The sequence below is a fragment of the Fundulus heteroclitus genome, chromosome 5 (genome assembly GCF_011125445.2).
Source record: "Fundulus heteroclitus isolate FHET01 chromosome 5, MU-UCD_Fhet_4.1, whole genome shotgun sequence".
Taxonomy (NCBI): domain Eukaryota; kingdom Metazoa; phylum Chordata; class Actinopteri; order Cyprinodontiformes; family Fundulidae; genus Fundulus; species Fundulus heteroclitus.
Genome location: NC_046365.1, coordinates 26,359,003 through 26,493,744, shown reverse-complemented (window position 1 = coordinate 26,493,744; position 134,742 = coordinate 26,359,003). Strand labels below are relative to the sequence as shown.

General features: G+C 40.8%; 7 protein-coding genes across 13 annotated transcripts in view; 2 read left to right on the top strand and 5 right to left on the bottom strand.

Annotated features, from left to right (window-relative positions):
* adcy9 (adenylate cyclase 9) overlaps positions 1–5,938 on the bottom strand; it is a 49,674-nt gene extending 43,736 nt beyond the window's left edge. The window contains exons 1-2 of one of the 3 annotated variants that reach the window (XM_021318713.2): positions 4,003–5,938; positions 1,903–3,908 (exon numbers count right to left, since the gene is read on the bottom strand). In XM_021318713.2, the coding sequence (XP_021174388.2) occupies positions 1,903–3,742 (1,840 nt within the window). In that variant the 5' untranslated portion in view covers positions 3,743–3,908; positions 4,003–5,938. Of the gene's footprint in view, positions 1–1,902 lie in introns of all 3 variants that reach the window. The other 2 variants (XM_021318714.2, XM_012866943.3) reach the window with 2 other exon arrangements.
* A 9,058-nt stretch (positions 5,939–14,996) lies between these two features.
* On the bottom strand, positions 14,997–19,216 carry LOC105929214 (transcription factor Adf-1). The gene is made up of 3 exons (XM_012866900.3): positions 19,059–19,216; positions 17,147–17,303; positions 14,997–15,640 (listed from the first exon to the last, which is right to left on the bottom strand). Exons 1-3 carry the CDS (start codon positions 19,189–19,191, stop codon positions 15,172–15,174), a joined length of 759 nt encoding a protein of 252 aa, XP_012722354.2. The 5' UTR covers positions 19,192–19,216; the 3' UTR covers positions 14,997–15,171.
* Positions 19,217–23,037: 3,821 nt separating this feature from the next.
* LOC105929296 (sarcalumenin) lies at positions 23,038–46,610 on the bottom strand. Of its 2 annotated transcripts, none has more exons than XM_036137311.1 (8): positions 46,509–46,610; positions 32,817–33,707; positions 31,181–31,273; positions 30,521–30,616; positions 27,947–28,063; positions 27,631–27,864; positions 26,151–26,500; positions 23,038–24,650 (listed from the first exon to the last, which is right to left on the bottom strand). In XM_036137311.1, exons 1-8 carry the CDS (start codon positions 46,564–46,566, stop codon positions 24,147–24,149), a joined length of 2,343 nt encoding a protein of 780 aa, XP_035993204.1. In that variant the 5' UTR covers positions 46,567–46,610; the 3' UTR covers positions 23,038–24,146. The 2 variants fall into 2 exon arrangements, with proteins under 2 accessions (XP_035993204.1, XP_012722468.2); XM_012867014.3 differs by having other exon boundaries at positions 32,826–33,707.
* A 5,548-nt stretch (positions 46,611–52,158) lies between these two features.
* Positions 52,159–64,326, bottom strand: LOC105929265 (transcription factor AP-4). 2 transcript variants are annotated; one of them, XM_012866972.3, is made up of 7 exons: positions 63,980–64,326; positions 60,367–60,532; positions 60,141–60,239; positions 57,234–57,416; positions 56,371–56,526; positions 56,082–56,246; positions 52,159–54,677 (listed from the first exon to the last, which is right to left on the bottom strand). In XM_012866972.3, exons 1-7 carry the CDS (start codon positions 64,066–64,068, stop codon positions 54,522–54,524), a joined length of 1,014 nt encoding a protein of 337 aa, XP_012722426.2. In that variant the 5' UTR covers positions 64,069–64,326; the 3' UTR covers positions 52,159–54,521. The 2 variants fall into 2 exon arrangements, with proteins under 2 accessions (XP_012722426.2, XP_012722427.2); XM_012866973.3 differs by having other exon boundaries at positions 57,246–57,416.
* Positions 64,327–68,127: 3,801 nt separating this feature from the next.
* Positions 68,128–79,014, bottom strand: mvb12a (multivesicular body subunit 12A). Its single transcript, XM_012866974.3, has 10 exons — positions 78,880–79,014; positions 74,853–74,942; positions 73,391–73,474; positions 73,173–73,272; positions 72,911–73,040; positions 71,977–72,117; positions 71,776–71,885; positions 69,814–69,872; positions 69,083–69,148; positions 68,128–68,990 (listed from the first exon to the last, which is right to left on the bottom strand). The coding sequence occupies exons 2-10, from the start codon at positions 74,940–74,942 to the stop codon at positions 68,925–68,927; spliced, it is 846 nt and encodes a 281-aa protein (XP_012722428.2). The 5' UTR covers positions 78,880–79,014; the 3' UTR covers positions 68,128–68,924.
* A 2,892-nt stretch (positions 79,015–81,906) lies between these two features.
* LOC105929277 (basement membrane-specific heparan sulfate proteoglycan core protein) lies at positions 81,907–87,493 on the top strand. 2 transcript variants are annotated; one of them, XM_036137310.1, is made up of 9 exons: positions 81,907–82,007; positions 82,641–82,787; positions 82,860–82,994; positions 84,672–84,844; positions 84,934–85,120; positions 85,229–85,408; positions 86,782–87,048; positions 87,143–87,186; positions 87,378–87,493. In XM_036137310.1, the coding sequence occupies exons 1-8, from the start codon at positions 81,959–81,961 to the stop codon at positions 87,145–87,147; spliced, it is 1,143 nt and encodes a 380-aa protein (XP_035993203.1). In that variant the 5' UTR covers positions 81,907–81,958; the 3' UTR covers positions 87,148–87,186; positions 87,378–87,493. The 2 variants fall into 2 exon arrangements, with proteins under 2 accessions (XP_035993203.1, XP_012722439.2); XM_012866985.3 differs by having other exon boundaries at positions 87,143–87,493.
* A 19,003-nt stretch (positions 87,494–106,496) lies between these two features.
* On the top strand, positions 106,497–133,094 carry LOC105929272 (adhesion G protein-coupled receptor E1). 2 transcript variants are annotated; one of them, XM_012866979.3, is made up of 18 exons: positions 106,497–106,833; positions 117,869–117,946; positions 118,152–118,307; positions 118,385–118,522; positions 119,805–119,942; positions 122,422–122,565; positions 122,998–123,041; positions 123,290–123,385; positions 124,777–124,930; positions 125,047–125,166; positions 125,242–125,435; positions 125,663–125,830; positions 127,667–127,861; positions 128,372–128,589; positions 128,769–128,927; positions 130,868–131,036; positions 131,195–131,296; positions 132,648–133,094. In XM_012866979.3, the coding sequence occupies exons 1-18, from the start codon at positions 106,803–106,805 to the stop codon at positions 132,687–132,689; spliced, it is 2,346 nt and encodes a 781-aa protein (XP_012722433.2). In that variant the 5' UTR covers positions 106,497–106,802; the 3' UTR covers positions 132,690–133,094. The 2 variants fall into 2 exon arrangements, with proteins under 2 accessions (XP_012722433.2, XP_012722434.2); XM_012866980.3 differs by lacking the exon at positions 119,805–119,942.
* Positions 133,095–134,742: the final 1,648 nt, after the last annotated feature.

Below are 134,742 nucleotides of genomic sequence, written 5' to 3'. Positions count from 1 at the left end.
AGCATCCAAGTTGAGACATTCAGTCTGAACGCAGCATAACAGAGCACTTTGCTCTCAGACTGCAGGTCTGCTGGTGGTTCCTAGAGTCTCTAAAAGTAGAATGGGAGGCAGATCCTTTAGCTATCAGGCTCATCTCCAGTGGGACAAACTCCCAGTTTGATCCGTGAGACAGACACCCCGTCTACTTTTAAGACTAGGCTTAAAACTTTCCTCACGTGTTCACACTGTATTTGTATATAAATCGGATGTTGTTTGAAAAGTGCCTTGAGACGACATTTGATGTAACTTCCAGCTACATAAATGGGCAGAATTGATTGTATTAATTTTGCAGAAACTTTCATTCCTGTATTTGCAGTTTTACTTTAGTCTTTAAACAATTATTTCATAATGTATCTATGTATTGCAATTTGGTACACAATATAAAAAATGTGTTGCAATTTTGTCTTATACAATGCTCTTGCGATTGTTATTTAGAATAAAAAGTTAAAATGTAAAACTAAGTTAACATAGAAGCATCTTTTGCTTTTTCTGTAGGACTGCAATGAAATCATCTGCAGTTCGCTCAAGTGTGCGACAGATTTCAAACCTCTATAAACGCTAGAAAAAGTTTGGTTTTTTCCCCTTTCCGTCAGCTGTCTGCTGTCTCTCCGGGCCCTGCAGGCTTCTACTAATGTTGGTGGACACAACACGATGAGCCCCCGTTTAATCCGCTGAAGCCCAGTGAAGTGGCCCATCTAAGAACAGAAAATCCAGTCAGTCCTCACCTTATCGACAGCAAGATCTCAGCTCACACCGCCCAACTGCAGCATCAGAACACAAACACAGCCAGGGTAAGAGCGAAAAAGAGAGCTGAAGCAAATCCACAGGAGGGCCTTGGCCTTGTTTGTCTACATCTAAACAAGCTTATCAAGCATACCAGCTTTCTGTCAGTCACATATCTAAGCCCTCTCTCCCAAATGTAATTTTATCTTGTGATCCTTGAGCCGCCGGTATCCGTTTTTGTTGTCATTATGCAAGTCGCACACATTTGTGTGAAGCGAGGATTTCAAAATCCATTTCTTGTATACGTGGAGATTAAAGGTCCTAATCTCAGTGGCACAAGCATCCATGATTCAAAATACATCTGCAGAGTTGTGGACCCAGAATGTCACATCACACAGATCCACACAAAACCAGATTGGTGCAATTGAGATTTAAAAGAAGAGCATCACTTATGTTCCCTAAAATACAGCAGCTGAAGGCACCTAATATAAATCTGACTTATGTTCAGATGCTAGGAAATCTGGAATGACATCCAGCCGACTAAAAATAGAACTGAATTTTAGATGCTCTAATCTCTGAGTTATTTTCCGAACTCTGCTTAATTTCAATTGGATCAGAGGGTCAGATAACATCCTTTAGCTCTGTCTAGTCATGCATTGACCCAAGTGAGATCTGATCAATGCAAACACTCAGTGTACCGTTACACTGCAAAAAGGGAAGTAAAAATCTTCTTGAAATTAGGGCATTTTTCCTTGATTTGAGCAGCTAAATAAGACTACTTGCCAATGGAATGAGCATTTTTTACCCCTAAAATAAGCTAATTAGACATCCTGGACTTGAAATAAGATGATACATATGAATTATTATAAGTGCAAAAATCGTATTCCATTTGCAATTTGTCTTACTTACCTGCTCAAATCAAGGAAAAATACACACATTTCAACACAATTGTACTAACTTTAAGTTCCCTTTTTGCGTTGTAGTCTATATACCCTCATTTATTTGGATGGTGACGATTTGACAAACCAGTGATTTTTATGTCATCGCAACCCCAAACAAGGTCTGATGCGGTTGGCTTAGGATCTTAAGTGAGTTTATCCCGCTACCTGGTAGAAAATCAAAAGGTAAACAACCACTTACCTTTTAGTTTCTCAATGGCGCTCTGCCCTGCTCTCTCGGCCACTTGCCCATCCTCGCGCTGGTAGCGGTCGTCCAGGAACTGGGCGGTGGCTTCGGACAGATGAACCTTCCCCGCCACGCCCAGCTGCTCCATCAGGTTTGCCAGATTGACGTCGTTTGACCACACGTCGAACTTGAACCTTTTCATCCCCAGGATCCCGCACAGCACGGTGCCGGTGTGGACGCCGACGCGCATGTTGACGGTCTCGCACGTCTCCTGGCAGAACTGCTCGATGGCCTGGATCATGCCTAGTCCCATCTCCACACAGCAGTAAGCGTGATCTGGCCTGGGCTCAGGGCACCCCGCGACACAGTAGTAGCAGTCTCCCAGGGTGCTGATCTTCTCACAGCAAGTCAGTTCGCAGAGTCTGTCAAAACGTCCGAACAGGTCGTTAAGGAGACCCACCAGGGCCGGCGCCTTCTTGTTGGCGGACATTTTCGTGAAGCCCACTATATCGGCGAAGAGGATGCTGACCGGCTCCATGCGTTTCATGTTGAAAGGTCTGAATATGATCTGTCCTCGTGGTATCGAGGTCTTTTTGCGTCTGTGATGGCTATGAGGGTTGTTCTTGGAACTTATTACGCTTTGGCTTTGCAGAGCGCCTCCGCTCCCTCCGCCGCCCACCACCACGGCCGAGGCGGAGCAGGCGCCGGAGGAATATCTCTTGCCGGAATTCTCGCCGCCGCCCTCGTCGTCGCCCTGCTTCATCAGCTCATCCGCAACTCGTCTCGGCATGACCGAGTGGATCATCCGCTCCTTCAAGGCCTTCTCCACCTCCAGGTCTTTGCCGTGCATTATGGCTTGGCCCACTTTAAGAAACGTGCTGCGGGAACGCACCTCGGACATGATGAAGAGGTGGATGCCGATGACGTGCGCGCATAAGTGGAGCAGACCCTTGGCCGGGCCAAGCCAGAGGAGCGTGTTCTGCAAACCCGACACCTGTCCAGTAGCGTCATAACTCCTCTGAAGCAAAGGCAGCCACCCTAAAGCCTCAAATAAGATGGAATACAGGAGACCTAGCATCACCGAGGCATACAGACGGACATGGAGGACACTGTATACTAACAACAGGACCTCCATGCAGAGGGAAAAGGTGCCAACGGGGGAGATGCACGACTCTTTGTTCAGAGAACTGTGAGAGGCATTGGCTTGATCCGCCCAGTCGTAGGTGGCAGTTTGTATCTGCGGAGCTAAAGTGATGGCGAAAGTGAGGGCTATTAGCAGCAAGGAGGTCTGGTTGTACAGCCACATGTACGCCTTGGTGAAGGTGAATGAAAACAGCAGCACCAGCAAGGTCAGGAAGGAGGCCGTGGGGGCTAGGAAGGTCACGGGGTGGCAGTGGGCACCGTTCACCCAGAAGTACACCCCCCAGAGCAGAGAGGCCACTGCCAGGTAGAAGAGGACATACCGGAACCGCCTCTGCTTCTGAGGAAAGCACCTTTCCTGACAAGCGTCCTCCAGCACAGGCGAGTCGAACTTGGGGTCCCAGCACTGGGCAGCGGAGCGTTCAAACAGTGGGGGGGCTTTCTTCTGCACCTTGGGAGCGGAGGCCACCACCGGCCTGGAGTCTGCTGAGCTGCAGCTGGAGGAGATGCTGTACTTGTGGACGGCAGGGTTCACTTTGGCACCCCCACCTCCTCCTCCTTCACTCCTTGCAACCCGAAGTGGCTCATGGTGCTGTTGCATCCGCGTGGAGTTGTTGGCGATCCGCACCGTGATGGCGCCATCGCCCCTGCCCGAGTCGCAGCTCACCTCCGTGCTGTGCATGAGAAGCTGCCTGTGATGTTGCAGAGTGGCCATGTTGACTCGTGCTGACGAGCAGAGGCGATGGAGATGGGAGTCTGGTGGGGAGGGAGGGATGGAGGGGAGGGAAGGGAGGGTGGGGGGTGCCACTGGGGTGTTAAATCAATCAGTAATTCCTTCTGGTGCCGCTCAGACAAGCCAGGGACGAGGAGGAGGACAGACACTGCGAGGGAGGCAGCACAAAAAAAAAAAAAAGGTGTTTGCTGGTATAAGAACCCTGGAGGGGACAGACGTCTCGGCTACGCGCATTCACTCACATTAAGACGCGCCGTTGCAGCTTCTACGGCACACCATTATCTGAGCCGCGGCTTTGCGTCAGCACTCGCCCTGCACGCATCCCTCTCCACGGCGGCTGTCCAGCTTTCTCTCTCCTGCTGCGGTGCAAACATTGTCATCGTCGCGTTTTCTGTCTGTCGGGACTGAACATCCTTCTCGAAAAAAAAAAAAAAAAAAAAAAAAAAAAGGGACCGATTATTGTGGTGCAACAGATTTCCTTTCGTCTTCGACGTGCGCGACCGGCCACCGATGACACTAAACGTGTGCAATTATGAAGTTTCTCCCGTCGTTCCTTAATTGGATTGTTTGATTGAGGAATTAAAAAGAAAAACAAAAAGGTGTCGTCAGTTTGTTACAAAAGTTGCAATATTCTTATTGCAACATCCTGCACGGTGGCTTCATTTTAACTCCCATTCCCTTATAAAATATAATGTTTATCAGCAGCAACCGGCGCTAGAATAAAAAAAACATATATAGCTATATCTATCTATATATATATAGGCATGTCTTAAGGCAAAAATAATAGCTTATCAAAAAATAACGGCAGCCTTAAAGAGATGAAAAGTCTTAAAGCAGTTAATTAAAAAGTGTGCGAGCTGTAATTACCTCCCACTGCATCCACTCTAATGCACGGCTCAGTGCGCGAAGGTTTTCCATTTGCCATTCCCAAAGATCATCCTGCCATCTTTATTGCAGCAGGCCCCACATTTGCAACAAAATGCGAGTTTTTTTTCTTCTTCTTCTTACTATTATTATTTGGAGACGCGAAACACAGCAAAGGCCCCCTGACAGCCAGGCCTATTCCCACGGATGCAGCCCCGTCCTTTCCTGAACTCCCCGCTCCGGATCTCCACTGTTTATTCCCTCCCCTCCCTCTCTCTCTCTCTCTCTCTCTCTCTCTCTCTCTCACTTTCTCTCTCCCTCTCTCTCTTTCTCCCTTTGCTTTCCCAAAGAGAGGGGCTCAGGGTCTGGCCCCCACTTCCCCTCTCAAACACGCATGATCCGCACTATATATATATAAAAAAGACTGTCCATGCACTGCCCCAGTTTTTTTTTTTTTTTACTCTGTCTTTTCCCTCTGCTGGGAGTGTCTGCAACTTGTTGCGCGCAGTTGGGAAAACATATATGCAGCTACGGGGAACAGCCTGGGTCGGAACAGGCTGGGCTATAAATAGTGATGATCAAAACTCTTGCAAATAACACCACCCGCAGCATGTAAAATGGGAATGCTTTCCTTGAACTTATTCCCAGCAGCATGAGGATTGCTTAGGCTAAACTATTTTGGTAAAGGCCCCCCCATCTCAACGCCTCCCGAACTTTCTTTTTTTTTTTTTCACTCTCCCCCTTCCAGGCCGTATTTCCTGCGTTTGGAGCGGAGACCCAGTTAGGAGTCTCTCTGCTTATTTGGAGATGAGGCTGGATTTCCTCCTCTCGCATTCCCTTGGAGCAAAGAAAAGAGAAAATCCGCAAGGCAGCACTGGATCCTGGTGATCCTCGGTTGGATTATCCAAAGGGAAGGAGAAAAAAAAACGCACACACACACGCACAAACACACTCCTTATCTCCTGATCGCAACCAATTCCTCAGGTCTGGGTAGCACTAGTTTTCGCTGGCATGCATGTGTCCAACAAACACAAGGCTGCGCGCTCCGGCTGCTGGTGCGTCCTCTTCCGTCCGTTCCGTGGCTGGTTGCCACCCTTTTCCCCCCCCACCACCTCTCTCCCTCGTCTTAGCTCTCGGACGGAGTTGGGTTCTGGATCAGAAGACGAACAGCTGGTTCTCCGTCTTATCCGGGCGACAGGAGCCTCCCCACTCTGGGAGCTGCCACCATCTTCGCTGTGAGTGGGTCGGAAATCCTTCCCCAGCTGTTGGTGGCGGTGCTGGTTGGCGAGACCAGGCAAGGCAGTATGCGTCAAGCTGACTGTGTTGGTCAAGAATAGTGCTTCCGGTTTTAGCGACGAGAAGACAAAAAACAAACAAAAAAACAAAAAACAAAAAAAAAAACACACCCCATAATGTGTAAAACAGAAACAGAGAGAGGGAGTATTTTTAATCGATGTTATTCTACAGGTGCCTCCTGACGCAATTCAGTGCGATTGAAACTGACTTTATTAATCTAACATAAAAAGTTGAAACTCGTTAAATAGCTGTAGAACTGGCCTACGGTTATGGTTTACACCCAAATGGAAAAAAAACAACAAAAAAAAAACAAAAAAAAAAACAACCTCAATCCAGTTGCCCAGAAAACTCCAGTATCACACAAGGCCAATAAAGAAGTATCTCTAATCGTGAAGCCTTAGTTTAAAGTTACATGTTGGATATTCAGCTAAAAAGTTATGCTGGTCCATTTTTCACTTAAAGTTTGAGAAAGCATCATCTATAAATACAGCATATACCAGATTAAATACTAATAATCAAATAAATTGTTGAAAATGAGCAGCAAAGAGCAAATGTACTACATATGAAAAAACTGTACTGCTATTAAAACTAGCATATTAAAGAAATTAGAAGTGTGCAACTGAGTAGGGTGGTTTTAAGAAATGTGGAGCCCTCTTTCTTTCTTTCTTTCTTTCTTTCTTTCTTTCTTTCTTTCTTTCTTTCTTTCTTTCTTTCTTTCTTTCTTTCTTTCTTTCTTTCTTTCTTTCTTTCTTTCTTTCTTTCTTTTGCCAGTCATTACGTTTACCAACAAACAACTTTGCTATACTTGCTGAAATATACATGGAAAGCACTGTGTCATAATCATATATTTACCCAGAGATATGAGACTGCGACTGAGAGAGCTTGTTCACAGAGTGTCGTATTGTATGGAAAGTTGATTGGAAGGAAAAAGTGTAGTAGAGCAAAGTAGTAGGAAAACGCCAAACGGTTGTCAGCTGTTCAGCAGGCAGTTGTTCGTTGGCAACAAGCAGCTGGCTAATTTCAGAGTGCTGTATCAAAGCATATTAATGGAAAGTTCAGCGGAAGGATAAAGTGTGGCAGAAAAGTTTACAAAAACGAATGGGGTAACTGCAGCTCTGGGAAGTGAGGCCCATTGTAGATTTGTGAGAGGATATTCACACGGTGTGGGATGCTGGTGAAGTCAGACATTGGAGAGCCACCTACAGGCATGTCCATATTGTTCTCTAATGTTCTTTAACAAACCACTAAAGCCTTCACAGAATACAACTGGATTCGTCTTTATTGATTGGGCTCATTCTTAAAAGATTTGGTTGCCACTAGATTTAGTTTAGGGGTATCAGGGTAAAGGGGCTGAGTACATATGAGACATCCATCAGGAATATATATATATATAAAAAGGTCAAACTATGTGTGCCAATGGAGTTATGAAACGAGTGCTTTCACAGTTAGTTAGGATTTTGGGAAAGAAGCCAACAAGCAGACAGTGGTTGTTATTGCCTACCAGCAGACAGTTTTGTATAAAATGTTTTATTGTTATAAATGTTAATATTAAATCTACTGCTTTAATGTAGGTGATCTGGTTCTAAAATTCCTCCAGTCTAACCTCAAGTGTACGACAGTGTGCAAGGTTTCTGTATCCCTTAAACAAAGAGGGTACTGTTTGTATAAAAAAAAGAAAGAAAGAAAGAAAGAAAGAAAGAAAGAAAGAAAGAAAGCAAAATCCAACAAAATAAACGAAATTGCGTTGCTTGCAGCTTGGGCTTTTACGCCAATGTTAAAACTGTGATGCTTTTAATTTGAAGACAGAATCTCACTTCCGGTATCCAACTGTTTACCTCCATTTTACTTGATAGGCTGTGGTTTTTACTACTCGCATGTAAATACTGTTTGGGGCATTTTTTATCGTTCGTGATTACCTTTTACTTTCAGCTTGTATCACCAGCATCACATCAAACGTCAAATTTCAATTAAAGAACTGCATTTTGAGCCATATTGGTTATTTAAGTAATTTCAAATTAACTTTTACCCCATTTTAGCAACTTCATGAAAACCCTGTGATTTACTCTAAACAGGTAAAACGAGTCAATGGTCACATTCAATAAAATAGAACATGGGTTCAAATTTGTCAGATTAAACGTACCTTTTGAAAATAACAACCTTAAGCAAGTATTAAGCATACCTTTCAATAAGCCCGCAATTCTGTATCAAAAAATATTTTTTTAATCGGTTTGATGTAATATTCTAATTTTAAATGTGTTTTATCATATGTAAGCAAGAATATCATTGTTATTAACAGAAATACTGGGTTTAAAAAAATCCGTCTATGAGTAATTAGTCTGGTATCTGCTGAAATAATATATAATCACAGGTCAGCACCAAGAAAACACAGCAGGCTCTCAGAGTTTGATGAAACAAAACGTTGACCAACAAACGTTTTTTTGGTTTTGTGCCTTGCAGAAAACTGATTAAAAAGTTCAATATAAAATAAAGGTTCGCTTATGAATGGGGAATTAGAAATAAATTCCTCATCCTTTAAGTTTTAAATAATAATAAAACTCTTACAATTGTGCTATACCAGCAATGGATGGCTATGATTTTCTGCAGTAGTCAGTTTGAAATGCACTTCCAATAAATCCTCTTTTTAGTGTATGTCATTTATATATATATATATATATATATATATATATATATATATATATATATATATATATATATATATATATATATATATATATATATATCCCAAAATGGAAGAGTCTTGCTTGTTTCAGGCTCTTAATGATTCATTTCAGCTGTTCCTCCAGGGTGAAGCTATATTATACAACATGGAGGTTATTTTTAAAAAACAGGAATTTGATGTAAACGTTAAATCTAATGTGGATTCATTGCTGATTTACACCAGCTCAAAATTACACATAGAACGCCCAATGTGTGTATACAGCTCTCATGATATTTGGGGCAAGGTCCACCTCGACCATTTTTTAGCCGTCAGCAAGGTTCTGGCAGAATTATAGCTGGATACTTGACCACTGGTCTGGTCATTTCTTTTGGCTTGATTTTCTGCCACAGAATGTAACCTTTATATACATTTTTATTATGTCTGAGTTTGGGAACCTTCTAGGTTCATTTTAATCCACCAGAAGCCAGTTTTAGTGTGAGCTCAGGACCCCAGCAGTGTCCAGATTGGAATAATTGATTTGCGGTGATGTTGAATAATCGGGAGGTAGTCCTCTGTTGGCATTGTTCCCTCCACTTTTTGCAGCGCCCCAAAACGACCGGCAACAAATTTTGACCCACAGAATTTTGCCGCTACCACCATGCTTGACAGTAATTGGTTCATCGCTCTTTGGTTTGAAAGCGAATTCACTTTGAACCCTGCAAGCTGTCTCCTGGACATTGTGCTCTCAGAGCTCAGTCGTCGTCTCCTTTGACTCTGAAACTCGTCTTCTTCTCCTCATCAGAACCCCTCTCAGTCCTCACTGACGTTAAACTTTACGCACTGAGGACAGTAACCCTGAGGTTCTAACGTCTACACATCCATAGCTGACTTGAGCCCCGGTTGCTTCTGAGCAACCTAACAAATCATTCTTTCATCTGAGCGCTAAAAGCTTGGGTCAGAGGGTTCAAAATGATCTTCCCCGAAGACCCAATCCCAGCCCTACTGAGCGCATGCTTAAATGCTACTTCGGAGGCAGGGAATAAACTAGTTTAACTGAGCTACATATTAGAGAGGTCAAATGTCAGACAAAAAAAGGATGCCAGAAGCTTGTTAGCATGGCAGAGGGAGCCGGATGTCGTTTTGAGTACATAATTATGGGTTTGGTAGAGCCGTCTGAGGTGCTCCCATGATTGTTTTCATGTTGTTGCTGAAGGCCTTCGTGTGAATCCATGTAGCCACACAGAGCTCTCCTGATTTTGCAGCAGACATTATACTACTACTACTACAGGACTGTCTCAGAAAATTAGAATATTGTGATAAAGTTCTTTATTTTCTGTAATGCAATTAAAAAACATGAAATGTCATACATTCTGGATTCATTACAAATCAACTGAAATATCGCAAGCCTTTTATTGTTTTAATATCGCTGATTATGGCTTACAGCTTAAGAAGCCCAAATATCCTTTCTCAAAATATTAGAATATTTCCTCAGACCAAGTAAAAAAAATGTATTGCATTACAGAAAATAAAGAACTTTATCACAATATTCTAATTTTCTGAGACAGTCCTGTACTACTTTATTTATGAAGCACTTTAAAACAACAGCAGTGTTGTACAGACAATAATCAATTAACATTTTAAACGGAAAAAACAAAGATTACAATAGAAATATAAACGGAATAAGAGCAAAAGTCTCAACATGTGTTAAAAGCCAAGGAATAAAAGTGTTTCTTAGGCTTTATAATACTATTTAAACACTAGAAAATGCCTTTTCCCCCCACAAATATTCCTTTATTACTCCGACCACACTTAGTGTTTTCATTGATTACTTACTTGTGTATCGGATTTCTCACGTTTTTTCTGAGTATAATACTGTAATTACATTTTAAACAGAATGCAACACAATGTTAAGAACACATCAGGAAGGTTTAAAGCGCTGAAGGCATTTTTCTTTTGTCCACATTTCTCTAAAGATGCAGTAGCATTTAAATATTAACCCCCGGGGATGTCTAATCTCTGCGTGTTGTTTATGAGAGTGTGCTCGGCGTGTGGGCGGTGTGCTCCGACAGCTTACATGGAGAGGACTGTTAGAGGGCCTGATAAAGCCTGTCTGATAAAGTCTGCTCTAAAACTGAGCTGGGCACCTCTGAGGGAAGAGCTTCAGCACAACAAACACAGATCACAGGAGCTCAAAAAAGGTGTTTTAAGGTGTAACTTTTATTTATGGACACACAGGTGAGTGGGCGTCAAGCTGAAAGTGACGTCAAGGGTTAGACAGCCTGACTAATTAACCAGTTTATAGCTTTCACCCCACAAGGAGCAGAAACAGCAACGGTTTCAATGCATTGATTAAAAGTTAATAATACATGTCAATACATTACACTTTAAAAAGGAAACATGAATAAGACAACGTCATGAATAACATTGACTGTAGTAATCGGCATATTTTAAGAATATTAGGAAAAATTGGATAATTTTCTGCTTTGACCAAAATCATTTTTCTCCAAAAATGTTTTTAGCTTATCGAGACATTCTTACCCCCAGCTTGCAATTTCCTCCAAGCTGATGCCTTTTTTTTTTTTTACCACATCAGTTTTAGTATAGAATAAAGCCAAATAAAAAAAAAAAAAAATCAAGAATGCCAACCCAGTTACTTATTATCCAAGTCATGTAGCATTATTTTTTTAACTCTTTGGCAGACATGTTGGACATTACTCTCTTTAATCCATTTCTAAACATCGAAAACCTGACCCAAGAGGCTGCATCAACCCTGCAGGTTTGAAATGGCCCAGAACTGGATGAGTCCATATTAGCATCCTACTATAAGTTTTAAGAGTACAATTAACATCATCAAAACTGACGGTTCAGTCTAATAGCTGACCAAAAGTTTGTAGATTAAAAAAATCTTTCTGCTTCTCTGAGTAGAACTCAGCCATATCTTTGCTTATTTTTATGTCTGTCATTGAACAAAACTCATACAGGAGGAATATTTTTCAGCATGAATCTAGAAATATACAATGTGACTTGTACTCAGTCATAGTTTTTAACCGAATGGACCCAACATTACATAATGATTTAATGTAACACAGAGATAGTGTATCTATTTGTAGTTGATATTGTACTTTGATCATTTAGAAAGCATTTTACTTTTACATCCTCTGATTGTACATATCAGTCTTAAAACTGTGTTTGTAAGCTTTTTTTTTCTTCTTTTTTTTAGTTTAAACCCATAGACACTTCTCTGCAGAGCAAATAAAACCCCTCCTCACACACAGCAATGATCCAGAAATTATAGCCTGGCTCAGTGAACACTTTCACCTCACAGAGGAATGAATATATGTACAATATCCAGTCTATACAGGATTGTGTTCAGTGGCATAAACAGCTAGATCATCCCCAGAAGTGGATTTATTTTAAGATTTTACTTTGTGGCAGCATTTAAATAGCAAGTAAAGCTATTTAAATGCCCCCCCCCCCCAAAAAAAAAAAAATCTAATTTCTTCCCTTTTTCCACGTTTTCAACTCAACTGAGTGGAGGCATCGGGCAGAAGCGCCATCTGGTGGGTCTTCGTAGTTCCTGCAGAAGATAATAAAGCAAGAACTATGAGGAAACGGCCTTATTATTATGTCATTAGTTGGGGATGATTTGTTCCCACTCAGCCGTGACACTTTTACAGCCCTGTGAAAACGATTCTTAGTTCTTTATTAACAATTTTCACAAATTAATGTCTAACCATATTTTTTTTAGTTACCTATATAAAAAAGAAGGGTATGGAGCCATAAAATGGATTCAAACACTTTAAAAAACAACCCCCCCCCCCCCCCCCCAGTATTAGTCTTTAAAAAAAGATATCTAAACAGGGGGCAAAATAAGCATTTAGTCAGCCACTGATTGTGCAAGTTCTCCTACTTAGATATATGAGAGGGGTCTGCAATTTTCATTATAGGTACACTTCAACTATGAGAGACAAAATAAGACAAAAAACAAAACAGAAATCACATTGTAGGATTATTAAAGAGTTTATTTGTGTATTATGGTGCAAAATAAGTCTGTGGTCACTCACAAACAAGCAAGATGTCTGGCGCTCACAGACCTGTAACTTCTTCTTAAAGAAGCTCTTCTGCCCTCCACTCGCCACCTGTGTGAACTAGTTATCTGTATAAAGACACCTGTCCACAGCCTCAAACAGTCAGACTCCAAACTCAACCGAGGACAAGACCAAAGAGCTGACAACGACAGACACCAGGAAGAAAATTGTAGACCTGCACCAAGCTGGGAAGGGTGAATCTACAATAGGCAGCAGGTTGGTGTGAAGAAATCAACCGTGGGAGCTACTGTGAGAAAATGGAAGACAAACAACATTATTGATAATCTCTGGGGCTCCACACATGATCCCATCCCGCGGGGTCAAAATGATCAGAGAACGGTGAGCAGAAATCCCAGAACTACACAGAGGGATCTGGTGAATGAGAGCTGGGACCAAAGCCTACCATCTAGGGCTGGACGATATAGAAAAAAAAAAAAAATAGATAAAAATATATATATAAAAAAAGATAAAATAGAAATCATATTGATCAATACCGATAATTATCAACAAAATCAAAATATATATTCTAAGTGCAGTCTTGGCCATTTTATGCTGTTACGTAGCGACCTACTTTTTAAATACAGAACACACAAACACAGAATTAAAACTCAACCCTTTAGTCAACCAACTTTTTACCAAAACTGCAAGTTTAAAAAAAACAAAACAAAAAAGAACGCATGCTCTCTGAACTCGTTGAAGGGGGCGGAGCTTCCTGGGTCTGCGTTGTGATTGGTTGGGAGGATTTAATGACTGAAATATTAAAACTTTTATTCTATTAAACTTTTTATTGACGGTATACGTCTATCGATCGATGTATATCGTTATTGAATTATCGTCCAGCCTTACTTCCATCAGTAACACACGACAACGAGAGGGACTCAAAATCCTGCGGAGACAGGCGCGTTCCCCTGCTTAGGCCAGAACATGTCCAGGCCCGTCTGAAGTTTGGGGCATATGGATGATCCAGAAGAGGTTTAGGAGAGTATCATGTAGTCAGATGGCACCAAAATAAAACTTTTGACACAAACTTAACTTGTCGTGGTTGGAGGAAGAAGAATGCCGAGTTGCATCTCAAGAACACCACACCTGCTGTGAAGGATGGGGGTGGAAACATCACGCTGTGGGGCCGTTTTTCTGCAAAGGAGGCAGGAACGACTGATCCGTGTTACAGGAAAAATAATCGGCGCCATGTATCGTGAGATTTTAACCCAAAACCTCCTTCCTGATCCAAAGCCCGCCGGAACGGAGATGCGCAAATTACGCATGAACTCTAACAGGTGACGCGCTTTCACTACAGCAATCAATTAAAGAAAGCAGGTGGTCGGTTTCGACAGAAGCACGCTACTCCAGAAACCGCTGCAAAGTTCTCCTAGAATTCAAATTACAGCAGTCACAACAGAGCAGCGACGAGCAAAAACTCAAACACTGGCCAATTTAACAGTGTCACAAAAACTAGAAGTCGATGAGCCGCCATTTTGTCGCTACCTGGCTCAGGGATCATGACAAAAAAGAGGAAAAGGAACAAAAAAAAAAAAGGTATTTAATAAGAATTCATAAAAATATATATATATATATATATATATTGTAAAGTCAAATTATATTAACAATATCAACCAAACTATATGAAACCAACATAGTAAAACCAAACTCCGGAGGAATAATCATGGCAAACGAGCTGCTTTTCCTCTCTTCTGCACTCCAACCAGCGGATCCATTCCTGCAACAGCCCAGACAGAGAGCCAGTCACCTGACAGGGCGTCCCTACCTGACCCTGCCTAAAGTAGGACGCCACCATCACGAAATTGCACCGTATGTCAGAGGGTGTTTGAGAAAGACGGGGCACCATCTGTAAAAATGTTGAAACTGAAGCAGATCTGGACACAGCAACATGAAAACGACCCAGATAAAACCAGTAAATCTATCAAGGGCTGGCTGAAAGTCAAGAAACGGAAGACCGTGAACTCTGCAATAGCGCGGGGTAACGTGAACCGGCAGCAGAAGGCGAGGAGTCGAATAAACCTTCCTCAGACCAACAGCGACTGACGGGTGGCTACAGGAAGTGCTTCGACGCTTTTTGCCGTTAAGCGGTAAAGCCGTCCCAAACCCTGACACTCCCACCTCCATGCTTCACAGTTGGTATCAGGCTCTTTTCCTAGACTGCTGTTTGGTTTATACCAAACCTGCTCTCCCTCCTGGACACTTAGTTTTAGTCTGATCTGTCCAAAAAAAACAAAACAAAAAAAAGAAACAGATCCATAAGTCCTGGATCATCTCCTACAATCACAAACTGTTTTTTTTTTTATCTCTGGAAAACGCTGGTTTAGCACACCTCCCCTGGAAGTTCCCCTTGCGCTGCCTCTTCCTCGCTGTACTTTCATCTCAACGGTTGGCAGAGTCAGCTGTAGGTCCCACGATGACATTTTAGGGTGTTTGGAGACCTCTTCTTGCGTCTCGCGGTCTGCTTTCAGGGCAAACTCGCTCACAAGACCGTGTCTGGCCATGTCTCAGCTGCTGTGAAAGTCCTCCACTTTTATAACGGGGGACGTTGGGGAACTTAAATGGGCCGGGTAGTTGTGTCCCCACGTCGACGCCGGGCCGTCTGTCTGTTGTGCGTCCGGCTCGTCCATGAGCTCTTCTAAAATTTGCAAGATGGCCCTCTTGGCGCGGCGCTTTTTGTGGCAACTTAATTTTGACAGCATGGGCACCGTGCTGAGCGCAAAGTAGTAGGACTCGTCGTCTGTGTTTGTCGAGGTTAAGTTTTCCAGGATGGACAGTATGCGCTCCTCCACCGGCGTGACCGCGCCTTTCCGTTTTTTGGCTGTTTTTTTTGCAGGGGGCGCCGCGGGGCTGGGCGACATCACTTCGGCCTCCGTCGAGGTCGACGGCGTCGACGTGCCGCTGGGTCGCTCCTCCGCGTCGGTTCCCTCGCGGTCTAAATCTTCTGTAGGTTTGGGACAAAGGCTGCCGTTTGAGCTGCAACAAAAGAGGCGGTTCTTTAAAACAGGACAACTGTGAGTATGGGTTCACTATAGGTTATAGGTTAGGGATGGGAATCGAAAACCGGTTCCTGTTCAGAACCTTTTCCGTGTGTTCCAGTTCCATGGCACCGTTTGGCAGCTCGCTTAACGATTCTCTTATCGATTCCAAGCAGCACCAGAGCCGGGCAGCACCACTTACGTCACGTTTTTTACGCAAGTTAAGCACTCGGCATTCAGTAAGCAAAAAAATAAATTAAAAAATGGCGCCCCATCGGGTAAAGCAATCGAAAGTCCGGTCAACAAGGAAAAATCAGTGGATCATTGGCTTTACCTATAACTAATACGTTCGTGGTGATTTAATGAATTAAGCGTTAATCAATAAGAAAATAAAAGCATAAATTGTCGTCTGGATCACTGGGTATGGGGGCGGCCATTATTGCCCGACATCACATCCTGTGATGTAATGTCGCGGTAAGGCACTGCGCTCTACAACAACAATTATTTCGAATTTCCAGAGGACTTCACCATTAAAATGCATGAGAGCTATCGTTGAAGCAACAATGCCCACGTGCATGGCAGTTGGATGTTCCAATACATCGGGTAAAAGTGAAATAAAAACATTTTTTTCACCTTTCCGATTCATGATCCACCACAGGCTCTTTTGTTGGATTGCCAACTTGCCATTGAACTTCTGGCCAGAGAGAAAAAAACGTCGTCTGTAGCCAACATTTCGAAGAAGAATGTCTTCAAGATGACACAAGAGCGAGACTTTTCGGTAGGTTTTTCTTTTTTATAATGTAGAATTTGCCGGAACATTTGTGTACCGACCAGAGCGGCAGAGTGATATGACACACTCTGAAAGGGTGCTCACTGTTGCAAAGCCCAGTTATTTTATGCGACTTTGGTTTTATTTCTTCTAAAGTCGCTTGTAAATTTCATGAGTTGTGGGTTGCAGTTTTTTTGGGCTTGTTTCTGAAAGTGAAGTCGCTTGTTTGGGCTCTAAATTAAGTGACGCTGAAACTAATAAACTAATATCCCTCCGCCTCATAACGCACTGCAGCTCATCCTGACAGGTGCAGAGAGAAAACTCAGAAACAGCCGCTCTGCCCGTATTTTCTGCAGTTTACGGCTGCAATAACTGATGATAACGGCTGAAAGTAGATTAGGCGGTGCAGATCACCATTTTGAGCAGAGATTGGTTCAAAATATGAGTTTTATACTCATAACATTGCAGAACCGTACTTTAATGCTTATTTGTTGTCTTTTTATGTCTCTAAAATGTTACATTAGTATTACTTTAAATTTAAATGCTTAATACCATATCTATTTTTGTTTCAGAGGTTAAAATAATTTCCCCAAATTGGAATCGATAAGAGAATCGATAAGAGAATCGATAAGAGAATCGAATTGTTTCACAGAATCGATACGGGAATCGGAATCGTGAAAATCTTTTCAATTCCCAACCCTACTGCGTGCGGTGGAAATAAAACGGTTTGCTTACGGCCTTGGCTGCACGTACGGCAGCAAAAAGGACATGATGCCCTGGAACTTCCACTCCTTTTGGGCCACCTTGGCGGATCCACGTGGGGGTTGAACGCTCCTGTTTTTTTTGACAAACACGTCGCGGAGATTCCTCCATCGGCTCTTGCATTTTTCAGCTAGAAGAGAAGGGACACGCGTGAGTTAAATGATGCACCATTAACACTTTTGTTTTCCATCCTGGAAGTTAGCATTAAGACGGTCGGCTTTTTCAGTACAAGAAAATCTTTCTCCATTGGAACGTCAGCACCGAAGTCCACACTGGAGTAAAGATTCATGCTACGAGGGTTAGCTACGGCAGCTAGAAGAAGCACAAGGAGCAGAACCAAGCAGTAAAACGCAAAAAAGACAAGCTGAGGAGACTTGGGTTTCTTGCAGGCATAGGAGAACGCTGCTTTGCTCTGGTCCTTGTGCTCCTTAGCTGCGGTAGTTCCTCTCCTAGTATGAATGTCTACTCCAGTCAGTGTTCAGCCTGACACCGGTGCTCATGTTTGTCACAGTGCTACGCTTACGCCTGACTTTTGAGTTCATTGAATGGACACAGCGCTTTACTCAGTGTTGCCAGATCTGACTGATCAATTCCAGCCACAACACGTGCAATACAATTTCATAGTGATGCTTGATTAACCAGAAACAATTATTCATTGATGAAGTCAGGTTCAACACATTCAACACAGTTAAAGAATAAATTAACCGATAAAATCAGTGCGAGGACATGGCATTTTATTATTAAAACATGGAAGTGTTTAGTTTTCTGCCACACAATGGAAACTATTCTGATATGTTTTGTTATCAATTCCTCCTAAAAGCTCGCCAACAGGGCCGGATTATCCATAAGGGCCAGTGGGCCAGTGCCCTGGGGCACCAACCATGGGGGGGCACCACATGACACATGCTTTAAAAATATATTTTTCATAAATTGTTATATTATTTACTTGAAATTGTTGAAAGACCATGCATTATTCGTTTTGTGAACACTGAAGTCACAATAATAATAAATGATAAATAAATCAAGATTTTTTTGATTTCAACATTTTAAAATGAGATATTTGAATATTGCTCACTGCTCATATGCCTACATGTAGTTGTGTAAGTTAGTAAATAGTAAATTACATTACAGAAATCCCCTTGATTATGTCTGATGTTTTTGACCGGAGGACAGCACGGGTAAGGGGGGGGGGGGGGGCTTTGAGTTATAGTGCCCATGGGCACCACATTGTCTTAATACGGGCCTGCCCGCCAAATGTTATCAAAAGCTTCCCAGATTTTTTTCAGTTCGCCCCTTCAGCTCAATGTGTTCAAAAGAAGCCCAATTTGGTGGAAACCCGTCCGATCTGGCAACACTGACTACTCTTCTTCTTTGTTGTTTTTTTGATTTTGGGATTTTATTGAGATAATTTGTTTCTCAGCAATGCAGGAGTGCTACATATACTTCCATATTCATATAATCTTACACTTATTCTTTCTGTGTGTGTGTGTGAGTATATATATATATATATATATATACACATATACACACATACATGTTTTTGTTTACTGCTACTTTCCTGCCTTTATAATGTTTCTCCTTTGTCTGTCTAGGTTGCAAACATGCAGCTGAATGACAATCAGGTCTGTGGTCTGTTTACGTCTATGTCCATATCAAGGCCCCCTGCCCTGCATGTTTTCTACGTTTCCCTGCTTTTAAATCGCCAAATTCAGGCGATTAGTAGCAACTGTCTGCACAGCCACCAATTTAAACGAGCGCGGAGGCTCAGCAGGCTTGGATCTGAATCTGGCGTTTTAACGCAGGGAGACGTCGCGAACAAGCGCGGCCCTTGGTTGAAATCCATTGGTTTAATTCAGGCATTTCAAGCGCCGAATGCAACACTCACTGCTTGTTCCCAAAACATCCGCTATCTTCACCCATTCCCTTTCCTTCTGACTGTTGTCTTTATACAAAGGGTGCGCTGTGTCATATAAAACGGTTCGGTTCTCCACTTCGAAAATGAGCCGTTCGTCGTCCATCTTGGAGACCCCGAGGAGGCGTGTGTTTCCGGACGGAGCTGTTTTGGGATGGACCTGACCGGAAGTTGCGTACAGCTTTCCTTTTTTGTTAAATAACAAAATACAAAGCGACACAGAACAATAATAATAATAAAAAAGAAACAATAGAATAAAAGCTCTCGTGGAGAATTGCAAGCTATTCATTTATTTTATTTACAATAAAATAAATGAATAGATATAAAAGAGAGGAAGGAGCAAAGCAGCACATGAGACACTGAACAAAACGCTTTTAGCAAACTGTTGTGAGATAATTTTTGCAGTTTACCAGGGTTTGACTTTACTTAGGGATGAATATAATTTTACAATTCATTAATAATAGAGAGAGGGGGATTATTACCTCTGAATTTGCTATAGTAAATGGGATATTTAGCTAATAAAACCAAAAATATTTGTGGCATCAGAGAAAGCTAGATCTAAGTTATCCACCTAAAGAAAAATGGCATTTAATAGCAAAGGTAGAATTGTTAAATTTGAGATTAATCCAGTTCTTTTCTAAGAAAAGTTATTTTGAGATTAATCCAGTAGTCTTTTCTAAACATTGACTTCCTGCCTACTGTTCTAAAAAATTGATGCATGGGATAAGAAGTTGTGGATTTTGATAATTTTACTGGAATGTTACTGATCTCCAAATCCCACTTTACAAGTAATTCAGTTCCTCCCATCTTCTTAATAATGGGATTAGGATTATTAAACCATAACCCTGGAATTTTCCTCTACACATGCACATTTCTTCCATGGATGGTCAAATCACTTGTCAACCATCAAATAAGACTTTGTTTCATTTCTTCTGAACGAGTTGAGATGTTAGCACCTTCTCTTGTTACACTTTTGGAGAATAATATTTCTGAATATTTTACTTCATTTTCAACTCTGATTGATGAAATGCTTGTAAGTGTACATTTATGAATGAGTAAAATATCACACATTTCAGAGGATAGTGAAATTATATTGAGGGCTCTTTCAATCGTTAAATAATTTTTCAAAAATAATGCTGTATCATCAGCAAACTGGCAAAGCTTATTCCCTGTCAAGATATTAATTCTTTGCAATTTAGAACTGTTATAGGGTTTAAAATGATAATAACCGAGTATTAGGATGAATAATTTGGAGAGAAAAGGGCAGCCTTGACAAATGCCTTGCTGGCTCTTAAATCTAGAGCTAAATCCCAGATTTTGAGAAACTGTGCTGTAAATATCACTGTAAAGCATTTTAATTAACCCACAAAAATATTAGTCAAACCCCAAAAACTTTCAAGCAACCAACAAAAGGGCATGTTTAATCGAATTCCTTGTGAAAAAAAAAAAAAAGTCAAGGAACAAAATCAGGCTGTTGATGTCAATAAAGTTCCAGTAGCATTTCAGACACCAATCTAATATCATTGTGTATGTTGCTCCCTTTAACAAAGGCTGGTCGACTGTCATCAATTAAATCTTTAGGTCCTCTATTCAGTTGTTCAGCAAAAGTGTGAGCACATATTTTAAAATCAGTACAAAGTAGAGTGATGGGAGTCCAATTTTCCAAAAGGTTTTGGAATTAAAGTGATAATCCCTTGTTTCATTGTATTAGAGAGATTACCTGTCAACATACATTCTAAAAAAGCTTGAAAAAACATCGCTCTAATATCTTTCCAAAAGAACCTGCAAAATTCTGCTAGAAAAGAACAGTTGCTGTATAGATTAGGTGATAAAAGAGCCCATTCATCTAAACCTTGAGCAGAAATAATAGTGCTCTGTCTCACATCACCGCTCACTGGTCGGAGAAAATGGGCACGTTGTTTACAAGGCAGGAGAAAGGAAAATAGCTACGGACTGCTGTGCCAATTTCGGATTTAACTCTTCATGCTTCATTACACGACAGAAACACATACGAATGATGCAAGTTGAATCCAGGCCTACAGTATTCTGAAAAAGAAGTTAGACACCTATATGGGCAAAATAAATAATGTGCACGATTTTCAAGGTTAACAAAAGTATAGATTATATTTCATCGCATTACAGCTGATGTTGTTTAAAATTTTGCTGTTACACCATTCATTGGATCTCTTCTCTCCAGACATTTTTGTTACTTTCTGTTAGGGGGGCTGTGCTTACACGTCATGTCACGCAAAGGATCGTGGGATTTCATACAGCTCCTTGGCACCAGTAAGGGACATCAGAAGCTCCCTATGCTAAAGGAACTATGATAGGAAGCATACAGGCTCCTTTTCTTACCTCCTTCTTTACTGACTACACTAGTCATGCAGCACTTATCATGGCAAACGCTGATACAGTTGTGCTTTGACTCAAGAGTCCTTACCAATTAGACTTTTTCAGATGCTGTCCTGAATTCATAATTGAGGATTATTCAGGCATGCATAAATCTAGCAAAATACCACTTTGGCCATGATTTTGATGAAGGAATAGCATTATGACATGGTCAAAATCTCTAAAAAGTTGCTTTTGTATGATATAGGCCCTTTAAAGTCTGCATCAATTAGTTTATTACATTTCCCTATACATAATATAGAAAAAATAGAGAAATCTGTCTCAGAATAATTGGGTTTATTTAAGTTGTAATAAAAGTGATGTATTTCTCTGTTGAGCCGACTTTCATCTTCAGGAACAGATCAGTTAGATCTGATGTGTCTCAGCCTTTAAGACTTGTCAGCTGCAGCAGAAGATTGCTTCAAGCTGTTTTTTGTTCAAGCTGAAGTTTATCATGGGTAGGAAAGTAGCTTTGCTGTGTACGTTATGCTTATGATGTCGTGTGTATGTTGCTTTTTTTTGTGCTGAGGGTTTTCGTCTGCATTCTCCTACTGCCTACAAGAGACAGTGCAAGAAATGCACTTTTTCTCCTCTCCTCAACCATTCCAATGTATTTGTGTCTATATTCTGCTAAAAGGCAGCGCCTTGAAACGGGCAGCAAGGCCTCGGCGAAGCTGTCTACCTATTATTTGTCTTATGTTTGTTTGTCTTTCTCTTGACGGGTTGCAATGAAAGGTAATTTCCCCCACGGGGGATAATGAAGGAAATTCAATTCAGTTAAACAAGGCAAGCAGTCCGTGAAATTACATTCTCATCATGTGAATCTGATGTGATATTCCTGTTTGTATTCCTTGTGATTTGAATTAATGTGAGGTTGTCCTCATATTCTGCTCATCATTAACCAACCTGAAGCCATTTTTAATTAAATTAGTCCTAAAATAGATTTTGTCAGGCTGTCTGTGGACAAACTAACATGCAACAGTTTACCTCCAATCTCAACTAATGTATGAAATCATTTTAGTTAAATAGGTCCCACATTCTTTTGTGTAGATTGAAGACGTGGACATTAGGTTTCAGCCAAAGGGATTTAACAAATTAAGCAGTGCTGGTGCTGTATCCTGTTGTTTAGTGAAAAGAAGTCAACCAAAACAAGCAATAAACAGAACAAATGCCCATTAAGAACCCATCAGAGTGTGTTTTAAGGCAAAATGCACATGTGTTGCCTGGCAGTGTTCAGGTGAAACAATTCAAAGCACTAAAAAATAAAATTCCATTAATAGAAGCTAACAGGAATTCCTTGCATGTTTTATTCTTTCAGTTATCCTAAACCTCTCAAGAAATATAAAGAAAAGTCCAGTTCATATATCAGAATCAAAGAAAGAAGAAAGCTACTGCGCAAATTACGCCATTTTATTACACCAATTTATCACATCACTGACTTACAGCGTGACAATATAATAATGCCAGTTTTCTTTTCTTTTTAATCCCAGGAGGAGTGTGGTTGCTTCCTGCTGGTGGCAAATGAGGAACAACAAGAAAATGAAAAAATAATCCCTCTCAAACATAAACTTTAAAGATTTTTTTATTATCTAGACATTCATCAAAGTTTGCAATGACATAACCATCACAGAGAGGAATTTGAGGAACTTTTTAATCGACACAAGAAGTGAGGTTATTCACATATTGCCAAACACATGAAATTCTGCATCTTCAATATTGATATACAGCACCCTTCGCAGTTGGCACCCTTGGTAAAAGTATGTTAAAAAAGCCTGAGATAACAAACCATTAATTGCAGAATAATCATTCATTGAACATTTTAGAGAAAAAAAAAACAATCTTAAATTTGTATGAAAAACAGACATTAAGAAGGATAAATTTTAACTCACTGGTGCATCACCAATTGGATTTTTTTCTTACACTTCCTATAAAACAAATGTTTCCAAAGTTTTTTTTGTTTTGTTTGTTTGTTTATACTTTAAACTTTACTTTTCCATAACTCCCTGCTTCCCTGGGGGAGAAATATGGTGCACACCCCTTTCTCTAAACCGCTCTTCAAAATGGGGCAAATAAAGGATTACATCATTCAACTCAGGCAGATGTTCGTTCAGTCTTCACAGGTCAAAAGTTAGAAAATTGCCAAAGTATTCAGCCAAGTATTCAAACAAAACGAAACAAATCTTTAAAACTCACTCTTACAGAACTGCTGCACATCGGGGTCACCAAGTCCCGATAACAGCTCTTAGATCAGTGGAGTCCAGGGTCAGTCGTCGATGGCAGGATTCTTTCCCCCCAATTAAACAAATGTATTCAGATTCAAAATCAGGCTAAAAAAACTGGTATGATTATACAGTAGAGCAATACAAAAATTAATTTAGTGCTTTTTACACATCTTTATAAAGGGTTCCAATAAAGGTGTATTAGTTTTCTCAGCATTCAAACAAAACTAACAAAGTATCTGTAAGGCAAGTGTTTTCTTCTTCCATTTAAGTAGTAACACAAAATATTCTGAAGTCCATTCTGTATAGGTTTTTATTTAATTTTATTTTACACTTTTCTCCCGTCCAGTCTCCCTGCAGCTATTCCTGAAATCCCCATCAGTGGGGATTATTCCAGGAAGCTCTCTAGCTGCCATCTGGTTCCCGGCTGCCTCCTGTCCTCTTCCCTTCCACCTCACTGCTTCCTCCAGCGGTTTTTGGGTTTCTCCTCACACTCGGGACTCTTGCAGGCACCGGGGAGAGGCGGCGGAGATGCCGGGGCAGCCTTCGCCGGGGGGGCGGGCGCCTCTGAGCTTTTGGTGATGCCGCTGAGCAGAGCCGGAAGCTCGTGCGAGATCGCCTTCTCAATCTTCTCCAGCAGGCAGCCGCCGGTCCAGCTGCAGTGCTGGGACAGCTGCTTGAAGTTGGAGATGGGGTTGACCCCAAAGAAGTCCTGGTAAGCCTCCTTGTCGGGCAGGTCGAACTTGCTGACGTTGGTCTTGGCCAGGATGGACTTGAAGATGTAGTACTTGTCCGGCTCGTTCACGATGTCTTGGAAGACCTCGTGGGGGTCTCCGAACCAGCCCAGCTTCTCGTGGTAGGTGTGAAGGTAGCGGTCCACCAGCAGAGCGTGGATGCGTACGCGGATGGCATGCTGGCGAATGAAGGCGATTTTGTTCTCTATCTGATTCTCAATCACCTGCACGGACAAAGGCAAGGTTAAGAAAAACAGGTTAGAAAGCAACGGGGGGAAAAAAAAGGTAGGAATCATGGGAGAGCACAACTTCTGACAAGTGTTGCACCGATACCGATACCAGTATCGGAACGGGGCCCCGATCCAGCACTAAAATGGTGGTATCGGTATTGGCGAGTACCAACAAATAGGGCACCGATACCATTTTGATGTTTGTATGTCACTTGAACGCAGCCTTCTCTCTCCCGACTAGTATTATACATGTTATATAAGTTCATGAAAGTTGCACTATTTTGGCATTTGAGAGCTAAAACTCAGGGTTTAAAAGAGATTATTCAATTACTAATATAATTTTACTGTCTTACTGTTGCACTACTGTTATACATGTTATATAAGTTCATGAAAGTTGCACTATTTTGGCTTTTGAGAGCCAAAAGTTTATTTAACTATTGTCACCCATTCAAGGTAGGCAATAAAAAGTTCTACTACCCTAAGTAGTATGCAGTTCTTCATATATACACACACATCAATTTCAAACAAATGGTATCGGTATCGGTATCGGTATGGTATCGGCCAATACGGTACAGCCAGGTATCGTATTGGGGCCAAAAAATGGCATCGGTGCAACACTACTTGTAACGCTGAGGGGGGACTGAGAAGAAATCTTTATTCGTCATTGCAATTGTACTTTCCAATAAAATTCGTCTACTGCATTTAACACATCCCTTTTGAGTTGTGGGCAGCTTTTACAGTGCCAGGGGAGCAATCTGGGGCTAAGGGTCTTGCTCAGGGACCTTTAGCAGCAGTCTGTGGGGTTCGAACCGGGTTCTTGCAGCCGTCTCAGAGCGCTGGGGCACTGCTCTGACCCCAGACAAATGGACTATCCAGGGAATGACATTTGTAGATAACCACCAGTCCACTGCGCTTATATATATATATATATATATATATATATATACACATGTATACATACACATACATACACACATATACACATACATGTATACATACACATACATACACATACATATATACACATACACATATATACATATATATATATATATATATATATATATATATATATATATATATATATATATATATATGTGTGTGTGTGTGTATAGAAAAAAATAATTTACATTTTCAATGAATCCCACCCATACATCCACTTTCTATACCCTCATTCTCATGGGATTGTTTGTGTTATGGAGTAGGAGGCAGGGTAAGACACGTTTATTGCATAACTCCTTTCACACACAAGGTTAAAAGCCATAAAAGTTATTTAAAAATCTGCATCTTGAGTTGACAGGAAATCTTTAGTCTTATAAAGTTTTTGAGGAGATAGTAGATTTTATCTTGTGTTTAAAATGTAGGCCTGTGTCCATAACCACCTTAAGGTTTCTGTGGCTCTTGGTCTTGTTGAGTCTGGTTGGGAATTATGTTTATTCCCAACCCTTTACAGGAGAACCCTGAGGTTACTGAACATAAAGGAAGGAGTTTCACCTGGTTGAGATCCTCTATCAGGGAGATTTCCTCCTTCATGAAGAGCTCTCGGCTGGTGTCTGGGGCGTAATCCTGAGGCCAGAAGGAGCTGACGTACACGCGGGGGGGCTCCGTGACATTGACGAGCGGCGCCATGCTCCAGAACAGGGCCCCGTAGACCCTCATCAGGTCCTGCGTGGAGAGGCTGTCGGCCTTGTTGAGTATGAGGCGAATCTGGGACTCGCGGCCCTTCATCTGCCGGAAGAGCATCTCCAGCTCACCTCCCACATCCAGCTTGGTGGGGTCGAACACCAGGAAGATGAGGTCGGCTCTATCGATGAACCACTGGCACACGTCGTTGTACGGGTAACCTGCGAAGGCAAGGTAGGTTGGCTTCAGACGTCCTACTTCTAAAGATAGGTATAAAGTCTAAAAGGCAGATGTAATTTCAGAACAATAAGATTCCACAAAACTGTGTTTGGAAAAAAAAAAGGAGAACCTGAAATTCACTCCATACTGGTCTGGTAGGAGTTTGATGGTCTGTAGAATTTCCCCCCCTTCATCTCATCATACAGACACACAACTCATGATTCATCTCTCCATTGGAAACAATTTGCACTTGGACATTTTCACCTTAAAATAACTGGACAATCAAATCATGGACTTTTTAAATGTGTGTCAGTCAGACATTGTGCTGACCGGTGGAGAAATTTAGGATTTTCGTGCACACACATTCATATGGAAGATCTACTGCAGTACTAGTATATATATATATATATATATATATATATATATATATATATATATATATATATATATATATATATATATATATATATAGAGAGACAGACAGACAGAGACTAGAGAGAGAGAGACATAGAGAGTATAGGAGAGAGAGACAGAGAGACAGTAGACAGAGATACAGAATAGATACAGAGATAGACAGATATAGAGACACAGATAGATACACACACACAGCTGATATATATAGTATATATATATAGATTATATATATATATATATATAGATCTATATATATATATATTATAATATATATATATATATTTTTTTTTTTTTTTTTTTTTTTGGGTTCTATGTATGGTTTGTGTTTTTTGCTGTTTATTTTACCTTTTCCTTTCTATAAAATACACAGTATTGAAAGCAGTTATTCATTTGCATTGTTTTTTATTGATTACTGACAACAGCTCCAGTAGATGAATCTTGTGCTTTCCCTAAATTCTTGCTTTCTTCATTTATTTATTTGATAATGTTCGGTGGTAAAAGTTTGACTTTTTGGGCTCTGTTTGTTCTTTGATATCATGTCTATGAACCAATTGTTGGTCCACCCCTGTACAACCCCATTAACACACAGTGAAGTTTGTGCAAAGGTTCACGTGACAATTATGCTTTCACAAGGGACAGCGTAAACAACAGTTGATGCATTTTATTGTGACTACGGAAGAAACCGAAGCGTCAATTTGGACTTTTGTGTAATCGTCACCTCTCTCTTGCTGCTTGCGGTTTTCAATGATGCCTGGCGTGTCAACAAAGGTGACCCTCTCCAGGAGCTTGTGGGGCATCTCGATGCCCACCAGTCGCTCCAGGAAGCCCTGGCCAAACTTCTCCAGGGGAGAGAAGGACCTTGAACTGTCTGCCGCCATCACGATGCCCTCTATGGTCCGAAGCCGCTCCCCGTGCATGATGACCGTGTACTCAGACGTGGTGGGTTCAGCACCTGGTGCAGGGACCAAGAAAGAGGGATTTTTTCTCTGGTGCCGGCACCAAATCATAAGCTGTCGGGTTTTACTTGTGCTGACCTGTGTAAAGTTCCTGGGGCGTGCCGTGGAGACCCAGCAGGTAGTTGATCATGGAGGACTTGCCTACGCTCCAGGGTCCGAGAAACAGAACCATTGGCTTTGAGGTTATTTCACCATCTGTAAGCGTGGGAAAGAGGCAGAAAGGAAGATTCAGAAAATAAACAAACTATAATGAATTTACATCAGCCCTAAATAATACAGTTCAAGTTTAGTGGCTAACAGTTACTCTCCCAGAACTGACCTAAAGCTATATTAAAGTAGTTGGTGAAAATCTACAAAAGTACTTTTGGTTGGTATATACTATGCAGTGTATAGCCTGTATTTGGCAGGTTAGTTTACCAGACCCTGCCACAACTTTCCTGGAACTTTCCTGTAAATTTCTAATAACTTATATATGTTGTACTTTCATCAAAATCACTCAAAATCTTTAAAATTCTCAAGGAATTTTAATAAAACTTTGTAGATATGGAAATATGGAACTCATTAGGAACTTGCTGTAACTTTCCAATAATGTTCCCGGAACTTTACATGAACTTCCCAGTATCTTTCATAGAACTTACAAGGTACTTACTAATTATTCTTTAATTTACATAACTTTTGTTCTTTTCCTGCAACTCCTGAGTCACTGAAAATGTATCAGATACTTTCATGAAATTTAACAGGAACCACACAATCAGTAAAGCTCTCATATCAGTATGAAGATGGGAATTTGACTTGGTATCCATATCTACTTGTTGTTTTTGTCCTTTTTGGTCCAGCACCCAATGTCTTCATTTAATCCAGAAAAAAATACGTCCAACTGCCCCTCCTGAAATTTAGCCTGAATAAAGAAATCAGGCACGGTCATCTTATTTCAATCACTTTATCCACCTTTGATCCTTATTTGGGTGTTAGTAGACATCTAAATCAAGACATTTACAGAACATAAGTTAAAGTGAACTTTTTCAACTACTCGCACATCTAAAAATGTGAAGGTTTAGTTGTCAAAAAGGTCTTCAAGGTTAAAAATGTTCATGCAAAATTGAGTTTTTCTAAGTGCAGAAATGCTGATTTTAATAAAGGGGCAAATTTTGAAAAGTAGCCCCTCCCTGCTCAAACCAAATCTAACCTCACTTTTCTACCATTAGCTTTAATTATATTCTTAATGGTTCTTTCTGCACATACCTATGCTTAAAACACTGCATAAGAATTTCCCATGATGCCATTGTGTACTTTCATACGGCCGCCACAAGATGTCCCCGCGTACTGAGGCACAGTGTGAAGTCTTCCATGTGCAGTGTGGAAGTTACAGGACGCCTTGGCTGCACAATGTTCCCTTGAAATATCAACAGACTCACTATTGTTTGTGTCTGAGAGGCTGTTTTGAAAAAACAAAATACCTCATGGTTCCAAAATCCCTTTTAGTTCTGACTTTGTTTCATGGTTTCAGTTTATTATAAAATATGCCTCAGTGGGGATGTTTCCTATAACTTCTCTCATTGGTTACCTGCCTTTGCAAAAATATTATAAACCCCTTGAACATTTCACATTAGGTCACAGTGTATTCACAAACTGCAGTGTATTTTATGAAGATGAAAGGTCTTCACAAGATTATACATCAACAAATATAAAAAGCATACATGGTTTTCAAAATGTTTTACAACTACAAACCTGAAAAGTGCGGCGTGCAGCTCTCCATGAGTAGATGGTTATGGTGCTGCAGTTACTGCAGCAATGCTTTGCGGGGCATGTCTCTACCCACAGTGCACATGTAGAAACTGGAAACTTTGCTAATTTCTCATAGTCAAATAATGAAAACTCAGTCGGACAGGAGCCAAGCCTTGTCACAGATTCTTAGTTGGACTTAAGTCTGGACTTTAACTGGGCCGTTCAGAGAAAAAACAAACAAACACACTGTGATCTAAAGCACTGCATTGTAGTTGTGTTTGAGTCTTAATTTTTCCGGGTCCGTTACCGGACTATCATCCAAGATTACCCTGTTTTTTTTTTAGATCTATCCATCTTCCCTGCAACTATGACCAGTTGTCCTATCCCTGTTCAAGAAAATAATTCCTGCATCACATCACTGTCACCACCATATTTTAGCCTGGGCTCGGTGGGTTTAGGCGGATTATCAGTATTCATTTTCTGCCTCTCATGGCATTTTTGCCTGTAGGCATAAAAGTCCTATTTTGGTTTGGACCACCAGAGCACCTTCTTGCTGTGTCCCCTACATGCCTTGTATTAGACTGCAATCAGGGCTCCAACCAAGCTTTCTTCAATCATTGCCTTGTATTTAGCTCCCTCCATCTTTCCATCAACTCTGACCAGCTTCCCTGTCCTCGCTAAAGACAAGCATCCTCACAGCATGATGCTGCCAGTATCAAAAAAACATATATCCATTTGCTTTCACTTCAAAATTATGCTTTACGTTTGTATTTTCTGCCACATGAAATATTAATAATTCACTCTAATGTGTGGGTGCAACATTTTAAAAAGAGCTAAAGGGATATGAATACTATTGCAAGACCTTATACGACGAACGGATGTAATCCGTAGAAGCAGATTCATGTCAGTTTAGTTCAGAGTACCTACCTGTGACTTCATGCTGCCTGAGCTCGTTGTACCTAAAGACTTGTTCCATCGGCTTGATGGCCTTGTGGTAGATGTCCAACAGCCTCTTTATGGCGCCTATACGTGCAAAAGAACAGAGACAGAGGCAGAGCCATGACAGCCGATTGCAAAATCTCCTACCGCTGGACACGACGAACATGTCGGAGGTAATAAATTGCCTTCTCTGTCATAGCTCGTGGCTTTTCTAACAGGATGCACTCTGATTCGACAGACCACAGAGCTTTTCATGCCGAGGACCATATCAGATTTCCCCTGATTAATCACCCTCATATGTACGCATGCGGTCGTTCGGCACATGCACACTTTGGCGCGGACATCATGAAGCAATTATCAGAATGGCTGCAGAAGAACCCCCCCCCCCCCTCCACCCCCCCCCAAAAAAAAACTATCTCACTATTATTGTCTTGCAAGATCGTCTGGTTTTCTTTTGCATTGACAACATAGGTGTAAACATTGAGATCCTGTTTAGGCTGAAGTCACGACTTCCTTTGTGCGGCGGAGGGATTGGCAAAGCGTGTTTTAACTGTGTTTAATATGTGCAGATTTCATTTCTTATGTTTCTTATAAAGTTGTGTGCCTCGTACACGTTTCTTCTCGTCAGTCTCATGTTTTGCTCCTTACCAGAGAACTCCACTGACGGTTCAGAGGTCGCCAGTCGCAGCATCTCCTCAATGTGGGAGCGGTCTCTCAGGCCTGACCCGATGGCGTCGCCCTCTGTGAGAGCGAATGAACATGCAGTCAGTCAGCTGGGGAATAAAACAGCACCGGTCTACGTGCAAAGGTAGCCAGTAATGCTTAGCTAGGAGACAAGGAAAAACCTGCAGGATGTCATGAAAAGAAGAAGAGACACCAATGATCTGGGCTAAAATACTGGCTCTGTAGCTGCACCATGCTTTAAACTCTTAACCTAAACCATCTTTGTAACGCTGGCTGTATATTTAATGCTGTTGTATCGCTGGAAGGTGGCTCTCCAATCCAGGTTTTTGTAGCCTCTAACAGGGTTTCTTCCTGGATTATCTCATTAACTCTGTTCCCTGCTATACAAACCCTCCCCGCAGCACTATTCTGCCACCATTGTGGCACATAGTGGGGAGGACATGTCAGGGTGGCGTCCGGAGTTAGTTTTCCACCATAAAAAAAGTCTTGCATGTAGGCAAGAAAAAAATGGCTATATCTTATTGATGTTGATAATTATGTAAAAGTCAAAACATATATTTTATGTGCAGCCCTGGCTATTTTATACTGTTGCTTAATCATCTATTTTTAAATGAAGCACATTGAATTCAACCACAACCCTTTATTCAACCAACTTTTTGACCAAAATTGTAAGTCTTAAAAAAAGAAGAAGAAAAAAAACGTGTGCTCTCTGAACTCTTTGAAGCTTGGGAACGGAGCGTTCCTGGGTCTGCGTTTGTGATTGGTTGGGAGGATGTAAAGACTGTAATATTAACCTAAATGATAGGCTAGAATGCAAAAGGAAGGAAAAATGTTCTTCTAATGAACTTTTTATTGACCCCTTTTTTTCTATTGAACCATATGTCTATCGATTGATATATACTGTTATTGCATTATCGTCCAGCCTTCGTCAGAAGATCCTCTTACATAGTTTACAAAAAAAAAAAACAATGTTTAGTTCTCATCACTTCTTCATAAAGGCCAGAATTGAGCCTCTTGTCAACAGATCCTCCCACCTCAGCTGTGGATCTCTGCAGCTCTTCCAGAGTTACCTCTGGCCTCTTGGCTGTTTCTCTGATCAAGTGCTCTTCTTCCTCAGCAAGTCGATTTTGGTGGACGGCCATGTCCTGTTAGGTTTGCAGCTGTGTCATGGTCATTTTCAGATGGTGGGCTGAGCAGTGCTCTGTTAGATGTGCTATGTCCATCTCTTTCTCTTCTTTATTAGTCTCTTTGTTGTAGTTCTATAAGATGTTGCTAATGTCTCTTTTGCTAAAAAATAAATGTACACTCTGACGGACTCAGGGATAAGAGGAAAAAAAGCATCTTGTCATGAGCCGTCTCAGGTAAGTACCCTGTGAATTACATTTCAATAACGAGGTTTTATTTTAGGATCTGGTTGATTGCAACATGATGATGCCCTGTTTAAACAAACGGTAATAATTAAGTATATGTAACAGCTCCTGTCTGGACTACTTTAGCAGAGACAGAGGGCACAACTTCATCTTTGCTTCCTCTGTGAGTTAAAAGTTCCTTTTATCTGCTTCATCCTCGGAAATAAACATTAAACGTGCAATCAGACAACCTTTTATACCTTTAGGTTGAGACGGTGCAGGCTTCTCTGCAGGCGCCTCCTCCACTGTGGCCTCCTGGTCGGATCCCTGTTCAGAGACCGGAGTGTCCTCCGTAGTTTCCTTCACCACTTCATCTACAGTACCTTCCACAGGAGGCTCCTGGCTGTCCTGGTGGATGGCTTCTGGTTCTGGGTCAGGCTCAGGAATCAGCTCCGGCTCAGGAGTGACTTCCTGCTCTGCTTCTGCTTCCGGTTGTTCTGTCACATCTGGTTCCTCCTCTGGATCTGAGGAATCCTTTGGTGGCTCCTGTGGTACTGATTTGAGGTCTTCTGTCAGATCTAGGTGTCTTTCCTCTGGTTCAGGCGCTGATACATCCTCCTCTGCGCCTTCATCATCTGATTCCTCCACAATCTCTTTGTCAGCTGCGGATTCAGCGTCCTGATTCGCGTTTCCTTCAGATACCTGAGGCAATTCCTCTAGTTCTTCCAGCTCCTCTTCCACAGGTGTCTCCTCTTCTTCCTCAGCTTCCGCTCCTGTGACCTCCTCCTCCTCAAAAATATCCTCTGATACTTCCTGTTCCTTGCTTTGATCCTCAGATGTCACCTCTTCGTCCTCCTCTGGGCCCCTTTCTGCAGTTGCAACTTCCTCAGCCGAAGAGTCATCCTCGGTTGGAGGCACTTCCTCCACCCCCGGCTCAGACAAAGCCGCTAGCTCTTCTTCATCACTTGTCAGCGGTTTGCAGGGCTGGCACACGGCTCTCTCTGGAGCGGGGGTGTCATTAGATGAGGTCTGGCTGGCATCTGCCGTGTCACACCCACAGGAGAAGAGGTCTCCCTCTGGCTGCTGGAGCTGAAGATGCATCCGAGGTTCCTCATCGTGGATGGAAGACTCTGCCAGGAGATCTGCAAGTGTTAAAGAAGAAGAAGCGTGGTCTCAGAATCCTGCTCTATCCAGATATAGAACCAATAAATATTTTTCTACGTGAAGTTAACTTCTTGTTTTAGGTTTTGGAGTGCAGTCATGCTTCAACTACACGTCTAATCACCTTCCAGGCTTTGCCATACACGTCTGCATAGTATGCAGTTGGGGATGCATTAGTGGATGTATTGCATGTATTTTAGAAAGAATGGGTCTAAAGATTAAAGTAGTATGTCTTGTTTAAGTCTCCTTATGCCATTTTGTTTAATAGAAAACCCCAGCTGTAATCAGCTGTCATTTCATCAATAATTTCCCTCCACTCTGCACGCTAATACTCAGACTTGTTTCTTTAGAAAGCTTGGAAGTGTCTGAACTTGAAGACAAAACATCAAAATTCTTCTGGCCTCCACTTGCACCTCGGAAGCAATGAAGAACACATGAAGGCATAGATGATAGCTGGAGATAGGTTTGGCTTGGAATCTGGCAGACCCATCTGCATTTTGATGGTATTGATCTTCAGATGATGCAAGATCCTGGTATCGACAGATTTCGCCCTATGGGGGGATACCGTCCATCCCAGAAAAGGGGATGGACGGTAGGCGACCAAACAGCTGGAGACCGAACGTCATGAATCCACAAGCAGAACTACAAGAAATACTTTGACGTTGAATTGGAGGCAAAGCCACAATCCAAGTTGTAGCTCCTAAGTTAGATCACTGACAGTTGGGAAAGATGAACCACAGTGGATTTTCCCGCAGGTTCAAATGCAGAAATCTTGATTAGATTTTACTTCTTCTACGTAGTGAAGATCTATCATCTTCCTAATGCTACTCCAGGCCTGTGACCAACCCCAGTGCTCCTAATCCAAGGACTTTACCGTTTGTGGCTACCGATGGACTGCTTGTAATGAGGAACCATATTTTTGGTCTCGGTTATTAGGTAATCTTACAGCAACAAATGCAAGCCATAGTGTCTCTGTGACCTGTCTTCGTGTAAAAAAAAACGTTATCGATATCCAAACTAGCAGCGTGCGTCCCAGCCCATTCTACCCATTTATGTAACTACAATTCCCCATCTCATAGGTCTTTAGCAAAGCACCTTGTGTAACAGCATTACCAACATCTGGTTTAAGCTTTTCTTTGTCAGGTATACTCAAGGAAACAAAAACAGAAGATTTTTTTGTTGTTTCTCAAAATAAAATAATGTTGCCACAAAGCAATAACCGTCAGAACTGGATGTTGAGAAAGACCAAACAAAGACCGGAGGGAGACAGTTACTTTGAAGTGGTGGGATGACAAAGGCAATCTTTCCAAGATGCAGGAGAGAGAAACGTCAAGGAAACGTCAACAAGGCGCAATGCAGCATGCAAACGCGGAGGGAAACGGGAGAATTGGACAATAAACGACTAACAGGAGTATAAATACAGAAGAGGGGGATTACTGGGACAAGCTTCAGGTGAGTCTGATCACCGGATGCATGGCAGCCGGGAGGAGAAGGATAACAGAGGAGTTGAGAGGAAATGACTAATAGTCATACGTGTCTGCACTCATCACACGGTGGACATATATGTTTGTATGTGTATGTGCATCTGTACATCATTTCCACCTCTGACATAACACTGTAAATAGTATTTATTCCTGCATCCTGAGCAATCCGCTCATTGCACCATTACAATATCGTCCCAATCTGGCCGCTTGTTTATAGCATGTTCATAAGTGTCTCCTACACTGCAGACTGTGTTTGTATTACTGCACTATTGTGTTATTGTATTATTGTATAAATAAGCACACAAGTGAGCATTGTCAAATTCCTCCTATGTGTACACATACCTGGCAAATTAAGCTGATCTGAATAACTAGACAAACACGGAGTTCAGGGAAAATAATCTACCAGTAGGTATTGTAAAACACAATAAACAAGACCAAACACAAAGAAACAACACAAAACTGGAAAGCAGAATGACTAAATAAACTCTAAATCACAGGGATCATGTGAATAACATGTCAACAACGAGTTGGATCTCTAAGTCAAATAAAGTCTCAGCTTTTTCAGATACATTTGGGCTAATTGGAAAACAAGATCCAATGAGACTTGTTTGTCAGATTAAAGGTTCATTTTGAAAACAACAACCTTTAAGCCGGTATTAAACACGGTTTTTAATGAAGCCAATATCTCTGGTAAAATGTTTTTATTGGTCTGATGTAATGTTCTGATCTGCAAGGAAATTAAGTTTTACGTTCTCATTAGCTATGAGCAATGAATCATAAGGAACGGAAATAAAGGCTTAAAAAGATCAGTCTGTCTAACTAATCAAAATAATGTCTTTGTGGCGTCTCTGCATTCGGGGCCAGTGGAATAATACGCTGGAGCTCTATGTTCACTATAATCAGGGGGGTAGGATCGTTCTTTATAAAGTAATATTGTAAAAAAGAAAAAAGAAACACTGGTTCCTTTACCAATGCAATTCTGTTATAAACCTTTGTGTCTAAATATCTAAGTCTCCCAGAATACTGACAAGCTCAGTAGGCTAAATCCACTTGAAGTGCCTTGATATTGGGGCCATCCCACCAACGTTTGTTTAAATAATGAACATCTGAAGCGGCAGGGCGCATTTCCAACACGCTCTCAGTTGACAGCTGTGTGGCACAAATCCCGTGGCCCCAAGCTTGGATCGTTCAATCAAAATACTGGTAGTTGAGATGCACCTGTATGTTTCTGCATTTGCCAAAAACATTTTAGCCAAGGCAACTTCCAAACTAGGATGCCACAATGCAGCCAATATCGAAACAGACCACTAGTTAGGATCTGTGAGAAATGGAAGTGTTGAAATTGAGAGGACAAAGAGACGGAATAGAAGGGGTAGGGAAGTACAGGGTCAATGTAAGGGCAGGAGATGCTCTCAAGAGTTTCTTAAAGACAGCCAGGAGACGCCTCTAGTCTGGTAATGCTCAATAGGTCCTTCCGCCAGTGTGAAACAACACACCAAAAGAGTCTGGATTATCTTGAGCGTGCCGTAGACAAAGCGAGCCGACTATCCTCGACAGGAGTAAATGACTCGTGACATAGGCCTTTGCAAGATCATTCAAATAGAAGGAAACCTTTCCATTAAAGGGGGCATATCATGCTTTCAAATCCTTCCTTTTCACGTTAAATCATTCAGTTGTGGTCTATATAAAGTGGAACTGCAGTGCTATGTTCTGAATGCCTTGGTTTTGCCGCCCCACAGCCCCTCTTTTACCTGAGAGAAAGGAGGTACTTCCGCCCCCCTTCCAGGTTGAGAAGCATTCAACTCCACCCCATTTGGCCATTTTTGTAGTAAAATGGGGGACAGTGTAAGGAACAACCAAACATTTTGATTTAACCTCTTGTAGCTCCGGCATCCTTCAGCTTGGACTACGAAATCGCAGCTTGGACTACAAAATTGAAATAAAACTGTCGGATTTGTGAAGTTGGTAAGCTGGAAGTCCACGGCCTTGTTTAGCAGCTCTGTGACAGCTACTTTGATGTTATTGATAAAAAAAAAAGATATTAATAGAGAACAGACAAAACTGAACAAATTTAAAAAAATATGACCCAAACAGACAATAAAGATATCTACTGATAAATAAAAGATGTGAAAATGCGAGTCCGCATACCTGGAGAGACTAAACTCAAACTTTCCTCCGTCCTAGAGACTCCAAGTACACATCACAATGTATCTGAGGGCTGAAAAAGTGGATGTTGCACGATGATGTGTCCGCTTCGAGCTCTTTGTAGCCTAACATCAGTGATTTGAATTTGATGAGGGTGGCTCAGGTTAGTCAGCGGAGCTCAACAAATAGACGAGCGACATGTGCCCTTTTCATCTAATTGAAGACCGGACGGGTTGAGGTGTCCTGTACCATCTCTGCGCAGATGTCACGGCAAAAACCTTTAACCAGAGTCACATTTTTTTAAATTACCGAAGCCATTTCTTTTTCTATATTTGGAGCCGCCCTTAAACATGCTTTTACAAACGAGAAACAGCTGCTGGAATACAGCTACCGTGACTTATGTAACATCATATCTACAAGCAGGGGACTTCCTCGGCATTCCGACACATGGAGATGAGCTGGATATCCTTGACAACCACAATGTACAAAGAGCAAAGGTTTGTGACCCGCATTTAAATTTAACCGCCTGTGGTACAGAGTGTGATGTGAGACACTTTAATGAAGGTCTACAGTTCAGGTTACAAGAAGGACTCAGTGACGGAGAAGGGGGGTGGGGGTGGGGGGAAGCTTTTGGCAGCTGTCAAAGATGTCAGACGTGTCGTTATGTATTTTGTCACTAATTCTGTGAGTTCTTGCAGAAACTATTAAAATTGTTGGCAGCTAAATCAAGCCGACCTCTTTGGCGAGTCGACTTTCTCGTCTCACTTTTAATTTTAGCAGTGATGGACCCGGCTGACTCTCGAAACTTAATGAAGCGTTCACCACAGTTTATGACAACTCAACCATCATTGTTCACACCGGCTAATGTGATACCGGCTGATCTCTTGTAGTTAATCGATGCGGTGTACTGACAAATGATATTTCCTTGCAGAAGTAAGAGTCCCTGACATTTGGTGTCCTCGAAACTACCGTATATTCCAATATATAGAAAAACTGTCTTCTCTTAAGCACCCACGAGGCTCAAATCTTAAAAGGCCTTTAAAACCAGGTACTTCTGTCTGTTAGTTGCAAAATGTTATCATATCAGCATCGATGGAGGATGCAATGCCCACCCAGATGTCATAGAGGACAGGACACTATCAGGACATTATGTACCTTCCAGTCACCCACCGTGCTGCCCAGGTTGCTTTTCTTTCCCCTAAAATAAGACACACCCAACGTGTCCCCATGATGTTGTTGTCACCTCTTGTGGCTGTAAGGTTTTTGGCTTATCGCCTCCCAAAGGGGGGCTGTCGGTCCTGGTAGCAACTGGAAGCCTATTGCATACCTAAAGAAATACATACCTAAGAGAAAATACTCTGACCATGAATGTAATGTTATGAGGTGTCGTTACGGATGTCTTGGCGCACTTTGCCAAGGGTGGGGATGAATACATCAAATGTATTCAGAATAAGTCCAAAAGGAGAGTCAGGACGTCACATTGCATGTTGTTGATGCATCTTCATAATTCAGGTAGAATCTTTTTCTAAAAATGAGTAGATCCTCTGGATGGGTTCTTCTTTGTTCAAACGTTTTGTGTCTTTTCCGAGTGACGTCTTCAGTCTGAGGAAGTCTGAGCCAGGGAGAAGGAGGAACCACACACAAGACAGGCCCTAGAGCAATGTGGTCATCCCGACTGGGCTTTCCTCAAAGCAGACAAGAAATCAATACAGGACTCAATCCAGGGTGAAAAGGAGAACCCCAAACCCAGATCAGTAGTTTTCCCCTGTGTTATGGGAGTTTCAGAAAAATTGAGACGTTCATTTTCTAAACATGACACCCCAGTGGCTTTCCAAACCCCAAACACATTAGGGCGTAGCGAGGCTCACCCCAAAGATCTGGTCTCCTGTCACAATCAGAGTAATGTGGTGTACGCTGTTAAAGGTAAAGTGGACAATCTTCTTTAAGCTTTGACTTCCATGGGATCACCTTATCTGTTGGTTGGCCCACGTGCCAATCATTGTGACGCGCTCACCTGTCGCCAGTGTGCTTGCTTGTTCCTTGCTATTTTCCACTTGCTACGCATGCACGCTTCTACTGTTTATGTATCCAGTCAGTTTAAGCTTCAGCCGTTCGTTTTGCTCCACTGCTCGCACTGTATGCTTTGAAAATGGCTGAGAGTTGCAAGAAGCGAACTGTCTTACAAGTTTATGAGAGGAAATTGGTATTTGGGAGAATCTTGCATGTGATGGGGGAAGAGCAGGTATTCACTGCAAAAACAGAACTAAAAATAAGTAACGTTTTCTTGAAATAAGTGCATTTGTCCCTGAATTGAGCAGGTAAATAAGATTATCTGCCAATGGTAAGAGTGTTTTTACCCCTAAAATAAGATAATTAGATATAATGCACTTGAAATAAGTTGATGGAGATAAATTGTTCCTATTTTAAGTGCAAAAATCTTATTCCATTGGCAGATTATCTTATTTAGCTGCTCATATAAAGCACAAATACACTAATTTCAAGAAAAAAATACTTATTTTTGTCCTGTTTTTGCAGTGTTCAAAAAGTGACTGGGGCGTTTCTTAGCTACGCTTCTGGAAAAATTGTCCACAACACCTTTAAGTACCAGGAGGACTGTGAGCAGTTATATACTATCAGGGAATCAAAGCAGCCACAGGCCAAAAGAATGGCCCAGTGCAGGACAGCAACATCATCAGGCCAGGATTTGGCAGTTTACACCCATCTACAGGTCAGCGGTCACTCCTTCAGGGTAGTAGAACAGGTTCTTGTCCTGGTAAGGGAGGAATTTTGGCTTGACAGAGGAGTAAAGGATCCATTTTTGTGACGTGAAACCGGCCGTCGTTAAACAGGGACGGAGGCCTCCGGGTCCAGTTGTCCCCCTCTTGCGATGCTGACAGCCCCCTGGGAACACTAAGTGGCCATCAGAGTACTACCAATTTGTTGGTAGCCTGGTGGTCCTCTTTTGCATGTGACTAAACAGTTTTGATTGTCACTGTTAAACTTGTGGATCTACTATGCGCAGGTACTGGTTATAAGGCTGAGTTTACCTTGAAACTCCTCAGACTGAAGAGGTCTCTCAGATAAGTGAAAAGAAGAACCCGTCCAGAGGACCTACTCAGCTTTTTTTGATTGCATGTCATCGTTGTTTCAGTAAATTCCAGTCAACAAGAGAAAATAGTGAGTTTTTAGTTAGACCAGTCTGCCAAGAAAACATCGGCTGAGCATAGAAAAGACGATATTGCTTTCAGACGAAAAAACGTGAAAACGTTGGTTAAAAAACTGAAAAACCAAAAGACGTTTATTGAGATCCAGGTTTATTGAACGGGCGTTGGGGCCGATCATATGGGCTGAATTTGAACTTCGTTTGGCGAAATCCGGTTGAAACCTATAGACCAAAATATCCAGTTTTATACCCGTTTCTGGGCTAATGACACATGACTGTCTGACATTGAAGCCGCAGACGAGATGGAGTGTATCCTGTCAATTTAAAGTATACACTGCAAAAAGGGAACTAAAAGTAAGTAAAGTTTTCTTAAAATTAGTATATTTTCCCTTGATTTGAGCAGGTAAATAAGACTATTTGTCAATGGAATGAGTAATTTTACCCCTAAGATAAGATAATTAGATATCCGGCACTTGAAATAAGATGATGGAGATGAATTGTTCCTATTTTAAGCGCAAAACTCTTATTCCATTGGCAAATAGTCTTATTTAGCTGCTCAAATCAAGGGAAAATATACTAACTTCAAGAAAATTGTACTTACTTTTAGTTCCATTTTTGCAGTGTATTTAGACAACTCTCCAGTCCATCACAGGGCAAAACACAGAAAGACACAGGACAAAATACCAACGCACACACACTTAAGGACAACTTAGAGCTGGGGTTCAAACCAAACACCTTCTAGCTCTTAGGTACCAGCGCTACCAGCTGCATCACTCTGTATCCACACTTCTAATCAGTCAACAATAAAAAGCCCCTTGCACTCAAAGGAGGAAGAGTTTTCTCTTTTTTTTTTACTTTTTTTTTTTTTACTCAAGTTATGTCTGTTTGATATTTTCATTTGTATGATGATCAGAATCATTTAAGTGACAAAAGAGGAAAAGCAAAATGAATCTGGATTTGTTTTTACAGCACAATAAAGAGTGTTATTAGGGGATTCCCCCTGACAACCGATGAACTGAAGGGGGATGCAGCTCTCAGTTCTCTCGAAACACTGGACGTCCATTGACATTTTTTATGGCTTTTAATGATTTGTTAGCCCTCTTCCTTATTAAATACAGAAAATTTATCTGAAAATTTGGCTGTTTTAGTCAGAAACCCTTAACCAATTTTAGACAAAACTAAGTCAAGCTTGGTTAGCCCATTTGACCAACCCTTACAACTTTTAGACAACATTAAGACATCTGTGGAAATCTTTTCAACTTTCACTTTTGAATCCCAGTCATGATGTTCTGACACAATTCATTAAGCGTTTTTTTTCCCCGTTACTGTTTATTCAATAAATTGTCTGCTTGGGGGAACATGTTTCAGATCTTCGGAAAGTTTGAAATCTAAAAAACAACTGGTCGAAAGGACTTAAACAGATTTTTAATAAACTCTGTGTAAAGATATCAAGAGTTGCAAAGCAGTGCAGCGGAAATCCCTGCAGCCAGTCAATGCCAAGGTCTTATAAAACCCATCTTGAGCAGACCGTAGGTGTCTTTTAATTGAATGACTCAAGGGTTGCGGAGGCGGTCGGTGAGGAGCAATCTGATCCGTGTCTGAACGGTGTGCTTCAACCCTGATCTGCCTGAGCCGTGTGGGAGGTTTGGGTAGAGTCCAGACCGTTGCAAAGACATCGTCTGCATTCTAACATGAACGGCAGCGTGATCCTGAGCCGAGCCAAAGGACAAAAAGTTACAAGGTTTTGCATAACCGGCTCTGGGATTCTGTTCTCTTTAGTCACCGTTTGTCAGGATTTGTTGGATCTGCCTGCATTTCTAAGCACAGAATGATATATAACAGCGTTCTGCGCTGGGTCTGTGGGCTTTTCTCCACATTATATGTCTTGGTGGCGAGCTGGCGTCCGGCAGTGGGGAAAACTAAATTAGTCAGGGGGGGAAATATGAGAGGGAGTAAATCAGCAACACTATGCTGGTCCTGACCGGGTTCTGTGTGGGTTCAGTGAATGAAGACAATAGTTGTTTTCTCCCTGAGACTCCTTTCTTCTTACTGGGTGATTGATTTAAATGTGTTTTATCAAGCCCCATAATCAGTTATGATAGTAACATCTGTGAGCTGTTTCAGGTGGATTATGATAACTTGATTATAAATGACAAACGGGAGTGCTGAGCTCTGTTTTCAGGCTATTTCAGCCTCAACAGTCAGAAGGATAACATTGTACATTTGCAATGCCCTGCAGCAGTATTTACACTAATTCAAATGTTTTGTGTCATTTCCCTCCTTTGCTGAGATACCCCTAAAAAAATCCACAGGAAACATGCATCTTTAGAATAATTAGGGCTGGGCAACGATTAAAATATTTAATCGCGATTAATCGCCCTGATTAATCGCGATTAATCGCGATTAATCGCATTGTATTTACAAACTCCAAGAATGAATTCAAAAGTAGTGTAAAGAGCACTTTTATTTTAATGTTCTGCTGCCATATGAACAAAAGTGTTGTAACATTTGTAGCACTTATTTTATACTGGATATTTTCAACCCATCTATTGAATTTAGTGCACTAGTTGATCTTTTCTTCATAAGAGAACAAGCACTGCAGCCAAAATATGGCCTTTTTTGACCTGCTGTATATTAGCCAGTCCCTAAGCTTGATGTATCATGAAACTGTTGACCTTTTGGGTTTTGTGGTTTTTATTTTATTATTACAATTTAATAATAATAATAATAATAATAATAATAATAATAATAATAATAATAATAATAATGTTATGTTCAGTGTTTTTTCGCTAATCCACCTCTTATATATTTCAATCCTTATGTAATTTTGTCTGTGTTGTGTGCACCTGCCTGTTGCTTTAATCCTATTAATTTCCCCGTCGTGGGATAAAAAAAGGATTAGCTAATGTTATCTTAAATAACACTTTTTAATATATGTACTGGGGTCTTTCAAGGTCTTAATTACATGTTATGTGTGGGCTCCAGTAACATCCATCCATCCATCCATCCATCCATCCATCCACTGATCTACCTGGATGTTCCATGGAGGACTGAAACGCCTCAGTCAGAGACGTCAGTCTGTGGGTCTGTCGGGGCAATGAGAGAAGTTTCGTCTCCTCTCTCCGTTTCTGGGGCTCGACGTTTTCATGTTTTTTCACGTGCTTAGATAAATTTGTTGTGTTTCCACTGAAATGAACCGGCTTTTTACAAAACATACAGCTTGATTTCATTTACGGTATTAAAATAAAGCCGAACGGTGCTACTTCCTCTGTTCATGTTTTTTCGCTGCTGCGTTCTCTCTCAGCTGTTTGTGTATTAAGTTTGTGTGAGAGCTGAGTGCGCGGGCCAGGCTGAGCCTGCGTGCTGATTGGCTGGCGCCGCTGAGCCATGTACGAGAGGGGAGGGGGAGCGGGAGGGCTGCCGTGACAGCGCGCTGCAGTCAGCGTGCCTGCTGACTGACACTGACTGAAAGCTGACATGCGTTAATGCGCGATAAAATAAATATCGCCGTTAATAGTCTAATGAATTAACGCGAAATTAACGCGTTAACTTGCCCAGCCCTAAGAATAATATATAGTAATGATAGTAATAGAAGTCACCTGATGAGCAAAAGCATAGCATAATTGTCAAGAGGAAGGAAACTGAAAAGTGTGGCTTGCACATGTGTTCAGGCGCCTTTACTCGGATACAATCCATCCTCCTTAGTTTCTACACCCACTTAATCCTCGCGGGGTTTTCTGCCTATACCTAGCTATCATTGGGCAAGAGGCAGCCTCCACTTTAGACACCAGTGCTACACAGAGCAACACAGACACATTTATATAATAACCTTTTAACCCTTTTCAGCATTTTCTTAACGTGACGTCACTGTTACACTGCAAAAACGGAACTAAAAATAAGTCAAATGTTCTTGAAATGAGTGTATTTGTCCTTGATTTGAGCAGGTAAATAAGATTATCTGCCAATGGAACGAGTATTTCGACCCCTAAAACAAGATATTTAGATATTCTGCCCTCTAAATAAGACTATGGAGATGAGTTGTTCCTATTTTAAGGGCAAAAATCTCATTCCATTGGCAAATCATCTTATTTATCTGCTTAAATCAAGGACAAATACACTCATTTCAACATAATTTGACTTATTTTTAGTTCCGTTGTTTTGCAGTGTACTTCCCATTAAATGAAGTAACAGTTACGTCTTTAAATATCTGACAGAGCAATGGATATTTAGCTAAATCTGCGCAAAATATTCCATTCACAGATGTAAACTGCTGATAAATTGCTAAAGCGACCCACTCAACTTAAGTATCCAGCAAATTAGACAGCTCCATATTAAATAACAAGCTAACTAACAAATACCTGGTAACTACTTTGGTATTTGGAGCATCCAGACCTAAATCCAATCCTGAATCTGTGGTAAAACTTAAAAAAAAGTGACGTCTCCAGGTCCTCCTTATTCAGCTTGACCGAGCTTGACTCATTTTTCAAAAACAAATGGCTCACAGTTTCAGTCTCTAATAGGTAAAGGAACCAACCACATGTTTTCTGTTTATCGGTCATATAGCTTCAAGAACCTAGGAGTGAAATTAATGAAAACCTGCTGTGGGTGCAGACCAGTCGCCAGAAGGGCTCCCTGAGTCCCAGGCAAGCACCCTAACACCGAAGCCTGGGCCGAGCGCAGGGCCGTGGGGACAGAGCGGGACAGGTGCCTGGGTGCTGGATGCACTCAAATAGTCCCACAATGAGTCAGGGGGGCGAAAAGAAGGAGGGATAATTCCACTTCTATTTTCAGGAGGCGTGACGCTCTTCTCCCCCTCTCTGATTGTCATGAGGCCGGACTCCCAGCTCGGCTGACCCGTTGCCTGCAGGAGCTGCGACCACGAATGACTCAGAATATCCAATAAGAGCATCAAGACGACCTAAACGCCGCACATGGACACAATTGAACATAACAGCCACGGCGGAAAAAAAAAAGAGTCTGATTGCTTTTGAGTGCGTGGCAGATTAGCGCAGACAAGGCTCTATTGAGAAATGAGACTCAGCGCCAATTAGCTGTAGAAATGACGTCGGAGTGCGGCGCTTGATGTTTGCTTCGTTTTTACAAAGGCATCACCGACAAAATCTTTGCATTTGGGTACGGGATGTCTGCGCATTCTTCAGAGGGTGGAAGAGAAACTTATCAGTCCAACCCCGGTATCTGACGATGACTCTATCTGACAGATTCCTGAAACCCGACAGTAGTGGTTAGTGGGGGGGTCAAAATAAAACCGGTGCAAGGACAGACAAGGAGGTTCTCTGCTTCAGCCTTAAGGTGGAAGTCAATAAAGGCCCCAAAACAGCAGAAAATGGCACAAAACGAGCAAGATGGACCATTTCCGAACAACAAAATCAGCCCGAACGCTTCCATACCAGAAGAAGAAGCAACAACAAATGTACACTGCAAAAAGGGAACTAAAAGTAGGTAAAATCCTCTTGAAATTAGTGTATTTTTCTCTGATTTGAGCTGGTAAATCATTCTATCTGCCAATGGAATAAGATTTTTGTACTTAAAATAAAAACAATTCATCTCTATCATCTTATTTTAAGTCAGGATATCTTATTCTCTTATTTTAGGTGTGGAAATTCTCATTCCATTGGCAAATAGTCTTATTTAGCTGCTCAACTCAAGGAAAAATATACAGATTTTAAGAAGATTTTACTTACTTTTAGTTTCCTTTTTGCAGTGTATTTGAGAAGCAAAACGACAATTCTACCCTCAGCATCCAGAATGAACAATTATTTCAGCCAAATCTCTTCTTTATGAAGTCAGTCTTTTTGACTGACTTCATTGAGGCCACAAACTCTACCAGACTGTTAGGAAAACACGCAAAACGCATAAAGTGGACATTTCATTTGAATCAGCTTACACTACTCTTGCCAGTCCAAAAGCGTTACAGAAACCTTGCCCATGTATTTCTAAGTCCGGACGTTTCATTCAACCGGCCTTCGTACCTGCAGCCGACAGAGCCAGGAGCCACAGCAAGCAGCACGGAGTCACCAGGAGCTTCATTTTGGCTGCCAGAGGACCGCCGAGCGTCTCGCCCAGATATATATACCCTTAGAGCTGAAGGTCAGAGGGCATGCCACAGCAGAGGGGCGCGGCAGCTGCGCTCATTGAGCGTCAGAACAGCTGCCCCATCCAACCGGAGGGTGTTGATAGGAGCGGAGCAGGAAGAGGCTGGCTGGACACTTGTAGTTTAAACAGACCTGGAGGCAAGAATCCAAAAATGAACTTATTAAATGTGGTTTGTTTTTCTACTGGGGCATGAGTGTGCTGGGTTTTAACAGTTTTAATAGACAAAAACTATTTACTGGAAAAAACGTCTTCTGCATAGATACCGAATGTCCTCATTTTACAATACCATGAAATAATTTGGCCCCCTTTAGAGATTTCTTCTGTTTTTGCTCATTGGTCGCGGCTAAATGTTTCAGATCAAATTTTAACATCAGACAATAATGCTTATGAGTCAATTCAAAGCATGCAATCTTGAACAGAGGATTTAATTTATTAGGAGGAAGAAAAAAAAAACGCTAATCAAACCAACCTGATCCCATGTTTATTTGGATTTAACTTGAGACTTGGTCCTGAAGATGGAAAGCCGCTCCAGACCATAACGCCACCACCAGGTTTTACAGTTACTGTGACGTCTTCTCAACACCAGATGTAACGGGGTGCACACATTCCAAAACATTCAGCTTTTGTCTTTTCAGTCCAGAAAATATTTTCTCGTGAGACCATCAATGTTCTGTCTGCTCAGCAGGGGGTTACACCTTTGAACTCAACGCCATTTTTGTCCAACGCCATCTTACGTAATATTGAGTCATGACCTTAACTGATTCATGTGAGGTCTATGTTGGTTCTTGTCAGACCTCCTAAAGGACTCATCGATGCACTCTTGGAGTAATTTTAAGGTTAACCGCTGTTCCCTGTTTTCTCCATTTGGGATTATCGGTTCTCACTGCGGTTTGTTGGTCTATAACCCATATTAGACTTAAACGCATCAGTTATTTTGTTTCTCATCTGCAAATTTTAAACATCGTTAAGCCTCTTCGCTGTTGTCAGACAGGTTCTATTTAATCGTTTCTTGATTGGACGTCTTGATTAAGAAGGCTTAAAAGGAGGCCGTTAGGGCTTAGTTGTCCTTGGAGCCTTCTGAAGCAGCTGATGAGTACTGGGCGGCCAGAACGACTAAAAGGACAGAAGCTAAAACCGGGGTATGGAAGAAATTCAGTGAGACTATGAGAGAGACTTTCAGGTGGCCTCAGGGAAGTTCTGGAAAACAGTTCAGTGACTCAGAAATGGGAAAGAGGGACCATCCCCAGGTGTTTATGCTTTGGGAGGGGATATGCAGACTTCGGATGAGGACTTTGTTAGGGGGTGGAAGGAGCACTTTGAAGATCTCCTCGGTCTGGCTACCATGAAGTCAGAGCCTGAGCAATTGGGAGAACGTGATTCCATGAATGGAGCAGAGGTCTCTGGAGCAGGTAAAAAGCTCCCTGTCGGCAGGGCACCAGGTGTAAATGAGTTTCTTAACGCCCTGGGCTTTGTCAGGGTGTCCCAGTCAACATCCTTTTCAGTGTCTTGAGAAGGGACCGGAGAGTGTGTTACTATTATCGAGGAATCTCACTTCTTAGCCTCCCTGGTAAAGCTTACTCTGGGGTGTTGGAGAGGAGGCTCTGACTGATTATTGAACCTCAGATCCAGGAGGAGCAATGTGGCTGCGGGACCATGGGGTACCTGGGTGGTTTTTAAGGGCTGTACAGTCCTTGTTGCCCAAATCAAGATCTGTGTTTGCATTCTCTGCAAAAACATGAGCCTGTTCCAAGTGTGCATTGGACTCCGCTGGAGACAATGTTGTTTGTAGGGTTCGTGGACAGGAACTCGTGGCGTGGTCGTGGAGAAGAGCGTTTCTGGTTCCGAACCCTCAGGGTCAAATCTTTTCTTTTTGCTCCTGATGTGGTTCTGGTGGCATCTTAGGGCTGTGACCTCAAGTGTGCAGTGGAGCGGTTTGCAGCTCAGTGTGAAGCGGGCATGGCCTCCTCTAAGTCTGAGGCCACGGTTCTCAACTGGAAGCAGGATGGACAGCCCCCTCTGGGTCGGTGTTCGGTCTCTGCCTTGAGCAGAGGGGTTTAGGTATCTTGTGTCTCATTCACGACTGGTGATCGGATGGAACGAGAGATGGATTGGGGCTTTGTCCGCAGCAATGAGGATACTTCTCTGATCTGTTGTAGTGAAGAAAGAACTGAGCCAAAAAGCGATGCTCTTGGTTTCCAGGGCCATCTACGTTGCGACCCTCACCAATGGTCATGAAGTATGGATCATGTACGAAAGAACGAAATCCCGTGGCCAAAACTGCATTCTCTGAACGTTGGCCGGGCTCAGCCTCAGAGGCAGAGTGAGGAGCTGTTCCTTTTGGGGTTTTTCAGGGTACATTCCACTGTGGGGAGGGAAGACAACGAACTTGGTGAATCCTCCAGAAAGAGCTGGAGGATGTCGCTGGGGAGAGGGAAGTCTGTTTTTTTCTCCTGGCCCTGAAGCCCCCGCGATCTGATCTCAGATGAGTGGAAGACAATGTCGGATGGATTTAATGTACATGTGTAAAATTCTCCTTCCGATAGATTTGTGAGACCCCACTCCAAGTGTTTCAAAAAGTAGACTAAAAACTCAATCCTCCAAACACGTGGCAAAGTTTTAAATATAGCAGCAGCTTTAAAAACTAGAATAGTAAGAAAAAGTTCAAAATTTGTGTCATTTTATTCTTTCAGTACACATGTGAAATATCTTCAGCCTTTATTTTGATGATTATGGCTTACAGATACTGAAATACCAAGTTCAGCGTCTCATAAATTTGATTATATAAGGTCAATAAGAAAATAATGTTTTTAACAGAAGTGTCAGGCTTCTGAAAAATATACACACAACTATGAACACCCTCCCAAATCAATGTATCGTGAATGAAAAGGAGCAGAGAGAAGAGCAATCTTATATTTGCCCCATAACTTATCTTACAATAACTTTACATCAGTTCTGTTACTTAATCTTTTTTTTTATAGTATTTACATCCATCTTTTCTGTTATCCACATTTACTGTAATTACATTTTACAGTATTTGAAAATATTCTAAATGTATTCCAAAAAAGTTAAAAAACAAAACAACTGGACTTTTTTCCGATGTTTGAAGACGGTTCACCTCCCATCCAGAAAGCTTTCTCAATTCAAATGTCTGGAGTAACATGGAGTTCCAAGCTTTATAGTCTTGCCCTGTGGAGAGGTTGTTTGGTTTCTCCAATAGAAAGGTCAGAGCATTCCTCACTGCACTGAACTTGCGTTAACAACGAAAAAACATCGCCATCCAATATGTTGCTGGAGTCTCAGAAAAACTCAAGAGGATTTTCTCCAAACACAAATCTACGGTAAGAGAGAAAAAAACAACCTTAAACAGAGGAGGAGGCCTTAGGTTCCAACTCTCAAAAACTTACAACACAGCAATAGGCTTGATTCCTTCCAATTATCACCTCAATCCTCACGTCCATGCAGGTGATCAAAACATGCTGCCTTTTGAAGATGCCTTTTTTAAACTGTATTCAAAATTTCCAAGACAGAATTTTTTTTTACCATTTGTAAATGTAATCCATAATCATTAACACTTACATTAAATCATTGCTTATTTCACTATGTAATAAAATCATATGAATCTGTGCTGATTCTAAAGGGTTTTGTTAAATATCCAACCAGGATAAATTCAGATACATTTTATGCATGTCATCAAAACGCAAAATATGTCGCCACCTAGTGGCCAGCGTTATATGCTGAATGCTAAATAAAAGTCAATGAAACAGGGAGTGTAATAAAAAAGTACAAACTTTATTTTTTATTTTTCCAAAGGCCGGTTCACCCATTTTCTTTTATAAACAAAATATAACAGCTTGGCATTGCCCTGGACTGATGAAAAAACAAATGAAAAAAATCACACGAAATGTAAAAAAAAAAGAAGAAAAAAAAAGAAGCTTGTCACTATAAATGGAAAACAGGAGACAAATGAAGACTAAACAGCTGAACGACAGATGTTAAACTGCATCACAGAGAAGAGCTTAAAAAACATAAAAAGGCAGCAAAGGAAAAAAAAAACGCAAAAAATGATTTAGGCAGTACAGAACAAGTGCTTCATATATATATATAAAAAAAACTCCATCAAAAGGACAGCCTTGCTGCCAACATAATGTACAGAAGTTTCAAGGGGTGAAGCAATTCTCTGACAGATGACCACACCTGAAATTCAGGCTGTGGGTCGACTCAGATCAGCGCAACACTAAACCCTTTAACAAAGCTTCACAAACAATGCGTAATCCCCCCCCCCCCCCCAACGTTTGGCATGAAAACACTACTCTAACCAGCTGATGAGCGAATGAATAGAGACCAAACATCCTGCACCAGACAGTGTGACAGAATGAGGGAGAGACAAAAAGCGATAACAAAAACCTACTTAAGACGAGAAAGTAAAAAAAAAAGAAAAAGAAATAAGATGCGTTTGGTTGGCAACAGAACACACGACATCGAAAAGACGGAAAACGAATCCAAACCAAGGAATGTTTACAGCATCAAACCAGCGGATCAAATCGAGTGTGACAGGAGAGAGGCTCGCAGCCGGTTTCCAGTCTGAGTCCCAGCAGAAACGTGAGCAAAGTAACGTGAGGTGCACACGCTTGGGTGGGGGTGGGGTGGGGGAGGGGGGGGGGTTGGGGTGGGGGGTTAAAGAGAGAACGAGGAGCGACGGGGATCATGGGCGGCACATCCGACATTCTCTCCACAGCTATTCTGTGCAGCTTCCAGCGCCAAAAACTACGATTTTAGTGTTTCTGATGCTCAGAAACAGGAAGCTGAGGGTTCATCAGTTTCCCAACTGAGACCGTCACTTGTTAACCCCCCCAAAAACTATTTTTGCCCCCTATATTAAATGAAGTTTGTTATTTTTGCACACGAAGAAAAACAGCAACTCTTACTCCAACTCCTGCATTCTAATTACTTCAAGGTAAACATTTCTGAAAACCAAAGCAATGGCGGCGCGAGGCGCGGGCCGGCCACCTGCATCGAGGGACGTCGGGGCTTTAGAGGGTTTATGGTGTCAGAACACACAAAACAAGTTTAATCCCTGTGCTTTAAATCCCTTTAACAAGATGCCAGAGTCAGTAGCTGAGTTTGCCCCAGCTGTAGGGAGCGTAGCCGAGAGCAGCACCGTCCCTTCTTCAGTCTGTAGCTGCGCCCTGCCAGTAAGCTGGCTGAAAGAAACGAGAACACAGGCCCGTCCTCTGGCATCGCATACGTGAGACTTTAAACCACATAAGCAGGACTACAGCTATCCTTGGCAGCACTGAGGATAGATCCACACCGTGCCCCCTCCCCTCCCCCACCTATTGCTGCACCCTGCCAGCCAGCTCGCTTAGAACCAAAACGGTTATGGACTTTTGTAGATGGCCAGTCAAATTTTGCAGACATTATGATTGTAATAATCACCAACGTATTATTTTAGAAGCATTAAGAAGGATTATTTTTGGCATTTGAAATACAAGAAGTTTGATTGTTCTGAAAATTTTGGTCGTTTTCTTTTTTTTTTTTTCTCTTTGCGAATGTTGATTTTGTGGCGTTTTTAAGTCACGGTTAAAAACGCCATAAGTGCCGAACGTTAACTTGCTTTCCCTCAAATCTGTTGAGCACAGATCTTTGTCGCTCCTGAGGGGAAAAAAAAAAAAAGACTTAAACGCAGGTGCAAGATCTAAAGAAACGTTAGGTTCAAATATGGCAACGACGACTTCCATCATTCTGTCCCTACGGCTGAACGCCGTTTTCATGAGACGCCAGAGAAACAACCAGGAGGGAACATTTTTTTTTCACATCTGTCCGAGGCTTAGATTAAGGAAGCGCCCTCCCTCGTTCCCCACCTGTTGCTGCGCATCGCTAGCCAGCTGGTTGAAATAAGCCTGACTTGCCTCATGCTTACACTACAGACAAATCTCCATATTAGTCCAAACTCCCTGCCTTCAAACACTGGACACTTATAGATCACGACTATAATGAGATCATTTTAGTCGCCATCGTTTCAGAGATGAAAGCAAACTCGGATTTTTGCTCAGATACTGTGAAGCGGTGGAATCTCAAACCGGTCTGTGACGACGTTTGACTCGCACAGAATATCTCTGGCTGTAAATTCTGCTTTTCTCATTTCAGGGACACTAAAGCTGTCGTCTTTATGAACATATGCTTCCTCTGGCTGTATGGAGGACAGAGTCTACCGCAGCCAACACCAGCACCAGCTGCTGCTGCTGCGCACTGCCGGACAGCTGGCCTAAAGTGGGCTGCTACACGCTTCCCTCGCTTAAACGACACACAAAGCTGGCTGGATTCGTTTTGGCTCACAAAACAAAACCGCAAAGAGTCAAATGTCGCAGAAATCGCCACTGGGAGTAAGTGTTGCTGTTGTTTAAATCGAAGGAATTTGTGCAAAAACTGTGACACTGTTGCATTTCCGCTGGAGGCTATTAAACCACGAGAGTCTATCTCCTGGTTGGGCTCTTAATTGTTGAAATTCTCTGAAGTTGGGAGATATTTTAGCGAGCGGAGAAACACCAGAAATCTAACTCCTCTACGGCGGAGCTCAAAATGATATCAGACAAACTGAACGCGCAGGAAATTAAAGGCCGACCGACTGCGAGCGCTTCCGGCCTCAGCTCCAAGCACCTCGTTAAGTACTACATTCTTCCATTTCAACATATCAAGTTTCATACACGGTGCATAGAGAACTTCACCTCATGTATAAACCATGGCACAAAAAAAAAAAAAAAAAAAAAAAGTACAAAAAGATGGCGTTGCATAAATCCCAACATCTCTAGTGCATAGTCACCAAGACCAGACGATGGATTCAGGCCTTTTAGGGGGAAAATGCTGGAAACATGATTTATGCCCATCTGATTCAGAACTTCAATGGAAAACATTTGGAGAGTCAAAAGAAAGCGTCGGATTCAGTCAAACCGTCTTGGATTGATCATATATTTACAAAAATGCTGCACCTGAATAGTTTCAAAGAGCAAGCCAACATCAAGTTAAAAACGTAATGGTGCACCACCCCCTCCCCTTCCTTATGGAGGACAAAAAAAAGCTCTAACCAGTAAAAAAAAAAAAGTACACCAAGTTGTTAGTTTTAAATTATATCAAAAAATACTAACCCTTCAGCATTTGGTGACCCTGACACAAAAAAAAACAAACAAACATCCAAACTGAAAGACCAGAAAAGGAATCCAGCTTATTTCTAAGGGCTTATTTAGAGTTAAAAAAAAAAAAAACAGCTTTCTTTTTCAAGTAAATTTGTTTTGCATGTTCAAATTTTGAAATTGAGAATAGCTTAAGATTTTACAGACACCGGAAATAGAATAAAAACAAATATCAGCAACTCCTCGTTTTGCATCTGGATAAGGATCTCCTCGCTCAGCGCGCCGCTCCCTTCAACCTTCTGATAAACCTTTTGATTGTAGCTACACTGCCAGAGCGACAGAGAAGATGTGGTGTGATGACGGCAGCGCTGTACGGAGACCACACGTAAACGACTAATTTAAGGGCCAGAGAGCCGTTTTACCCTTTCTTTTTTTTTTTTACCCCCCTACAAGAAGACCGTTTGACTTTTCAAGGCGCTGCAGAGGTTAGAGATCCTACAGGTACCCCTCCCCCTCTGACCCGCCCCACCTCTTCTAATATTCGGAAAAAACAAAACAAAAACAAAATTACAGTACAAGACTTGACGCAGAGCTTAAACCACTGGATTTAGGAGTTTGGGTAATGCCAAAGACAGATTTACGACGAGTAGTCAAGCTCCTGGAGGGAATCTTACAGTGAGTGGGGTGTTGAAAAAATTTCGTGTGCGTGTGTCGGGGGGTGGGGGGTGTGGCACGAGTCCACGGTGGTGGTGGGGGGGCGGGTCAGTTCATCAAACAGTCTTCGCCCTCTGTGTCCGTGTCCGTGTCCGAGCAGGCGGTGTCCATGGCGACGTGGGCGGGGCTGACGATGACGGCTCTCCTCTGCTCGTCCTCGGCGCTCGCTCTTCTCTCCTGAGTGCGCTCGATGTGCTGGATGGCCTGGAGGCACGAGAGGAGAGAAGGCGACCGTCACCACGCAGCGGACAGTGATGATATATGAACAGAACCAGTTCACTGATCGGATTTAGCATCGATATCGACCTCTATAAGTTGTAATTCTTGCTTCGGAAATCGACACCTGGGTTATAAGCCGGTTTTAAGTTGAGAAACAGAAACAGGAGCAGGAGACCAAACAAAAAAAAGAAGAAAGCAAACTACTAGATGCAGCTTTTAAACTCAAGCAGCCTGTTTACACTGCAAAATCGGAACTAAAAATAAGTATGATTTTCCTAAAATGAGTGTATGTGTCCTTGATTTGAGCAGGTAAATAATGGAATAAGATCTTAGCACTTAAAATAGGAACACCTCATCTCCATCGTCTTATTTCAAGTGCAGGATGTCTAATTATCTTATTTAAGGGGTCAAAATACTCGTTCCATTGGCAGATAAGATTATTTACCTGCTCAAATCTAGGAGAAAAAAACACAAATTTTAAGAACATTTTACTTATTTTTATATCCGTTTTTGCAGAGTATGTGCTGAGCCCAAGTTGAAGACCTCACACTGCAAAAATGGATTTAAAAATAAGTCAAATGTTCTTAAAATTAGTGTATTTATCCTTTATTTGAGTAGGTAAAATGAATTATCTGCCAATGGAATGAGTATTTTTGACCCCTAAAATAAGATAATTAGACATCCTGCACTTAAAATAAGAAGATGGAGATGCATTGTTCCTTTTTTTAAGTGCAAAAATCTTATTTTATTAGCAAATAGCCTTATTTACCTGCTCAAATTAAAGGACAAATACACTCATTTTAAGAACATTTTACTTATTTCTAGTTCTGTACTGCAAAACCTGAACTAAAAATAAGTAAAATTTTCTTAAAATTAATGTTTCTGTCCTTGATTTGAGCAGGTAAATAAGATAATCTGCCAATGGAATAAGATTTTTGCACTTAAAATAGGAACAACTCATTGCCATCATCTTATTTCAAGTGCAGGATGTCTAATTATCTTATTTTAGGGGTCAAAATACTCATTCCATTGGCAGATAATCTTATTAACCTGCTCAAATTAAGGACAAAAACCCAAATTTTAAGAACATTTTACTTATTTCTAGTTCTGTTTTTGCAGTGCAGAGGTCAAAACCTGACCCCAAATCTGATTTTATATGATTTCCTGTCATGATCCTCTGACGGCGTTAAGCAGTTTGACTTTAGCTGCAGCATCTAGGAGAAAGGAGCCTAAATGACCACGTCCTCCATGACAGATATTACCAAGACAGCACCAAAGACGGGTCAGCGAGGGACGGAATAAAGTTTTAGGCTCCGGTTAAAAACAGAAACCCCTCGTCTCTGCTGTCTGCAGCCTGTCTGTAGGACACGGATCAAAGCAAGCTCAAACCTGCACGATGGTGTCCAGGTTCTGTCTGGAGGTGGACACGGTGCTGGTGTGGACAGACGGGCTCATGGTCACCACGGTGACGTGGTGGTGCTGGTTTAGTGTTGGAGCCGGGACGATGACCGTGGGGTGGTGGGTCGGCGCGGGTGGAGCGGGCTGAGCCAGCACCTGAAACGCAGAGGAGCCAAATAAAAACCAGAGGCCGGTTCTTCGCAGCTTTTAAGCAACACGACCCGTTCGATCCCCCCTGGTGGTCGCAGCAGGAACCGTCGGGGCAACGTGGGCGTCTCACCTGAGGGCTGTGTGTTTGCCTGTCGGTGGCGGCGGCTGCGTGGATCTGGTGTAGCCGCAGCAGCGTCTGGCTCTGGAGGAGGGCCTGCTCCTCCTCCACCTGCTGGGTGATCACCTTCAGGCGCTCTGGGTGCAGCTGGCCGTCCAGGGACCGGACCTGAGGGCGAGAATGAAGCCAGTCAGAGGAGAGCCTCAGAGGTGCTGAGCGTTTAGGAAAAGGCGGGCAGCAGTCACAGGAAATGCTCGATCGTTTCTCATTAAGGCTTTTTACATAAAAGCCGTTCCAGTTCTTCACTGGTTCTATATGAGAACCAGCTTCGATTGCCAGAAGCCGGGAACCAGCTAGGAGCTCTGTCAGTAAAAACATTTCTACGATGATTTGGTCCGTCTTCAGAAAAACGGGTTTCTCAGCGCTCCGGCAAACACATCCCCTGATATCAGTAATATTTTGGATTTAAAACAAGATCAATTTAAAAAGTTTTAATTATTTGTGAAGAAAAAGATCTCCACCTTTTTTTTAGGGACTTTACGGCGGTGAGATTGCGCCGAGTCGGCTATCTTTACAGCCACGCTGGCGCGGCCGTTAATGTTTACCTTCCATTCAGACTGCGTGTTTGCCTTTCTGCTGGTGTTCAGCACCTGCCGCCTCACCCCTGCGGTTCAGGCGCATCCAGGATGCGAGCCGGGCCGCTGCACTGATAAACGTGTCAGCGCCGCGGGCTGTGCCGCGGTTCGCTGTTTGCTTTTCTAAAGGACGGCTTAAGGGGCCCTATTGTCCCAACGGCGAGGACGGGCCCGTCATCCTGGACACATTTACAGCTCGTTAAGAGTGGGAGAGGAGAAGTTTATAATGATTAAACGCACAGCTGAGACCACCTGCTCCTCCAGCTGCATGCGGGCCGAGCGCTCCTTGTCCAGCTGCTGCCGCAGCTCGATCATCTCCCTCCTCAGCTCCTCCACCTTCTCCTCCTCCAGCGTGTCCGGAGACCCGATCCCCTCGTCCTTCTCCTCGGCTCGCCTCCTCTTGGGCGATGAGCCGCTGAACTCCTGTGACGGCGAGATTGGAAAATGTTTAATTAAAAAGACCGAACTGGCGCACGGCATGGAATCAGGAATAGAAGGTGTTAGAAGTGAGTTTGAAAGGAGCCGGTTTTAAATAAAGGGGTCTGAGAGCGATGGACAGGGTTCCTACAGCATAAGGCAAGTTGAATTGAAGACTTTTTAAGACTTTTTAATGCCACTTGAAATAAAAAGTTAAGACCAACTTCACGATAAACAAGATAAACCTGGATGCGACAACTTTACCCAAATGTTTATTTTAACATAAACCATTACCTTCTGGCTCAGTAGACATGTTAAAGATTTTGAAAAACATTCCATATAGGAAGAAAGCTAAAAAAACAAACAAATTACAGATATATTTTTAACAACTACTGAACTGAATTCACAAACTTTGTTTTGTTCCCTACTAAAATAAAACTATAAATCAGTATTAAAAACCACAACATAACCAGTGCCAACTCTTTTTTCACAGCTATCGGCCGCAACAGTTTTTATTGGTTCCGCTATCGGGACGGAACCAATAATGGTTACATTGAGCCATTCAGTAAATTTAAAAAATATATAATTGTATCAATTATTTGACTGTTTGGTAAGGATTACAAAAATAAAATCCTATTTATGACCTGGTAACAATTTTAAGACCTAAGAAAGACTGATTTAAGACATTTTAATGCCAATTAAGGCCTTAGTTTTATATTACAGAATTCAATGCCTTTTAAGACTTTTTAAGGATCCGCAGGAACCCTGGATGGAGCGTGATCACGCCTGTGTTATCTGGAGGAATAAAACAAAAAGACAACGCAGCTATTAGACCGTAGCAAACCCCATGACGCATCACCGCACGCTGCGCAGGATTCAATCAGAGCGCCTCCCAAACATTACGGCTCAGGCAGAAAAACAGGACAGGACGACGTCTCTGTCAGACGAGCTCTGGTCTAACCAGTCCGAGGCCTCCTGTGATTTTTTTTTTTTTACAACCGTGAGAAAGCCCAAAAGTGTCGGGCGGTCTGACCGGTGCCCGGCTGCGTCGCAGTCACAGCTGTGAATAAAGCGCGTAGAGGAAAAAGGAGGTTCTGCGCCTTCGACGCCACGCTTAATGGAAATGTGGGCTTTTATTTTGATTTCTGCATAAAGCAGTCAGAGAAACGGTGAAAGCGACAAAAACCAGATTAATAAAAGGCTGCAGCAGCACAACGCTTTGCATGTGTGGGACACAGGTAAACTAAACCCTAGTTTCAGAACCGCTAAGTTTTCCGTCACACCGCTCCTCCAGTTTAAAGCCGACACGAGCCGAGTTTCTTCCCCCAGGTGCTGCTGCACGCTGCTGGTCAGCTGGCTGAAAGGGGGGGCCAAATAAACTAACTTCCAAACGCAGCAGTCTGGAAATATCTCTCATGGCTGTGAAATGACCATAAATAAGTTTATGGCTAAAACACGCGGCCTCTCCTCTGCCCTGCCGGTGCTTAGAGTGAAAGTTAACACAGGTCTGTGGTTTACTGCGAGGGAATGGCTGCGTACAGCTCCACAGCTGGAAATAACGGTTGGTGTTTGTGCCACAGGAGGAGGAGCTGCCGTCCGACTCCACGGTGGAACGGCTCACTAAAATAATTACCTGGGTGCGACAACATTCTAGGTAGACGTAAAACATCAAGGGCTGTGCATAAAAATTTATACAAAGATTAATATCAATGTTTTTAAAAACGATTTAATACCTATATTCTGGCTTTCAATATCTATATACCTCCCAACCCCTAGGGGGCGTTATTACAGCGCGCCATTACTGTTCACAGCGAGGAAGAACAGGTCAGATGAATCTAAAATCAGACGTTTGGGCACATTTTTGGTTTCTGTGATACGTTAAATGCATTAAACCAAATGCACTTTATTTTCCTGTTAATATATCGATGTTCAATAAATTGAACATAAATATAATACTTGGCTGGTTTTGTTGATTGAATGACTGAGCATTAATTTGAAAGTAATAAATATTGATATTGGAGTCAAATCAAGCTGAGCTATATCGAGAATCTAATTGTATCGTCTCATCCTAGATGATACCCAGCCCTACTGACAATGCATAATTGGTACCTACGAACAATCAAGTTAGTAACCGTGTGTTTAACCGTTATATAGGGTTTTTAAAAGCTGGTAAAGTTGGTGAGATGGACAGAAATAGTAATGAAAATGCTCAAATCTCACATGTGACTTACAGTAGTTTTTTTTTAATTACACTCCATTTTTACTGGTTGATAAAACCAAAACTACCCTGAGCAATGATATTACTTATCATTCATAAAGCCCCATTTCTTTAAAGGAAACCCAGAGCAGATTCTAGGAAATGAACTGAAATCTTCTGCGGTCAAAGTGGTTCTGAACCGCGGGCATGAAATAACGTTGAGCAACTCAGAAAAACTGCAAACTCAGGAAATGTCGCAGTGGCAAGATGGGCAACACCCTGAGAACTGGGTTGTTTTTCTTTTTTAAATCGAGAAATGGAGCAACTGTTTCCATTACCATGCGAACAACCATTAGTTCTAATGCCAACCTCAATGAGCTATTCTATCTTCAGACCAAAACTGAATTTAACCCAAACAGGAAGTGGGGTCTGGCTTTAAAGCGCTCCTCCTCACAGTGAGGAGCGCACTGCAGTGGTCTGAGGTGCGACACAACACAGCTGGCTTCAGGTGGGACACGCCTCCATGCAGTTACCTGGATGAAGCGTTTGAGCTGGTTGTTCTGGGTCAGGAGCTGGGTTTTCTCCTGCTCCAGGGTGAATATGTAGTCCGCCGTCTGTTGGAGGATGGCCGCCTGGCAAGAGGAGGAACCGGAAGCTCGCGTTAGGCACGACAGTAGGAGGCTTTATAGAAAAGCTCTATGAAAACATCTCAGACAGGTTACGGTAAAGTCGAGAAAAACAAAACAAGCAAACAAGCACCTTGCTGAGTTTCTCGCCATCTGTGTGCGGCAGGAGTGTCTTGAGCGACTGGAAGCCGGCGTTGATGCTCTGCATGCGCCGCCGCTCGTTGCTGTTGGCGATTTCCCGGCGGATCCGCCTCTCCTGGTCCTGGGCCGTCTCCGGGCTGAGCGGGATGTTCGCCAAGCTGAAAGAAGTCCGAGGAAGATTGAAATTATTCTGCCGTAAAGTTACTCAGGCTTATTTTTCCATTCACATCTATAGACTTATATATATATATATATATATATATATATATATATATATATATATATATATATATATATATATATATATATAAAATGTTGAACAACACATTCAACAAAATAGCTTTTTAACATCCCTCCCATTGCAACCATACGTTCTGGTTCATTAATTTGGAGCATAAATGTTTGCATAGGGCTGGACAATATAGAAAAGGAAGCATATCGATAAAACAGAAATCATATTGATCGATGTCGATAATTATCAACAAATTCAAAACATATACTTTAAGTGCAGCTCTGGCCATTTTATGCTGTTGCTTAGTTCTTTATCTTATTAGATAAAGAACACAAACACTCAATTCAACCTCAACCCTTTATTCAACCAACTTATAAAACTGAAAGTTTTAAAAAAACAAAACAAAGACAAAATAACCGTGCTCTCTGAAATCTCTGAAGGGGACGGAGCTTCCTGGATCTGTTTGTGATTGAGTGGGAGGATGTTTGAACTTTTTATTGACCCCTTTTTTTTCTATCATCAATATACGTCTATAGATTTATATATACTGTTATTGAATTATCGGCCAGCCCTATGTTAGCATAAATGTTAAGTTGAAATAAAGAGTGGCATTCATTTCTTCTCGGCTCATCTTTATCCGACACCCCTAAATAAAATCTACCAACACGGCAAACCCCGCCTGCAGACACTGATTCCACGGTAAAACATGGCCTTGGCAGCATCATGCTGTGGGTGGGAGGGGACAGGCAAGCTGGTCAGAGTTGGTAAAGGATGATATTTAGATGCAATGATGGCGCTAAATGCAGGTTATTAGTGGCTGCTGCAGATCTTCACCTTCCAACAGGAAACGGACTCTAAAACTACAGCCAGAGCCACGGTGTAGTAGTTTAGCCCAGAGCTAACTGCTGGAATCAAAGCCTGAAACCTGCAGCAAAAAGGGGATTCTACAAAGGCTCTGGTCCGATGAGATAAATTAACTAAATTAACTCAGATTAACTAAATACATTGAAGTCTGTGGATGGATCATTCCTTCCTCCCACAGGGAGCGTTGGTGAAAACTAAGGCTGAAGCATCAAACCGCTGCAGCTCTCTGTTAGCGAGACGCCGTCGGAGGGGGAAACTGCAGACAGACGACGCTTCCCACCTTTGACCCGGAGCTTTGATGGCGGCCCGCTTCACATTCCTGAACTCTAGCTCCGCGCAGGTGGCGAGTTTGGCTGAACTCGCCGCCCTGCTCCGCCCCACGGTGTCAGACGGCGCGCTGGTAAAGCCCTCGCTCTTATTTACTATGAGAGGGGGGGGCGGGGACGCCTTCAACGGCATAAACGGTCAAAACAAACCTGAAGAACCGGATCTGCAGCGCTGAAGTCAGGAGGTCAGACAACGGCGTCACGTGGGACAAACCCAGTTCCTCTCCTTTAAATCCACGGCTTCTCTTTCATCGACACGTCATTAATCGCACACGGTTCACGGCAGGAAAACAAACCCTGCAATGATTTGGCTTTTTTTTTTTAAAGGATTAGCTTTACAAGTGGAAGGAGCAAGCGCGCTGCTTACTGCTTATTATTTAAACAATGACCCGAGGAATACAAGTGAATAAGCATTTATTTAAACTTGGATTTTGGGAAGTCAGAAAAGCAAACGGTTTACAAAGCTTTTAGTAAATCAGGCTCCACCTACATTTACCTTTAGGGTTATATTCTCACCTCACTATATACCCCCTGTGATAAAACTATTCAACAAACCAAACATTCAATTTTTCTCTCCCTTCTGTTGTTTTCTGTTGTTTCCTGCAATTTAAGGCTTTGTTGCACTTAAATTGCATTGTTTCTGCTGAAAAGAAAAAAAGAGAAGAAAACTGAACGCCTTTGCTTCAAAGCACGTTTCTAATGATTTATATTGACTAAAATCCGTTTAAAATCTGAGATTTAATCTACACACTAAAAAGGGCAGAAGATTGGCGTCTTGTTGGCAATACATACATTTAGTTCAAATTTGGCACCTTGGTGATCTGTGAACTTTCCACGCATGTCAAAGCATCTTTGAGGAACGTGCTGTGACAGATTTACACCACATCATCCATCTAATCACACGATTCCTGCAACATTTTACACATGTATGTATGTATATAATTAAATTTTTTATATTGTTTGCGTGGAATGTTGTATATAACACACACATTGTATATATATATATATATATATATATATATATATATATATATATATATATATATATATATATATATATATATTGTTTGTATATTTGGAGCGTGTAACGAAAATAATTATAATTATTTAATAATTATAATTATTATTAAAGTATTTCTTATTCTGATTTTGCAGCTACCATTAACAAAGCATGCTGGGAACGACTAAATAAAAAGATGCGCCTTCAGGTACGAGCCTGAGGTAAGCGATGAAAAACAAGCCAGCTGTAGCATGACGTCACAGTCAGAAGTAACGCGGTGCCTCCCGCCGCCGCTAGGGGGCGCGTCGCATCGCTCGAACGGTAGCGCTCGGCGGTGAAATGTGACACCGCGCGAGCAGAAGCAGCAGGCCCCCTTGGCACCGAGAACAATGCTGGACGCCATTAGCACCGAGCTAACGCTTTGTCTGCGACCCGTTGAGAGGCGGACACGCCGCTGTGTTCGCCGCAGCTCGCGTCAATGGGCCACGTTCAGAGCAAGCAGCGCGCGTGGACATACATTTAAACAGGCCAAACCGAAGTCCACGCGGCTGCCACACAAGTGCGCAGCGACATATGACTCGCTAGCCAAGCTAGGCTAATTTTAGCACATGACAACGACGTCCGCTGCAGGGAGCAGCTGTTCAAACACACGAGCACCACAGCCGAAAACCTACCGAACGAACCCAAACGCCACACACCTGCCCGGGAAGCTTTTTTTTTTAAAAAAAAGAAAGAAAAACGCCCATCGGTGTGGGGGAGACCGGGGTTTAATAAACTTGTGATTTAGACGTTATTTTGGTGCGGCAGCGGCGGTCATGTTAACCACCACGTGGTTGGCGTCCATCTGGACACGACTGTGTTCACTCCGCCTCGCTGCTTCGCGTATACCCTTCGCCCGTGGAAATAACTCGCCACCGCACATGTGAGACGCGGGGTCGGCGTGAAAACGTTGCCAGCGAGCCACGGGTGTGACAAAAAAAGCAGCCAATTTTTCACAAACAAGATTCCAGCTGCCAGTAGCTAACAGCTAGCATGCTACCCAAAGTCGCCCCCCCCCCTCCTCCTGCACCACGCACACACACATACATACACGCGCTACGGCCACATGAAAAAAATAATCACCCATGCACATGGTGTAGCTGCACCACAAATGATAATTCTCTCTCCCCCCTCGGGTACACACCTGCACAGCCCACCGATCACATCCTTCTCCGTCCGCTTGAAGTGTTGCAGGGATGTTATCTTCTCTGTCGGCATCCTGACATAGTCCATGCTTTCAAAGCCACCTTCGGTAGTTCGTATTCGCCGTTTTCTTCCCCGTCCCACTCCGTGTCCTCTGATCTTTTTTTTCTCCCCCCTCTCTCTTTCTCTCTCGTTAACGTCGCAGCACTTCTAAAGTGTCCCGAAATCCTAATACCACGCTCTAGAATTCAACCCGACAAGGAAAGAGAGGAAGAAAAACGTAAAAGTAATTTCGAGCTGTGTTTCTTTCCACAGCTGATGGGGTTCCCTCCAGCGCGTGTGTGTGTGTGTGTGTGTGTGTGTGGCTTCCAGCCCCCGCCTACTACGGCCGTGTGTGTGTGTGCAGCTGATCTGTGTGAGGCGGGAAACAGCTGGTTGGATTTAGAGCTGGTTTTCCGGAAAACCGAACAAGCAGGGCTCTGTTGTTAAAGCTCTGCAGCAGGGGGGGACTGCAGTTCTGCAAATTAGCCTCTACTGAACAAACAGTACCGATCAGAACAGCATGAGACCACATAATGGAAGCCGTCAGCGGGACAAAGACAGCGGGAAGAACAAAGGGGAATCAAAGGAAGATAGATTATCTATCTATCTATCTATCTATCTATCTATCTATCTATCTATCTATCTATCTATCTATCTATCTATCTATCTATCTATCTGCTGCATAATAAAGTAATTATATAATTGTAATTATTTATACATGTTGAGGTATCACTCTTAAATCTAATTTATTGTGATGATTACACCGCGTTATTACTATGTAATAATGTTAATGAACATAAACCCTACAACTAAATCTGTTAGTTGTACCTCAAACACTTAAAAACTAAGGGGGACAGAGCACCTCTACGGCTTTAGCTCTGGAATAACTTGCCTCTGAGAATTTGTTTTGCTGTCTTTGCGGACACCTTTTTTACTTTAGCGGGCTTTTATGCCCCTAATTTTATTGTGAACCTTTTTATTTGGTTCATACTGTTTTGAATTGAACTTTATTTCAGTTTAACGTTGCTTTGCGGTGGGAAAGAAGCTTTATAAATACACTTTACCTGTGTATACAGCCAACTGTTTACACAATTTCCTGATTTGATATTATTAGACGAAAGCAGCAGCACCTAATAACAAAAAATTATTGGATATCAAAAACTTATGCCCATTGTTAATTAAACTGCTGGTTAGTGGAATTAGCATTAAACAGACTTTTTAATCAAACCTTCAATTAACCACATACATTGCGATCAAGACCTTTATTCCAAGGGCCATGAAAGGCCCTTGGAATAGTAAGTAATAGTAAGTAAGTAATTTGACAAATTAAACGCAGGAGTTATTGCTACAGTTTAAAACAGTAACAATTTAAGATCTAAAAACACAGGCGCCGTCTGAAGGATTTCCACTGTCGGTTTCTTAAATATGGAGCGGAAGGCTTGCAGCGAAACCAGTTCTGACGGTTTTAGCTCAGATTGGACGACATTCCAACAGGAGGGAGCAGAAAAAACGAAAGCCTTCTTTCCTGTTTCACTTCGAACACGAGGGAGTAAAGACGTACAGCACATTTCATTTTGATCGTAAGGCATAACGGATTTCAGTTCTCTGAAGAAAAGGGCATTAAGTAGGAACCAACGCAATAAGAGCGTCGTAAACTAAAGTCATCCGGTGTGTGTCACCTACAAGGAAGGCATGCCAGCTTTAGCATACAGTTTTTACTGGTGGGTGAGGTGGCAACAAGCAGTGATAAATCCCAGAGCGCAGTGAGAGTCAAGAACTGTAGACAACTGGTTGAAGCACATGTATACACAACAAAGTCAGGCACAGGAAGAAAAGTCAAAGAAGCTTCCCAGTTCTGGGGGAGAAACATCACTTGTTTCTGTAATACAAACCGAGCTTCACTCTACATTTTTAAGACCAACTTCAAAAGAAAGCTTTGCATCGATAATTAATCCCAGGTACTTGTATCTGGCGACTAGCTGGAAGGTTTTGCCTTGGGCAAGCTTTATTTAAGGGTTAGCTCTCAGAGGAAACCGAGGAATTTGAGCAAAAAAAAGCATTATTTTTGGATTTCTCTGCATTTAAGACTGGCGCGAACCTGCACGGCATCAAAGGCGGACTGCAGAAACTCAGATTCCGCTGCGATGGAGTTTGAACAGCAGTCAATTACAGGATCATTTGCATGAAAATGCTGGGAGGCATTTGATAAGTCTGTGCACAGATTAATAATGTAGATTGTGAACAGGATTGGTCCTAAAACTGAGCCTTGAGGCACACCTATTGTGACCTCTAGATAGGTGGAACTAACCCGAGTCACCTGAACACAGTCCTATTTGCAAACCAAGACACAGTTTGCTTGGAGCGGCCATTTAAAAAAAAAAAAAATTTCTAACCAGAGATTGTGATGCATAACATAAACGACGCGTTTTTTCACAGGATTAAAAAAAAAACAAATGACTAAAGCACTGAGTTATAAATGTGTGTAAAATGGAAAGATATGTCTTTTGTTTGGAATTTGTAAAAATGGTAAACATGTTTTTCTTTTTCTTCTCTTTTGATTGTATTATGTATAATGAGGTCAGTTTTAATGGCATTAATTAAAAGGTTTCAAATAAGGATTGGCTAATCTAAGAATTGCTTCAGCATATTCCTTTTTGGTTGGAATGATTGTCTTTTTTTTTTTAGTCTTGATGTTTCAAACTAAATATACCAACTAAATCATTCATTAATTCATCCACAGTGTCATAAGCCTTGAAAAGGTCAATAAACAAAGCACCACAAAACCTTTTTTGAATCCAACACATTTAATACGTTTAGCCCAGCAGGAGCAGTACTGTGCTGCTTCCTAAAACCGGAAGAGTTTGATTTTTAATAAAAGGAACATTTTCATCTTAGTTTTAAGATAGGCCTATAATTATTCACAATTGTGGGTTTGCCTCCTCGTAGCAGTGGAAGGACAAATATGGATTTCCACACTTTAATTATTATTTTTTGTGTGTGTTGAGGCTTAGATTAAAAAGATCAGCAATTAAATCAGCAGCCATAGTTTTAGAAAAAAAATGGATCCAAACTTTTTATTCATCTGTAAATAAGAAGTTTTTTTCAGGTTTATTCCAGTTTCATTTTAGCTGTGAGAAGTCTATTAAACAAAGACAAACATGGAAACTAATGTAACAAATTTAAATCACTGTCCTAAAAAAGAAATCTAAGCCGCAATCTGACAAAGACACCATGTGGGGATGAAAACTGGTGGAGGGGGTGGGGGAAGACAGTGGGAATGTTCCCGTTTAGTCCAGTAGGTGGCAGTGTTGCACATCCATATTTTCAACATTAATGTTTAAACTTTATTATTTTTTTACAAGGAAAAGTAGCAATTTAAAAAAAAAAAAAAGTTAAGTTGATGGGAACATATGCACAATTGGCCTTTAGTTAAATGAGGTAAATTTGATTGAAATAAAATGAACTCTGTTCTCTTCTGGATTAAGACTAAGGTATTTTTCAAATTTCCAATTTGAAAAATACCTGAAACAGCATATGAAGCATTATTTGTCTTAAATGAGGCAGGAACATCAACTTTTCAAACATAACACTGTGCAAAAGTCTTGAGTTAAACTTAATATCTTGAACCGATGTTCTGATTTATACAGATAATTTGAGCTTAAAAGGCTCCTAAACTCAAGGGATGAACCTATGTAGTGTCTACAGATGACTTGGCAAATAAGATATTCAAAAGCATTTGAATTTGTTGAGTATTTTAGGTTTTTCAAAAGCAGTATTACTACCAACTGGTTCCATTCAGGTGGCACAGTGGTCATTCTTTTTGGGATTGCTGCTTCTTTTGTCCTCTTTTTTTCCCCCTTGAACACAATATGCTAGCTTGGTCTGGCGTGAGGACTGGACTGAAAAGTCCAAAGGAAAAAATGTAAGATCTTAAGAACTATTGATTAAAGCCGCTTCAATATGTTCTAACTACATCTGTATAAGTTAAAAAAAAAGCAATGTATAAAGGAATTGTTAGTGGTTTGAAACTTTAGTAAAAACTTTACTTATTTAAAGAGCACCGTTCTTTTTGGTTAACGTACTGAACACAAAGGCAACATACAAAAGTTGTTTTCGAGTCTTTATTTTTCTAAGACTGAGATGATTGTAATGTTAAGAAAAAGTACAATTCAACAACGACAAATATTTGGTCTCGACTTGTCAAACAAAGGAAATCCCAACATGCTATAGCGCAGTGGAACATTAAATGTAAACACTTTTTTTTTTTTTTTATAAAACATGACAAAGTACAGGTGATGTCAAAGGTTTAACCAAAGTTTCATTGAAGAAACTGCACCATATCCAGTATGACGTTAGTGTAACAATAGAAGAATCGTCATCAGCAGCATCAGCAGCAGTAAAGTTTAAAGCGCTAATGAAGTCCCAACAGAGAAAAAAAACCAAATAGTCAAAGAACAGACAAATGTTTCAAGAAACAGAAAAGAGCAAGACATCATCTGTCTTGACAAAGTGCATTTACTTCTTAGAATACAAATAATATATTTAATATCTCTACAAGTCAAAGCAAATAAACCTCGGGTTTAATGCTGGATATTTTTCATTCAAACTAGTAAATATAGAGATTTACGCAATATATTGCATCTTTATCCCTGGAAAGTTAAACAACCAGGCCTTTTCTTACGTAAGACAAAAAAAATAGATAATTTTACACTCTTAACGTGAGATAAAAATGACTTTTAGGTCTCCTGAATGGTTGCTTGAATACGTGAATCTAAATGTGAACATGATTGTCCTTCATTTGTCCCCTCAATAAAGTTATGGCCTTGGAAAACCCCCATGGAGACATACAGTAAAGTAACAGAAACAGTTTTAACATCATGAGCTCGTGAAGATCCCTGAGCAGTTTATGTTGAGACTGACGGGCAGATCCTCTTCGCTGCGGATTCCTCCACGGCGAACGTGTAGTTGTACTGAAAAGCAAAGAGCCACAGGAGATTATTTTGAATATAAGGTCGCAGTTTGAGGTAACGGGATTTAAATAAGGGATCATCTTTCGACCTACCTCATTTTCAATGTCTTTGATAGACTTTATACGGATGTTGTTCAATTGGGAGTTCAACTGGAGAGCCTAAGAGAAACATACAAGTTTAATTATATATTTCCTGCGCCCTAAAAACGTGAATATATGATATAGAGGATCATAAAGCTGTCCATAATTATAAACTGGAAGGAAAAAATGATTTTCTAAACTGTTTTTACAAACAAAATTGTGTTGCTGATGGCAGCTTTGTTACTTAAAGGAGCTATAAGTAATACTGACACCTTGTGGCTCACATCGGCACAACAGCTTGCCGATCACGACAATCTAAAATGCAGTTTTTTAAATGGTGTGAAACCCTTCTGAATTCATACTTACACAGGATAGGTCTGTTTGCAGGCTGCTGCTCTTTTGCAAACATAAAATACCAAATTCTGCGCTCTGTTTTGTGAACCCTGAGAGCTCTCATAAGATTGGCAGAGGAACCAGGAAGTAAACACGGGCTACACTCGTACTTCTCGGTTTGAAAGGAGAAAAGCGTTGTTGATGGAGAGGATCGGCTGTTTATAGGGAATATTACTTTCATCTCAGGTGAGAAATAAGAATTGTTCAGGTTGATTTTACAGTAAATATCTTACTTATAAGCCACACATTTCAGACTTTAGTTGTCAATTTTTTAAAAGTATGCTCTATGTTGGTCTATTTCACAAAACCCTGACAAGATTATATAATCAAACAAAAGAGAAAACCCCTACCATGCCATGTGCTTGCAAATCAAAATCTGGGTGCAGGCTGAAGGGAACTCCATCTAGAGCTGCAGAAAGAAAAAGGCTCAGTAAGCATCAGCTGTGAAGCATCAGTAAACAAACTACAACTCCTATTTACGGCTCGAAACATTCACACGTTACTTTCAAATAGCACCGGACAGAAATGTTGCTGTCACTCAAACAAGGTTAAGCCCGCTCCTGATTAATAAAAAACAGCAAATTAAACTTAACCAATAACCGATAATCAGGGTGTCCTTAAGATTGTAGAAAATAAGAATGTTGGGGCAAAAATTGGCATAATTATCTTGCCATGTGAACCAGGCATTTGCAGCAACCTCCTTAAGGTATATAAATCATTGCACAACTTAGGAAAAAAACAATAGGTTTGATTAAGTTTGATACTGACAGGGTCCCTTAACTTCTTTATGGATAAATTCCAAACCTTCCCAGACTCACAGATGGATGGATAGACAGAGGGAATGATGAACTGATTGACAAGCAGAAAAAAAGGCTGATGGATATGTAGACAAATAAATGGATAACTGGATGGATGTACAAGTGGAAGGACAGATTTATATACTTTTTTTATACTCTATTTTCTTTTTGATACCCTTCCAGATCTGGGGAGGGTGTCTGTAGATCCAGTCCCAAAGAACTAATGGAACCGCTTTGATCCCATTCAGAGGCGACCCGGGACAATATTACATCCTGTCATTTAAGCTGTCTCAGTGAGGTTCCAGTTTAAGATCTGTCAGTTTTCTGATTTCCTGGTTGACAGCTAAAAGTTTGATGCACATGTAAAATAAACCCGAAGTCCGATCCCTCAGGATGCCTTGTACTGGCAGGTGTGAGCAGTCATCATTCAAGTTGTCCACTTCTCTCCTTTGATCTCCCAGAGATCAAAGGAGAGAAATTAGTGTCTCATGATGATAAAAACTAGCTAAATCTATTGACTGGCCACACGACATCTAAATGTTTTGAATCACCTTATTGAGATCCTCATCCTCATGTTATGTTCACTACCCAGTCAATTTACTACCTTTGTCTTTTTGATATTAATGTGCTCTTACCTGTCAGCATTTTACTGGGATTGCCTGCTCGTATAAAGCGGTCGGATTTGGCAAAATGACAGACATGAAATGGAGAAAAAAAAGATAATAATAATAATAAAAAAACAAACAGCATCTGTCCAGTCATCTCTGGGAGGTTAAAAGTTAAACTGGTCCCTGGATCGCGGCGCAAACAGGTGGACTTTAAAGCGCGTTGCCGCAGATCAGCGCGCCTTTTTCTCTGTGCGTCTTGTTGCTTTTACGCACCAGCCTGGACAGTGAAGCGTAGCGTACAGCAATCAAAAGCGAGAAGATGGCCTCACACCAGCGAACTTCTAGATGACCATAAGTCTACTGACATTATTATGCAATACAGAAAATACTTTCTCACCTCTTTTAAATATTCTTTGTAAATTTCTCCACTTTTTACTCATAATTGTCCAACATTTTTCTACTTTGACGTTATGCTGCCGTCTTTAACCCGTCGGGCCCGCTGAAACTAATTAATTTCCCCCTATGGGGATGATAACGTTTATCTTATCTACATATTAATCATTTTATGATTGTTAAAGAAGTTTTTGTGCTCAATTCCTCCACTGTTTAGGTGGTGGATCAACCAATCACACTCTTAGGCTCGCTAAAAGCCCTCCTCACTACTCCTAACATTTTGTCACTTTAGGAGCTCTCCAAAGATGCTTTGCGAATAACTTTTATCTTACCGAGGTAAAAGTCTAAGAAAATCTTATAATTCGGAAAGATTTTGCCTAAAATGACATAACTAAGAGCTACTTTTAGTCTTAGGAATCTATGTGAACACGGGCACTGGTTTATTATCCAAGACATAAGCTCTAGCCAGGCATGAATAGCAGATAACGGTAACAATCTCGCTGCTCCACATCACCTGTAACCGCCTGGAGACTGCTGTCAGCAAACGTGTCTCGGACATCCGCGACCTGCAGGCTGTGCCGGCGTTGACTGATCCGGATTTGCTGCGGTATAGGAGAAAGGTTCCTGCGGCGGAAAAAGGACGTAACTGACACCAAAGTGCACGACATATGTGGGACCCAGGCCAGGATGTTGCCATCTTACTTTGGATGTTTACCTGGATCGAGGAGGAGGAGGAGCAGATGGTTCGTCCAGGGAGATGCTGTGGAGTTCCAGGCTGACGCTGCGGGGTTTGGCTTTGGGGACAGGGCTGGTAAAATGGCCCTTTCTGCACCACAGCACGTAGCCATTGATGTCGCTGCACAGATTTGTTGGCAAGTTTAAAAACTGTACATTTATGAGTAAACATTTACTGGTGCATGTCAACGGATTAGAATACGAGCAAAAAAACATCATCGTTATAAGTCATGTAAGATCTAATATTTAGATTTATTACACACAAAGTGATGCGTGTCAGGTGTTTATTTCACCGCTCGTTTTGCATGGTTGGATCTTGTTTCTCTCATTTTCTCTAGCAAAAAAATAGCTTCTCTGTGGGGTTTAAGTCAGGCCCATGTGTTAGCCAATCAAGTGTAGCGATACCATGGCTGTTAAACTAGGTATTGCTTGTGCACCTTTTTTTTCTACCAAACGTTTTCCTTTCACTCAACTTTCTTTTAAGATGCCTGGGTACATCACTCTGAACGGCCAGCTTCATCAGGTACAAGTGACACTTCTTGTGAACAGTTTCAATGACTGTTGGGAGACAGTCCTCCGCATTATTGTGTGTAGACTACAACATGGGCATAACGTAACAACTCTGTGTCGAAAACAATTAGTTTGCTGGGCTTAGAAATGTCTTGATTTAACACACAGTCTTGAGAATTAGAAGAATTAACCATTTGAAAGGCATCACTGTTTGGGCAACAAATCTAAATGTATCTTACATATTCAAATGTAACAAAATTTCGTTCTGTACGCATACTTTGTGCATACAAAATGACAAATAAAGTTGTCTAAGTCTAAGTCTAAATTCAGTATTGAAATAAATCATTACAGCTGATTTAAATGAATATATTTACAAAAGCACTTCTGTTTTTTTGGTTACTAACCCCACATAGGTGTACTGCTGCAGCAACATTTTGCTTTTGGCTGTCAGTTTGATGTCCAACACGGCTGATTCTACGCTGGCCACGGGGGACCTGCGAACGATCACCCGCTTCTTCTTTGACACAGTGGTCTCTGAGCACACAACGTTACAGAAAGTGTTCATCAGTTACACAGCAAAAACAAATCAGGACTGGAAAAACAAAAACAAACGATGAATGAATGCAGAACAAAATGTGGAAACACCCTGATCATGCCTGTACGTACTTGGATCAAGGAACTCTGTAATATAGCTGTAGCCGTGAGGAATGGAGTCTTTGTCCGAAAGAATCTGAATGTCTGAAACCACCATGCCATCTTTCAGGTCCTAAAGGAGAGCAATGTTTTTCGTTTATAGAGGACAGGAGACCAGTGATTGTTGTCCAGTGCTGTAATCTAAAAGAAAGATTTTCCTTAAACACCAGCAGCATTTCTCTGCGGGTTACCTTGCTGTAACAGAGGTAGTATCCGGACTTCATGGCAAAGCTTCGTGTGAAGTTGGCTGCCGAGCCATCTTCTGTGATGTTGATCTGTAGAAATTTGAGATCAAGAAGAAAAAAAAAAGCACAAGAAATGCACATTAATGCTAAATGAAACGTCCGATCTAATACAGAAAACGGTAACGAAAATGAAAAAGCGAAGCTTAGGGACGGGTCTGTCTTTAAAACGCCATGTGTGAATAGGTTTACTCTGCTGGTTGTTCTGCAGCACTAGATGTGGCTGGTTTTTGTTTACAGTTTATTGTAGCATTTCTATTAAATGTTTGTATGCAGTGAACCATTCGGGAGGAAAACACTGATCTGGAGGAATCCAGATCATCTGTGCTGTCCTATATTCACTTTTGCAATGATGCTGTCGTACCCACGAAGACAATCAGACTGTCAGGAGAGAGCCCAGTGCGGTCCCTGCCGGCCCTGGACGCAACTTACAGATCAGGAGATGGACTGGCCTACAGCAGGGCTAGAAGTGAGCTGAAAAATGGCATCCAGAAGGCACAAGCAGCACACTGAGGACCACTTCAGCAGCTACAACCCATGTAAACATCTGGAGGGGCATCAGGACCATCTCAGACTACAAGCACAGCGACCAGCAGCTCAGCAACGACCCGGCACTCCCTGAAACCTTAAACAGCTTCGACTCACGTTTCAACCCTCCAAGCTGCAGAAGCTCGGACCGTCTTTCCCAACCAGAGGTGCAGCACCAGCCTCTCCTGCAGAGGCACCAAGTGACCTCCCCCTTAAGGGAGATCAATATCAATAAGGCCGCAGGGCCACACGTGGTGTCGGGTCGGATGCTAAAAATCACATGCTGACCAGCTGGCAGGGGTTTTTTCTGGACATCTTAAACCTCTCCCAGCAGCTCTCCATGGTCCCTGCTTGCCTAAAATCCTCCATCCATGGGTTCCAGCTCAGCCTTCAACACCGTGCTCCCAGACAGGCTTATCGGATGCTAAGGGTCATTTGCACACTTTAGACTCTCAGGAAGCGCTGTCGGAGCATTAACTATTTGGAAACATTGCGTCTTGTCTGTGTGTTACGTAAGAATCTGTGAGCCTTCTGAGCCGGTGTCTCACCAACACGTTATCACGGCAACATCGTGACAATAAAGATTCTTGACTTCAACCTGGCTTCCAAAAATCACAGTCTTGGTGAGATATGAAGGATCAACCCAAAGAGGATCTAGATGTAGCCCAGACACCTGAAGTGTCAAACAGTGTTTCCTGGGTTACGTTAAATCAGTGGGTCAAACCAGGAATACGTCAACCGTAGAGCGTTCAGCTCATTGTCATTTAATGACTCTTTAAGAGCCAGTTTTCCAGCTAAACGAATGAAAAACGGTCTCTTGGAAGACCGTTTAAGCTGAAATAAAAAGGCCAGTCAATGCGACACCTAAAATCTCTGTCCCTACCAGGGTGAAATCTTTGGGACAGGAGCCGGCGTTGGAGGTCCAGGCCACCGCCGTCAAAGGCGGGACTTTTCCCTGCACATTCAAGGACATCTGTGAAAGAGACAAGGAAAATTAAAACCATAAACAAAAACACACAGTCTTATTGAAAGGCAGCAACTTAAAAAAAAAAAAAAAAAAAAAAAAACATCAGCTCTGTATTTTCGGCTAGAATTAAGTTACAAATGATGTAAAGGTTGTAAAAATGTGTAAACCTCAGTAATTAGTATTTGATTTAGGAATGGAATGAAAGTTATATTTCTCTGTTTTGAACGACTGGGGAACGATAGGAAAAATAACCATGTAGGGCTGGACGATAATTCAATAACAATATCTACAGATAGACGTATATTGATGGCAGAATAAAGGGGTTAATAAAAAGTTCAATAGAATAACATTTTTTATCTTCCTTTTGCATGGTAGGTTAATATTACAGTCATTACATCCTCCCAAGCAATCACAAACGCAGACCCTTCCTAACATTTTGGCACTGAGGAGACACATTCTTTGTGTGACAGCAAGTAGGAAATCACTCAGGCCATTGTTTCAGACGGCCAGATCTCCTCCAGTCTGAGGAGTTATCGCTAAACAGAAAGAATGCATTCAAAGGAAGAAATTCTGCTCTGGCAGCAGAAGTACGAGGCGTCTCCCTCACCAGGCCCAACACGGAGACTTTTAAAACATGCAGGATTGACCGTTATGCTGGTTTGCTTTCTGGTTTTTCTAAGCTCTACCAGATAGAGCCACATCAGATTGATTTCAATGTACCCGCATAGCTTACTGTACCTGGGCGTTTTAGAATTGATTTTAATTGTACTTTTATAGGTCATTAAAATATTAACAGTTTTTGTTTCTTAGTTATTTCTCCTATTACAGGCCCAGCAGGACACTTGAGAGTTGACGTCTCTGCTCAGAAGTCACTACTTGTGACTCATTTGTTCATCAGATATTAAACACAATTTATTTATTTTTTTGGTTTGGTTTGATTTCATGGCATTTTAAAATTTGATATTAATGCCTTCTTTAACACAGTGGAACCTAAATGGTTTGGTGCTCGGAGCTGAAGTTGAGTTCATGTCCCACTTCCGGTTCACCGGAAGATAACCCAGCCCCACAGGATGGCCCAAGCTGCATTGATGCTTTATGACGATATGGAGACAAGGAGCTTCTTAAATTAGCTTCAAAACAGACAGTGTTTGGCTTGAGTTGTACAAAAAACTCACTTCTTATTAGTTTTTGAATAAATGTCTAAATAAAAGTATTGAAATTACAGCATGAAAACAATAAGTTTACTTCTTCACTAGTAGTTACGGTTATATAAACAAATAAAATAATTTAAAACATGACGGTTGTAAAGGGATTGTGCAGATATGTTTTTGTTAGTGGGTGAGTGAACTATCATTCAAACATCATAATAAAAAACCTATATAACTGTATTCAATCACACCTGGTGACATTTGGAAACCGCTGGAGTGAATTTTAAAATAGTTTCCCTCTAAAGAGAAATAATTATACATATTATTATGTTTTGAGATTAACAGATTCTGTATGAGAAGTCAAGAGCTCTTGGGCATAGTTTGCTTGTACCTGGGGCTGGCTCTGGCCTTTATTAATAATAGTCTTTTTATGTTTATAACTACAAACTTTTATTTAAGTTTATTTAAGTGAATGTATTATAATTTTAATCTATTTTTTTTTTTTGTCTCAGGGTAAACTTACATTTTTAAACGATGTCTGTATAAATCTGGTGTTTCCTCATTGATAAAACTCATTGCAACTATGCAGTTAAACATTTCTTTAAAGCACATTTCATTATGGTTATTTAATAATAATTATTGTATCTACTTGCCATACCATTTCACTTCTAGAGCACTTTAAGAAACAACATAGAAGCTGACCAAAGTGCTGCACAAAAACAAATACCGTAAAAATATATACTTAAAAACACACTATATAAAGAAGACAACAGAAAGAAAACAAAACAATAAGTACAACCCACTCTGGGTTAAAAGCCAAAGAAAAAAACAGGTGTGTTTTCAGCCAAGTTTCAAACCATCAAGAGATGGAGCCTGCCGGACCACCAGTGGCAGTTCATTCCACAACGTGGGAGCCAGAACTACAAACACTCTGTCTCCTCTGGATTTACAGAGAGCCTTTTTTACAGAGAGCCCATTTTGACAAAGAAAAGCAAATAAAATTATTTTTAAATGGATTTGAAATATCAGGGAGCCAGTGGCGGGATGCTAAAACTGGAGTTATGTACTCACGTTTATTTTTTCCAGTTAAAAACCAAATGCTGCAGCATACCAGCTGTAGCCGTGAAAGTGGCCTGGTTGACACCAATCATCCAGGTGTGAGGTGATAAAAGCATGGACCACAATTTAAAGATGGCGTCTGGACAAGAGGGGCTTAACTTTTGACTGCCACCTCTACAGAAAAAATCACGGTATTTACATTTTTACTCCTAAATTACAGATGCTGGACTTTTCATATGGGGCCAAAGAGGAAAGATCCAAAGAAGGAACATTGACTGGACTGCAGGATTTAAAAAGCAAAACCTCTGTCTTTCTTTCATTAAAACTGAGGGAATTCAGAGCCATCCATGTCCTGATGTCATCTAGACAATCAAGTAGACAGCTGTGAAATGGCGCTATATAAATAAAATTGAATTGAACTGAAATGAGAATGAGAATGATTTAGGTTGATTTTTACAGTGAATGTCTTACTTATAGCTCTTTTAATGAAAGGAAGAGAGTTTAACCGTAAAACTGAAAAAAAAAATACAGTAAAACTAATAGAATTACAGTAAATATATCATAAAATTACAGTAAAACTGTAATAAAATTACAGTAAATTATCACAAAATTACAGTAAAACTGTAAATAAAATTACAGTAACCTAACTGTACATTTTACAGTAACCGGCTGGCAACCCTGCTGCCAGTAATTTACTGTAAATTCTACAGTATTTTTTTTTTTTTTACAGTGAGGAAAACAGGCTTGGCAGTAATCGGCATACAACTGAAATGGCATGCAACGCTTCCTAAAAATAGCACCATGTGGCAGTTAAAAGAGCGGAACAGGAGAGGACCAAGAATGGAGCCCTGGGGGATCCCCCAAGGAAGGGCAGCTGAAGGAGGTAAAATCCTCCATTACACAGAAGATCCTATTGGTGAGGTAGGAACTAAACCACTGCAGATACCCACCCACAGCTCCAGTCAGCTGTCAAATCCAAAGACACCAGCAGAACCCAGTGTCCAGAATCAATTAGCAAAAATATATCATTAGTAACTCTTAAAAGAGCTGATCCAGTCCTATTATATGTTTTGAAACCAGACTGATACCTCCAAAATTCTACTTCCATCTAAATAAGCCTTCAACTGGGTTTGAATGAACAATTCCCTCCTAAATTCTGGACAAAAAAAAAAGTAACTTGGTGATTGGCCTGAAGTTTGACATTTTGCTTGGTATGAATGTTGTTTGCAAACTTCCTCTGTGAGGCTTTTTGTTACCTTCAGCTGTATGAAAAGGCTTTATGAAGGAAATCAGATGATTGATTGATTTTATTTTTCCACCATACAGTTCCTCGAACCGGCAAACAGTAAAACGTTTTGGCCAGACTACTTTAAAATGAACAAACTGACTCCTCCTCCCCCCGCAGATTGTCATGTAATTATGTGAGCGTGATGCGTTACCGCGAAGGTAACAATAATAACCTGACAGATTCAGGTACATTAACCCTTTCTTTACTCCATACGCAACAAGTCGCTTTACAGTTTTAAAACCTTAAATGGTACAATCGCGGATCGCATTACAATGTTATCTCACATATTCCCCGTGTGTCTTAATAAAAAAATATTTAAACAGCAAAAGCCGAGTTCACTTTACGCCTTGTTCAGTTGACAAACCTCGCTGTTTCCACCACAAAATGGCCCAAACGTTGCTCGTTTCAGAAAGTGACTGATAGAAGCAGTAACATTAGAAACACTTACTTTTTTCTGTGATTCTTTTATTTTCGTTTTCCCAGCGGATGATTTTGAGGATAACGAACTTCTCAGCTACTGTCTCGGCGGTGGCTGTCGTGGAAGCAGGAAGTTCTCAATTCATTCCAACTACAATACCCATCAGACCCCGGGGCAAGGCGTCGAGAACCGCAAGGTGGCAGCAGCGTTTTTGTTGTTGTAATTTTTGTGACCTTTAGCGCTTGGAATATATGGCAACATTTTATATAAGTAGCCACCTGTTTATGGTAAGCTATATTGTCATATAATTAAATTCAGTTCCTCAGGGAGCAACGAACAGAAAAGACGTCTCAAATTATATTCTGCAAAGGACACATAGTATCACTTCTTTTATTGATGCATAAATAAAAAATAATCTCAGAGTACATTTTTCTTAGAATGAACATTTTAGAAGTCTGAAGTAAATTTTTTTAGTGAAAGAATGTTCTTATTTTAGATAAAATCCTAATGAACTTGTAATGTCAAATAAAAAAACAACACAAAAATCTGTCAGTCAGTAAGACTATCAAAAGAGATATAGTAGACGTAACAAACCACCGACCTGCAACAATACATTTACAAATATCTATGGAATACATTTATTTTATCTATTTTATTTGAAATGATTTCCAACAGAGAATTTCAAGATAAAGTTAATATTTGATATTTTGAACAAATTACACTTCTATTCAAATGTTCCACTTTAGTAGGTGCTCATACAACTTGCCAAGTTCTTCCTTGTCTGTCTGTCTGTCTGTCTGTCTGTCTGTCTGTCTGTCTGTCTGTCTGTCTGTCTGTCTATCTAACTATCTAGGTAGGTTTTTGAAGTTTAGATGAATTGTGATCATCAGGGGTGAAGACAAAAATGTTTGATTTTAATGTTTGCTGATCCATGTTTTAGAAAGAATGATGTTTGGGGTATATAATATATTGATAATTGAAGGAGTACAGTTCTTTTAGAAATACAATATTGTCCTGTTGAAAAATAAAATCCTGTTGTCAAAATATTTCGGAAAGCAACCCATCATGTTTAAATCTAGAGAAATTCAGGAGCAGGTGAGAAACAAATTAATGGACATCTATCATTGTTGGACATGTTATAACGCCCAACACTTTGGGACTCCTGCGAACTGCAGTGGGGGCCATTATCCAAAAATTGAGAAAACAAGCATCTTTTCATTTATGTTTCAAAGTGAGAAACTGTTTTGAAATGGAAGATAATGATATGCTTTTAGCTGGATCTAAAGTTTATTTAAGGTCTACTGACATGCACTGACATGTAATGTCAAATAAAAAAACAACACAAAAATCTGTCAGTCAGTAAGACTATCAAAAGAGATATAGTAGACGTAACAAACCACCGACCTGCAACAATACATTTACAAATATCTATGGAATACATTTATTTTATCTATTTTATTTGAAATGATTTCCAACAGAGAATTTCAAGATAAAGTTAATATTTGATATTTTGAACAAATTACACTTCTATTCAAATGTTCCACTTTAGTAGGTGCTCATACAACTTGCCAAGTTCTTCCTTGTCTGTCTGTCTGTCTGTCTGTCTGTCTGTCTATCTAACTATCTAGGTAGGTTTTTGAAGTTTAGATGAATTGTGATCATCAGGGGTGAAGACAAAAATGTTTGATTTTAATGTTTGCTGATCCATGTTTTAGAAAGAATGATGTTTGGGGTATATAATATATTGATAATTGAAGGAGTACAGTTCTTTTAGAAATACAATATTGTCCTGTTGAAAAATAAAATCCTGTTGTCAAAATATTTCGGAAAGCAACCCATCATGTTTAAATCTAGAGAAATTCAGGAGCAGGTGAGAAACAAATTAATGGACATCTATCATTGTTGGACATGTTATAACGCCCAACACTTTGGGACTCCTGCGAACTGCAGTGGGGGCCATTATCCAAAAATTGAGAAAACAAGCATCTTTTCATTTATGTTTCAAAGTGAGAAACTGTTTTGAAATGGAAGATAATGATATGCTTTTAGCTGGATCTAAAGTTTATTTAAGGTCTACTGACATGCACTACTTCTAAGAAGAAAGACAATAATACAAGAAATTTTAAAGCTTACTTAGTTTTAATTAAACTAACAGGTTAAGATTGTTTTTTTTTCATAGTGACATGTTCTGTAGTGCTTTGAGTTTCTGTGTTCTTGCTAGGTTTGTCTGTTAGCGTTTACTATGTTTCGTTCGTTATAGTTTTCTGTGTCCCATGATCTTACTTCCTGGAGTTTCTTAGCTCCCTACACTCCTCAACATTTTCTCTCCTTTTCTCTCCTGCTCATATTCCATATTCCTGTAGTCAAGAGAGGGTTTCTTCAGTAATGGTTTAATAACAGCTACTTTAAAAGCCTGTGGTACATATCCGTATACTAAGAATAGATTGAACACATCTAAAACAGGGGCATTAATCAAAGGGAATGCTTCTTTAAATAACTCGACTAGGAAGTAACACCATCAACAAGAGCATCAATTTGTAAAGAATAAATCAAACAGGATGGCTGTGTTCTCAGTCTCAGTGCTTTTAAGCTTTTCCTAGTTTATGTATTAAAAACAGCTGCGCATGGGTTTTTTAGGTTGCGTTTACATTGTTCCTTAAGTTTCCATGACGGATGAGAGGAACAGGTCTGTGAAATGGAACATTTTGATGTGCTGCTCTTTATGTTACTTTTGTTTTTTAAAATATGGCATTGCATCTTAATATTGATCAATTGTGCTTAAAATCCAGGTTAAGCAAAAACACAAACATTTGGGATGGGTATTTGTATTCTTCGAAAACAGAATCATCCTCCGGAACAATAAAAAAAACCTGATTTCCTGTTGTTCAACACAGTAATATAAAAAAAATCTCAGACTATCATTCAAATAAAAAGGAAATCAGTGCTTAACCCAAAATAGGCTGAATATGTAATTATCAGCTTCTCATACGTGACTGGCACCCACAGAGTATTTGGAAAAGAGGTCAGCACAGAGGATTGGTCAAAGGTCATAAGTGATAACAGGGAAGGTTGTGCAGAGCAGAGAGAGTGGGACTGTTCTTTGCTCATCATGGGTTCATCTGCTGCAGCTCTGATATTCTGCTCCCTGATATGGTCAGGTAAGAACTCAGGTTTTAATCAGACAGAAAAAAAAGCTTTATTTTGTTTTAGCATGGACTCCACAAAAGTTACTGTCCTTTCACAGCTACTGTTTAGTTTTTTGTGTGTGCTTTTCCCCCCTAAAATCTTAGTTGAAAGAAATTGCGCCATTGACAAAAAAGTTAGGATTCAAACTTTGTAACAAGTGATTATTTCAACCATTTTGGGATGCATTTTAATTGTGTTTCAGCGCATTGCACAACATTTTACAAAGACAAATACTTTATAGAAGGTTAGAGAGGGAAAAAAAACAAGATCATTAGAAATTAAAGACACATCTTTGTTTTTATGCTCAACAAAGAAGTTGTTTTCATCACCTTTGAACTGGTCTGGAGACAAGTTATTTCAAAATCAGAGCAAATCATAATTATTTGGTCTGATAAAGCATCTATGGAATTTCCTGTTTTTGAAATTTTTTTCTTTGGTTTAAACTGATACTTAGTCACCATGCGTCACATTATGATCTATTTGCTTTGGGGTTGTTGTTTGTTTACTCTTGGTTTCATCCAGGCCTGTTTAAAGGTTCACAAAGTTGATTTGGTCTTGCGTTCATTCTCACAAGTGACAGCTCTGTGTCGCTCTTTCACCGCCAGTGGCGACTCAGGCTCCCGTCGTCACCGTGGAGCCTCGGACCGCCACCATCCGCCAGGGAGAGTCTGTCAGCTACAGGTGCCAAGTGAAGAGCAGCGTCCAGCCTGTTCGGCTGGAGTGGAGAAAAGGCAATAATCAAGCGCTGGAAGGTCAGGAGTAATGACACTTCAACACTGTTTGTAATATACAACCAATATCTGAGCTGTTCCTTTTCCACCCAGACAATGTAAAGATTGGCCCTGATGGGTCTGTGCTGACGGTTGCAAATGCTCGACCCGGAAACCATGGCCAGTACCGCTGTGTGGCCATCAGCACTGCTGGTCGCAGCTTTGGCAATGCTGTGCTGAATGTCAAATGTGAGTTGTGTCTTTATACCTCAGATTGGGAGAAAGGAGCCACCCTAAATTCAAATAAAGTGGACCAAATTTCTTATGAAAAGAGATGTTAGATTTTTAGTAAGAAGCCAACCTCCATCCGGTTTACATTTTCCAAATCTGTTAAGTTTGTTCACATCCTTTTATCTTCCACAATGTTGTTGCAAAGCATACTGTCCACAGCGCTGTTAAATATTATGTTAAAATTTAGTTTGGCAATGAGCTTTAAATATTTATGGTATACTGTAGCAAGTATCAGCTACTTCAAATGACTTTAATCTCCATTACTCACCAGCAAAATCAAGTGAGTCTCATGACTTGTCAATAAAATTAGTCTTATTAAAAGATACAATTCTCTTCTTGTCCTGCTTTTCATATTAAATGCTCAAAATAACCTAGCTACAACAACAATTTTGGGGGTTCATCCGGGATTTGAACATCTGGCACAGTGGTCTTAAACTCAAATCCTTGAGGGCCGATGTCTTTCATGTTCTAGATGTGACCCTTGCCCATCACACCTGAATCAAATGGCAGGTATGATAAAGCAGAGACTGATCTAAATGTAGCAGGCAACACCAGCCCTCAAGGACTAGAGTTTGAGACCTCTGCAGCTCATGCCAGACAACACATACAGCTGATGGTCCCAGGGTAAAAACAACACAGATACAGTTTTTGTGACAGCAAGTCAGAGTTTGACCTTATGGTATTATATATTACACAGACAACAAGTGACTGATAATAAGAGCAAAAACATACATGTCACATTTTTCTAAGTGCCCTGTAGGAATAATGTTCACAGCAGGTATTAAAAAGTTGGATTTAGAAATGTCTGATGTGATTTTAAAGACAGTACAGTCAATGCTGAATAGCATAGCCTGGTTTTGTAAGATGTAGATAGTCCCTAAGATTTTTTTTCCACTTTCAATGTTATATTGACTTCTGCCTCCGTGGTAAGATGAGCCTGTTATGACTGAGTTAGTTTACTCCTTCATACATCAATGTCTTACTTATGCGTTAACTCCCTCTCTGTAAACAAACCATGGTACATCAATCACTAATACTTTTTAAAATGCTCAGATATGATAATCTAATTAAGTTGAATATTGCTCTTGGACAACTGTGTATTTTCTATTTCTATTTAAAATCATTTTGATTCATATTTTGGTAAGTTGATTTGTATAAAAGAAAAAAGATTAAGATAATACCGAAATAACTATTAGATCCCTCGCACTGATGAATGATATTTACTGGAGCCATAAAACCTTTTTCTTCACAGTAGATTGGGGAGAGTATTGGGCCAAAATGAGCAAATTGTCACTGGTTAGCAAAGGGTTGTTCCAAACATTCCCCTGATGGGTACAAAATGAACCACAGCTACTATGAGACACAATTTTGTACCAAAATAATCTGGATAAGAGAAGACCAAGACAAGGATGAAATAGCAAACAGGTGAAACAACCAGCCCCCCCCCCCCACACACACACACACACAAACACACACACATTCCATGCTCCGCCCTTGAACAAAACCAATGTTACCCAAAATACTGTGAGCGAGTTCCTATAAGGAAGGAACCAATCTTTAGAACTTGAGTTTTTATGTCGCCCCCTTGGGAAATCCGTAGATTGGCGTATTGATGCATCTCCATATCTCTCTCAGATCCTCCTAAAGTACAGCTGACACCTGCAGGGCCCCTGCAGGTCAGGACAGGGGCTGCCGTGACAGTGGAGTGTGGTGCCACTGGTAGGCCACGGCCCACGGTAACCTGGAAGCGCAGAGGCTCCACCCTTCACCTGGTAACTCAGGAGATAAATGACGTCCACACTATAAAGGTGAAACATAAACGTAAAGACGAGGGCCCGCTTGAATCCCTTTTATACATTTCAGATAAGTGGAACCAAATGTTTGACTGTTTTCTCAGTGGCCTTCGGCACGCCCAGAGGACTCGGGAGTGTACGTCTGCCAAGCCGACAACAACGTTGGGAAATCAGAGGCTGCGGTGGAGCTCACGGTGGTGGGTCCCCCTGGTGCACCAGTGGCTTCAGTGAACATTGAAGAGATGAGAGCGGTTGAGGGACAAACCGTTACAATGGAGTGTAAAGCTACAGGTAAGATGTCTACAAACCCTGTTTTGGCTCTGAAAAGAAACGACGTGAAAAAAAAATAAAAAATCCAGTTATGATCCTGCTTCTTTAATGTGTTTTTTTTCCCTCCAGGCTCCCCTCCCCCAGTCATAACCTGGTCCAAGCTACGGGCACCGCTGCCATGGAAGCACACGGTGGCTGACGGAGTTCTGACGCTGACGGGCGTGGGGCGCCAAGACTCGGGACAGTACATCTGCAACGCAACCAACACACTTGGCTACAGCGAGGCATACACAGAGATGGAGGTGGACTGTGAGTAGCTGCATGACGGCTGTGCTTGCTGTTAGTAATTTTGATGAGGGATCCAGAATATATCGTGAATATTATAATTTCAGCGACAAATTAATATCATAACGGGCTGTTTTGGAGCACAATAATTACCGGCTAATGTATTGCAAGTATTATAAATACACATTTTTGCATGGCAATAGGATATTCAGCCTGTTGGACTCAGTCTCCCTTCAGCAGACACTTGCACATGACAAATGACGACGTCCAAGAATCTAAAAGTCACATGGGGGGGGGGGGGGGGCAGTTGAAAAATAGATGGGTGAGGAAAATGGGATTTATTGCAATTGACATTATCATTGCAATATTCACCAATAACCCATTGAAATTTTCTAATATTGAGAACACCAAATTTAAATTCTTATCTTGTAATCCTGAGATAGAACAATTACATTGTTACAATAAAATGAGCTTGAATATCAGATACTGGGATATCTATAACTCATTATCTCCAAATAAATTAATTCCTAAATATGTCAACCCTCCTCAGTCACGTTAATATTAAGTAGCGGTTCAGAGCCTATTAAGTGAGTTTTTTCTTTAAAGGTTATAAGCAATAGATAACTGTAGGTGTCCTCATTAAGTATGAAGTAGTTGGTCCCAAAGGTTGAAGCTGACAGCTAGTTTAATGAGGGACTAACAACAAAGCAGACTTGCAATTTTAAAACAACCCCGATTTCAAAAAAAGATTATAGTGGTTTTGGTAACTGGTAGTTTCTGAAGAATTGCACTGCCGTCATGTTTGCATCAGTAGGTTATTTATGTAGAAGCCATAGATACTAAATGGCAAACGGGAACTGGAGCCAGTGCACCTGATATGATCTCCCTGTGTGACACATACAGAGAATGCAATATGTGAAGCATTTTCAGGTAAAGTAACTGGTACGTAGTAAGTCAATGTAAATATTAATAAAGTAGCCCTCAGTTAAAATGCTATAATGGTTCTACTTTTTGCATAGCTTTACTTTTATGTCAGACAGTAACAATAACCAAAAATGCTCTACTTACACTCGTGTTTCTCACAGGAAAATCAATAGTGGTGCACCCTCGCCTGTCTGCTTTTCCTGTGTAAATAATCCTTGACTTTAGTCTAACTAAATACAGCGCTGTGCATTTGTTAAAAACAAATGGAGCTTCCTTCCACTTCTACAACGTCACTTTAAGATGGCAAAAATTCCCTTTGGTTTTTGCCCTTCTAGCTATTGGTGGTTAAAGTCCCCAAGGCCAAATAATTTTAATTTAGACAAACTTAAAGCCCTAAGTAAGTAATCTAATCCTACCCCAAACCACTTCAAAAACCTTGAACTATCCCTATGATGGTTTTGTTCCACATGCAGCTCCTCCATACGCCACCTGCCTGCCTGACCAGGTGCGGCTCCAGCCTGGAAACCCTCTGCTAATCCAATGCCTCGCCCACGGCACTCATCCAATCCAGTTCACCTGGAGCCGGGTGGGAAGAGGCAATTTACCCGCCCAAGCAGAAACCACAAGGGATGGCAAGCTAATGATAGCCAGCGTTAAACAGGCCGACAGTGGAACCTACAAATGTGTGGCCACCAACTACATTGGTTCGAGTGAGGCCACGGCGAAAGTCATCATAAAAGGTGAGCTGGCCTTTTGAAGATATTCAAAATTAATCAGTTTGCTTTGTAATATTTCAAACCTACTAATTTTCAACATTTTGTTTTGTTATTTCAGCCTAAACAAGCATGGACACGCAAGTTTCCCATTGGCATTAAAATGTATGCAGCAAAAATGATATTGAATATATCCATGTACTGTGGAGAATGAAAGCCAACGTTTTTTTTTTTTATAATTATTGTAATCCTCATCCAACAATTACATCTGTTAGATTTTTATTCTTGGGGACGAAAGCTGAAAGAAATAATTCAGTTTAAACATTTAACTGTCTATGTATCTGTTTTTCCTTCAGATTGTTTGACCCAAGAAAAGACTCTGACCAAACAAGTTTGAAATCCTATTTAAAAGCTTCTGTGTTATAAAGTAAAATAAATTGAGACTAAATAAAAATATACTGTTTAAATTATATATATTTTTTTTCCGAAGCAAGTTTATTCTTCAGACTAACAAGTAATGGTTGGATTGAAATGACAATGGCTAAAATGTTGCTAAAGATGTGCTGTGGAAAAGTACTTGCCCCCTTTACAGATGCTTTTTTTTTGTCATACTTAAATGTTTCAGCTCAAAGGTATTTAAACAGGCCTGTGACTCATTTCTCAGGAAATCTCTCCATGTTCCATGACTCCATGACTTCTGAAAAATTTGTCTGCGGGGCGAAAATTTTGGAACCTCTTGGAAAATGTACCTGAATTTAAGCAATCCTGCAACAAACAGTCGCCTAAAATTCCTCCAAAGTGGCTAAAAACACTGACTGCCAATCATCACAAATACTCGATGGAAATTGTTCCAACTAAGGGTGCCATAACCAGTTAAAACGTATATTTTTTTCATTTATGGCAGGTCGTTATGAATAGTTTTTCCATTAATGAATAAAAGCTTAATTTGAAATCTGCATTTTTCATTTATGCAAATTATCTCTCGCTGGTGTAAACATTTCAATGTGACAAAAAAGAACAAAAAAGAAAACCTCAAGCAAAAGTAACCTGTAAAAACTTACACAGTACTACATGTGAGGTTATTTAAAAAAAACAAAAGAAAGAAACTGCAGTACATACTACCAGTATATATATATATATATATATATATATATATATATATATATATATATATATATATATATATATATATATATATATATATATAAAATATTTTGAAGTTTACAGTTGTACACTGTTTACTGTGGATAATATTTTTAGCCTCTTTAGTATAAAGGACGCAAAAAAAGAAGTTATGCAGCAAACATTTACAGGAAAAATGTACCAAACAAATACAAAAAGCAAAACATAACTATTCCTTTTTATTCTGGAGGTTGTGGAACAATATGTCTGACCTGGTTTGAATAAGAAGTATAGAAACAGACAAATGTTTACTTCTCTTGGCTGTAAACAAGTGGGATGATTTTTTTTTTACTTAACTCTAGCAGTGGAAATACAAACAACAGTCCGGGGGTGGGTGAGAAAGTTAAAGGTAGTTGGGTTCAGGAGGGGTAAAGGTTCAGGGTAGTATGACAAAAGCGTGCCTGTAAGAAAAAAACAACAAAAACAACACAGAAATGACAGAAAATGAAATTAATCATGTGGAAATAAGTGAAATGTTAATAACATATTAGAAAGGGACAAGCAATTTTATTGGTTTCTGAATAATTCTTTTGATTGGTGAAAAAAAGGAATTTGCAAGGTTGTACATGTACATACCCACAAGCTCGGATCCAGGAGAGCCTGGGTTTTCAGGACATGGCGTAAATAAACCGTGTAGAAATGTTTCGAAGAAACAAAACACATAGGTAACAGAAGGTTCAGATGAATATAATGAGTAAATATTGATGAATGCATTGTCTGCTCTGAGTTCAAAATGCTGTTAAAATTGTTTTACGTATCAGGACAACAAAAATGGTTAACTGGGTTTTATAATTATTTGAATATAACCTCAGGAGTGTAGTGTCATTTCTTATCAGATCAAAATATTGTCAAAATGCAAATGGAAACAGGAGTTAGAAGGTAAAATAACAGCCAGGAGCAGAAAACCAAATTTATCTGATTAGCTGATCATTGCTTTGAGTGACTGGAAAAGTGCCATATGAGTTCAGTCCATTTATCATTTGCCATTAGGTTTCTGTGGCATGTTGCTCGTGAGCATAAAGGTGTGTTAACAGAATGTCAAACTAGAAAAGCATCAGGAATGACCTTAGAAAAGCAGCTGCTACTTAAGAGTCCAGACAGAGGTGTAAGGCGATTCCCAATTTTGAGTGCATTATTCTACAGAAACAAAGTGTTCCAACAAGTTTCCTAACTTTCCAGGAATGGACGTCCCAACAAATTCAATCCAAGGTCAGATTGTGCTCAGAGGAATTGTATAAAAAGAAAAAAAAACTTTCTCAGACTCTACAGGCTTAATGGTAAATGTTCTACAACATTAAGCAACAAGCAGAAAAAGACTGAATGGGTGAAGCACTTTTTTTTAAAATTGTTGGCATGAAAAATAATCTTTTCTTTAAAGCCTGGAGAGTTGCATCTGCGTGAGCCAAAAGACCAAAACACTTTCATTCTGGCAGACGAGACCAAAGTAGAGATGGCTCCCCGAAATGCCCCCAAAAAATGTGCTGAAAACCAAAAATAGGACAAGCACCTCAATACAAGGCTGTCTGTCCCGGTGACAAAACCTAAAACTAACTTATCTTAAATTAAAGACAACAACGCTGCAGAGAAATGATTTCAGACCCACCAGGCTATCTGCAGAAAAAATGGTAAAAAAAGAGAGAGCGAAAAGGATCACGATGTTGCAACAGCTCACTCAAAGTCCAGACCTCAACCTGACTGAACTGCTGTCATTGGACCTTGATGAACTGGAGCGTTGCTTTCAAGAGGAGTGGGCCAAAACCTCTCAGCAAATACAGATGAGACAGATGAAATCTCATGGTAAACGATTAGGTGGACCAAGCTGCTAACAATTTACACAAAAGGTGTCTTTTTTTGGTCATGTGAGGTTAGATTTCAATAATTTTAGAACCTGTTAAAGACCTTTTTTTTTTTTTTTTAATGTCATGATACAGAAAATCCCAGATCTAAAAAAGGATGCATATTCTCTTTAATGTGACTTTATATCACAAATAATAACCATGGTGGTTTTTACTCCTTTCTTTTTGGGGCAAAATATTACTGAAAGTGTCTTGATTCTTGCTTTTTTTTAAAATGAACATGCATCACACACTCCTTCGTGCCTTTTAAAGTCTCCTTTGGTCATCAAACTACCTAAAACTGAGCTAAAATCCGAGCGTTACTCAGTCTTTAACCACAAGGTGGCAGTATGCGGCTGCCACTTGCATTCTCACATGTCCCTGAAGCCATTTAAGTAATCTGAGCTGCTGTTACACGCTTAATAAATGGAGGGACAGATGCAACGGACAGATGAGGTATAATTTTCCAGACGACTTGATGTAATGCTAACATTTACAAAAGACAGAGCGCTTTCAGTGGACTAAAACAGCTGTCTGTCTACATGGGGATTATATCCGCCCACTGTACAAAGTTTTATTTGACCAGACCTAACATGTTGCAACATGCAGGCCTCCACCGGTTCAGCTGCCGGAAGTAGCTCTGCTTATATTAGGTGTAAGGTGAATGTTTGGGTTTCATAATCACAGCAAAACCTGGAACTTCTGCCAGAACGCAGACTTTATCAGCTGCGGGTGGTGGTGGCCTCCCTTATAAAAGCCTCAGGGGATGTACCCTTTCCACTGTCTCCATCTTTACAAGCACTTCAAAACTAGAGAGGAAACATCTGCCCTCTATCACCTTTAAGCCACCCACTCACTTCACAGAGTGACTGGGGGGGGCTGGACGGCTGATAGTGAAAGAAAAATACAGGAGAGGGATGTATTATGCAGTGCTATTCAAATGTCTTGAATAATCTGCCATTTATTGTTTGTTTTTTAAAAAGTGGTTCTTGACAATAGTGTGCTTTGGCAAAGCCTTTGTATTCCTTAAGCTTTCCACTATTTGTCACTTTACTTTGGTTAAGCTGGTGTTGTGCTTTATAAATTAAATAGATTTAGATTAAAAGTGGAAGGCACTATTACCTAGTTAGTTTCAAAGTGTGGTGTGCAGTTGTGTTTGCCCCCTTCTACTTTGTAGAACCACCTTTCACAGCAGCTATGGCTTCTGGGTCACGTCTTTGTCAGGTTTGTACACCTATAGACTAAAATGTTGGCCCGTTCTTCAAGCAAAATAACTCAAGCTAAGTCAGGATGAATGGACTGCTTCAACAAACTTACTATTTTCCATCTTGCCTCAGACTTTTATACGGATTTAGGTCTGGACTTTGACTAAACCTGGGTCATCCAGGCCAGGTGCCATACAGGTTTTCGGTGCGTAATTATTCCATCATGCAAGTTTATAGCACCTTATCTTTCATCTTTTTGGACTTTAAGTAACAGGGCCTACAGACTCCCGTCCCAAGACTTGTTAAATTTTAGTGTTTCTCGTGTCAGAACAGAAAGGGGGAAGAAAGCTTTTAGGTTTTCTGCTCCAACAGCGTGGAACAGTTTGCAGTTGGAGCTTAAACTTAGAACACTAGTATCTCTGAATGTATTTAAAAACATGATAGATCACATTATGTTTAAGTTGCAGAAGTGAAATTGTTTTACTTGAGTCATTTACAAATGTTTTATTGTAAAATTATGTTTATTGTGACTATGTGTTGTAATTGACTCTTTGTATGCTGCCACTCTTGGCCAGGTCTCTCTTGTAAAAGAGATCTTTTGATCTCAATGGGACAAACCTGGTTAAATAAAGGATTCAAATAGCAGAAACTGCAAATGAATCCTTCCTTTGGTTCAGGTGTGTTGACGCAGGGCAACATCCAAAACATGCAGGAACCCACTGACATTGAAACACCAGAGTATGCCTTGATTTAATTTTTTTTTATTGTAGCTCAATTAATGTTACTGATGGAAAGTGAACCTCATATAGTTTATCATTTAAGAGTTTATACCAGCATCGCCATGTTCTTAGCTCTAACCGTCCTCCCATCAACTCTGACCAGCTTCTTTGTTCCTATTAAAGAAAAGCATTCCCACAGCATGATGCTGCCACCACCGACTTTCACATCATGCACATCACCCTGCTGTTTTTAGGGTGATGAGCAATGTCGTATTTGGCTTTCTTTCAACAGCTGCTGTCATCTTGCCACTTATCCATAGATACCAGAGTTGTGATGTGTCTGTGGATCTTTTCAGCTCCTCCAGAGTTACAATGAGCTGTAGTTACCCTAGGGATAAATTCTGAGGGGGTTAGTAACTAGTTAACCTGACCAGCCAGATTGATAATGTGTAGCGCTCCTATCAATTCCAGTTGGGGAAAGCAGGGACATTCAGCAGAACTTTCCAAGCTGATCGAACGAGGCGACACCTAGTGCCCACCTACCAAAGGTTGGTTTTAGCCAATCACGGTGTCAAATGAAAATGTGAGCAGCGCATGTCACGAGAAAGTACAGGAAGGTGGTCAAGGCACTTCTTGTTGTCCATCTTTCAAAGGTGAAATTGAGTATTGTGACAAAACACATGTGATAGGAGTTCCTTGAGTGCCCTCCTGCCATGTTTAAGTTGGTTTGGCTGTGAGCTCAGCCGCTCTTGCTTTGCCTCAAACCATAGTGCAGCAACGTGATTGGCCCAACCGGGTGAGTTCTCGAAAATTTGAGACAGAAGTGGGACAAGATAAATTCTTTGAGAATGCACAAAAACCATGATAATTCTGCTTGCGGGCGATTAGTAACTGGTTACTCTTAGTCAAATTTATTTGAATATGTATACTTCTTAGAAAAACTTTAGGTGTAGTTTTATTGCACCATACTTTTAAAAAAATGTAATTGAGTAATGTTATTATGCAGTGTTGCTACTCTTACTAGAGTAAAAATTATTGGTACCCCTCTCACTTTGAGTAAACTCACTGAATATAGAACATAAACGTTTTAACCACAAATGCACACAGTTTATTACAGTATATTAATGGGAGACAAGCTTCACACAAGCTTCATTGTGTTAATGTTATATTTTTTTGTCTGTTGAGTCTGCTATGGCACTTGGACATCAAATAAATATAAAGTAAACAGTAGATGTTGTTGGCAGTACTTTCCACTGTTCTAACATACAGTATAATATTAGATTTTGAAAAGCGTTTCTTCTGCCTAAATTTGTTATTTTGTGATCATGTGATTTGTTTGTATTATGTTTTAAAAGTTCAATCTGTATACCAGAATTTGGACATAACTTTATATTTTTGTCCATCTGATTACATCATTTAAAATTTTCCAAATCAATAGTTATGATTAACAACTTAGTCCTTGAGTAGCTTAAAAAAATGCATGTTTAGTCTTGAGTAATTTCTTGAATGTCTGCTTTTTCCTTTTACTTGGTTAAAAATATGAGTCATGATGTGTGGGGTCACTGAAGGACCAAAGTGCAATCAGGAATGTAGAATAAGCATGGTGACGTGTTTTCATAACTAAATAGAAAAACATACAAGAGACACTACAGGGAGAGTACTACAAGATAATGGTAGTGGTAAAGGGAGGATTGAGCAGGGGGCACTGTGAATCGGTGAGCATATATACTGAGGGACAAGTGGCGAATGGCATTGCAAACAGGTGTGTCAGTCGTCAGACGAGGGGTGTGTCCAAAGTTAGGGGCTGCATCCTTCATAAGACCCGGTCTATAAGGTCCTACGAAGGATGAGGCCTCTGAGTTTGGACACACCCAGTACGAAGCAGCTGGGGCAGAAGGAGCACAGGGAGACTGAGGGAGAGAGACTAATTAACATGAATGGACCTGACCAGAGAAAAGTGTAACAGAGGTTTTTATCTAACAGAGATCTAACAGAAAATATAAAATACACTGGCAACAGGAATCAAGAAATAAGTAAGAAAAAAACTAAAAGGAATTAACTAAGCAAAGCAAAATTTAGCGTTACCTGGTCCTATTATTGCTTGAGTACATTTTCTGGGTACTCTACCCCCTCTCTGGATAAATATACAGAGGAGGGCTCTATTTACTAATTTGGTGACTACTAAAAGTAATTCTAGCAAGGATTTTATTTAGGGGTATGTATCATGTTCCTTCCACAACACAATTAGGCACTCCTTTGCATCAGTCTATCACATAATATCCATGTCGAATCATTGTCTCATGAGTTTGTCATATAGTGTAACATATGAAAAGGTTTGAGGGGTCCACCCCATTATAAAAGGGCTGCTTTTGCAAGGTACTACAGAGTAGATGGGGGCTGTAGGTTGGTGTATCTGAAATAGCTGTGAAATAAGTTTTTAAACATTCTTTGTCCTCAACCTGTCAATGTTCCTGATTTTTAAAGGTTACTACATGCAACATGCATTCCTGGTCAAGGGCTGAATAGTAATAGAGTCAGAAATGTACAGTAAATAAAAACCTTAAAAGAGCTTCAGAAAGTCTAGAGCGATATCAATAATAAAAAAAAAACTTTAAAGGATTAAAATAAAGCCAGCTTCCACTAAAGAAACAAAGGATGTCATCATAACACTTCTGCGCAAGCTAAAGCAGTTCCTTATATGAGTTTTTTTTAGTTTTTTTTTACTTCTCACTTCTCCAATGGAGCCTGGCGTAAACAAAACCATGTTTCCAGGTGACGTCTCGGTGACAAGATGTGCAGACACACTCAGACTGCTTGTCACACCTTTGCAAACATTGCACAAGTTTATTCAGTTGAAAGATTTACCAGCAGCGCCTGGTATTGCACAGAATAGGTTACTGAGGAGGCGAACAGACGACAACGCACGAGGAGGAGAGTAAAACACTTTCTCCTCCGATTATTTATAATCCCTAAGAACTGTTTCTGGTTTTAGACGAGGACCACCGACACATCCCAGCTTCATGAACACAGTCAAGTTGGTTCATTCAGGAAGGAGCCAGGGAGGTCGCAGCTTCCCCAGGAAGTGATACGTGGGGAAGATGAGAAGGTACGGGGGGGGAGCCAGGGGCCCTGCAAGTCTGTTGCCATGAGTTACCACCTGGTAAACTCGGGTAGGTTGTGTCAGGGCACTTTATCGGAACAAAAGTCAACTCGGAGGAAGGCAGGCCGATGTGCCGAGTTCCTGTTCCGCGTCGGCTGCGGAGCCGTGATGAATACCAGAGCAGAATATCTCGGCTCTGCCTGATCTCACATTGTGTCAGAGAAAATGTTCCCGTTCCAAACCTCGCGCAACAGGAAGCAGCAGCAATATGTTCGTCACTGTAATGTTCAAAAACCTTTTCATGTAAACGAAGTGAATTATTGGGAGAGGAAGGGTTGGCAATTCCTGCTTTTCCTGGGGAAAAAAATAAATAAAAAAATCCCTTCCCTGGAAGAAATTCATGCATGTATGTTCCTTGTTAGGGTTGGAAACACAATCCAAACACTCAACCTCTCATGAAAACTAGCTCTAACCATATAGCCACACCATGATAGTTTTATTGAGATGATCATTTGCCAAGCCACAGAACCTACTTCTGCATAATTTCTCAGCTTGTTGCTGTGCTTTCACAGCCTGGTTAATTCTGTTTATGGTCTTATCTATTTTAATCCCTGTTTGGAAAGCTGGCAGCTTTTTTCTTTTCCTTTCTTTTTTTTTTTACTTTAGGAAGCTAAATAAATCTTCAAATTCAGACGCATGTAACATTTCAGTATGGAAAAGTTTGAAGACTTAGAAAATGTCAATAATCATGCTAAAACTGGACATTAGGGGCCGAAACAAAAAAATGTGCAACACGAGCCCCAGGATCTAGACTATATCTTCAAATTTCACCAAAATATTGCGACTATTAAATAATAAACTGCCTAAAAATTTACTTTATAAGATTACAAGATAGTCTGACTCCTTTGAAGGAAATTATAACGTTAAAACCAAAGACGTCCACATTATAGAAAAAATATTCTATAAAAATTTTGAAAATTTAAGAAGAATAAGAAGCAGAAATATACATATCCAAGTCTGGAAGTCATAATGTCACCAGAATATCTATTTGAACATTGTTTTACAAAAAATATTATGTTGTAATGATTTTATACTTAAATTGTTAGTAATATCATAATAGTAACATCTTAAATTGTTGTTTGTTTCTATCTATTGCCATGTGTAGTGCAGTCCAGATGCAGCATGGTTGTTGTCGTTGACAGACAGGCTGTTCTCAGAACATCGAAAAACAGCTGATTTTTACATATAACCATCTCTCATCTCCATTCAGTGGAGCTCCTTTGGGATTAGGTGGAACAGGAGATTCTCACGTTGGCTGTACAGCCGACAAATCTGCAATATATCGACATGCTATCAAGTCGGTATGGAACCAAATCTCATAGGACACTGCGCCAACAACCCTCAGCACACCGTCCACAAAGCAAAAAATGATGGCCGCAGTATCATGCTGTGGGCATGCTTTTCTCCAGCAGGTCCAAGAAAGCGGCTCAGAGTTAACTTGAAGATGGATTTGGGTATTTATATGAATAAATAAATACATTTATGGTCAGATCTTGTGCCCCATTATGGTTTTAAGTCCAGCAACAATCCTCCTTCAACAAGCTCCATCACTTTGAAAGCAATCAAAAAAAAGAAAAAAAAGAAAACTAAAACTAAAAAAGTAAAACTTGGCATTTTAACGTGTAAACTTGAGAAACCCTGAAACTTCTTTAACATTTGTTGTACTTGCTGGTTACTTTTTTTCCAAAAAGAAATAAAAATTTGAAAGTGTGCACAGCTGCTGCAGCTTCAAGTGCAAGCCTCAGTATTGTGCTGCATCTGCTTTTTCGGTTCTCAGTTGAGACCGAGCTTGTAATTACACATGTTCTTATCACAGGGTCACAAGGGAAGCCGAGAAATGTGAAATGTCTGCTTGGGGGGGGTGTCACAGCATAAAGAATGAGTCCTCCGTGTCGTGTTGTGGCAATCTCTATTCATCTCACACGAGACGAGCCTAGCTTTTAAAAGTTTTATAGGGGAAACGAGCCAAAGATTGCTCTGATTAGCCGGGGCTGAAATGAGCGCTATGACATTATAAAATCAACTTGATATAAAGTAGATAAATGGATGCTGTTACTTTTGTTCACATGACCTAAAAAACAAACTCACTAACCACAGATAAAAGGCCTGTCCTCAGAATGTGTATTGAGCCAAATGTACAGATGCTTTCGCAACCCGATTCTTCTTCCTGTGCCAAAGAACAGCAGAAGAAAAAAAAAAAAAAAGAAAGAAAGCTTTTGACACCCTAGCAGATTGAATCGAGCACGCTGTCAGAATCCAAACTGCGGCTGTGGGCCTTATTGAAGCTCGGCACCTGTGGCGTCAGAAGAAAACCACAGAGTTTCAGAGCGGAGCTACGTATGCTTCAGGATAAAAATACATGGGTATAAAAGCAGTAGACTGTGAGAGGCACACAGCTTGTTGGAGGTTGACACAGTCCTATGCAACATTTACACATCTTCCCACTTGAACTAACTGCAAAACAATGGCTGTGCAATTATTCTTTATGTAAAGCACCAACAGACCTAACGTGTTAATGGGGCCATCACAACAAACTATTTTTTTTTTTTAGGTTTTGGGAGTATAATATGATCTGTTGTGCCCTGATGAGGCCGTGTGAATGTCAAAAACGAATACCAAAGGATAAAACAGTCAAATCAGAAAACGGGTTATCTTTCTATGCAGGTTGTCCATCCATCCATTTTCCAACACGCTTATCCCTATTGGGGTCACGAGGGGTGCTGCCACTATATATCCCATATTTAACCTCAAACTAACTTCGCAGCGGTTAAAAAGGGGCGCTGATATGTCCGAGGGTGGTCTAAAAAACATGGTACTACCTAGTCCCGAAGGACGAGAGAATCACAGAAGAGTGGCTGAAGTTGATTTATTGGGACTTTTCTGAACACTGTTCCCTATGGGGGAACTCAAGTCAAGGTTTTCAAACAAATAGAAAAAAAACAAAAAAAAAACCCCATCTGTCCCAACTGGGAAGGTGGCGACCACAACGCTGTCATTACCTGCAAGTTTATTTAATTTCTAAATGCTGTCAAACGTAAGGAAGGTGTCTTTGTTTCTGAAAAATCCTGTTGACTGACCGACGAGTTAAACCGCTGCTGGCTGCGGGATTTTCCTGTCGCTTCCTGGGTCGAGCCAGCTCTCCTCCGCAGTTCGACATGTTTTCCAAGTATGGTTGCAGCCAATCAGAGTGAAGTCGACTAGCTAGAGCTGCATATCATTACCGCAACCCACACTTTTACTGACAAGCTGACGTTATTTTCTTAATGAAATTCTTTGGTGAATTTTCATATGCAGCTACATAAAAATGGTTTATACGGTGATGTCATGGCACCTTTCAGTTTTTTTTGTTTTTGTTTGTTTAGTTTTTAGCTTAGAAAATGTATTTCATTCTTCACAAAACAGTACGACCACAACGCATACATGTGAAAGAAAAGGAGCAGTGTGAAGAAAATCTTATTTTATCTGACCCCTAACACAGATAGCTAATAATAACTAATAATAACTTTACATATTGAAACAAAATCGTCAGCAGGCCGACCAGCAGCTGATTTACAAACAGCTATGTGAACATGGCTAAAGTTACACCTTTCATTTCATTTCTAAACATTTATATCAAGCACACAGAATTTTTTTTAACCCTGTTCACCCTATATTTTCTTAACATTGTGTCTTTTACATGCTTTCTAAACACAGCAGTTGATTTAGAAAGCACATACATGTAATATATGTCATTTGTACTTTAATATGGCACATTTAAGTAATGTGCACAACAAAAAAATAGATACAGGAACCAAAATGTGATGTGATATTTTCTTAAATTTCTTTTACAACACACTCAGCTTCCTCTTAGTTTCTTTTCTCTGCCTTTTTTGAACATAAAAGAAATTAAATAACATTAAATGAATGAATAGCTTTAAAAGTATCTGGCAAAATAATAATAATACTGCTAATAAATACAGGCCACCTGTGTGTGCTCTAATCTCAGAATAAATCCAGCTGTGCTGTGAAGGTCTCAGAGGTTTGTTGGGGAGGACATCAGAGAAGAAACAGCACCAATGAAGACAGAGGAATACAGCAGACATGTCAGGAAGAAAAGTGTGAAGAAGTTTAAAGAAGGGTTAAACAGTAAAACAACATCCTAAGCTTTGGTTCAATCCATCACCATAAAAATGGAAAAATCTGTCATAAATACAAACCTTCTAAAAACGATGGGTGACACACGCTTTTATCAGAGAAACAGCCAAGAGGCCCTTGGTAACTGGGGGAAGTTCACACAGGGACAGCTCATGTGCAAACTATTAGCCCAGCACTTGGTTAATATCATATTTGCTGAAAGGGAGCCAGAAGAAGTACCATTGAGAGTTTATCTTGAGCAAACATGCAAAAAAAGCTGTTGTGGTCAGACGAGACCATGACTGAACTTTTTGCTTGCCCACATGAAAAACTACAACTGGACATCAGCCTCAACTTCTCCCCCCGCGGCGAGACGTGGTGCTGACTGCATTATACTGCGGTTGTGTATTTATTCAACGGGGACCGAGAGGCTGCAGGGAGTTGATGGACGAAGCTAAGTACGGGGTAATGCTTGAAGAAATTGCCCGTTAAAGACCTGGAGGTGGGACTTGGCTCGGGGTTTTCAAGCATACAGACTGAGCTACAATTACGAAAATAAATAAATAACTGTACATCAGCCGCCCTTGTGGACGCGTGGAACATCCAATAACAACGTCTGTGTGTTTTTCTCAGGATGCCAACAGCAACTGAACCAGGAGCGATTGCGATCCATTTGCTGTGTTTCCATATGGAAAGAGGCCGTCTGTCCCAGCAGCCCCAGGCCCGGGTATTTCTACATCTGCTGCCGGAGTTTGACTTTCCACTGCGCTACTGTGATGCAATCGTTTTGAAGCAACTCACAGTTTCCCAAGGAGTCCTGCGTCAATCATTAAGTAGACTGCAACCAGTGAATATCAAATTCTTCTTTAAACATTTACCAAGCAGCAGGAGGGGGGAAATTTGTCCCCGTCATAGTTGCGTCTAAAAGCTCACATGAGCCACAGCCTGATTTCAATCCTTCGATGCAGCTTCTTTAGAAGCTTTTGCATACCGTTGAGCGTGTCTCGAGTTTTATCTAGTGGTTTCTACAGGAAAAGCACGAATGCTGGGTTTGTGCGGATGCTATGGCAACTTGGACAAAATGTGCTGGGTATCTGATGTAACAAAATGCAATGCAAATTTTTAGGACGTGATAAGCTTTGGAATATTTAAAAACTGGACATAATCTACCACACGAGCCCCCCCGCCGTTGAACAGCTTAACGACAAACACAGAGAGCATGTCCGTTGTGGTCATCACTCAGCAAGTTTCAGTTCTGCAGCTAACCGTCCTGTCACATGAATGGAAAGCAGCTGCGGGTTCATATTGTGGAAATTCAAGATGGACATTATGAAAAATGAACCATAGGGATAATCCAGAGATTTACTGTTGCAATAAAACTATTTCTCCGAAAGTATTGGAGAAATACTGCGGGGAGCTTCAGGTCCTTGATCTCCTATTTTCCTCACTAATCTGTTAAATGTCTGCAAGATCTGAAGCATAAACGTCTACGTTTAACAACCTCTTCCGTTTTAAATTTTAAACGAAGACCAAAGCTTCGATTCAAAAGAACAAATCTGAATTGTTGCAGCGCGTTCAACAGGCACACACAACAGAAGTTTGCTCATTTGGCTCCTGATAAACTGTTTAGAGGAATCAGACACTGATTAAATAACCGCGCTGTCCAGATCTTCCTCCTCCACACTCTAATCTGCAGTAAACACTTCTTTTTTGCAGCATCTGGGCTAAATCAACACAGGGTTCCTACACATATTTCATGAAAAAAAGAAACACCACTCTTTTCCAGACATAACTTTTCATAGTTTCCAGTCCACTCTGTTCAGCTGAAAATATAAAATTCCAAAAAAGACTTATTTAAAGAAAGCATATTCATATTTGTTTGTTTTTATATATATATATATATATATATATATATCATGCATTAGGCATTCTAAAATCTCATGTTCATGTGTTTTTAAGATGTTCTATGATAACTTTGGTGGATCTTATTCTTAGTTTATTTATAAAATTGGTCTTTCTATTCTGACTTCTTCTATTTGTTGCGTTGCTGCTCTCTGAAAGCAGAGCCACTATTTTGAAACATTTTGGTCGTTTCATGGCCAACCCTCTCCGAGGCCACGGGTTGTTTTCTCCTCACACACGTTAGCAACGTTTTGTGCTGACAAACAGTGCGTACGCGCCAAAGGGGTCGTCTTTTAACTGCTTTGACATCTGATCGTTTAAATTATTTGCTATAATCTAATCATAGACTACTGCAAAAAAAAAAAAAAGTGTTGAGAAAAGTATTATTTTGGTTGATTTGAGTCAGAATAAGAGTCAAGCGGCCCAAATAAAGATTTGAAACAAAACATAAATGACCTCTGAGTATTTTTTTTACAGCTATTTATGTCTATTATTCATGGAAAACAAACCCACTACACGGTAAGAGTTTACTTTCGGAAGTAGGAATGGATAAAGCGGTAATATTTGGATGCAAAAAGGATGCAAAAATTGACAAACGGCCAAACTTGACCTCAGTTGAAGTGTTCAATTACATCACTTTTCTCCTCAGAACGCAGCGTGTGGGTCTCTCCTCCTGCATCAGTTCAGATGAGCTCACTGTCCGGCCGGTTCAAGGTCTGAAGGTAGCAAAGCCACAGTCATCCTAATCAAACGCCACTGTGTCACACTGTCACATGCGCATCACATCAAAAAATACACGGAGGGCTGCCCACACAAACTTCTCAACATCATTCAAACGGCTACTTGTATAAATAACATTCTCCCTCTTGACAGATCACATTTTTCCCACAGTGCTCCTCGGTGAAGATGACTGATGATCACAATGCGCAGACGTCAGTTAAAAGGATGTGGGATTAATGCGCGCACTGGCAAGCACAACTGAGACACACACACACGCACACATGCACACACACACGCACACACGGACTGGATCTTTAAGAAACATATAAAGTGCATAATAGCAGAGTTACAAACGGAGACTCAGATTGCTATTTACACACCATTAAGACACAGAAAACAAATCTGAACATGTAAATTAAACCTGCCAACAATGCAGACACACAAATACACACACGCACACGCTTCTTGCAATGTGAGGACCATGTGTTGTCTCCTATTGACTTCCATTGTTTTTCAACCTTTTCTATGGCCATAACGCTGACAATAACCCTAAACCTTAATCATTACTAGTGCATACCTAACCCTAGTCTGAATTCTGCAAAAAAAGTCAGAATTCTGACTTTAATTTCAGGATTCTGAGGAAAAAAGTCTGAATTGAATGGACTTTTTTTATTTAATGGCCCTAATCCTCTTCCATACATACCTAACCCTAACCTTAACCTAAACTCAATTCACACCTTAGTCCTGAACTTTACTGTTAGTGAAATACAAAGTGAGGAACAGCCAAATGTCCTCATTGGTGAACTGAAAGAAATGGTTTTCACTCAGATGCCTAAACAGGAGCGCACACACACACACACACACACACACACACACACACACACACACACACACACACACACACACACACACACAGACGTGCGCGCTCGACGCGCCTGCTCCTTGTTTGCTGAAGATGCTGAGGCAACATGAAGTCATTCCTCTTCCTGCCTTCATGTGTGGATGATTTGTGCGTCTCCATGTGTCTCTCCGCTTGTCTCTGTGTGTCTGGCTCTCTGTCTGCACTAAAACGATGAAAAACGATCACTGGAAGTTAAGCTGATGCTTCGTGAGGCCAAGGCAGTATGAGACCATGTGAAAGTGAAGGAGGATGGGGGGACGGAGGGGGGGACAAAACTCTTGGTCACATCAGCGACCTTTTCGGAAACTGAATGACTCAAAAAGCCACAACCACCTTGTAGCTGAAAGTGAAGTGTGTGCAACTAGCTGCACTAAACAGGAAGTCCAATCTGTACCAAGTGTGCAGGCTTCAGAGATTGTTTTGGTACACGGCACTGAAACTATGGCAACCGTGATCTTTTTCAACTCTAACGCGTGTAAAAAATTGAGACATACAATGATCTGAGGTCACCCGTTCTTATCTCTCTTGCACTTGTTGACGGTTTCCACACGCATTGCTGTCTTCCTCACACGTAGTTTGGCATGCTTATGACTCTTAAAGGAGGATCCAGCATCAGCAGACGAGTTGCAGCGATAGCACCTGATTTAAGTTTTCATTTGACTGTCTGTGGGATTCTGTAACAAGAGCATCTCAAACAAACAGGTCAATAAACTCCAGCCATCTGGGACTATTGATCAGCACTCTGGGACGATTATTTGGTCGAGGAGGAAAGTATCCGCTTCATGAAGACCAGACGCCAGATGATTTATTTTACCACTTACTAATATATAAACATTCACCCAGTTTAAAATGCTCTAGCAGTGTTTTAACCTGGTAGTAATCCGCAACCTTACTTTGACTCCGTTCCCTCTCCTAATCAGGCATATCTGGCAGATTTTATCATAATCTTTTCACGAGCCTGTCAAGGAGATTATTACCAACAGAAACAATGAAGAGGTCCATGGAGCTCTGGAGGAGCTGCAGGGATGACTAGCTCACAAAGGCATGTATGTGTTGAAATAAAAAAGAAGAAACACAACATGCCATGCTATAGATTTCTTTTATTTTCTCCATTTTCCTTTCCCATGTCAATAAGATAATTAGGTTAACAGTAATCTTAGCTTGTTCCGTCCCTCGCTGATGGCACGGGAGCCCAGTTTAGTCTCAACGGCACCCTGTCATGGGAAAAGAAATGATTGGAAACGATCCTGAGGCATAAATTAAATTTTGTGTCTGTGATTTGCTTCAGATGTGCCAGGAAAAAAAAAAAAAAAAAAAAAAAAACAGGATGGAAGTTCATGAACAAAAAGGTACTTTAAACTTGGTTCTCCTGTCGTTGCATAGTTTAATTTTTGACACATTAAAAACAGCTCTGCCTGTTCTTCTGTTTAACACTCAGTAAACAAGCCCATGGGAAACAAAAGAATTAGCCTGATGCATCAATAACAACACTTTTAGTCTGGTTCATACAACCACTGTGCTGATACTCTGTCAGTCTTGTTTGATTGAAAATAAACTCTTTTCTGACAAAAAAAAAAATATATTTTTTTTAAAAAAAGGAGCAAAACTGTAAACATTTGCGAGCACACTACCAAAATCGTCAAAGACAATGGATCCTGTGTTCTTCCATTAGTAGTAAACATTTTTTTCCCTCTATAAATGCAACACATGTAGCTAGACCTCAGCTGCATGACCCTGTGTGGATTACTTTGTTTTTTATCTTATACTGCGGTTCCGGTTTTCACTCGCTGACGAACCGAAGTTAGACCAGAGCGTATTATAAAACAGAGACTGAAACGCCATCAGTTGTCTATGTTTGCATGGCTGCTATTTGTCACTCTCCAGCTTGGTAGGTGGTGATGATTCAAGGTTTTTCCCTTCTTTCTGTTTTAAAGCAATAAGTCTGAGTTATTTCTCTCTCTCTTTTTTTTTTTTAAAACAGTTTGGTGTTTCCCGAGTGATAGATGTTTATTCTATAAGCCTCCGCACAGTATATATTTGTTAAAAATAGTGTCTGGCTTTTTTTTCTTGCTCAGCTTCTGGTTTGACTCAGCCATAGTGTTTTATTTTCCACGTTCCTATAGAAATTCTTTATCTCTGTTTCTGTCACTGTGGAACGGACATGGACAGACATATTATGAGAAGGAGCTGACATTGTGCAGAGACTTGGCAGTTTTTATAAAAATTCTAGTTTTACGTTTACTGGCAATTTCAAACATAATCTAATTGATAATTCTCATTTAGGAGCTTTTAAAATGTGTACTTAGCTTTTATTTATCAAGGAACTTTTAATAAAAATCTATCACATAAGTGAGGGATTCAGACCGCTACAGGAGAGCCTTCCTGACCCAGTAATCACCATCTACCGTACGACAACCCTGATACTTTGAGTTAAAGCAACATTTAATTTCCCTTTGGAATTAATAAAGTATTGATTTGAATTTTACTCCTTGTTTACATGTAGTATTAATAAGCCATGACCTAATTATGGGATTTGGGTGTCTTGACGCTGACACACCTCTAAATGTTGCAGACCTGGAGTTTTACACCTGTGAACTGGAGGCAATTCTTTCTCCGGCACTCTACAAAATGGGAAAGACAAGAAATAACGACACTGATATGAAATAATTCCAGAAATGCTTAGAAGAAATAAGACCGTCGCCTAGAACTGTCAATAGCTACAGTCTGAGCAATAACTTAGAAGCGTGAAACAACCTGAACAACCTAAATCAGGGTGTGCCTGAGACCCAGGAATGGATGAAAGGAAGAGAAAAGCAATTCTGCAGCAAATGGTGGCATTTTGGGGATCACCATGTCTCCAATAGAACAATTATTTTAAGGCCTTTACACAAGTCCTTACTACGAGTGCCTCCAACTGTGGACGATGCGGAGAGGCTAAATACTTGCTTTGTTGTCCTTGTACAACTTTAGAAACATCCAGGGTTGAAATGATCCGCTAGCCGTTATCTTTCACTCGGTCGGTGACTTTTTACCAAACATCTAAGCTCGGTGGCCAGATTACTTCAGGCCCTCTTATCTACCCAGCTGCCCTTCTCTAAACTACACCAGAGAAGCCTCGTAGAGGTCAACCCCTGCATCCGTCCGTACCCAGCTTGCTTTGTGTGTCCTGGGGGGGGGTTGAGAAAACGCAGCCACTTTTTTTTCCTTTGGAAAATGGGTGAAGGGGGAGAAAGCAAAAAAAAAAAAAAAAAAAAAAGGGGGAGGAGATGCAGAGTAGAAGTTCGGGGAGAATGTGAGCGGATATAAGAGCACTTACTGGCAAATCTCAAACTCTCAAGCAGCAGCTGTTTAGATTAAGAGTTAGTCATCAAGGCCCCCCCTACCCCCACCCCACCGCCACCTCATACGCACCCCCCCCACCCCCCTAACTCCTTCTTTCTGCACGCTGTGAATAGCTCCTGAAATAGAGGCCACTGGAGCAGCAGAGGGAAATGTGAAAGCATAGACAGAGAGGCAGGGAGGGGGTGGATGTGTGCGCCCAACGTGATATAGAGCCAGTGTGAGAAACTTGTCCGTAAGAAAAGGATTTTTGGAGTGAAAGAAGGAGAGGCTGAGACAGAGTGACGTTGTGGGACACAAGTCCACAGAGATTAGAGAAAGAGAGGCAGAAAGAGAGAAAGAAAGAAAGAAAGAAAGAAAGAAAGCACAGGGAGAGAGAGGGCGAGAGGGAGGGAGAGAGAGAGAAGGGGTGGGGAATCAACAGAGGGTGAAGTGTGCTCAGACTGAAAGTCTGAATCAGTAAGAAAGTAAGCTGGTGAAGGTTCGCTGTTGATTTTCTTGATTTATAAGAAACACATCGCCGCCTGAAAGGACAGATCTTCTCAAGGCTCAGTCCTTTCTCTCTGTTCTGGATACCCTGAGGGACTTGGACTACTGATCAAACTTTTGTGAGAGGATCTAAGCTCTGTGTTTCAGCTGAAGTCCATCGCTATTTGGCGTATATCTGGAGAAGTCCTCCGTGTGTGTCCGTCGTTTGCCTCTGACATGGGGTTTGGGAAGGAGCTGCTGATTCTGGGTGAGTCTCTCAGTGTGAGCAGAGTTTACGTGCCTTTGTGTGCCGGTCTGTGGGCGTGAAGGACCCTAAAGGCTTAGAATAGTGTAGAAACCACACGCTTCTAAATTTTTCTTGTGCGCATAAATAAAAAATACATATAGAAAGACCATTTGAAACCATTGTTTTTTTTGAAAAATTAAAACAGGAACATGTAAATTTAAAAGTGCCGACTTTCAGAACTTGACAGAAATAAAGCCACGAGGCGTTGTCCAGCAGTGGGAAATGTTCTGTGGCTGCAGCCGAGGTTTTGATTTGCGAACAGAGGTCAGGGTGCTGCTGTAACCTCTGTTTGGTAAAATCTGCTTTTCAGGCAGTCAGAGTTAAATTAAGGCACTGAATGAGCTGTGGTTGTGGGTGGAGGTCTCGAGCAGGTGTAGCAGTGAAAATCTGTGGGGGATTTTAGGAATAAACCACAATACCTTTACGGTTGATCACTGGTGAAAAGAGTTGCTTTTTTTGTGTTAGTGGCAGATTTTAGAAGCTCACAGATAAAACACCACAAGGGTGGTTTTACAGCTTGTGTGTTTTGTCTTTTTTTTAATAGATTCAGAGTGCGTGCTTATTAAAATACTATATAAAAACTAATTAGGAGTTATTGCTAGTCTTAGTTAGTCTTACTGTGCTTTCAGAAGCGTCTTAATTCTCAGTGCTATATATTCAAGGACATGTTGCTTTTATTTGTCATCGACACATCTATGATGTGAATCTGCAGCTTAACCACATCCTAAAGTTACTTTAATTGAGATCCGGCGACTGCAAGGGGTGATTTGAGGGCAATGAACTCCACACCATGTTACAAAAAGAACAGTTTGAGAAGATTTGAGCTTCTTGACTTGATGCACCTTGCATGAGATGAGATGCAATGTGATTGATCATGAAGGGATGTATTTGGTCATGGACGATAATGCGCTGGGCTCTGGTGTTTAAACAATGCTCTGTTAGTACTAGCGGACTCAAAGTGTGCCAGGAGAACATCCCCGCACCGTTATGCCACCACCAGCCAGAATCTTTGATACGTGGTAGCCATGCTTTCAAGCTGCTTGGCCCAATGTCCGGCCCTGCCATCACCAAATACTGATATTCATAATGTTTCTCTTTTGCCTTCTGTTTTTTACTCAGAGCCTTGCACCGAAATTTCCCCCAAATGTACATTGTGAATGCGCGGTCCAGCGACACAAAAGTCTGCCTAAGTCATCTCAAGGAAACGGCTAAAATCTTAGCCGTTTCATTCAGATGACTTAGGCAGACTTAGCTGGTGTCCAACTATGATGAGCCTGTGGAAATGTTGGCCTCATTTTATGGTTCTTATCTGAAGGAAGCGACACCGGCGTTTGTCTTTTGCTGTTGCAGACCATCCAGCCCAAGGTGTGACATGTTGTCAGTTCAGAGATGCTACTCTACATCCCTGGGCTCTAACAAGTGGTTATTTAAGCAACTGTGACCTCGAGCCCCTCTGCCCGTTCCTTTCTGACGTCCGACATTAACGAGCCGTTTTGGTCTCAACCACTGCTGCTCCATGGATTCTCTGTAAACCATAGGAAGGTTTTTTTTGTGGAAATCTGAGTAGATCATCAGTATTTGAAATTCAGACTAGGCTATCTGGTCCTGTTTAAAGTCACTCAAATCCTCTTTCCTCCCCATTCTGAGGCTCGGTTCGAAGACAGTCGCCTTAAAAAACGTCTAGATACATAATTAGTTGTCACCTGATTGCCTGGGCTCCAATCAATTCGCCCCTCCGCCAATTTGTGCGCCCGTTCCGTCCGCCCTGTCCTCCCTTTCTACTTCCATCTTATACCTGTAGGACAACCAGTTCATACCCTCATTAATCCAACAGTTAACGATTTAATCCAATCGTACGTTCTTTCATTTATTTTACGCTCTGTTTCTATGTAATGCAGTCCTGATCCTCACTTCGACGTCTATGAAACGTGACAGAAATATGACCGCCGATCAAACCAGAACGACGTCAAGTGTTCTCCTGCTGTAAGATATCGTTGTTGGATTCACTTAGCCGCATTTTTCTTGCAGTAGACTGTAAGCAGATTGTAGAATCTCACTTTGAATAAATCAGTCGTTAAAGTGGGTGAAAAATGTCCCAAAGGCAGGTCAAAGTGATGCATGGTTGGTCTGATTGGTCAAGTGCAAAATCACCAAAATTGCCAAGTCCCATGGAGACGGGGTGAAACGACCGGCACTTCACTTGCTTGTATATACCTTGATATATTTTAGTATTTTTATTCATTTTCTAAAGTCACAATATCAGTCCTGTTTTGTTCTTTTCACCACTAATTAAAAGCGTATTCTGAGAAAAATCCCGTGCTGGTGACCGCAAAAGGCTGTCTTGCCTTTGCCTTTTGCAGTTTAAGTAGTGGCGAAGTCAGCCATTTCCTAAAGAGGTTGAATTTGACTCAAATTTAGTATAAAAGAGAGAACAGAAACTTATGTTATTGCCTGTGGCTGAACTCCAGATGTTTACCCTGGCTTGTGTCTCTGCTGACAGCGTGGAACTTGTCAGAAGAATAAAATGATGTCAGCGCTGCACGGTTAGCGCTCAGAGGCGCGCGGTGAAATGTTTGAGGAACGGCGGCGACAGCCGGATCGCGTGGTTTGATTTCAGTTGTGATTGTGAGCTTGTTTGTGTCAGGTGATACAAATAGTCAAGACCGGGAACTAAAACAAAGTTTTTTTTTTTTTTTTTTTGTCGTTGCTGGGAGTTTTTGCGTCTGTCTTGAGGAAAAATGATGGCATTGCACAACTTAAAAACTACCAGGCTGATTTTTGTAGAAGCGGTACTGAACTGATTGATGGTTGTTAACACGAACTAGACTTGAATGAGACATTTTCTAATTGGATTTAAATTGAACCTTTATAGTTAACTGGTGCTGTATAAATAAACATACTTGTATTTGTTGGAGACGTGTTTATTTCTGAGTTACAAGCTCTGTGATCTCAACAATGACTCAGACTTTTGTTCAAATCTTTTAGGAAGAAGTTTTTTTGAGGGGTACTCCTATTAGATAATGCTCAGAATAAGCCTGAGGAGAGACCATGAGAGAAATGCTGCTTTCAGACATCTGTGTTATCTGTCAGCCCGCCGGATACTCCGTAGTCATTACAGCATATAAACACCCTAACTCACAAACACGCATCTCCTGACATTATCATACTCTGCCTCAGTTTTAATTCATGTCTTTGCACCTCGAGGGGTCCATGCATCTGTGTGTGTGCTGATGAGATCCGGGTAAGCTGATAAGATCCGTCCACAGATATTCACATAGACACAACACCCATGGAGACAGGGTCAAAGGCAGCTTTGTGTTTTGCTGCCACAAAGGCTCCACATGATTTATTATGATGACACAGAACGAAACACAACCAGCCTCAGTTAGAATTTCTTTAGAAATGTCATGCTTTCAGTTAGCAAACCTTAAAAAGTCCCATTTTATCTTGAAATGGTTGTCAGATGTCAGACGATGCCCTACTTCCCAGTTTTAATGAGACGGTCCCCCCTGCGTTTGCTTTGAGTAACAGTTCACACAGGGAGACGCTTTGTCAGGGCTTAGCGTGGATATAAGGTTACCCGAGACAATGTTGAAAATGCGAGGCAGAGGAATCACTTAGGCTGTGTTTATATAACCGCTCTTTGTAAAACCTGAATGCAAATTGTCACTTACATACCGAAGTGCAGTGTAAAGCTTTTCACATAATACAATCAAAGGTTTTGTACGCGTATAGGCGATGCATTAGTCCGAAGAGATCACAAAGCTCCGGGGTTTGAGGTGCACCCTGTATGGTAGAGTGCACAATATATAATTAAAGAACAACTGAACCCCAATGTCCACTTGGGTTCCCATTACCAGAACATTTTTAAAACTGCCCAAGCAGGCACCCAGGCTTTAAAATGCCTCTACACTTTTCTTGACCAATGAAGAAAACACCTGATTTCTGCTCAGATTTTAAAGTCTGTAAGCTAAATATTCTTTGGTAGGTAGCAAAGATCTCGGTTAAAGTCAGCAGCCTTTCATTTAGTTCTAACTCTTTGCCTCCCAGCGGGAGCCATGTTGAATGTTTTGCCACGTCAGCGCCCGTGTGAGATGTGATAAAGCGGAACTGTGACTCAGCTGCGTGACTTGAATTCGGCCAGATTCCAAACTCGGCGACTCGGCGATATCCATGAAAGACATCTCTTTTTTTTTTTTTTTTTTACTCCTCTTCCTGAGTTGAAGTGTTTGAGAGATCATCAGGAATATGTGAGTTGACAACGTATTTAAAACAGTTCTTGAAATAAACAGTAAACACGTCGAAGGTAGGTTGTAAATTGCATACAACCACAAGTGAGCCACAGTTTAACCAAGTGCTTTCCTATGACGTATTTGTATGTCTAAAGAATATTTATAATTTGTATCTATTGAAGGTTAAGATAAAGTCACTGCTGCAGCACACACTTGTACGAGTAAGTCCAACGAAACAAACAGCACAACGGGTACAATCCAAGTCATGATGCTTACTTTTTTTCCAGCCCAAAACATTCGAATTATGCATTCTTTCAGCTAAGATTTAAAGATGCATTTTGATATATCCTGTGTGTTTTTATGCATACAATATATTATGGGGAATACTGGGAACACAATCATAAAGAAACAAGAAACAAAAAAAGGCTTTTGAGCTCCAAACAGATTCAGTCCTCGATTCTATCAACAGACATTTAACCACATAATCAGACTCAGACACAATTTTTCTCACTCTCACTTCCCAGGCACAGTCAAACCCCTCTCTGGTCTGCCTCAGGCCTCTATATTATGGCACCCCAGCACTGTCACATTGCAACAGAAGGCTCATTGTGGTCAAAAGGAGGGAAAACAGTGAAGGAGCCCTGGAATGTTAAACGGAGCTCTGTTTGTAACCAGTTTCATTCACTCCTTAGTCATGGAAATGTGACTGACGTTGGTCTGTTTTGAGGGGAGGTTTATTTTGGTGCGTCATGGCGGACATTTATCCAGAAGCAGGGGAAAACGTCACGAGTTTTATCGTATTCACAGGTTGGCAGATTATTGTGGCAGATTGCTGTAGCAAGTCATTATACTTTGTATAGGTTCCTTCCTGATGCAACCAAGACTGAAACCGGGTTCCCATGACAACAAAGACGCAGACTTAGCCCCCTACACCGCGGTGGGAAGCGCAGTATAAGAAAAGGATACAAGGCACTACCTGAAAAAAACATTCATGACCGATTTAAAAGCTTTTTTTCCCACCTTTGTTTTTCACCAGTTCAGAAATACAAACAGGCAGGAAATTGCAAAAGTAACACATATCTACAACTTCGATTTAGCACAAAGATGTGAAAGTCATTTTTATTACATTTTCTTATCTTGACCGTGCATGGAAAAGAACATTGAGAGATGAAAATGCTTCATTGCAAATGCAAGATGATACGTGGAGGGTCTCTAATTTTTTTTCCCACTAGCATCTACCATAGCAGCAAAAAAATGTACACATGTTGTGTCTCATAATTTTTTTTTTGGAAAGACGATGAAGCAAAAAACCAAGCAGTACCTCTGAGGCCGAAGCAGCACCTTTAGTTTTTTTTAGGGCTGATTTCAGTTTTCGATCAGACATGTGCCCCCTAGAGGGATTATATACAGTAAATCCCGTCTTGCCTGGGAACGCTTTGGGATCCCCCAGAATCAGCTGGAGGATTCTTTCCTGGACCTGTAGCCCCTGCGACCTGATCTCAAATGAGCGGTAAACAATGGACTGATAGCTGGCTGTGTGGCTGTATGGACGGATGGGTGGATGGGAAATGACCTGGAGACCAAATAGGATGTAAAATCTACACTGTAATTGTTCTGTGCTCTAACCCACACCTGGCTCACGGCCATGTTGTCCAGTAATATTGTTACAGTCACTTCATTTAGTCCTATTAGTCAGCTAATAAACAACTAAGGACATTAATCAACCTCAGTCCATCCTTATTAGGTGTGTAGGTGACCACTGTCACTGCCTTAGCCACCCCATGAGGATTGTTTGCATAAGCATGTGTTGGTAAATGTCAATGTTAAATTGAAATTGCTGTGGTAGACATGAATGGCTGCATCTCCTGCTGGGTCCTGACAGCAATATTAATGTGCTCTTCATCGTTCCCGGTCAAATCTCTGTACCAATTAGCTGGTATTCTGATTTATGGTTGCTGTAATATTCCTCCTTACTGACTTGATTATAGGTGGCCGTTCTGCTGTTACGTTTACCTCTGGGGCGTTGATTCCCTTCAATACTCAGTGCTTTTCCTGAAGCTCTGTTAGTTTTACACCAGATGCAACGAATCACGCCGTCAGTTTTGTGACATCAGTCCACAGAACGTTTTCATAAATGCCTCAGGGGATTGATAGGGAGGTGTTTTGGAAAATATCGAGAGGGGAATTTGTTCTATTTAGCTGACGGTGATTTTCAGCTTGGAACTTTCCTCTGGAAACGATTTTCAACCCGTCTCTTCCTTATTGTTTAATCATGAACTCCGTGTTCACGGTTAAACAATAAACTGAACTGAAGCATGTGTTTGTGACCTCCTGGACGAGTCCTTGATGCGCTTTTTTCAGTAGTCTTGCAAGGCCAGTCACTTTCCGGGATAGTTCACCACTGTTCCATATTTTCTCCATTTGTGGATTATTTCTCCCGCTGCGGTTCCTGGGACTCTAAAAGGTTCAAAACGGCTCTGTGACCCTTTCTAGGCCGATAGATGTCAATGACCTTTTCTTGAGTTTCTTTAGACACAATATGTTGCTTTCTGAAAGGTTCTAGTTAATAAATTTATTGATATGTTGATCTGTAATGGCTTGGAGTAGAGCCGCTGGTCCTCCACATCGAGAGGTGGCTCAAGCTTTTGTTCTCAATGCCTCCTGAACCTAGCCTCGTGAGACCATCCTGATCTCGCAAGCTTTCAAGGTTTCACTCGCAGATCAGTCTGGCTACTCTCCGTTAAAGAAAATTTGGAGCCGTTCACCAAACGAACGTCCAATCAGCGTTGGCGTTGAGGCGGGTTGAGGTGTGACGCAACGAGAAGATCGACAGTTCAGTCTAAAGAACATGGCGGCTTCAGCCGATGAAACTAGCGTTAGCGTGGCTATCGAGCAAGTTTTATCGGAATTACAGAGTATTTCTTTGCTGAGCTAACGAGCCTTTACCTGCAGCAGCAAGAGTAGCTTGGCTTATGGTTGTGTTTTCGTCGTTGCTTGTAACAGAAGCATGTTGACGAGTACGTCATATGCTTCGTTGATCTGATTGGTTTATTTGGCTTGTCTATCACCAACATAGGCCAATCAGCTAACCAGTATTTTCGCCCCTTCCCAAAATTACTTCAACGGAAGGTTTCCAGATGGATATGCGAAGCAAATCTATCTGGCGGCATCAGGTTATCCTGAACCTTTCTCAGGAGGAGTTCCAGGCATGTTCCACTGGGAGGGAGCCCAGGTCAGTTGGAGAGACTAAGATAGAGAAGCAGGCACTAGAAAGGGTAATGGTTCTATGGAACTGTTACTAGTGGGAAGGCCTAAAATGTGACACATACTGAAGGACCCCACCCTGAGTTGGTACTACTGGAATAGGGGCATATGTCTCTCGGCTGGCAAGGGAACTCATTAGGCTTCCCCCAGAGGAGCAGGAGGAGGAGTCTGGGGAGAAGAAGATCTGGGCGTCCCTCCTGAGCCTGCTGCTCCACCACCCGGTCCCCGATCAGCATGAATTAGGTTTTTTGTTTGTTCTGTTTGGACTTTTCCAAATTCAGCTCTGTCACCTCTCAGCCACAGCAACCATCCAATAAGCTCAATCCACTCCTTAGCCACAGCCCAATCAGCTCAGTCTTCTTCCAGCCACCGCTCTGCACCTGATCAGCTCCACCTGCTGCAGTTAATTAGGGTCAGTTCTGCCTCACCTCTTCCCCTGTCTACGTATACCCGCCTCAGCCAACTCATCCCTGCCATATCGCCTCGTCTTGCCTCCTGTGCTCTTCCATCATGTTTCTACCAGTTCTTGTGTGCTCTGCCAACATGACTTCTATTTCCCTGTTCCTGTTCACTGATGTGCGCTTCCTGGGCCTGCATGCTGCTTTGTCTGCCTAGTTCCCCGTGAGTTCCAGCTGCTTGCTCAGCCCGTTCCGGTGGTTTCTCTGTCTGCATCGTCTGTTCCGGACATCTCCTGTTTTCATCTCTGGTTCTGGTCTGCAAACTGCCTGCTCTACTTGTTCAAGTCTGGTTCTGCCAGTCACCCCCACCTGCATCCCCTGGTCCTCCTGGTCATTACTGTCTGCCTGCATCTTCATCCACAATTTATTATTGCGATAAACTTTTAAGAAATAAGCTCTGTGTCTGGCTGATATCGGGTTCTCCAGCTCTATTCATAACATGGATAGGTGGAAGACGACGAGTACCAGTCACTAATTACACAACTGATTCAATATGTGTAGCTTACCTGGTAAATTAAAGACACACTTCCACAAGTAATCAGTATGTTACGGCATTGCAAGCCAGAGATAGAATTTTTTGTACTATACAAGTGTATGTTTGTTTCTCTCTCATGGCCTCTCACCTCATTTCTTGCTTTCTCACTGAAGCAAGTCACAATGCTTTAATCAGTTCCTCCTTCATGGAAGACATCTAGAACCCACTGTGCAAAATTTCCTCTTAGTATGAACCTGGTTTGATTTAGAATCACACAGATTTAGCGGGCATTAAAAATAATTATTACTGTGAATATTAATACTTATCTACTTATACTTAGCTGTTGTAACAACTGAAAGAAAGACCATGACTTGCTGTTTAAACCACAGCCTGTACTTTTGCTGTGACCCTTCATTTATTTCGTAATTGTGAATAACCCTGTAAAGAAGTGACTTGATGAGGATGCAGTTTCTTTATTTTTTAATCTCGCAGAACCAACCTGTGGTGGAAAGAGTTTCTTCACAAACTGCTAGCACTTTTGAACTTTTAGCAATTACTGCATTTACCAACAACTACGACAGAAAATCCTCTGTCTTGTTTTTTGAACCTTTTGTTTTTGTCCATCTACAGTAATCAACCAGAAACCTTTGTTATATGGCTTAAAAAAGATAAAGAGCAGCATGCAAGTGGAAAAAAAGCATAAAAAAAAAAAATCCAAACCTGTATGTGCATAAAACATGCAGCTCTTTTACAGTTACTTAAAACTATCTCTCTGTTTAGAAATGTGTATAGAATAAACATTAAATCTCTTTCATTTTGGAGTTAACAGTTTTCAACTAATTCTTTCAAAATAAGTAAATGAAAGCGATGTTTACCTTTAAAAGACTTAACATAATCATTGCTTACCACATGTGTAAGATATCCATTTGGTCCTATCAGCTACGTTTTAGCTAATACTGTATTATTTACACTGTGTTGCGATTCTTTTTAAACAAAGTTCCTACAGAACGGTATTGTCAGTAAATGTATTATTTGCAATAGATAACTATCACAGAATCTTCACTTTGATAAAACGCTATCTTTCCAAACCCTTAGCAGAGTTGGCCTCCAGGCTCAGCTTTATTGAGTTTTACAAGCCTTTAAACCACTGGAGCAAAATTTACATAAAAGACTGAGGTAGGTCATAGTAACAAGCTTTCCATAAATCTTCTACTGAAACTACCTTGTGGAGGAGTAAATGTTATTACCATGTCTTTCACTATAATGGGATGGGCATGTTAAGCAGAATCCACTTTTTTTTAGCCCTTAAGTATATTTTTTTGGAATGCAGATAATATGATTGTAGTTTCACCAAGTGCTGCATAAATATTTTTGTTCTGTTTGGGTCATATTTTTCAAGTCGTTAATTTTTCTCTATTCTCTGTTATGTTTTTTTTTCCAACAATTACGTCACAGTATTTGCTGCGAGCTACTAACCAAGTTTATGGAAATCAAGCTTGCCATTTTTGCGAATCCCTCATTTTTATTTCTCTGGGTGAACTTGTAGTCCAAACCAAAGAATGGCAACGGTATAAGTGGATAAGTGTTTGTTCCCTAGCGTCCTACCAAAATCGCTGAAAGGGGTGGAGTGGAACGCTCTGCAGCATGCAGGGGTTTGAAGTGCCTCCTTTAGATTTAAAGAGACAGCACCAAAATGAGTTGTTCTCAGACACACCTCAGAACAGGGCCAAAATAAGGGAACGTGAGGGTAAATTTACAGGGATTTCAGACCAAACAGTTGCAGTCCCACTTTATATAGACTGTAACTGAATGACTTGAGTGTGAGAAGGGGGAACTGAAAACCATGATATGTCCCCTTTAATGTTCCATTAGTAAATCGTGTTTCTATCTTTAATTGCTCTGTTTGATTAAGTTTTTAAAATTATACTATAATCAGACAACAAACAGCTATGAACTACTGCAAAAAAATAATAATATGTTACTGATGTGCAGCAGATGACATGCTTACAAAACATTTGGCTCTCTGTAGTCAGCTGGGAAAATTATCTTTGTTTCATTGAATATATCGATGGGTTGTATCTTCACAGAACCCCACTTGATTAAGACCTGAACCTTCAGGGTTTAAAGAGCTATATTTACATATATCTTTTCTTCAGAGCTCATATTGTTGTAGTCCCTTGATCTTGATCATAAGAGAAATACAGTCTTGTACCCACCATTTGGGTTGCTCTACCACCTATTATGACAAACAGCCCATGGACAAATTAAAAGTCCAGGATGGAAATCCTGCAATGGATCACGCCATTGTTAAGCACTCAGCTTTTGAGAAATTTATAGATATTCTTACTATAACGTAAGCACAAGAAAAGGACCATAATGTGAAAACCATTAGATGAACCCCAATTAATTTTAATGCTCAATAGAAGCTGTCTGGCTTACCAGCCATTAAATGCCCCATAACGGACTATACTTTCTGTTTTGTACACGCAACCTCAAAAAATGTAAGGGAATAAAAACTGTCTTGATGAACCTGTTGTTGTGATATATCTGTCTTTTCTCCTCCACAGGCTTCGTGTGTGCATCGCTGAAACCTGTGCTTGGGTGTGAATTTGGTTACCAAGCAAATTATGGTGAAAATTGCACAGGTACATTTTTCACAAACCAATTCTTGCATTGTATTTACATTTAAATCCATTACAGGGTTCAGTTAGGGTAGCACAATTAAAATGTCTTAAATAAGGGGCCGGAAATGAAGAAAATGATAAAGCAGTTCAATCACAAATCAAAATTTTTTCGTCATGATATCCTCCCTGCTTGCTATGTCTCAAACTGTGTTTTTCAACATTACAGATGTAGATGAGTGTGCAGATACACCTCCTATATGTGGGAATAACTCATGGTGCAACAACACCTTAGGCAGCTACTTCTGTAGTTGTGTTCCCGGGTTTTACAATCCAATATTAAAAAGGACTTTCAACTTCACGGCTGAGCAGGGAGAGTGTCGTGGTAAGTCTTGTAACCATTGTATGTCCATGGCTCAGTGAAGTTTCTACTAACAGTGTCTGCATTTTCCTTTTTGTCAGATGTTAATGAATGCCTTGAAAATACTGCAAACTGTGGTCCTCATGCCTCATGTAAAAACCTGATCGGAAGCTATGAATGCATCTGCCAGTCTGGGTACAAAAAGACAAGCACCAACGGCAGCTCTGGACACTGCGAAGGTGACTGTTATCTATTTATTTCTGTGAATATTTGATCCAGTTCTGGTTAACAGGTGTTCTTACACAATCAGGAAAAGTATGGGAGTTGAGTTCAGTATTTTCCAGTTCTGGAAAAGTGTGGAAAAACTGCATAAAGGAGTGGAAAGTATTTGTATTTGCAGACTTTATTCCATAGCCTACTGTCTAAACTCTGTGTCCTCTCCCTCATGCTTCCCTCTATGTGTCCTTCCTTTCTTCCTTGTATCTTTAATTCCTTCCTTCTATACTTCCCATTTCCATCCTTTTCTTCATACAACCAAAATTAAAAATATTCATTCTACAACACATTTAACAAGGCCCTTTTTTAAAATGTGTCCTGTCTGGCAGTGTAGCACTCAAAATTGCTTTCTTAGTGCCAAAGAGAGCCCGACAGATTTACTTTAACAAGTGAAGCATTACTGATCTTGCTATAGTGTCCTGCTTGATACTCATGCAAAAAACTTTATTGGATATTATTTTTGGGGTTATTTCAAATTCAATGGACACAGAAAGAGAAAGGTTAAAGAGAAAAAAACAGAAGGGAGAAAGGTGAGGTAAAATACTAAAAGGGAGAGAAAGTCACAAAAAGATAAGAAAAGATAAAATTCTCTGCGTCTGCTTCTACCCTTGCAGAAAGAGACATGGAAATCACAACAAACCAATCAGAAAAAGTATCACAGGTAAAAAAAAAAACAAACAAACAATGCATTTGATAACAACCCAGAAAAATGTGCAATATTAATTAATGCACGATGTATATAGTGGTTTTTTTTCTTTATAGAAGTGAATCTGTAAACACTTGGATCCAAGTTTGTGAGAGTGCACTTGTATATGTAAGGTTTATTCATAAGAAAAATGCTCAGTAGTGGTTTTGAAGAGCCATGGACATGCCCTCAGGCAGACACCGGGGAGACCAGAACCTCACATCCCCAAAAGGGCCCCCAGAGCACAGGAGCCCTGGGCAAATCCAGTTCATACCCCGACCCCCCCCGTCCTGACCCCAGCCCCAACGACCCCCAAACCTATCCACCCGGAGACGGGGGCCAACACTATTTGAACAAGCCAGCCGACCACAGTCTACCCCATGATGCCCAGACTGCTCCCCCAGAACCCTCAATGTCTACATGCAGTCTAACATTTGAAGGCAGGGGCAGGCACCGGGGGTGAGGCCGACTTAATGCCCCGAGTGCACACTACTCCAGGCCTGCATATGTGTGTCCTGAAAATGGTATGTTAACAGTGTTTGTATTTTCCTTTTTGTCAGATTTTGATGAATGCTTTGAAAAAATAGCAAACTGTGGTCCTCATGCCACATGTAAAGACCTGATCGGAAGCTATGAATGCTCCTGCAACTCTGGGTACGAAAAGACAAGCGCCAACAACAGCTCTGGACACTGCGAAGGTGACTGTTATGTCTTTCTTTGTGTGAAATTTTGATGCAGTTCTGGTTCATAGGTGTTCTTGCACAATAAGGAAAAGTATGGGAGTTGAGTTCAGTATTTTCCAGTTCTGGAAAGAGTGGCCTGCATATGTATGTCCTGAAAATGTTATGTTAACAGTGTTTGTATTTTCCTTTTTTGTCAGATTTTGATGAATGCTTTGAAAAAAATAGCAAACTGTGGTCTTCATGCCACATGTAAAAACCTGATTGGAAGCTATGAATGCATCTGCAACTCTGGGTACATGTCAATGCCAAATGTATTTATATAGCACTTTAAAAAACAGGTGTAAAACTGCACCAAAGTGCTGTACAAGAACAACAATCACACAAATTGAAAAAAAAAAACAGAGTATCAAAACACTACTTCAAATAAAAATGAGTTTTGAGAAGCGATTTAAAATGATCCAGGCTGTGGGCAGATCTAATTTGGAAAGGTAAATTGTTCCATAGAACAGGAGCAACAACAGAAAAAACCCGATCTCCTTTCCTCTTAAGTCGGGTCCGAGGAACTGTCAGTAATAGCTGATTATTTGATCGTAGGGTTCTGGACACAGACTGAAATTTTAAAAGGGGGAGCTAACCCATTTAAAACTTTACAAGTTAATAAGAGAATCTTAAAATCTATTGGATAAAAGACGGGTAGCCAGTGTAAAGAGGCCTTATATACATAAACACAAGCATCAGCAACACCTCTGGGTGCTGTAAAGGTGACTGTTATTTCTTTATTTCCATGAATATTTGATCCAGTTCTGGTTAACAGGTGTTATTACACCATCTAGAAAAGTATGGACGTTGAGTTCAGTATTTTCCAGTTCTGGAAAAGTGTGGAAAACTATTGCATCTAAAGACTTTATTCCGTATCCTAAAGTCTAAACATTGTGTCTCCCTCCTTCATGCTTCCCTCTATGTGTCCTTTCTTTCTTCCTTGTATCTTCAATTCCTTCTTTATATACTTCCCATTTCCTTCCTTTCTTCTTTTCCTCCTTGCTTCCTCATCTACTTCCCTGTTCCTTCCTTCCTACAACCAAAACTAAAAATATTTGTTCTCCAGTATATTTAACAAGTCAAAATAAATGCGGTTGACACAAAACAGAATAACTGTATGCAAGCAGGTTTCACTTCAGGTTTGCTCATTCCCTCCCGCTACCATCAACTCATAATGAACACACGTAACTGAATTTCCAGCCAGCACATACAGTAAACTTGCATAACAGACATTTAGAGCTTTAGACTTGCTCAGACATCACGTCACTTAGTTTATTCAACAGAGATCCGTTTGATAAATGCTGAAACATAGAGTAGCAATAACACAAACTGAAAAGAGTTATGGAAATTGAGAGGCTCGGTCATTTTTGCTATACAGACGAAATACCTCTAAAAGCTATTAGTACATGAGACCAGACCAAGTAAGGTAGAAGCACCAAAACCCCTGGAGGACACTAGTGCATTTAATTGAACATAGTTTGAGGAGAGGAAGAAGAATGTGTTATTTTTTCTTTTTTAGATAATGTGGTTATACTGCTAATTAAATACCATGGATTCTTTTTTTGTTGTTAATAATTACACCTTCTGTTGGTTTTGCATTACAATACCGACCTGGTATCTGCTGTCCCCCACCAAAGCCTTTTTTCCTTTTTGCTACAACCATTTTTGATTGCATCTTGTATAAATGAGAGGACAATATCCTAAAGCAGTGTTTGCAAGGAAGTGTGAGCCACATTTGGTGAATTCGATGAACAAACACAAAAAACATCTGAAGAAAGTATCTCAATCCGGAGTTAATCGGTTTTTCTAAATTTTATTTGGAAGGCTGTAGTTAATACAGTTGCAATAATTGGCCGGATCATGTATGGCAGCCGTACCCTATGTGGTAACTTCAGTGACTGTGATTTTTCAACATAAAGTTTTGAAAAATGTAGCAATGATAAAAAAAAGAGTTCATCACTATAAGCCAGTGACAATTTCATTATAAAGTGTTTCACTATATAGGTGAAATATCCCTTTGAGTGGGCTGCCTGTGAAATGACAGCTGGCTCAATATATTGTGTGTTCACAATGTTCCTAAAATGCACATCGTTGCTTCATCACCTTAAAGGTTTTAAGGCGACGGGGGCACAGAGGTTAGGGGGTTCGTCTTGCAATTGGCGGGTTGCCGGATCGATCTCCTGCTCTGCCTGTCTCTGTCGTTGTGTCCTTGGGCAAGACACTTCACCCGCATTGCCTGCTGGCGATGGTCAGAGGGCCCGGTGGCGCTGGTTCATGTCAGCCTCACCTCTGTCAGTCTGCTCCAGGGCAGCTGTGGCTACTAACATAGCTCACCACTGTCCGGGTGTGAATGGGTGAATGACTAAGACCGTAGTGTAAAGCATTTTGGAGGTCGTCAAGACTAGTTAAAAGTGTTGTACAAGCCATTTACCATTTGTTTGCTTCCCTTACACAGACATAGACGAATGCATGGAAGCCCAAAAGAAAAAGGAGGACATTTGTGGAGAGAAAGGCACTTGTATAAACCTCGATGGGAGTTATCGATGCAAATGTGAAGAAGGATACACCGCTTATGGCAACGAAAGAACCCGGTGCTCTGGTAAGTGTAAACAGGGACTACCAACCACAGAAAATGGATACGCAATCGTTTTATTCCTTCTTGTTATTCACATCTATCTACCATACTCTCTGTGTGTCTTTTTGAAGGACTCACTTAAATCATTGTCTTCAAATCTGTTAGCTTACGTCCAGCGAAAAAAAAAAAAAAAAAAGCTGCTCATCAAAGCTGAGAAAGTAAACTCTTCATCGCCACTGGAGCTGCCTTCTGTTATCACTTAGCCTCAGTTTTACTCTGACTGCTCCCCGAAACCTTTAATCTACTCCCTGCAGTAATTCATCTGCCTTTATATGGTTTCACATTGCTGCTTTATTTATGTTTTCACCCTTATCCATTTTCAGAGGAGAGTTCAGACAAATATTAGAACTACTATGAAGATTATGTAAACGTTTGACTTTTTTTTCCCCCTCGTAGAGCTGGAGTGTGACAGCTTTAGTGGGGACAGCTCTCCGGCAAAGGTACGTTTGGACAAAACTTTATAGGCATAGTTCATTCATACTGTAACTTTCACACTAGTGGTCATTTAATGAACATTTTTTACAAAAGAATAGCCTAACAATTCGAATGTGAATTTTCTGGAAGAACACTGAAGTTAATTTCCTGTGTTCGTGAACCAACACGCTGCCCTAAAGGGCATTGTATATTTAAAACGGCAGTCAACGGGAAGCTGAATGCTCTCTTTATTCTTTTCGTCTGTGTTTTCTAGTCACTTGGAGGTCTGGCAGACATATTGTCCATGATGAAAAACAGCTGTTTGGCTCTGTCTGGCGGTGGGAAGGCTGACGGAGATGCGCTACTCGAGGTTAGAAAATAACATATAAAACACTAACTCTAATGCATTCTGAAACCACGTGCAAATTATCTGTTGACACAACTTCACCGCTGGATTCTGATTTCTGGTAAAAAAAAAAAAAGAAGAAGCTGTTAAATGGAAAATTCCTAAACATTAAAGTGGTGAGGGAAATAATCATCACGTTGAAATAAGCCTCAAAGGACTCCCAAATGAAAACTCAATGTTCAGTAAAAAAAACAGATTACTGTGATGAGTTTGAATGCTCTGAAATTAAAAACTCAACTTAGATTTTGTTTAATTTAGATGCAGCATAGTGTGTATTTTTATTTTGTTGTAAATATACAAAACGTACTCCTGCCCTTCTTATCTGTTTTAAGCTTTGATTAAAACAACCAACAACCACTTTAGATAGATTACAGTATGTTAAGATAAGAGATGTTCATTTTTCCATTCTTTCAATTTTTAAATGTGTCCTTCAGGGTTTTATTCAGGGACCAATTCTATTTGTAATAAATATAAAACGTTCATTACACAACTGTTCGTTCCATCATCATGCTGATTTTACTTTAGCATCATTTTGCAAATGAGGGAATTTATTTGTGCCATAATATTCTGTCTTAAAAATGTTTAATCCTTAACTGCTCTTTACTCTTATCGCCATTGTCATAATAAGGATTTTATTTTTTTATGACTTTTATTTGTCTATGGTTCGCTATGACCTCCCTGACAAGGTAAAGCACATTAAAGTCAGGAACACTTAATTTTTTTTATTGTAACCATCTCCAAAGGTGTCCCACAGGGTTCTATCTTTGGCCCAATTCTACTAACCATAAATAATATTACATATTAAATCACTGTTATTTTGAACTTTGGGTTGATGACATTGTTCTGTATTCTTCTACATGTATTTATACCTTAAATTCTGATTCAAGAAAATCTGTAGTGTTTAGCCTCTCTATTCTTACTACAATGTTCATCTTTCAGTTTCAATAATAAATGGCTGTCTGGAGTTACTAATAGATTACAGTATGCTAAGATAAGAGATGTACACACTACAAAATAGAATGTCTACTGTTCTTCCCATTTCCACAGGGTATTATTCTTGGCCAAATTATACTGAGCGTTTAAATGATTAATATTACTTTTTCATTACATGAGGGTAAATTCCATCTTTATGCTGATGACACTGTTCTGTCTGCATGTGTAGATTCTTTTCTTTCCAATGTTCTAGTTAATTGTTCTTTTATTGCGTCACATTAACCTTGGCACCACTGAGAATGAGAATTCTTTCTTAATCAGTTTTCCAATGATAAATTAACACAATCTGGTGTTCATGTGGTATATTTTTATGTAGGCTAACCCATTCCTTAAAGAATTTGTCAATTCTTCGTCTCTGTTAGAAACTTTTGACAGCGGCTGACACAATCCTGACCCCTGGAGATCTGGAAAGCGGTAAAGATGTGAGCGGGCTGCTCAGCACCGTGGAGAAGTCAATTTTACTCATTGGTCCTCAGATGAAAGGCAACGGCACCAAAATGGAGACCCAAGAGATGGGTATGTTTCAGTCCATGAGCTCATGGTTTACTGTCTTTGTTTCTCTGGTGAGGATGATAATAATGATCGCCATGGACTTCTAGATTATTAAAAATGTGTCATATTCACCAAAACAGAGGCAGAAATTGCAGTAAGAAGAGGAATTACCCCTCCAACTGGACCGATCCATCTGACCAGTGAACATGCTCATCTCAACACCGACTGGTCGACCGCAGCCGGCACAGGCTCATACCCCGGTAAACCCTTAGCTCCGATAAACAGGCAACGCTTGGCTTTGAAAAACGTAAACTCATTCTAAGTGTCCCTCACAGGTTTTGCTCTGGCTGCATTGCTGAGCTACAAGAATCTTGGGGCATCTGTGAACCGATCATTTGAAGACCTGAAAGAAAAAGAAAAAGATGCTCTTTCCTTCCAGGTTTTCTCCAAAGTCGTCTCTGTTGTGGTTTCCAACCCGTCAACTCAGAACCTGAGCACGCCTGTCAACATAACATTCAGTCATTTAGAGGTAGGGACAACCTGTTTAATCATTTTTAGTTTTGTTTTGTCTTTTTTTTGCGCATTATGGGCACGGTACTTTAGATAAGGCTAGATGTGTGTCCTCACTCCCGGTGGCTCTCATTCCAGCTGTTACTAATGATCAGACAGCAGGAAAGCACTGCATAAGGGCACCAGGCAGATATAAATGTAACAAACAGCCTGTATTTAACTGTTGGTTTTGGTCTGCACATTAAGGGTATAAAGCAGAACCCTGAGGCGAGGTTCATCTGTGCGTACTGGAATGAGAGAGGCGTCTGGTCCCCACATGGTTGCTCCCAGGAGCAGTCCAATGCCACACACACCGTGTGTTCCTGTGGACATCTAAGCAGCTTTGCTGTACTGATGGCCCTTTATCCCATGAAGGTAAGTCACAAATAATACAGGAACCAGGACAAATTACATGCTTTGCTAAGATGTGGGAACTTTAAGTCTGCTGCCTATCTCCAGCGGTCGTTGGGCAAGAGGTAGGGTACACAGTGGACAGGTCGCCAGTCCATCACAGGGCAGCATGTCCTGTCAGTGAAAGTAAAAGTATTTGATTGTGAGCAACACATGATCCGGTGTAATAACTTGTACTGGCAAGCAACGTGGTTAGACGGTTAGGTCATGTTCTGTGGAACAATTGGACACAAGTAAAGACAGGAAAATGGCAGTCTCGTGTTGCCATTACGGAATTATACCAACTAGAACTAAAAATTAAAAGCAAAATAGCAAACACCCTATAAAAGGCTGCGACAGATAAGAATAACGACCCAAAATGATCCAAATATGAAACTGAGGTGACCAACAGCTAGTTGCTTATGTTGCATGTAAGAGAAGAACGGGCCTCTCCAAGACGTTATGTTATGTGGTCCTGTTCATTGTCTCCTCAGCGAGGTAAAGTCGCACAGCACAATTGGCTGGAAAAACCTTGCAAAGCGCTATATTTCAATGCCAGTGTTTGACTGTAGTGATTCTGGGTCTGAAATCTGGGTCCTGCTCATAATTTTCATTCTTCCAAACATTGTAGTTAGGTGGATTCACAGTTTTAGGCTCCTCAGGCTGCAGCACTCCAAATCATTTAGACGTTCACTGGCAAACTAAAGGCAGGTCTCGACATCTGCCTTCTACAGCCGGGAGCCTCCACATCTGGATTTACTGTAGCATAGAGAGTTTGCCAACTCAAGACTTCGAGAGCAGATATCTGCCATATTTTAGATATGTACCTAGTTTATTACTCTGAATCAGATAAATAGTTTATTATGGGGCCTTTCCAGAGTGTGATTACGCTACTTAGGAGGTGGTTTAGGCATTTTATTTAGGTGCGTTGGAGCAGGAGCATTTCTTAAACATGTAAAACTCTAGCCCTCATGGACTGGAGCTGGACAGCCCTGGTGTAGCGTGCTACCAGATTTGACTGGATTTGACGATTCTGTGGACAAGCGTGCTTTAACCACACAACCAGCTGGGATTGAGAATATTAACAGCTTTTTGGGATAATTTGTGAGCCAAGTGGGAGTTGACCAATGGATCAAATAATTGTTTCACTCAATCAATAAAAATAGTTATAACTTCCATGTAATGGGCATTTGTCTCAATTTACAGTTGATGTTTTGCTGCTCACATTAACACTTAACATCTTCCAAAAAAGTGATTTTTTTTTTTTTGTGTGTATGTCCTGTCTGGCAATGTGGCAATAAGAATTGTCGTCTTAATGGCAAAAAGAGCCCAACAGATTTTACTTTCACAAGCGGAGCCTTTTCGCTTTCGCCACAGTGCTCCATATTATTTAAAGTTACACATCTGTAACATGCTCACATATTATGTAAGGCTGGGTAAAAAAATAAATAAAAATATGTGCAGAATACAATTGTAATACATTATTACAAATTGCGGTTTAACAGATTTTACTTTTAGTTCTCTTTTTTTGGACACACATTTATAATTAACTGCCACATTCGCACCGTCTACCAGCTGTTGGTCATCAGAGAGAATTTCCCACAATAAATACAAATATTTTCCACTGGATGAATATTTTGTCCCATTTATTCAATCAAATTCAGTTTCAAACTAATGTGCAACGGATGTCAACTGAAGCGTTTTACGGGACAAAAAAGAGACCCATTCAGGTCCAGAAATAAATAATCCCTTTTATTCACCACAAGTCATTTGTAACTGTTGGTTTACATCGTTTGTAAACTGACGTGTTTTCTCTTGCAGCCCAGTTTTGAACTCCAGCTGCTGACCAAGATCGGCCTGACCATCTCCCTGGTTTGTCTTGTGCTGAGCATCCTGACCTTCAAGTTCTGCCGCTCCATTCAGGGGACACGCACCACCATCCACCTGCACCTCTGCATCTGCCTTCTGGTGGCCGACCTCGTCTTCTTGGTTGGGATTTCTCGAACTAGACCCGAGGTAACACAAGCCTGTCAGGACTTCATTTCACATGCAGTAAAGTAATTTGACCTCTGTACTAATTGCAAAATGTTTTAAAACTCGCAAACTTGCCAGCTGGTTAAGTGGGACATGTTTGCTGTGTATATGGGACTTCTTATGACTTTAAAAAAAGGCTTTCTTCTCATTACGCTTCTACCAGTAGAAGTCTTATTCTGTAAATAGATGCTTCCACCGGAGCTAGGAATCTCTGCAGCTCCTCCAGAGTTGCCATTAGCCTCTTGGCTGACAAAATGACAAAATCTTGTCCACCAAAAAGGCGGATTGCGTCACACACAGGGGGGATCCATTTAAATTTGTAGGTGGCGTCTGAATGTGATTGCATTGAATTTTAATTGGGGTTATTAGCATAAAGGTAAATAGAAATGCATGCCACCCTTTCCAGATTGAGAGATCTGAATGCTTTTCCAAGGCATTGGGATAAAGTCAAATTGCTTATTCTTTCTTTTCTCGTGTCATTTAATCTTCCAGGGCGGCTGCAAGTTTGTTGCTGCAATGCTCCATTTCTTCTTCTTGGGTGTAATGACCTGGATGCTTTTAGAAGGAGTCCAGCTGTACCGAATGGTCGTCCTGGTGTTCAACGCCACCATTCGGCCCGTCTACCTGTACATCACTGGTTACGGGGTCCCGCTTGGAATCGTTATCTTGTCTGCCATCATCAGACCAGGGGGCTACGGCACTGACAACCAGTAAGTGAACTTTGCCGCGCCTTTATTTGCACGGAAAGGGAGCAAATGTTTAAGCAATAAACAAGGAACTTCCTCCCTTGCTTGCATCACACTATTTGCGTCAGTGGATTTCACACACCGGCTGTTATCAGTGACTGTAACGCCACGTGAAAAGAAACCCTTTGTTTCATTTTCCATAGCTGCTGGCTGTCCCTGGAGCATGGCCTGATCTGGAGCTTCTTTGGCCCCGTGTGCTTCATCATCGTCCTGAATATCTTCTTCTTCCTCGTCACTGTCTGGAAGCTTGCCCAGAAGTTTGCCACCCTCAACCCAGACCTCTCCAAGCTGCACAAAATCAAGTTAGTCTCTACAGCCACGAGGGTGTGAATGTGTTGATGTTGATATATCTGCTAGTTTCTTATCTTGTGCTTGGCACAGAAATGCATACGCGGGGGGAAACGAGCGTGCCAGCTTTTAGAAAACTGACTCTGGGTCTTTAATGAGGAGCTACTGAAGGACATTTCCTCCCTCCATTCTGTCCGTCAACACCCGGCTACTTTTCCACTCCCCTTAGGCAGTGAAAATGTGTGCAGCTGTAAATTGCATTGGAATTTGAAAATATTTTTCCTGGGATGAAGAAGCTCATAGATCAAGGGGTTAGTCAGAGAAAAAGAAAATGGAAAAATAATTTTGTGCGTAAAAAGCAGTCGCTTGAAGAAGCACCAGTAAAGCATAAGACTGGAATAAAAAAAAAATAGGTCTCTGGATGATCGGATTATTGGTTGAGTTTGTGAGTCTGAGGAGAACCACCCACTAATGTGAAGAAGCTGAAATTAAAGCCTAATCTCCAAAAATAGATGTGTTACTGTTACCCCTCTGGATAATAATAACACCTCCTAAATCTTCTTTAGTTATGGCTCATCTTCAGCTTATTTAAAAATAAATTTCCAGTCAAAAGCATTTATACTCCTTGAGCCCTTTTACCTTTTGTCACGTTACACAACTCAAAATACAGAATTAGGAAGAGGGGAAGGGAACAAGATGAACAGTTAAAAAAATGACTTATAAAAATCTGAAAATTGTGTTTTGTGTCCCCATTTTACACAAATGCAAACCTGCCCTTACTTGGGTATCCACCTAAACTGACTGGTGGGCAACGAAGAGCAGTTATCAGAGAAACAGCCAAGGGGCCACTGGCTACTCTGGGGGAGCTGCAGAGAATCTGTTGCCGGGACAACTTTTATTTTTGGACTCCATAAATCTGGCCTTCTCAATGAAATCCAATTGAGAAAGAGAGCTATAAGAAGTCAACCCTTGACTTTTTGCTGGAAGCCATTTAGGGCAACGTAGCAAGCATCAGATGAGATCAGAACTGAAATACTTAGCTTATATACAAAATAACCCCGAACCTACAATCACCACAGTAAAACACAGTGATGGCACCATAATGCTGTGGGAAACCTGTTCAGAGTAAATGGGGATATGGATAGTGCTAAAGAGAGGGGAATCCTGGAAGTACAAACTGGACATTTAATGCCCCCCCCCAGGCCACATCTATGTCCCAGGACAGACTTTAGCAGAAAATCTGAGCAAATCTTTTCCTCTTTCTTTGAGGTTTGAGGTGGTGAAGTGAAAATGTAGAGACACGGTCAAGGTGTATGAATGACTACACGCAGGAAATTTGATGTCGACGTATTAAGCAGCAAATATATTCAGCAACACCATAAGTTCCCTAAATCTAGGTTTTTGTTTCAGTTCTTGGATCCTGTTTGGGTTTTTTTTAGGCAGCAGACTTGAGGCTGGGACAAAGGTTAACCTTCTAGCACAAGGATGACCCATGATATAAACCTAATACAGTCTGTGGGAAGACTTAAATAAGCAACATTTTTTGCTTTTATGTGCTATATAAGTGAAATGACATTGACAAATATCAAAAAGGGCAGAAATTTCAGTCTTTAGTTGTGCAAAACTAATACAGACTTACCCCCAAAAGACTTGAAAATGCAGGAAAAGGGGTTACTACAATAAAAGTCTCATGTTTTAATGTGACATACTGTGAAAACTTAGGAGGTACCTTTGGAAAGCGCTTTGTCTTAAGGATTCGTTAACAAGTGAAGCTATCTTAGAAATTTTAGTGGCAGCTTTTATCTCTTTTCTTCATCTGGATTGTTTTTCCCCTAGGGATTTTCCACACAGACGTCCGATCTGAATCACGGATTATGAGAAATCTAATGCCGTTCTATTTTAGTCTATTTTCGCTTCATGCCCCGTCTCTCTTCTTGTGCTTTTCCTCCTGCAGAGCGTTCACAGTCACCGCCATCGCCCAGATGTGCATACTGGGACTGATGTGGGTTTTCGGGGCCTTCTTGTTCAGTGAGGGCACGACAGCGGTCGCATATATTTTCACCATCCTCAACAGCCTGCAGGGCGCCCTGGTCTTCATCATGCATTGCCTGCTGTCTAAACAGGTAGGCGGTTTGTGGAAGATGTTTGTGAAGGGGGAGAAGATCTGTATAAGTATCAACAAAAGATGAGAAAAAAGGGAGTTAAAATGCTTTAAATATGGGATTAGAGTGCACACAGTGCTGCAATGATTTTTTTTCTGTGCTTCTGCTGCCCCCTGCAGGTGAGAGATGAGTACGTTCAGTTCCTGTCCTGCATCTGCACGCCACAAAAGAAGAGATACTCAGACCTCAGCAGCACCAATCCCTCCAGCAGTCAATCACAAGTAAGTGCTGTTTCCTGCGTCTTCTATAAGCTCGCTGGTTAAAGGAAATGAACTCTATTAACTTAACTGCTGACCTCTGATTCTGTTTTAAAATCTTCATTTTTTTTTTTTTGACAGACTGCATTTATCTGTTTATGTCACTTTTTGACATGTTTTACTGCAATAGCTACTGGTCAACGCATAAAATAAAATCATGTGACTGCTAAAGATCCAGTCAAGGTAGCCACATGATTTTACGTTTTAAAGGCTTTTTGTAAGTTCAGATATCGGAGCTTTGCAAAACCACAACCCACTTTGAGGTGAAAGTAAAATGACCACAAGCCATAATTACATCTCACTGGTGTTTGTTGCTCCTACTATCCCATCATGTTACATTTTTGAAAGAAAACGGGAATTATAAATTGGCATGGGCCGGTGATATAATCTAATTTCTTTTATCCATCCATCCATCCATCCATTTTCTGATCCGCTTTATCCCTCATGGGGTTAATTTCTTTTATATTAAACATAAAAACAACAATCATTCCTTCTGATGATAAAATAGCTATATTATTTATTATTAGTATTGTTATCGTAGGTATTTCTTTTAACCTTTTTCTTGTTCTTTGTAGAATAACAGTGGGAGTTATTTCAGCTGGAGTAGCTATAGCCTTCAGTCAGCTGCTTGTTAACACGAGCCAGCTCATTTAGTTTCAAAATCATGACGGTTCATGGTTTTCACAACCAGAATATTTCAACACAGTGTTTCTTATAGACGAGGGGAAACTGTGGGAGCCTTCCACCAGCCAGCTGACCAGCAGTGCGCAGCAACAGGCATATTCCTGTAGGAATGGGATGACCGTAAATTTTAGTAGCTTTGAAACTTTCTAAAACATTGGCTGGTGCTGGTAATTAGCTTATGTCTTAGTAAGAGCGCTTTCAAAAACATGTTACGTATTTCTTTTGTTGGCGCCTGAGACCATAAAGCTTTTAGACTTACAAGGTTTTGCCTTAGGAACTTGTATTTGGAAAGATTCTTGTTGATGTACGTCTTAGAGGGTAACTGGAGTGTAAGAACATGTGCAACCATCCTAAGATTTCGGCAAAGCTTCAAATTCTTTTTGATGCTGATGTTGGGATCAAATAATAATGTATGAAGGTCTCTCCCGCAGGGGTTTGAAGAAGTGCATTTGTGGTGCAAATCATATTCAGTGTAATAAAAAGATCTATTTCCATAGTTGGCAAAAACTGTGACCTTTTCCTCTGCCTTGCCGTTTATTAAGTTCCATATTGCTGCCCATCGGGTTGTAATAACTGATTTTAATACCTGGTTGTTAAATCTTTCCTCATGATGTGATTTGTCTCCCTCCAGGGTTCCCGGAGTGGGCAGATCACAGGAGAATCCCAAATATGAAGAGCTTTATCGTTTTTCTCTCTGCCTCATGGACAGAAAATCACTTCTTTAGACTGTTAAGACAAAGATTGTCATGGTTCAAATCATCAAGAAATTTATTTTTTTTCCTTTTGTCGTTAGCCTGCATTTCAGTCTTTTATAAATAATTGATCTTCCAACCTGCCGCCGCAGACCCGTCAAAGAGCAGCAACAAAAGCTGTGCGATGAGTGATCTGTTATTTAGAAAGGAGACATAATTGCTGTAAAACAGAAAGATGTTGAGCAACAGCATCGGGTGATTTGACCTTTTTGAAACTTGAGTTGAGGGTTATCAGACTGTGAATTGTGAAAACTAAGCCCTCCAACTCAGCACCTGATCAGCTTAGAGGGACCATGACGAAGAAAAAAAAAGTCAAAACAAAAGATCCAGCCCAAATTCATTAGTTCAGATTTGCTAAGGGTTCAAACAACAAGGAAGAATTTTTAATAGTAACTTTTTTTTAAAAGGGTTCCCCCTGCTGACCACTAACAGGAATGCAATTTCAAATTATTTTAAATTGGGCTTTCCCTTTAAGAAATAGATCTTTTTTGACAGTCATCTTTCAAAATCTTTAAGGTCTATTAACAGAAAATATGATGTAATTTTTGGTGAACATTAACCTCAATTAGAAGAAATTTTGCTGGTCTTAAAGTCTTAAAAACAATCAACTCTCATAGGTTGGATCATATATATATATATATATATATATATATATATATATATATATATTTTTTTTTTTAAAAAAGGTCAAGAAACCAAAGTCCAGTTAAGAGAGAACAATTACCTCTCAGGTCAAGGGGTTTAATAGTTGCTGTTCTATTTCTCATATCTTGTCCTGCCATTCCCAACAGAACAAATCGCTTGTAATGTGAGATTCAGTATACTGTAAAACAATCCAGATTAAACAAAACGTGAACCTTGAAAATGTTTATCCAGGAGCTCTTCGAGCTAAGGTGAAGCTAACTTAGTAGCTCACCAGTTGATCCTGAACATATCAGTTATAATATAAGCTGTACTGCCTTCAGAGCAACTAAAACAGGAGTTTTATAGATTTAGAAATATTTATTTCAGCGTGCAGACAAGAGAAGATAATATACACACGCGAGCAGATAGTTTGCACTGTATTGTATGTAAATGTTAAATGTAGAAATGTTTTTTTTTGTTGTTTTTTTTGGATATTGTTTGTGCATACCGTAGGGAAAAAGGTATTGAATACATCAACATTGTTTCCACTAAACATGTTTCTGTCTTGAAATTCACACCAGATGTTGATAACAGCTCTTGTATTCCTCAAATTGTTATCGTCTTTTTTTGCTTAAACAGCCCATTGTCTCCATCTCCCAGTACTGCACACATAAATATATTATGTCATCAGATCTACCACTATTTTCCTAATTTCAGCTATAAAATTCACAGAAATACAGAAACCGATTCATACTGAATCAAATCAGACTGTCTTTAAGTTTCAGTCGATGCTTTCTGGGATTTTTGCATGTTTAAAGACTTTTATTTGTGGAGCTTGGGACCATTTTAGTCCTAAATCTAAGCACACACCACTGTCAGCCCACCCACTGTTGATTGGTCTAAACCAGGGCTACATATTAACATTGATTACTGTCTGAATGAGGTCTATCTGTGGCATTAATGCTGAAATCAGGTCATTTTCTCTGTGGGTGAGATTGACAGTCTTTTATCAGTTGAAACAACAAACTGAATGTGATAATATCATCTTATAACTGGGATGGGATTGGATTATATGTAACGAAATGTGAATGTGGCCCAATGATTCGACAGATTTAATTATAGATATCTGTAAAATAACTGGATTGTTTTTTTTTTTCTTTTAAAGCATCTTGAGATGGCATTTTAAAAATAAATAAACTCTAGCAGCACTATATCCTGACAGACGGCAACACACGTTTTAAAGGTACTACTCCTCCAAACACGGTGTGCACATCCAGATAGTTCAGTTTTGTTCCCATCTAACCAGACTTTATCCCCCGAGCAATTCATTGGCTTTTACACATGTTCTGC

Bases quoted from the DNA above. Each gene is read 5' to 3' on its own strand.
- LOC105929214 (XM_012866900.3), bottom strand. From the start codon at position 19,191: ATGGACGACGAACGGCTCATTTTCGAAGTGGAGAACCGAACCGTTTTA. The intron at 17,304-19,058 runs GTGAGTGTTGCA...CTTCTCTTCTAG, and splicing joins GGATGTTTTGGGAACAAGCA to CTGAAAAATGCAAGAGCCGA. The intron at 15,641-17,146 runs GTAAGCAAACCG...CTTTTGTTGCAG, and splicing joins CCGTACGTGCAGCCAAGGCC to CTCAAACGGCAGCCTTTGTC.
- mvb12a (XM_012866974.3), bottom strand. From the start codon at position 74,942: ATGTCCTTGAATGTGCAGGGAAAAGTCCCGCCTTTGACGGCGGTGGCC. The intron at 73,273-73,390 runs GTAACCCGCAGA...GCTCTCCTTTAG, and splicing joins ACTACCTCTGTTACAGCAAG to GACCTGAAAGATGGCATGGT. The intron at 72,118-72,910 runs GTTAGTAACCAA...AAATCTGTGCAG, and splicing joins CAGCAGTACACCTATGTGGG to CGACATCAATGGCTACGTGC.
- LOC105929277 (XM_036137310.1), top strand. From the start codon at position 81,959: ATGGGTTCATCTGCTGCAGCTCTGATATTCTGCTCCCTGATATGGTCA. The intron at 84,845-84,933 runs GTGAAACATAAA...CTGTTTTCTCAG, and splicing joins ATGACGTCCACACTATAAAG to TGGCCTTCGGCACGCCCAGA. The intron at 85,409-86,781 runs GTGAGTAGCTGC...TTCCACATGCAG, and splicing joins CACAGAGATGGAGGTGGACT to CTCCTCCATACGCCACCTGC.
- LOC105929265 (XM_012866972.3), bottom strand. From the start codon at position 64,068: ATGGACTATGTCAGGATGCCGACAGAGAAGATAACATCCCTGCAACAC. The intron at 60,240-60,366 runs GTGCTTGTTTGC...TCCTCTTGCCAG, and splicing joins ATGGCGAGAAACTCAGCAAG to GCGGCCATCCTCCAACAGAC. The intron at 57,417-60,140 runs GTAACTGCATGG...TCGCCGTCACAG, and splicing joins AGCTCAAACGCTTCATCCAG to GAGTTCAGCGGCTCATCGCC.
- LOC105929272 (XM_012866979.3), top strand. From the start codon at position 106,803: ATGGGGTTTGGGAAGGAGCTGCTGATTCTGG. The intron at 118,523-119,804 runs GTGACTGTTATC...CCTTTTTGTCAG, and splicing joins CAGCTCTGGACACTGCGAAG to ATTTTGATGAATGCTTTGAA. The intron at 131,297-132,647 runs GTAAGTGCTGTT...GTCTCCCTCCAG, and splicing joins CCTCCAGCAGTCAATCACAA to GGTTCCCGGAGTGGGCAGAT.
- LOC105929296 (XM_036137311.1), bottom strand. From the start codon at position 46,566: ATGAAGCTCCTGGTGACTCCGTGCTGCTTGCTGTGGCTCCTGGCTCTG. The intron at 33,708-46,508 runs GTACGAAGGCCG...TAACACTTGCAG, and splicing joins CCTGGCTCTGTCGGCTGCAG to ATCTCCTGGCAGAGTCTTCC. The intron at 24,651-26,150 runs GTGAAACTCCTT...TTGTCCGTGCAG, and splicing joins TGATAGAGGATCTCAACCAG to GTGATTGAGAATCAGATAGA.